Raw genomic sequence first — 144,179 nt, 5'->3', positions numbered from 1 at the left:
GATCGAGTATAGTATTCATAGCTAACAAAATCATAAAGGTAAGCGTTACAAATAATGATACCCATAAGATTAGAGAGAGTGAAAGCTATAAGCTTAGAACCCATAATGGAGGACATAATTACACCTTGCTTGAAACAATCTACAAGGCAAACATTACATAATGCACCTAAAGGGTGTTGTTGGATAATTTTCAAGCACAAAAAAGGATCTACGTATTAAGCTTACAATGGCTTAATAGATCTAACCAAACAATTTCATCTATTAATTTGGCTTGAATTTTCTTCCTACCCCTTACTTCTTTCACATGTGGGAATCAATGTCTTAAATTCGTACTACTACAGTACTACTACATGCATGAGATTCATTCCTAGGCGATATTACGTACGGATCGGAGTAGATCATGTGTAATTCTAATGATCAAAATATATGATAAAGTATGCAACATATTCGTAGGCCTCAATCATCAGCTTAACCTTTTGGTTGAGATGATCTTTTAGCATGTTCCATACTAAGCTTGACCTTATTGAAAATTTTAGATTAAGGCTCCGTTCACTTCACCTTATTTTTGTTGAACTGAAATTATTTTTACTGAAACAAAATTATATTTGCTGAACTTAAATTATTTTTACTGAACTTAAATTAATTTTACTGAACTACAATTATTTTTGCTGAACTGAAATTATTTTTACTGATTTTCTATTATAATTTTTCATTAGGATAACTGAATTTTACTGAACTGAACTTATTTTTACTGAACTGAAATTATTTTTGCTGAACTGAACTTAATTTTACTGAACTAAAATTATTTTTACTTAATATTATTTTTTAAGGTGAAGTGAACAGAGCCTAAGTTCAGTTTAGTTCAATTCAGTCAATCAGAACAGGGTCTAAGGTGAAGTGAACGGGGCCTAAATGATAAAATAGTATATAATAATATCGCAATATATATACTTTCATTTTTTTTAAGGAACGTCGCAACATACTTTAAAGATAATAAATCTAATTTTTTTAGAATAATTTTAGATTAACTATAATTAAATCTAAGGCATAATATGTTGATACAAAATTTAAAATTTATACTATGATATATTGAAAAAATAATGGTCAAAATTATATAATTTGATCACAAAACTCAAATATGACTTACTTTTTAAGAAAGAATAGTATCAGTGACAACAATTGAATGTTCATGAAGGAATCTTTAATTTTTACTAGTAATAGTATAATACTAATCTCTTTGACTCTTAGTTGGCACGAATTGAAACTTGATCACGTAAAAACATTTAAAAAGTGTTAAAGGATATTAATACAGTACAGAAAAGTGTAAGTACGTTCAATTTTTTCTTAGCATATGATGTAGAATAATGAAAATTCCATTGTACAATTTGTAGAGAATATCATATATATATATATATATATAGCAGTAGCATTACCCTTAAAAAGTAAGGCACAAATATGTAATGATGAAATTGATAAGATTCCAGAAAAAAATTTGTCCTTTTGATTGGTTGGAGAGTCTCTTTTATAATCTTCAAAACACGAACTAATGGGTTGTCTTTGGAATTTTATTTTATGATATGATCAAGTGTGAGGTGCTTACTTATTTGGATTTCAGATTACTACATTTATCTCCACTCTAGCTTAACTTGTGGACTCAAATAATGTAAGCAATTTTATAATAAAGCCTAAAATAGAAACAAATTAAATCCTTGTTGACCCTTGTGTCAATTATTGTGAGTGAATGACTTAATACGGCTTAAAACTATGTATTATAATGGAAAGTAATTGTCATATCAATTAAAGGATGGATCGATACGAATTATTATAATTATAAATTCCCTTGTCAATTGTTATAAGTGAATGACTCAATACAACTTAAAACTACGTATTATATCAAGATGTAATTTAATAGTCATATTTATTAAAGGATCGATATGACAAATTATAATTAATTTTTTACAATTTTTGTGTTGTTTGGTCATGCTCATACTTACATTTTTACCACGCAACCCTAATGGAAGTATTTTAGGAAAGTCAATCACAATTATTTTGATAGGAAAAGTGAAAGTTTTTCTAGGGCATTCTAAAATAATGTAATCCATAATACAAGTATTTAGGATTATAAAATCTTAATGGAGGGAGTATAATTTATTTATTTTAAAAAATATTTTTAAAACAATATTTAGCACTTTTTTCACTTTTAGTTTGACACCTATCCAAATCTTATAATTAACAACCTTTATATTGTGTTCATGTTGCACAAAAAGTGAGCTATATATATTACACCATTAGTTGGAGATTTGGAATGACATTTTATCATTGGGACACCTAACTTAGCTTGCTTTACTAGTTGGAAGATCTTTATAATGGAAAAATCTAACACACCTAAAATTTGTGTAATTTTCCGCATTTGATATTTTAAAAAATCTTTGTATATATGTATTAATTTTTTTTTTGGATATTTACACTATTTAATCAGTATTTTTAACAACCTTAATTTAGGGAAGATCATAATTTATAATGATGAATCATGAATTTATTTAACTTCCTACTCTAGCTAGTTGTCATGCTTTTTTAATCATTAGTTTCCGATAAATATGTTTCGTATTTTCTGTTAAATTAAGTTTCCAAAAATAGCATTTAATAAGAACATCATCATGAGAAATAAGGACAACTAACCCAATAGTTGGAAATTTAGACATTACTTTTGCTTCCTGTTTTTTGGGGACTTTAGACACTACTTTTTCTTAGGAACACAAGTATATAACAATGGGAATTCATCTGATATTTACCTTTCCTAAATTCTTTGTGATTCCATGCTAACCTTTGTCTACTAACAAAGTAACAAGTCAATTGTAGATGCAAGCAAGTATGATTGCTTGCAATTTTAGCTAGTATCAAAAATTGAGATCGGATCTCATTAACAATCACATAAGTTCATGTAATTGATCTCCATGAATAAAATTTTGTATTAGCCAAATAAATTTTTTGTTCACTTCCGTGTAATTAAAACAATCAATTCAAATGAAAAAATCATAATGAATAGCTACTAATATATTTCAACAAGAAAAAAAAAAATTAAAGGTACCACACAAATTAAGATCCTTATATTGTAAGCGAGATATCCAATCAAACAACCCATATGTGAAATTGTAGACATGTTTTTGTAAAGATGAAGGGTTCATTTTCATATTGAGAGCAACACATTAATAACATGTATGTATGGTGTTTATTAGGTTAGCATGTAGTAAAAAATGGGTGACAAAACCATAATTGTGGAATAGAAAGTGGTCTCTATCGTACACAAATTGCACATGCAAGTAATTTGATAAGGATACAAAAATGTGGTCCATCCTTTGTATCCTAAAAATGGTACCTTACAATTTGACAAGACTTACCCGGCCCGACCCTAAAAACCATCTTATTCATTTGGATCATTCACCCTCTTTCTTTACACTCAACTCAACAAACTAGGTCGGCATCCCCATTTTGGCAAATTTTGGATGTTGTAAAGTTTATTCTCATGAGATTTTAGATGCTAATTTAAGGTTTGTACAATTATTCTTTAATCCTTCTATTAATTCTTTGATTTATTTCATTGGACCTAGCCTATTGAATTATGAATATACTGGATGGCTAGGCATCTAGGTGTGAAGCAGGTATATATGGCTAGAAGGTGATTTTTCTTCGATGTATGGTGCAATCGACAACGGTCCTAGAGGTCGCTCGCCAATTTGGTTAACTTGATGATATTAACATGTTATCTAAGTTTTTTAATACTTCATTTATTCTCATGTTCGAAGGATAGGTAACATGGTAGCCCATCTTATGACAAGATGGAATACTAGTAGTTACTCATCAAAATTTATCTGTATGGTTTCGTTCCCACATAGTCTTGTACTTATTTAGCGAAAATTTGATTTATAAAATGTCTACCTAACATTTTTCTTAAAAAAGAATTAATTTCATAATACATGCTTTTCATGCTAGGTTTATAATAGATATCTAAAACACAAATTAAGTTAAAATTAAAGGTTATTGTTTTCCAATTTGGTGGAGAGTTATTGACCAAGGGGGTAAAATTATATTAAACAAAAACATAATTAATTTGGTTAATTTATTAATTGAATTGGCCGTGATAAGTCTAAGTTAACTTCCTTTTGACTCATTTTAGTTGCAACTTTGCAACCTATCGCAGTGACACAATTTAATAAGTTTTAAGAGAAACGAGTGATTGAAGAAGGGTTTTAGCACTAAAATTTCCAAATTTGAAATGGTTGTATCTTACACAAGTATAATATACTACCTATTGTCTAACTATGAGAATGAAGTGATGCAACTAAAATGAAATTAATAGAGGTTGTGATGTCAAAAAACTTTTTATAAGGATTTGGGGTTTGGGTATGTGATAGAAAAGTTGCATAATACGAGTATATTGTAAACTTTAATGTTCAAAATTGTTTTGTGGTGAAATACTATTAATCTATTATCATGACATATTGACATGTACGGTGGACTCCACCAATAATATACGCAGTACGTACAAGTGTACAACAAGCATTAATCTATTTAATCACCATGTAGAAAAATGTCGTATAGTATGAATTATCATTTGGTGATGTTCGTTGTGGTAAGCAGACCAATTGACCAAATTGGTAAATAAAATAGACCCTTAATGACGATAATTTGGTAAAAAAAAAATGACCTCAGGCGACAATTAACCCAGAATACACATAAATTTCCGACAACCTACTCGTGAATGCTTAATTTAGTTTGTTTTCCATGGTTTTTTCTTCAATAAAATAATTTTCTCTCCTAATTTTCCAACAATTTTAATGGAAATTACAATTTGAAGAAAAAAAATGTTTAAAATATTATTTTTCACTTAATTTTCCTACCCCTTATTAATATTTTTTTTTTTTTGAAAAACAAGTGTTGAAAATAAATTTTGTATCGAAATTTAGCAAAAATTTATGGGAAAAATTAATTTAAAAAACACAAAAACAAAATAAAATAGGGGTTTAAAAGTATTTTTCGGGAAAAAAATAGAAATTTTTGTCTAAATGTCGCCTGAGTTTATTGTTTTTACCAAACTGTCGCATATGGTTAGTTTTTTATACCAAATTGTCGTCGGAGTAAGATTTTTTTACCAAATTGTCACTAAAGGTCTTTTTTATTTACAATATGGTCAATTGGCTTATTTGTTGAGTGGAGCTAGTCTAATTATGCAAGACAGCCCTTAGCTTATTTGGTGAGATATATATAGCTAGTCCCTCCATGTTGTTACACAAATTTTACACTATTAGCTAGTCTAAAGATTATCTTTTGACACAAATAAGAATCTTGGTTTAATATTCCTCTGTCTCTACTATCGTTGTAATTTAGGCTTAACTTCCTCTAAGTGTCTAGCTAGGGTTTGTGCGATTGCAAAGGAAATCATAGTCGATCTATATATGGATGCATGCATGATCACTGATGTGTGTAATTACTTTGCTTTTACAACTTAATGTATAATCAACATTTAGAAGCTAAGGTGTTTAGTTTTACTGCGATATTCTTTATATCATAATTTTAAAAGGATACATCACGCATACATTATTATAATAGTAAAATAACAGTTTATAGTATATTATAAAGTATCATTGTTTGATAGTTAAAACGTTGCAAATAAAATAATAAGAACCCGAAATACATATCCAAAGACATAAAGCATCTTCCAACATACACAAGTAACACAAGAATCAGATCTATCATGGATTCATGGAGTAGCAGTATAGCACTAACTAAACAAATTGGATAATTGGACCCACTTAAGCTGACGTTCTTTGTTGACCCAATTATGGAGGTCAGTCAGTTTACACTGTACATACACTTAATTGTTGAATTAAGATGTTATGTTAATTAGTGTTTAATCAACTTTAATTTAATTTGTCCAAACTTTTGAGAACCTTTTTATTAGGATTTGAGCGTGGATTAATATTTAATTTAATAAAATCACAACATAAGTACTACAGCTAATTGTGTTTAAGTGGGACTTTGTTTTTGCTACTCAAATCATTGCTTGTTCACGTCCACATTTGGCTGATTAGTTTTTGGGAAAAAAAGACATTTTTGTTGATTCTGAAGATGTTATTATAACATACAAATTTGTACGTCTTAATTAATTAATAGTGATTAATCATTGACCCACCCTTAGATTATTCCTTGATTTGTTGGTTATCGTTAATCACTACGCAAATTGTCGTGTGTTATATAATTGGTTTTATGCAAATTGTTGTTGTTGGTTGTTAATTGGACATAGCGTAATCATTATTGGCTTTATTTTTGTTAATTATATTTAGCACTTAAATTTCTCAATTTTTTATTTAGAAATTGGTAGATTTTTTTTTTTTTACAAAAAAAATTGGTAGTTAAATTGGCATAGAAAATAGAAATTTTTTTAAATTACCACCCAAAAATGTAATCATTTTCGAACTAACCATCCGTTTAATTTTTTATTTTAAATTACCACCCCTTAAATTAAATAAATGCTCAGATTACCACCCATTTTAAAAATTATTCAGTGGATTTTCCGTCTGTAGGCCCCACCTAACGCTTATTTGACCCTTTTTGACTATTTTTTCCCGATTTTTCTCTTTAAAAACGCTCTCCTAACTTCAATTCACATTTCGTTCACCAAATTATACCAAATTTCACTATAATTGTGGTAAATAGGTAGATTTGGGAATTAGGGTTCGTGGAATCAAATCGAATTGGGGTTAAAATTGAAAGTTGCGGTGACTACGATTCATTCTTGCCTGCACTTAGCTACTGCAATTAGCTCCTTTTTGTGGGCTGCTGTTACGGTTGGAGAGGGGGATGCAAGTTGTTGCGCGGCTGTTTGCGACTGCAGATGAAGTGTGGTCGGAGGTGGGTATTAGCTGGGTTAAGAGGTTCGGTGCTGCAGAGTTGTTGGTGTGTTGAGTTGTTGTTGTAATGGATTAAATCAATGAAGGAAGCAGCACTAAGATGAAATTGGAAGCGAATGAAGTGAGCGTTGGATCTCATCAACAACACGAAGGTAACGGTCAACTTCATGGCAGTCGCCGGAGAAAATCATCTTATCACGAGCTTCCTCGGAACAGGGGAATCCCATCGGAGAATGATCTTCTCCGCCGTCTCAACCACCTTCTCTTCGCCAGAGCCGCCATCTTCAGCTTTTAGTAGTGAGGAGAGGAGAGAGAAAATGAATGAGAAGGGTGATAGTGTAATGGTGGTGATATGTTGGTTTTTTGTTTGAAGTTGTAAAATTTGGGGGTTTAGAAATGAAATTAAATTGGTGTGTTGAATTCAATGAAGGAAATGATGATAGGTTGAGTGAAATATATCAGTGAGATGATTAAATCGAGAGAAAAAAAGAAAAATAATAGGAGGTAGGTGGGGCCCACATACGGAAATCCACCGGATTTTTAAAATGGGTGGTACTCTAGACGTTTATATAATTTAAGGGGTGATAATTTAAAATAAAAAATTAAACAGGTTGTTAGTTCGTAAATAGTTATATTTTTGAGTGGTAATTTAAAATTTTTCCGAGTAAAACAACATTTTTTATGAGGTGAAAATCTATAAACTCAATTTAATTTTAATCGATATTGGGAGTAAAGACCTTATTATTCATACAATAAAATGCAAGTAGGTAAAAAAAACATTTGGTTTAGACAAAAATAAGTTACGAATAGCAATGGCGTATCTAGAAACTTTGTATGAGAGGGGCCAAGATCGATTGGGTTTATTTCTTTTATCTTGAATTCTTGATAGTAATTTAAATTTCCATTAGGCAATAAGCTAAGACTAATTTTTTTTTTTTTTTTTCATGTAACATATAGTAATATATTAATATGTAAGCGCTATTATGTCACGCTAAATACATAGGAGTTATATGGCTTAAGAATAAAGTATCTGAATAATATGTAACCTTAATATAATTTGGGACTACTTAATAACAAAAAATACTAAAATAGAAAACAAAGAAAGCATGAATTAAAATAATAATTAAGAGTGTAGCTTGCAAGATTTGAACTTACAACCACACACTAGGAATTTATTTTAAAATGAAATCAAAGGGGGTGGTCGTGGCCTACCCTAGCCCCCTCTTGATTCTGCTCTTGATGATTAGAGTTATTAGCTAAGACTACTTTTCTAAAAGACGACTTTTCTATAAACAAAAGGATAAATAATGAATTAGTAAGAATAATTTAGATGAAATTGTCATATGGTTTTAGCATATATACAAAGTATCAATGTATCATATAAGATCGAAAATATTGATATTCTTGTAAATTTTTGATAAATAATCACTCTTCTCAAATTTTAATCCTTAACTAGGTTAGCCCCGTGCGATGCACGGTTTTAAAATAAAAAATAAATTATAGACTTTTTAGCACACGTTGAGAGAAAACAACTATTTTATCTGTCTTTTTAATTATTTTCTAATTAAATATGAAAATACAATTTCCAAAAATCCATTATTTTCATATTTAATTAGAAAGAATCAATTAAACTATATTATTAACTATTTTTAACAACTACTTCTAAAAAATAAAATAGCGTAATATGCGTAGAAAACCTAAAATTTAAAATTAAATTTGAATTTAATTTTCAAAACAATGTTAAATAGGGTAGCTCAAAAAGGAAAAAGAAAAAAAAAATGACATCATCCTTGCATTCTGGTGGAAAAAAATTAAATAAAAGAGTGACACGTAAACAGTAATAACGTCAGCGGTTGTTACTTTAATTATATTTATTATAGATTAAATAAATTTTATTCTCTCATACCAAACGCGTTGTTAAAATTATTTAATTTTCCCCCTCCTCCCTAGACAGGTAGAAGGGTAGTTCACTTTCAAAAGTACATGTAGAATAGTCTTAACATAAAAACAATGATAGGTGTGAGTATTGTAGTCTATGGACCTAAAATAGTTGCAACGCAGAAAGTGGGCCTATGGTCCAACTAAGTCGTCGGCAAGTGAAGATTCAATTTTCGGACCAATTCTAAATTTGGACCCAGTTCAGCGTCTATGTCTTTGTACGACACTCTAGCCTCTGACGTTGTACACTTGTACTACTATTACTAATTAGTATGCCCTCTTTTAGGCGCTTAGCCTTTTACTTTTTTTGATTGACACGTTTTAAATTTAAGATTATTCATACACTTTTTCTTTGATCGTATTTTGTGTTTATTACATATTGAAAATATAGTTGTTTCGAGTGTACTTGGGTGGAAATATTCGAATCATTGATTCAACCGTTGAGGTCTCGGGCTGCACAATTGGAGTCATCGGCAGCGTCATTGGAGGACCTGTAAGAGAGCGAACGTAAATTGCCCTCGGGGTAGTTTCGAGGGGCCCCTCTCCGATGGCTAACTAAGTATAAAATTTTGTTAGATTCGTCACAAAATATTTTCAAATATCATAATTTTGCTTATCAATAATTAAAGATACATTACTACAAAAAAAACCCCTAATAAGTTGGAGTTTTAGAGTCACCTGTACATAAGGTGCGACTTATAAACCTATCGAGTCGCCTCATACTTATTAGGCGACTTGTTAAGTTGGGGTTAAAATCAATAAAGCACCTAACGAGTCGCCTAATATATATGAGGCGACTTGATAGGTTAACAAGTCGCCCCATATATGCATACGACTCAATAACCTGACTTATTTGGTGGTTTATATTAGATTTTCAAAGTCACTTTGTACATAAGGTGCGATTCAAAAACCTATCGAGTCACCTTATACACATTAGGAGACTCAATAGGTGAGTTTTGTTAGGTATGACTCTCACCTAATGAGTTGCCTAATATATATAAGGCGACTCGATAGGTTAATGAGTCGCACCCTATATACAGGTAACATTGAAAATCTAATTTAAGCCACCGAATAAGTCGGGTTATATAGTCACATGCATATAAGGTGTGACTTGTAAACCTATCAGTCACCTCATGTATATTAGGTGACTCGTTGGTGCTTTGTTGATTTTTTTCCCAACTTAACAAGTCGCCTAATAAGAATGAGGCGACCCAAAATGTTTACAAGTCGCACCTTATATACTGGCGAGTCTAAAAGTCCGACTCGTTAGGTGCTTTATTATATAATAACTACCTAATAAGTCACCTAATACGTAAGACGTGACTCGATAAAGTTATTCTTACAATATGTTTAAAATAGTTACAATATCATATATAAATATAAAGAAACTTAGGCATAATGGCAAGAAGTTCAACCTTCCAAGCAAAGAACCAGAGATCAATCATGCTAAGTAGCATAAACATTGACATTATAGGAGGTAATAAAAATAGTTGGAAAAATATATTGATTTTTTACATGTCGCCTCTTGCAACTCAAGCGACACAATAGATTAACTTATGGAGTCGCCTCTTTCAATACAAGCGACACAATAGCTTAACATATAGAGTTGCCTAATAACTAATAGGCAACTCCTGAAGTTGGAAGCTATCGTGGCTGTGGAATCGCCTTTAAGACGATTCGTTAGGTCATTTACAGGCGACTCGATAGGGGTTTTTTGTAGTAATGATATAATGGTTGAAATTGTACATTCGCAAACGTGACTAAAGATTGAAATGTCTCAACTAAAAAAAATGGAGGAATTAGTAAAATGTGAGTACTCCCTTTGTTTTTTTTAAATAAGAGCTTCATTTTAACTAATACATATGTCAACGTGTTAATATGACTAATAATAGTATCTTTAACTAACAATAAGTATATATTGGAGTATAAAAATTTGATATTTGGAATATATACATTAAAACGAATCTAATAGTACGTTACAAACCTGACTATATTCAATCTTATCTATAAAACATAAACATTGGTCAAAGTAGTATACATAAATAGTGCAAAAGTTAGAATGAATTACTTATCAAAAAACGGAGGGAATATCAAACTAGTGAAATATGCCTAATAAAAATTATGAAACACTAAATTTGTCCCAAATTCTTGGCTACATTCTAATGCAGCCAAGATAGCTACATCAAGTTAAAACGCAGCCTCTACTGAATGAAACACAAGCTCCATCTTCTTCTTCAAATTTCCTTTTTTTATTATTCTCTTTCTTCACTTTCATAGTAATCATTTTGAGCTCAATTTTCTCTCTCCTCTCTCTCATCCTCCATTCGAAATTTTCTCTCTCCTCTTTCTTCTCTTTCATTTGACATTTTCTCTCTTCTCTGTTATTTGCATCACTATGGATTTGGTTGTTAAACCTAATAAGATTATTAATGAAGGTTAGTTTTTGTGTTTTTTATATATTGGTTTTAATTAAGTTAGACTTTGGATGAGTTTATAATTGTTTTTGAATCTATAATTTGATGAATTTCATTTGTCTCTTCTTAAATTGGTTTTCGATTTTATAATGTTAATTCATAGGTATGATTTTGATGTGGGTAGTAATTGAATTGCTTAATTTGTACTCATTTTCTTTCTCCTTTCTCTCTCTCTCTCTCTCTCTCTCTCTTATTTTATTTGTTGGTAGTCTTTAGATTTCCAATCATGTTACAAATCAATAATTATTTTCTCTTTGATGAATCAAGATTAATTTGACTATATTTATCGTAGTAATTTAAAAATGAACATCTAGTACAAACTGAACAATTAGTACACTGAAAATGAACATTTAGTACATAAAAAATGAACATATATTTCAACAATTTATTATATCTTTATTTTTCGTTAATAATTATATACAACGAATTTGAACCTATATGAAAATCATGTTCATTTTTAATATCCTAAAATTGTGCATAACTTTTTGTTACATGTTCATTTTTTAATACTAAATGTTCATTTATTTTAAATTGTTCATATATTTTTATGAAATGTTCATTTTTATTAGGTTGAAAGTGAAAAATAATATGTTGAAAGTTAAATTATCTGAAAATTTAGTGTTGAAAATCTGAACCATTTATTGTGAATATATATGTTTCGTTATTTATTACGAACATATCTGTTATTGATTATGAACACATATGACATCTAGAGTGATAATTATTTATATTTTTAGCTACTGTATTGATGATTATATATTATGAACACTCTTAATAATTATCATGAACATATGTTGTGATTATTATGAACATATGTTGTGATGATTATGATAATTCTGATTATTTGTTATTATTTGTTATATTTTAGTGAGTACAGATTAATTGTATTTGTGGAAGACAAAGACTCTGAATTAGTGAAGAAACAAGTAAGAAGTGATGAACTAGTATATGATATGTACAATGAATTTGCTTTTAAGTTGGAGAATTTCCGAAGTATATGATCCCAATTTTATGGTTGTATGATAAAGGTTCATTTCTAATATACTAAATGTTCATTCAAAATGTTCATATTTTTACATGTTCATTTTTTATTACTGAATATTCTTTTTTTTTATTTTTTTTTTATGTGTTCATTTTTCTAACTAAATGTTCATTTTTAAGGTCGTGGTCTAGCAAATTTTGATTATATGATATGATGTTCATTTTCTTATAAAATGATCACTTTTTAGTATTAAATGTTCATTTTTTTACGTGTTCATTTTTTGTTATTAAATGTTCATTTTTTTCATGTTCATAATTTTTAACTAAATATTCATTTTATAGAGCGTGGTTTAGGCCGCGCGTTTTGGGCCTCCCCTTGTTGTAGCTATCTTAGCTGAGTGCAACTAAGACCTATTGCTAAATTTGTTAACAATAATTGATTATTAGTTGATATCTTTGGTGGATCTCAAGCCCAATAAGTAACAAAAATCTAACTACCAACCCTCCTTGTGTCCTGTTGGCATCAATTATATGCTTGGTTGCACGAGGACAAGGGTTGGTAAGCAAGGGAAGGGATGTGAACAAAGTAACAAAAATTTAACTATACTCTGTATCTACTAATTCAAATGAATTTGGCCAGGTAGGTTTTCTTTTTATATGAATAGATTTGGCGAGGTAATTGTCCCTAATTGATGGTAACCTTTAATGGGATGTCATTATTCACTCACTTATTTAGATATTATCTTTATCTATCTAAATTTTCTGACCAACTTTTATGAGAATACAAAATCTTTAATATTGAAACTCATAGTGAAATCTTTTTATGAATAGTAAATTCTCTCTCAATTTTTTATTTTATTTTATTTTATTTTTCTTGATAAAATAGAATTCAGTCTTAAAAAAAGACTCCCTTAACCTTAGTTGAAACCCACATTTCTTTGTTTTATTGTTGCACCTATTTATATGGTTCCAATTGTGAATTGTCCAACGTAAATGGTTGCAATGTGTGGATGAGACAAGAAAACTATATCCATATTACTTTAGTCACCCATTGATCGCCAATGGTAAATACGATTCTAATTCCAAATCCTATTACTAATGAGTTACTTTAGTACCATAGCGCCGAACACTCGAACCTAGACTAATACAATAATACTTAAACCTGTTCCAATTGGGAAGTATCGTATACTTTGCATTACAAAATATCTCTCCTTATCCACTTATTATTATCAACATCATCATAATAGATGTCATGCCTAAAATTGTGTTCTTTGTATTAATAATACTCCCTCCGTTTCATAATGTTAGTCCCATATACTATTTTAGGCGTTTCAAAATGATCTACCTATATTAAATCTATTCCTTTTCTTATTTTATTTTATTTTCCTAATTTGGTCTTATAATTTCTAATCTCATTAGTGGATTGATGACATGGCAGTAATTAAATATTCTGATTGGTCATCAATCCCATTAGTGGATTGCTGACATGGCATTTGATTGATATCCCTCACGTTAAACAAGCATTGTAATTGATGCTTTCTAAAGAAAAAAATCAGAACATTTAATAAGATAGAACTAATTAAGCAATTTTTATACTAAAATGTATGATTCCAAATATTATTCATTCTCTTATTTTTTGTGATTGATTTTATATGGGACCAATAAAGTGAAACGGAGGGAGTATGTTTTTTCTATCAATGAAGTTAAATACTGATTTTTTTTTTATTTTTTTTTTTTGACGGGAAATACTGATCTTAAATATTGCGCTAATCAACTAAATTATCGAACATATGGACATACCACATACACGAATTTGAACCCAAAATTACCCGACGGGCACGTCACGAATAGATTATGGACCAAACAAAGAAAAACTTGAACGTCTTGAAAGTTGAATGTTAAAAGTCGAAACAAACATTCTCACAACTTGAGCAATTGAGTGAGAAACCCACTGTAGGAAGACTAAGAACAGAATAGCTAAATAACCCAACTTCAATGATCTTGGCTAGCGCCTATATTGTGTAATGGCAAGGTCTAGTAATTGTTACATGCTCCCAAAACGCGTCATTTTGATCTGGGTTCTCTGTATTTTCCTCTTCTTTTGTGCATTCAAGATGATCCTCAAGAATCCCTCACTTCATACTTCTACATCATCATTATCTTCTTCTTCTTCAGGTATAATGTTTATAATTATTTTCATTTTTATGTATAAAATAGGATTATATCTCATAGTTTTTGATCTGGGGTAGTTTGATTTTGTGATCATCGGCGTTATATATGGAATTGGGAAGATGGGTGTGAATTTATGGTGATTTTGATTTCTGGGTTTTGCATTTCTTTTGGCGGTATGCAATTGATGATGGTGAGTGGTTATGTTTTGGAAATTTGTGAGATTGTTATGTGAAATTCGATTCATAGGTGATGCTATTATGAACTGGGTTTCCGTAATTATGGTGCTAAGGTTGCATTTAACTCAAACTTTTGCCGAGATGGTGAGCAGGGGCGGAGCTAGTCGGTGAGGCGTGGATGTAACCTTGTTGAATTGCAAGAGTACAATGAACTAGGAAAAAGATTGTTAGTTATAACTTTGGTGCTAAGGTTGCATTTAACTCAAACTTTTCTTTAATGAGTTGTACTACCTCCGATTTTTATTAGTTGCAACTTTGGGGTATTATTTGTGAGATATAAAATATTTCCAAAGTTGCAACTAAAAAAAATCGGAGGTAGTAATTGTAATTAGGAAAAAGATTGTTACTATATTAGTTAGGAAAGAAATCCAGGTGGACTACCTAGAAATGATGATTTTGAGACAATTATAATGAGATCAAAGAGTACAATGAAACTACACTCATGGAAATAAGTTAGGTAGTTGGATTTTCGTGTTTTCATGAACCTTGCAGGACTAAGAAAATGGGCAGCCTATAAAGGCTGATGAATTGGTATGTGGTGGTGTTCCTATTTGAACTAACAACCATGTGTAGAGTTTCGGGAACTTGGGGGAGACTCAAGAATTAGCAATTATGTTGCACAATCACAAGGTTTTATAATTTTTGAGATTCACAATGTAATGTATCAGTTATATTTGGTATGCTTAATAGAAGAGAAAGTATATTGGTGAACCTTTTTATTTAACACTTCTTTTAAATTAATTCCAAAATTTGTACGGTTTTATATTGCATTTGAGGTGGAAGATTTGGATCCGAAAATGAATGTCATGCCGGTGTCTTTTGAAGCCACGAGCCTAAGGGATTGACTCAATATACTTAATTTGCCACTTCTAACTTTGAAATCTGCTGAGATGGCTTTGTTCTCTTCTCCTTTGTTGCAATAAGGTTTTAGTCAAAAAGTTTTAAAAATATGGTCTAGTTTTGTCCGGTCTGAAATTTTGTCTAATCTAAATTTTTTTGTCTGATTTGAATCTTGGGTGATTAGTTTAAGGTAAAGCGTCTGGCCTGGTCTGTTTTTATCTTCCACATAAGTTCCTGAAATAAGGTGAAGGGAAGTATGCCGTGTGTTACGGCCATCTTTTAGTATACTAGAGCAATCTCATCATCTTAGCTCCACTACGTAAATTTCCGCTTTGCCCAAAGTTTCCTTCATCTTATACTTTGTGATGGTGTTCATGCCCCAATTGCCCATCTATTCACAGTGTCACCGTGCTTCTTTAAGGATGCATGTTTGGTACTTGATTAATTCTAGGAATATAATGTTGACTGACTAGATATCATGCGTGGAAGTGTTTACAGTTGTAGTGTTTATGATTTGGAGCTTAAGCTAAACATAAGAACCTAATTACCATAAACTAGATATAAATTAGGTAGTAGAATTATGATAAGGAATCAAACACATACTTTCTAGATACACCCCAAAACTACCAATATTTTATCCACAATAGTTGTCCTTTGAATTCTTAGAGTAAGGAGCGTTTCTCCTTTGTCGTCCTTCTTAGTTCCAATTGTACTCGAAGGATTGATAAGTACTCGGTTGGAACTGTGATGAGACTAGGAGTGGACTAATTTGAATAAGGAGTTAAAGTGGAGCATCAATGCTGTCCTACTAGCATAAATTAGCTGAAGCTGTCCATAGGGACGACATTGATCTAGCTTGTCTCTCCAATTTCCCAACTTTTCTTCACTTGGTAATTGCCTAATTGGTATAGCTTTGGGGGTTGGTTGAACTGCTTTAGTCACCTTATTGTGTGAGTTCCAATCCCGATTTTATTACGTTAGTCATGTTACAAGGTTGTAAGATGTGCCCATATCCACAATGGCACAGGCCATACCGCCATAAGTAGACAAACATAAATTTTGAGTGCTCATCATTATCTTCACCAGGTCAACTTCTGATTCTAATTTTCAAATTTTGTGTACACAACTAATCCTCTCTTAGACAAACATTATGACCATAAGAGCATGCCAATGGAATTTTGTTTACACTTTTAAGGACTATAGAGCTGTTTTAATTACTTTTTCATTCATCAATACATACAACTTTGTAGCTTTTTGCACTATTTATCTATCTACTAACCTTGACCACATTTTATTATGGATATGTAAAAATAAGTGTCAATATTTTGATTATTGGTTTAAACTTAATGTATATTTTCAAAATAACACCTTATTCTAAAAAATTTCTTAATACTCCCTAGGTGTGTGTATGTGTGTGTGTGTGTGTTTTTTTTTTTTATAAAAAAAATAAATAAATAAAATGACACACTTTTCTAAAGCAACCGTTTTTTGTAAGTGACACTATCAAAAATTGGAAATTTTCTACTTATATTTTTAATCATATCTTTCTCCTCTTTGGTCTCTACATGTTTAATTTTTTTTTTCTCTCCTCCTGATCCCTACTACGTTCTTTATCATTGTTTCCCCTAATATCTTTTAGTTTTGAATAAACTTTTTATCCACTATCATTTTCTCACAATATCTAACTCTCCAACAATACTCATATACATAATATTATAACCAACCTACATAAAGCTCCTATACATATGTTTAGGGATCAGGGATGAAAATCCATTGTCCAAAGTCAACAGATATTTCTAGATGTGATGCTTTTATAGGGTCATAGGGATTTTGGGAATGAAGGAGTCTAATCATGGATGGGACATTTGCTATTTATGCTTATTCTGAGAGTGGTACTAACACTGGTTCTTGTTTATAGGTATTCCAATTTCAAACATGGAGAAGAGAGCGAGATTATATGAGAAAATGGCAAGGAATTTGGATGAAAATGGGCCAGCTTTCCTTAAAAATGGAGAAACTTCCCAGTCATTGTCAATTTCTGATTTGTTTAGTGTAAAAGATGGTGCTGTAATACCTAATCCCAAGGTGAAATATTTAGGATGTTGTGCCGTTCTTATTAATAGGAAAGGATCTTTGAGCTCTTCCTTTCTTGGCATGCATACCATTGACTTAATGCTGTTTGCAGGCAGCTAATCCCCCTGTACGAGCAAACGTTTTATATTTGAGTACTGAATATTCAATTCCCATATCGTAAGTTAATTTCACTGTGCAGTGTTTTCTTTCTCTTTTCAAACTGTGATGTCCATATTAGTTATTCCGGCTTTACCTTTTGCAGAGATGCTGTAAAACTGGTGTTTTCACCTTACTTTGACAAAGGTAACAATTCTGTCTTTTGCTGTATTTGACATCTGTTTATTTGAAACTTGAAGTTATCAAAAATGCAGTTTGAACAAATCATATCTACTGTAATTGAGTAGTTCAATTATTGAGTAGAACTTAGGCAGCTTTTATTCTGTAAACATTAATTGCCCTTTTCTGATGTACTTCTTAATGTGCATATTGTTTGGTAACTTTGGTTCATACAGGCTTGAACATTCAACCTTTTGCTTTTTTGTCTTACGATGTATACATTATTAGAGTACACCTGACAGTCCGACTCTTTCTTGTTTGTTTCTATATATTGTTCCGTGTTCCTCATTTATTCTTTGAATAGCAATCTGGTTTCAGAATTCAAGCTTGTACCACTTTAGCATGTTCCACGCGTCGCATCATATTCAACCTGTTCCTGCTACTCATGATGAAGTAAGGCTTTATTAATCATTTTTTAAATTCTGTTTATTCTCTGCAGTTACTTGTAACTTGTAGCTTTTCTCGGCAAGTAACACTGTATCTATACATTAGGTTGAAGCCGAAGCAAATGCAGTTAAAAATGTTGCTGAATCGCTTTGCCCATTGAAAATCGTTCTAGATCGGGTGGTTTTGACTTCAAATGGTGTTCTTCTCGGGTGCTGGCAGGTGCCGTTAATAACTCTTCCGACTTTCTGGAAATACATGGATAATATATGAAATTTGTGCTTCCCTTTATGGTGCTTGTTTCATGAAGTTTTTGTTGAACCACCTTTTTTCTCAATTTATGGAACTTTAATGCGGAACTAGAAGAAGTTTCTAAATCTTGAAGGGTTGGAAGTGTTTCATTTTAGTTTCAACCGCACACGTTGTAGACCACAAAGCTTGCTAAGAACTTGAGAAACTTTTTGTCCATGAATGGGAAACAATGTCATGAAATTGACTTTTGTGATGAGTAGTGGTTGTTTTTGCTTGAGTAAATGCTTTCATAGTTCTTTTGTAATGAACTGTCTTAAGGGAAGGGTATTATGGGTTGTTTAGTTTGTTAATAATGATCAAATGTAGTACATGAGAAGGGTAAATAGGCAATGCAGTAAGAGATGCCACCTGTGCACATGAGACAAAAGAACTCAATCTAGAATCATCCTATGGAGAGGGGGAATGTAAGTATAAAAAGGGAAGAGGGATAATGAAAAGGTTGGCAGAAATTTGTATTGAGGGAAACCTTAGAGAATCATCGCCTAAAGCCATTGTTGGAGAGTTGTGAGCTAAACTCACTATTGGAGATTAATAGCCTTAAGCTATTAACCTATCTTTTGTAATCCTTCCATCATTATCGATCAATCTTAAAGCTTTCATCTTTATTTTTGCATTATTAAATCAGAATATTAAGCCAGAAAATTAGTTCATTACATCTTTTACCATCCAACAGCAATTGTCTGCTGGCCATAGAAATTCAGTACCATGATATTAAACCTAGAATAAGTGTCATGCGATTAGTGCTTCTCTTAATGTTTTGTAATCCAAAATCTGTTATTGCTGTTATGTTCTGTTATTCAGCTGACTTCTGTGCATGGGCTGCAATTTCCGAGATTGTTGCTGAAATTAAATATTTAAGAGTTTTTTGGGAAATGACTAGTAAGCCACTTGACAGTTCAGATGATGTTGGAATTGCTTAATTGTCTTAGAACACTCTGATTATAATTGTGGCCATATACACAATTTAAGACCTTGAATCCCTTTGCGCTTTGCCTGTTTCTAGTTCTAGTCTTACTAGTTACTAGTTACTACTAATAAGCTTAGTGATTCTAGCAAACTAAAAACAATTTTAAGAGAAAAGATGATAGATCCCTGGCATTGTGGATACCAGCCTCCGATGTATGTTGTCTGTATGAGGATTTTGATAAATCTTATTCTTAACATCAATAACTCCTTTTTGTATAGGTAACTTCTGGTACTGATCCCACTACTGTACGCGCTAAGCTGAGGACAGCCCTTCCACATGCACCGGAAAAGCAGCTTGTAAGAGAATTCCAAAACATTACATATTTACATATACAGGCAATACAACTATGATAATATTTTCAAATTTTATGTGTTATTTTTGGCCTTGGATATATGAAGATGTTTCTAAGCGCCCCACAGATTGGCTTTTGGTTCATGCAGTTTTTCATTTAATGATGAAAATCCACACAGGCCAATATTTTGCAAGTTTAAAGTACATTTTATGGTGTCCATCAGTTCATGGTATGGTAACTGAGAAAAAAAAATGATAGTGAGGAATAATAGCATCATGTATTCATGTGGTCGTCTCCTGTGAATGCCACACAGATGCATGATAATATGAATATGCAATCAACTCTATGGCTCTACCAATAATTCTACCTCTCTTATATGGTTACCTTCAATAGTTATCCAATTATGGCTTGATGTTGTTATTCGGGTCATTTTCCATCTTCTTGTTCAATTTTGTCACTTACATGATGGAAGTCCAAGTGCTTGCTTCACAATTCACAATTCATCAACTAAGCATGCATCTTGTCTAACTTGCTGCAGTATGATGATGCTATACTTCATACTTCATTTGCAAGGCTATTGGGTCCTCCAAGAATTCTAGACAAGGTTAGTAACTTAGTATCAAGTGTTGCATGCTCACTCTCTTATTTTGGCGATTTTTTATTTTTTTTTTCCAATTTAATTTGCTTTACTTTCTGCGAGAATATGCTTCTTCCATCCTGTTTAGCCTGAGTTTGGGGTTTGTTGCTGAAGCTGGTACTTTTCAAGGTTGAGGTGAAAGGAATGAAGGGGTGGGTAGGATGGAAATGTGAGTCTCTTGAACTGTTGCGTTTAATGTGTGTGCATGATGAGATCACCCCTTCTTTCCTTTAATACTTTCCACCAATTTCAGAAATTCAGATCCTTATTCGGTCTCTGCTGTGTACCCACCCACAAGCTAAGGAGAGTAACCGTTGTATTCCAAGTTACTTGGGTCAACTTTTTGAACTGGGTTTATCAGTGGGTAGCCAATAAAGGGAAAATCTGTGTATTCTGCTTCTAGCCTTCTAGTAAATTAGTAGCCTGTAGTTTTGAGTTCCAATTGCTTCTAAAATGTAAAAGCAAAATGTGGGTTACAGTGGTCCTCTAGGTTTCCAACATAGCATGCAGGCACTTTTTTGAATGAGTGACTGCTGCGGAAAATGCTGAAGGAAAATTACTTAACTATTTATTTTTCTTTTTGTTTTTGGTGGTGGGATTAGATTGATTAAACTAGATCTAAATGCACATGAAGCTTACTTCACATTTCGAAAAAATACTCAAGAACTCCTATTATATTAGCATTGAATATATTGAAGAGTACATATGTATAAATGTTATATTAGGTGGACACCAAACACCTCAAGAGTTGGCCTATATAATAGAGATATTATTCCACGTGATAAGTGATACTCCGTATCTTCTAACTTGCTAAGGAAGATTTATGAGCAAATATTAAAGTATCTCCACCTGTAAAAGGGTGTTTTTAATTCTGTATTTCTAATCTAGATCATTTTGTAACAATTGTCACTTTCTAAAATAGCGAGGAGGCCGATGACATGGGTTAGGAATCCTTTTTAAGCTTAATCAACCTTCTCCATTTGCAGAACCTATATGTATTTCTTTACACTTAACCCAAATTTTGATGTGACTTTTATAGTGGCCAGATTACAATACTACAATGTGGTCCCTGATTCTTTAAAATTGAGCTCCATGCGATTCTGTGAAAATCTTCGTATTTTGAGCTTACTAGTGGTGTTAGTTATCTGAGTTTGACATACAAGAGGGATGCCTATACTGTCTAACTAACTTACTTCTAGAGTTACATAATTTGTTTTTTCCTTCATAGTTTTCTTGTGATAAAGTTAAAGGTTCAAGCTCTTAAATCTAAGAAGCACTCCTATCATAGATCCAAGAAAAAAAATACCCAAGCGCAGAATCAGTTCTTATAAATGCAGGCCTTAGTTTCCTGAGAAAAGCGAGTCATGATATGAATTCAGTCCTGTGGTGAGGAGTTCATCCTTATTAAAAATTATTTGGTTAGCCAAGCTTGCATAGGATGCAAACAGGGGAAACAGCCACCCTTTAATAGTTTAATGCATCAGGTATAGGGGACAGGGACGTTAGTAGTTGTCATTATACTGCAGTTATGCTTTGTTTGGATATAGTAAAGAAGGAAAGTCAGGATAGGGAAAGAAGGGGGAAGGAGAGGGAAGGGAAAGGTGGGTGCAATTTTCCTTCCAAATCTCTCCAATTTTGGAGGGATACTGCTTATTAAAGAGTAAGGGAAAATGGATCCCTCCCTTTCCTTCTCCCTATCCTTTACCTAAATAAGAGAAATTGCGCACCTCCCTTTCTCTTCCCTTCTTTTCTTTCTATCCAAACAAAGTGTTAGAGCTAGTTTGAGCAAAGAAATTGGAAACCAGCTAGAGGAGGGAATCAGTTAGTGGAAAATTGCTGAGTTTTCCTTACTTCCGTTTAGTTTCAGTTTGTATTTGGGAGAGAATCAAGATTCTCCAAACCTTGAATATTCTCTTAATATGTATTTTCTGTAATTTTCAGCCTTAATTGCACATGTTCATCTTCCTCTTCAATTTTTCTGCTCAAATTGCAGTTCATAAACACCCATATATGTTTATGGCACAATGTACTGATAGATTCTCATGATTTTACATATTCATATTGGTCTTTCTGTGCATTTATTCCTTCATTTAATATTCCTTTTCTTGCCTTTTCTGAGTATTGTTTAAATGTCATGTGCAGGAGGCAGGTAAAACTTCAGAGAACATTCAATTGCTTCATAAGCTGGTGGCTCACCTCAACAATCAAATTAGTGGGTTTCAGGTGAAGTGATCGTACTTCTTATTGTTAGGAATTTCTACGCATCTCTGTAGATCTGTAGCTAGTCTGTTAAAGTTCAAAGCCGAAGGCAAAATTCACTAGAGCTCACTTCAATCCAAAATGATATTGACCAATAAAATAAGCGAGGGTAATAATCTTCTACGACTGAAAGTTGACATGGTCAGCCAGAGATCTGAATTTTGTTTAGTGCCACAGGATTGTCTTTGTAAGGTGCTTCCCACAAAAAATGATATTCTGTATCTAGGTATTAATCTGCAAATGTCCCTTATGAAAAACCTTTCGAAACCTATCAGGTGGGACATTTGATTTTTCAATGAGATCGGTTTTAAAAGTTCTAAGAATCAGATTTGTTGTTTAAGCAATTTGAACTCAGTTTACCTGAAGTTACAAGGCCTTCGTATAAATTTCAAAATTTATCAAATTGACCTAGCATCACATAATACTTTTGTGCTTGATTGTTCATGCTTTGTACGCTTCAATTGTGAAATTCAATTTAAGCATTTTATTTTGTCGAAAAATGGGGCTTGGTCAAATTTTTTGATAGAAATATATTATATTAGACTAAAAAATGTATCCAAATTATTTCAAATTAGTTATGGAACAGGAAAGTCCTAACCCCCTGTGTACTATCGTTCTTTTCTAGGTTTGAAGTATGAATATTTGTAGATAAACTAACTCTTATTAGCTTCGTGAAGGAACTTGTGTGGTGTCAAAAGACAAATTATTAATCCCGTTATTTTCATCTGACATACATCAAATTTCGACCTGCTTATATCTATTTTCTTTTACTTGTGAATCATTGTAGGCTGTCGTTTCTGAACTATGGTATGTAGAGGAACTCGATGTGCTTGCTCTTGGATTGGATGGAAGAATGAAGGTTCGACGATTTCATCTCGGCTGCTCTAGCACCTGAGAGTATCGAATCTAAACACTGCCATATGACTAGTGATTACCAATTTTATCTTGGGCAATATCTGGGAAGCCCTCTTCAGAAGATACTGCAGGTTGTTAATAGATACTATGGGACATACATAGCATATTGAGTGGCATTTGGAATTGATCAGATCCTACTGTATATTTGTAAAACCCCTGAAGTCCCTGATTGAAACAGAGCTATTCTGTGAGTTCGACTTTCTATCCCATAAATCCTCTAATAGTAGTAGTACACTTGTACTGTATAGGTCTAAGTCATTTTGTCATACTGATGCTCGAGAACAGAAATGAGCGTTCTTTCCTGCTATTTTATGAGCGTAATTTTGTTGCTAGTGAACACGAATGTACAGAAGGACACGAGTTTAGAAATGAATGCTGATTTGAACATTCGAAACACATCAATATTGTATTAGCTTTATAATATAATTCTCAGCATTTTATGGTGTATTTGGTACGTCAAAATCACAGTGCCCATCTCATGGCATGCTAAGAAGTAGATGGACTATACATTCTTTTGTGGATCTCATTATGTTTTTGGTTTCTGCAAATGCAAGCCTTATATCCAATTGTATCATTAGCTTTAGAAGGCCTGAATCCAATAATTGCTGGCTTGTGAATTTGGAAATGTGAGTCTAACTTTTAACCTTGGCGTAGGATGTATACCCTGAATTCCTCGATCTCAAATTTACTAATTGTTCCTTGGTTTTATGATTTTATCTCCAATTTCAGTAATGTTCGAGTTCAAACTCTCTTTATTTAATCTAATTTCACGTTTGTCAATCAATTATTGATATTGTATATCTAATCATCAATCGTAGCAACTATATAAATTTTTGATGTTATAAAAATACAAATTGAAAGCAATCTAACTGGGGTTCATATAACTATTTTTCTTCGAGTATTAGAAGAAGTCAGAGTACCACCCTTTTTTTTTTTTTTTTTTTTTTTTTTTTTTAATGTAGCAATTTCCACCTAAGTTTGATGGAACAAAAAAGAAAGTTGAAGAAATCACAATGGATGATCTCATCTCTTAATCAACCCTCCACCTGCTAAACTAAACTACTACTACTCCGTACCTGTCACATAATTCTAGTATATGCTACTCTATCACAAACTCATCCCATGTCATCAGAAGTTGATGTTGCCACGTATATAAACCTATGTAAGTACTCCATATGATTTACACCTTGTCTTAGAGAAGATTTGGATTGAAAAGAAAGATCATGACTTTCTCATCCTTAGTATTTGGTCTAAAATAAAACAATTGCATAACTTTCCTAAAACAAAAATATCATAATAATTGCATTATTAAAGAAATTCTTACATGTATCATAGTGCATATAAAGATAGATGCATTCAAGAATATATTACGCTCATTTGTTGATTACAAAATAAAGTACAATAAAAACAATATTAAATTAGCTGAAAAATTCAATTAAAGTGTATATAACTCTAAATGCAACTAGATGCAATATTGCAATTTTCATGTACAATTTCTTACAACCAAGCAAAGCTTGGTCGAGTTGGTGGAGAACTCATCTTATGACTTTGAGATCACAAGTTTGAGTCACACTAAGGGCTGTTCACATTTACTGAACCTTGAACAGAACTGAGCTGAAATAAATGGAGCTGAATTGAACTGAACTGATTGGAGCTGAATTGAAATGAACTGAACTGAAATTAAGTTGAAGTGAACAGAACTCTCAAGCGTTAATTAGCGAAACTAAACCTAAAAGAGATGTTGATTCACTAATCAATGAAACTAAAGAAAATAGGACAACATACTAATTCCATTTGACCTCTCACACTCTTCCTTCTCTCTTTTCTGTGTTTATTAGCCTATTTCCTAAAAAATAATTTGAATACCAAACAAGCTTATGCCACACAATCAATCACCTACTTATTATTTTGTTTTCCTTTTTTATAGTACTTCTAGAAAAATAATGTCATTTTCACCTTTCATTTAGTTTTCTTTCTTTTTCTTCCCTCAAAATCTGTGCTTTTCTCTGTCAACTGAAGCCCCCTATCAAGAAATCCTTTACTCTAATCCCAAATTTGCTAGATTTGTAATTTTCTCCGAATAAATTTTTAGCCAAGAAAAATGGGAGGAAGTGGGGGTGTTGCTTTTCTCAAAGTTGTGCTTCAGAACTTCGATATTCTTGCTGGGTTTGTCCCTCTTTTTCTTTCCTCCTTTTTTTTTTCTGTAAAAATTACCATCAAATGCTTGGAATTTGCTTTTTTCTGCACTAATTTTTACAATTTACGGCAATTTGATTACTCATTGATTGTAAGATTTAAATTCTAGACTATGATTATTGCTTAATTTCATGTAATTTTGTTCACTTGTGTGAATTTTGAGTGAAGAGCATATAGTTGATTTAAATTGTATAAATTTTTAGCAGCATAATTGTTGATATTGTTGAAAGATTCCACCTTTACCTCAATATTTTGCTCAGATCATGGGTTTTCTGATTATCTGTTGTAATTTTTATGGATTTTGATATTTTTGTGTGATTTGGGAGTGTCAAGCTTATAATTGATCTTAATTTAATAAAATTTTGGCAACCCAATTGCGCCTTTTTTTGATTAAAAAAATTACATATTTTCCTCAATTTCTTGCTCAGATTTTTGGATTTCTGTTTCATTGTTAATCAACTCCACAAGTTCACACTCGATTATGTCACGCATTCCAAAAATGATACATTGTATAATTTTAGTAAATTTTAATGCTTATATGTATAGCAAAACCCTTTTTGATATGATTGTTAATTTTTTTTTAATTATTTTTTTTTTGGATGTGATTGTATTTGTATCTAAAATAAGGTTTGTTTGTGTTGTTGCAGGCCTGTGGTTAGTCTTGTTTATCCCTTGTAAGTATTTTTGCTTTACTCTTCATTAAGTTGTGCTGATTTTGACTTGGGCGATAGATTTTGAATGTTTATTTTGATTGTGAATTCTAATAAAATGATGGAAATGAGATTCTTTTCATATAAAGGTTTCTGATCTTTTAGTCTATCCTGAGGGTTAGGCATACTGATGGGAAAGATTGTTAGCAATGCAACAATAATTCTGATAATGGATTTTGACTATTCATTTTGCCTGTAAAAAAATTATCGGTGTGTGGTACTCCATAGTCCGTACTCAGATATGAGAACTACAATATGACAATTTAATTCAGACCTAGAATTGCTGATGATTTGAGGCTGATTTGCCATATATGTGTTGAGATGGGTTCCTAAGTCCTTGTAATTTTAGTGCAAGTCAAAATAGTAGTAGGTTAGTTTAACTAATTTCTATTCCGTGTGTTTTGTTTGTCTATCTACAAAGTAGGAGTCCAAAGTTCTGGTCTGTTATTAACTACTTTAGTTGGTTTACATGGATTTAAGATATAAATTATGATTCTGTTAGGTATGCATCAATCAAAGCTATTGAAACCAAGTCTCCTATTGATGATCAGCAATGGCTCACTTATTGGATTCTGTATTCCATGATCACTCTTTTTGAGCTCACCTTTGCAAAGGTTATTGAATGGTAAGTTTCCTTAGCTTTGATCTCTTTGTTTTCAGCTGATATTTTTTGGTTTATTTCGATGCCATACTACGATAAATATCATCTGTAGTGGATTAAAGCAAGCGGTCTTGGTAATCAACTAACTCTTTGCTCTTTGGTGCTATGTTATCTGGATGTCAGTATCCTGCCCATGGAATGTCAGTTACTGCTGATAGGAGCATGTCTTCTCATATTCACTATAATTCTAGCATACCCTGAACTAATCTCACTCTTCTCAAGTCAAGACTTTTTATGTTCCGTGAAAAGTATGGTCGAAAACATCATTACACTACCTCTATGCTTCTAACTAAGCACAACTATTATTAGAGGTAGGGATTCAGATGTACATTGTCTTTCAACTACAATAATATAGAGGCTATTTTCGGTTGACCATTAGTTTGATAGATGGCAGCTGTTTGCAACTTCTCAGAGGATAAGAAGTGCTGACCATTTATTTCTTCCTTACCCTGCCTTGTGTTGGAGTATCAGTTGAGAGGCATTAGGGTAATCTTGATGTTGATGAGGAACTTTATTAGTATTTTAAAATTCAGAGGAGTATTATTTGCTGCTGACTTGAGTCTTGAGTTTAATATGACTAGGTCAAACTTTGGCAGGATTTGCTTTTTCGAATTATGTGTATGTGGATTTGGGAATAGGATTTTTGTTTTCTGAGTTATCTGTAGCATATTTTGGACTGTCAGGTAGCCCGTCCACAATCTAAAGATTGTTTGGGATTGAGTGGACTGAAAAAAGGTTGGCAAAGGAAATGGTAAATCTTGGAGGCATATTGAGAATCATACAAGTCTTGGAATATCAACCAATGCATGGTCTGGTTGTCTAAATCTCCACGTTGCTCCTGTAGATACCCAGCTTGCCTCATTTTGTGAAAGCTCAAATTCTTATTTTGCCATTATCTTGCTCTCTTTGGACTACTCTTTTTACTCTCTATCTCTTTAGTCTTATATTTCTGAAGACATTCGGAACTTCAGTAGGTGCAGCTGCTTTAACTGCCCATCTAACCCCCATCTCCCCTACTGATGCTCTATATTTTTTCAACGAATAACATAGTAAAATATGTTTTGTCAAAACTACCTACTCAGAAATTTATCTTAATTAGATACCATGTAGATTTTTATTTTGGTTGAAAAACATTCCTGTACCCTAGCAGCTTATTAGCTTATGACATTGGATTACCTAAATAGCTTATGAGAGTCTTGCTACTCTTAATCTACCTGATCAAATTGCTTATATTTAGGACTAAATTCAATGAGAATCAGACAATGGCCAGACGCCCAGACCACACACCTTATCATGTCTCTTTGAGCAATCAGAAACTCACAGGATTCACGAGATGAGTGGATTATATCATGATATCCTGATAATATTTCTTGATTGGGAGTTCTTGATGAAAATATTGCATTCGTATCTACAGGATCCCTATTTGGTCATATGCCAAGTTGATTATGACTTGCTGGCTGGTCATACCTTACTTTAATGGAGCTGCATATGTTTATGAGCATTTTGTGAGACCAACATTTGTCAATGCCCAGAATCGTACTGTCAACATCTGGTATGTCCCAAGGAAGAAGGATGTTTTTAATAAGAAGGATGATATTATAACAGCAGCAGAAAAGTACATACAGGAGAATGGAACGGATGCTTTTCGAGACCTAATTGACAAGGTAAATTCACCATGAAAGAAGTCTAATCATCTACTTTTAGACGTTTTACTATCTGCATACAATTTTATTATTAGTTGGATAGATTGCTTATTACAGCGCTACTGGTGAAATCTAGCACAAAATAGTATCAAAGTATCAATTAACTTGTCTTGAGAAGCTTGGTTTCCATTAAGTTACATGGCTTGAGGAATTGAATCGACCTACTGTGACTGACTTATATATGTTCTGTTTATTGTTTTTGGTAGGCTGATCACAGAAGTACGAAACCAAACACTGATTATGGCATTTTTGAGAATGAACACTACTACTGAGTGCTGCATTCTGCTGATTTTCCAATAATGTAAACTTTTTTCGACCACATTTTAGTTTGTGCCATGTGTTACCTTTTTAAGCCGTTTGCCACCTCTGTAATTAGCTTGGTGTCTTTTATTGTGTAATTATGATGGCATTTCATCCTTTTTAGTGATTTACGGTAGTTAATTACTGTACAATACATCCTTGTGTGTCTTAATTTGTCTGGAAATAGTCGAGCAGCCTAACAGAGAAAAGAAGAGGGAAAGGGGTGCCTTTCTTCTATTTTGTACCTTGTTGCTTATGCTTTCTAACACTTTTGCAGCTAAGATGATCTGAGGCAACATTAACCTTGATTATCTCCTAGGACTGGTATTGTCCATTCTTTCCAAAAATTCGTCGTCATTGTGACCTTTCACTCTCATTTCTGTCTATACTTTCTTGTGGTACTCCGTAATGCGGATTCAAAGTAGTTGCTAAGGTTATGGCCTAATGTTATTTTGGACACGAAGTGTCAATTAAATTGAGTTTTCGGTTCTCGACTTCTCATAAAATCTCTTGTGAACTTGTCAATTCACGGGAATATGAGAGATTGTTGCTCATAATGTAAGCAGTTTATCAATTTTTTTCTAAAGCACACTTTAATTGATTATATTCGAGGTACTATCTTATTTAAAATATACAAAATTTCCTACAAAATAAATTTTGATTCCACAAGCTATAAGTTTATTGCAAACAATTTCATACAAATGAAGTTAATATCAGACTTTCATCAAAGGAAAAAAAAAAAAAAGGTTAATATCAGACAACTTCAGATTATTTCAGAGAATTTCAGACAAACAAGTTTAAAAAATTCAGATAAGTTCAAACTAAGTAAGGCAAGTTTTTTTAAAAAACAATAAAAACAACTTTAGATATCCCTCAAAAAAAGAAAAAAAGAAAAACAAAAAAAAAAAAGATTGGATAAATTTAGATAAGAAAATTCCAGACAAAATTGAGTAAAAATTGAGTAATTCATTGTCTATTTTCATGATATCAAATTTTTATACGGAGTACGAAGTAAGTTTTACTAATAGACAATTAAAAATAATTTTGGTCAAAGTTAAACTAGTACAAGAGCTTTTTGACGAGAAACTAAAGTTCCATTGATGATAAGTTTCCCTGATAAATTACATAGTTATAATAAAGGATAGATATATCTGGGCATGTCTTTAGAACTCTTGTGCCATTTGAAAATCCGAGTGATCTTTGTTAATGTTCCACCACCTACAGCACATCAGTCTGCACTCTAATTGTCATCCTTGAAATCAGTTACACTAGAATCATGGGATGCTGACAGAAGTTGCTGAGCTTCAGAAAGCGCAGATTCGTTCTCATCGGCAGAGTATAGTATTTTCTTAATCGCAACAGCCAACTGCAACAGGTGACAACCACAGGAGACATGTTACAGTTAGCCAATCCAAAAGCAATCTAAAGCATAGATAATTTACATAGAGTTCATCAATTTTTAAGGGTGGACAAATTGATAATTTACAGTTCATAATTTACATAGAGTTCATCTAAAGCATTCCCAAGAGTCCCAACACTTTAAACACCCCTAATAAATAAGCTAGAAATCACTTTAAGAGTTGTCAACAAATCACATTTAAAGATCATTTGGAGTGCATATAGGCGCATAGCTCCTATATATTTACAAAACATATAGGAGGGTAAAAATGTAAATTTGGCAAGCTTTTGGAAAAAACTTACTCTACAATGGTACATTAAATGTACCATTATGCACTATTATGCAGGTATAATGTACTATTAAAGTATAAGTTGTCTGAATAACACTTTTTGTGTACTATTATGCATGTAGTGGTACTTTTTACCATCCTATAGGTTGAATATTTTTCCCCAAAATACTTACCACCTGTCACCTATTATACATGTAATGCTACATTTTTCATCTTATATGTTTGCTAAACCAATAGGAGCTATGCGCTAAGGGTTAACCATTTATCACTACCTTTTAATATAACACACCCAATCTTTTTGGACCTAAATTATACGAGTATATGGCTCAAGAATCTCGATTTCAGACATCTTTTAGTAAAGTTTTAACCATATTAGTCAGATTTTGATATGGTTCTAGGAATATATTCCAGGAACATTGATCGACAAGAGACTTAAGAAGGAAAAAAAAAAATGAAAGCTGGTCGCGCTGTAATGTTGGAGAATAACAAGGCTCAACAGCTTCATTAATCACTCAACTAAGTCCTAAAACTCACAATGAATCAAGCAAATTGCTTCATCCCAGATCAGTTAACAAAGAAATTCCGTGCTAGCCATCACTATCTTATTCCATATAAAAGGTCTGAGCCAATAAAATCCTGGGATTTCATCATGAGATAGTTGAGACTAGGACGATCCAAGGGGAAGGGGAAAATCTCATAGCTACTAAGTGGAGTAGAAGTTCTTCAAATCCTCATTAATTGTGACAGAAACACTATGCAAAGCCTGATACAAGTACTACATCTGCACCCTACTTAGCCCCTTCCTTAAAACTGGCTTAAACTTTTGGTCACTGTGTTGAAATTGGAACTTGTAAGCACATACCATTTAACAATATATAAATAATAAACAATCAGTCAGAATGACCATGAGAAAAGTTAGTATTTTTAGCAGATTCTCACCGGTAGAGTATCCACTTCAGAAGCCTGACAAAGCATTTCAATATCCCTCAATTTTCCGAAGTAGAAGTCTCGTTCTTTTTCCAACAGGTCTGCTGAAAGCTTTAAATCAGTAACCTGTGTAAAGAAGTTGATTTTAGCAAAGAAGCCGGAATGTGGCTATATTTAAAGATAGTGACCATTTTTATTCAAATTACAACTACATTGAATACAACTACATCGAAAGGAGAAATCAAAAGCATAAAATGGTCTTCAAGCAATGACTTATATAATTACAGGAGCCAAACATGCAAACACAGAAGAGCACCACACTATTACTTTAGTGGCTTTCTCATTAGTATGTTAACCAGGGTATACATGTGACACTGAACCAATAGTTTTAAATCATCTAAATCGCACAATTAACAAGCAGCTAAATAGAACTATCATACAATACACCAGAATCAGCATTATTACAACAGAAAAAGAACTTCCAATTCTAAAGAAAGCATTAAAATAAGGAACCTACAGAAGAAGGGCAAATAAAATGAAAGAAGCAAAAGGCTGCAGCAGTTGAAGATAACACTTTTACCTCCTGAGTCAAATTCTGAACTTCTTCTGAATAGTCAACCTCACCAGGAGGGGAAGGAGACTTCCCTTGTTTGAGGCCTATAAGAAAGGACATTGGTAAAACATGCAAGGGATTCAACATGCTGAGTACTCGTAACTATAAGAACAAGAAGAAAAATTTGGTGGTACAAAAAAAGAGCAAGGTATAGGCTGACCAGCAGTTTTTCTAGGACCAACTCTATCACCAGATCCAGAATTAGGCAAGTTGTTTCCCTGCAGAGACTTTGAATTCTTCAGCGTGGTCCTCAAAGGTCGGTTACCACCCTTACATCTTCGCTCTACTGGGTCATAGTTCCTGCATAAAGAATGAATTTTAAAAAATAGGGAATATAAATTCATCAGTAAATAAATACAATTGTAGATACTAGATATTTAAAAGCACAACTCATGCGATAAAAAACAGAATAAGATTGCATACTCATTCATCATTCCACCATTGATAGAATCACAATAGCGCTTCAACCACTGCAGAAACTCCAGATTGTCCAAAGTTCGAGCTTTTACAAGCTTATTAACGTCAATATGCTGGTATCAAGCAGCAGAAAGTATTAATAAACAAAAGTCATATTAACTACTTGAAAAAATGCTTTTCCATTTATAATGAAAACTAATTTCAAATTTGGTTACAGCTTATGGCTGTACAATGTAGCAACTGGGAACAGGAAGTAACATACCTATATGAAACCAACTACTTGGAAAATCTAATGGATACTGACATATGAGACTATTAAGAGTATGAAAATATCCAACAAAACATGTAATCCATTATTCATTTCCATTTCACTAAGAGGGGCCATAAACTCCTAAGAAGCCTTTAATAGAATTCCTCATGCCCTTGTATGAAACCCACAATTTGCAGAAAAAAACATCAAATTATCATGATAACTCATTACAAATGCAAATGAGTTATAACATGTCTCTTAATCACCAGAACAATATAACCATGCATTACTGCGTTCTTCTATTTTCATGGCAATTATTTCCAATGAGTTCTGCAGCTTCATGCAACTGAATCATGGTAACTGACTAATTGTGGTGTCACAACACTTTGAGTGACAATTCATATGTTTCTTGTGCATAGTAATTCAAGGCAACCACAGTGCAATGTAGGTACATATATCGATCTCATTGCTCCAATCAGATTACATTGCATTGTACAAGTTGGGAAAGAGAAATCAAGAACAAGGAAGCATATTGATGAGAAGATAATCATGAGACATCTATAATTACCTTATCAATTTTTAACTTGCTGAAAACATCTTGCAAAATCTTATAGTTCTGGATATAATCATATTCTGTCTTGCCATCAAAGTTTACCTACAAACAAAACCAACTCCATCAACTCCATTGAAGGTATGCCAAATGAATTTACAAGCTTTGTAATAAAATCAGACAGAGAAAAAACTTCATACCTTGTGCATGGGAACAACTCCTGGATATATCATGTCCATCATTTGACATTGCACTGCGCCAGATGCAGCCTATTCACCGCATCATAAATACATAATGTAAAACAAATTATATTGATGGAGAGAACAAGAAAAAAAATGCGAACACATTCACCATATACTATTATACTCAAAAGAATGAGGTAACAACCGGATATTGAAACCTTATATGGCTATGGGAGGAAAAAGACTATGCCAGCAGACAGTATAGCTAGTACTCACATTGTATTCAAATTAACAGAAACATAAATTTCCATAAACAATACTCAGGTAATGTATTCAGCTTTAGTGCTTTTATTTAAACCAGCAATACTGATGGAATAAAGCAGAGAATCTGATGATCTAAGCACGTTAATGTTCTGTCATTCAACAGTCATGGTCCTAGTTACTAAAAGGAACGAAATAGATCTTACTATCCACCATTCCAATTCACACAGATCTCCACTTCTGCCAACTGAAGGATTCAAACCCATCATTCCACGAAATATCCATCACAAAGAATATGTCTTCAGCAAGTCTAAAGCATACCATTTGCCCATTTGGGCGGATTTGATGGTTGGCTTTACTATGAGTAAAAAATATTACCAGTTATAGCCTCTAACACACTATTAAATGACAATTACAGCCTCATTTTCCTTTGTTGCTACATCTTAAACTTAAATTTCATCTAACAGTAAAGCACTTTCTAATAAGACTTTTTCTCTTACCAAAAACCATTGCATAACGTCAATAGGGTCATAAACTCTTAACGTGCATGCCAACAGGCTTAGTTGGTTAAAGGTTAAAGGGTCATAAACTCTTAACGTGCATTACCCAATACAAATCGAAACATGCTGACATCACTACCTTTAATACAAAAAAACACACCAAACAAAACATAAACAAAAGGGTCATAATTATGGGAAGTGGCACTAAACTAGGCACTCCTTAACAAAATATGCAATTTTTTTTTTTAGTGTTTTGAAGGTGGAACTAAAGTCCGGAGATCGAATCCCGTTTACATAATTGCTGGCTTTCTTTACTCCAAAGAAACAATATAAAAAAGCATTTCTTTACATAAACTAACAATGTACATCCAAAATCTGAAACCACCCAACAGAAATTCCAACACCACATTCCTACATTTACAAAATTCCAGAAGAAAGAACAATTAATAAAAACTTGAATCATATCAAAATTCCAAAATTCTTATAAAATTCAAATTTCAAAACAAAAAAAAATTGAAAGGAAGTATAAATGTATATACCTCTTCAATTCTAGAGAGATTAAGTTGAAGGCTGTTATTAATCCATTGCAAAATCTCATTCCTCCCCACAAAATATGCACTGTCCATCATTCCTATGTTCGACGCCATACTTTCTCTCTCTTCTTCTCAATTCTTACTAAAATGTGCAACTTTCTGAAAAAACCCAATTGAAATCTGGGTCTTTTAATACAAATTCTAAAATTTCCAACCCAAATTCTGAAAAAAAAAAAAAAGGGTTTTTAATTGTTGGGTTTATTTAAATCAAAAGAGGAAATTTGAGGAATGGGAATTGAATAGAGGAGACCCCACGCCTTTATTGAAAAGAACGTTAAAGAATTATGGGTAAGCGTTATTAATTCAATTAATTTAGGGTTCCGCCATTATTAATTACATTCGAGAAATGATGTGACAATTCACAATTGGGTTTGTATGTGAAGAGAATGCAAAGAGGGACAAAGGCTGGCAAACACCCGGTAAAGAATGAGGGGTGTTTACAACCCACCCATGAGAGGTTCAACTTTTAAATTTTTATTTTTATTTTTATTTTTATTTAGTACGGAGAAACCGCTAACAGTCCGTTTAATAGTCCGTTTGGTAAGTAATTATATCATTATACTAGGATAGCATCCGTGCGATGCACGGATTTCACGGTAATTTATCTTTGGATTTTTGTAAATTTTGTTTTCATATTTTTTTTGAACTCAAAATGTTCATAAGTTCAGTTTATTTGACCTCAACTATGTTAACAACTCCTATAAAGACTCCAACAACCTAATATCGGCATAAATTACCAATATAATATGTATTGTATCTATTTTAAATTCATTACCTAAATAGCTATTACCTATTTAAAATTAATTAACATTTTAATTAAAAAAAAAAGAATAGCATTTGAGCGGGAAATCTTTACCTGAGAAAGCGCCACATGTACAACTTTGAAAAAAAGATGACATCAGCGGTTGTTATTTTAGTATTAGTTATAGATTAGATGTTGTAACAAATGACAATAATAAATAAAAATTAGCAAAAATAAATCATTATATTTGTGATAAATTGACAATACAAATGTGTCCTCTATATATTACGAGTATTTTTCTATGATTTCATAACATATTAGCATTACCTTACTGGTATGATGTTTGTACGATTTTTTTTTTCATGGGAAAATCCTTTCTGTAATGAGTTTGGTGAGATTCGACCTCTAAAACTCGGAGAACTAGCCAACTACTTTAGCCTCCTATTTCAATGATATTTATATATTAAATTATACCCATGTCGTAATATAAATCTAATTTGAACTTTATCAACTAAAATAATTGGTATTCCGAATATCCTTTATATTCAAACTCTTATAAGTTACAAGTACTGTAATCTAAATACAGAGTACAATACAAACATGTTGGTGGAATCTATACCTTAATATAGTTACATGCTTGGATCCCAAGATAGGAATTCTTTAGTGAGTTGCTTGTTAAGTGCATCATTACTAGTCATGTGATATTGTGAGAAGCAACACAAGCTTCAGCCTAGCTAAAGTATATAGACATCACAAGAGCAAAGCAAAAAAATGTTGAGGCTTTAATCTGACACATACAGCGAGCCTTTGACAGTTATAAAAATATCATTTATTAACTTAACAATCATTCATTGTATAAAGTATTAAAGTATAATTATCACTTTATCAGCAATGAATAAGAAATATATAGAAAATGAGAATGTTGCTCCAGATCCGGCACTATGAGATTGTGGAAACTTCCCTTTTAGGTAATTAATAATCATTTAGACAATTAGACAGGTAGGTCAACCACCCCCTTCTTTAATTTTTACAAAACTTTGACCTCATAATTATGCGTAATAATGATACTTGTATTAATAAGAAATGTACTAACGTATGTTGATCTTATCTCATGATCCCCGCTTCCAGAGAGAAATGCTTAGCAATTGTAACATTAACCATCTTGAAGGATTAGTTCATCTCCTTTCATCAAGGGGCTAATTTGAAGGATTAGTTGTAGAGTTGTAGTTGTAGTTGTACTTGTAATGTAAGTTGTAATCTTGAAAGGAAAGTTGTAGGATTTGTGTGATGGTAGTAATGAAAGGTGTGCTACTTGAGCATGAGTCTAGATTTTCATGAGTAAGCACAATTAAGGGTTCGTAGTGTTCGCTTTCTAAAGCAAGTTTTTATGACTAAATTAGGTGCAATTAGGGTTGATCAGGTTCAATCAGGTGTAAACACAAGGTGAAATTTGAGATTAATTGGCTCTAGTTAATTTATGTTTAGATAATCTTAGGTGAAGAAAATACACCTTAAGTTCAACTTAAACTCGTTAATAAATTCAAGAATGTTTTAAGCCATGGTATATTAGTCTATTAGACGGAATTCAATTCATACTTAATTCTTGTTAAACTATTCAATGGTATATAATTGCTCTATACTAATGATGACGTAAAATTAAATTTTTAGGAAACTAGGGTGAGTACGAAAATATTTGTTTACAAATTGTTCGAAATATATTCGGTCATAATTTGCTTACTCATGTAGTCATTTGTAAGGTTATATTACTTATATACTCGTATATTGAATATTAAAAATTAAACAAGTCAAACTTAGGACCTGTTCTGTTCGGTTTGATTTCAGTTCAGTTCAGTTTCTAATTTCTTTTTCTCATAAACAATTCAGTTCAGCTCATTTCAATTCAGTTCAGTTTCAGTTTAGTTCAGCTCAATTCAGTAAATCAGAACAAGCCCCTTAATTATACAAATTATTATCTGAATTTTAAGTATAATTTTTTTAATAAAATGATGGCTCTTAAGTTTTCTTGTCCCAAATTAACTTCTTAATAGATTGAATATCCAAATACTCTGTACAATTTTTATTTTTTATTTTTTATTTTTTTTTTGAAAAACAAATACTCTGTACTATTATAGAGTGAAGATGCATATTGAATTGTGCTCGATTTTTTTTAATGTTAATAGCAAGCTAATTTAGCTAACCTCAAATATGTTTTGCAAGCCGGATTTCGAACATATAGTACATTATAAATTTTAAAATTTTTAGCAAAAGTATTTCAAATGATTCAATTTATGGCTTGACAATTTTTCTCGTTTAATATGTGCTCGATACATCAAAAAATCAGCATGTTTGAGAGGAAATTAGACCTTCATATAAAATTTGACTTGATCAATTGAGATAGGTTAAATAAGTTTCATTTATTTATGCCATTTTTAGCAAAATCGTTGGTCGTTTTAGTTTTTGTTGCTAAAAAACCAAACCTCTCTTTCCATTGAGGGAGCCCTTGTGTTATCTCCATGATAAGCAAAGAGGCAAAATCGGCGAACTCTCTACTTTTTACTTAAAGCAATGGTTTCACCTCGAACCATTATCTTAAATAATGGATTTACTTATAGACATTGCAAAATCATGCGTTTATTTAAGCCCTGTTTACTTCACCTTAAATTATATATTCAAAAAAATAATTTCATCCAGTGAAAATAATTTAAGTAAAAAAAGTAAGTAAAAATAATATAAGCTCAATAAAAATCATTAATTTTAAAGAATAAGACACTGTTCACTTCACTTTATTTTAGCTGAATTGAAATTATTTTTACATAAATCATTTTTTGTCGAACTTAAATTATTTTACTGAACTAAAATTATTTTTACTGATAATCTATTATATTTCTTTTTTAATATTACTGATGTTTACTGAATTGAACTCATTTTACTGAACAGGCCTAAATACTATAAAGAACATCAAGTTTCTGGTGCGGCTGGCCGCACGATGCCACATTAGTAACCCCTCCAGTAACCCGTCAAGTAACCCCTCAAGTAACCGCTCGTCAAGTAACCCCTCAAGTAACTCCACTTAAGTAACCCGTCAAGTAACCCCACTTAAATAACCCCTAGTAATCCCCTTAGTAACCACTAACCAAGTAAGTAACCCCCCTAGTAACCCCTAACCAAGTAAGTAACTCCTAATCCTACACCACCTCAAAGCCTTAAACTCCACCACACCACCACGTGCTGCACCTCACTCATCACACAAACCACTGCCCCACACCACCACCCTACTCCACCAACCCCAAACACCACACCACCTACCCCTAACTCATGCCACCGGCCCCTAACCCAGATCCACCCACCTAAAACCATCACCCAAACCCACCGTAACCCTAACCGAACCCGAACTCACGCCACCAGCCCCAGCCTCGATACACCACGCCACCACTATTTACCTAACCCACAAACAAACTCAGATCCCAACCAAACTGGGAAAAAAAAACGAACAAGTACCTTAAAAAGTTAACAATGGTTTTGAATTTCACTTCAAATATGGCTAAAAAGGCTAAATTCGACCATGAAAACTCTAGATCTAGCTGAATTTGGCTTAAAAACCTTGAACTTGTTTTCCGGCGACGGAGTACGAGGAGCTCCCTTACCCGCTACCACCGTTGCTCTAGTTAGATTGTTTGTGTGGGCTAACTGAATGAGAGAGAAAGAGGAGATAGAGAAGAGAGCTCGGTGAAGGGGGTGATATGGGTGGGCTAACTGGAGAAGAAGAAAAGAGGAGAGAGATAGAGGAGATAAAGAAGAAAGAGAGGAAGAATTAAAAAAAAAAAAAAAAATAATTATATTTGGGCTGGTCGTATGGTGCGGCCAGCCGCATATGAAACTTAGTTTTTAAGAATTAGTCAAAATAATTTCAATTTAGTAAAAATTGATTTTAATTTAGTAAGATTAATTTGAATTTAGGGCTTGTTTGGTTGACAAAGGAATTAATTTCCTATGGGCATTTGTATTCATGGGAATTAGAATCCCACATCAAATTTCCTAGGAATTTATTAAACTTGTTTGGTTGTTATATGGGTATTTACAAATCATGGAAATTTTGAATTACCAAGATGGGTGTGGGAATTGGAAATTTCCATGATTTTACACTTCCAACATTCTCACTTTTTATTGTCTACCAAATAAGCCTTTTATTTCAAAATTCATGGGAATTTTCAATTCCTCCATTTTTTGTCTGCAATCAAACAACCCTTTAATATAAGTATTTTAAATTTAGCCAAAAAAATAAAATAAAATTAGTTGGTAAAAATAATTTAAATTCATCATATAACTAATCTATAAAGCTAAACTTTTAGCCATGTCACGAGGCAGCGACACTTGGCAAAGCGAAGCAATTTTTTGCCAAGTGTCGTGCCACGTTGAATCGATTTAAATAGAGTTCATAAGATAAAAAAGTTAGTTTAGAATTATATTTGGATAGAAATTTAGGATAAAATTGTTAGTTTTGAGTTTTATTTACGATAAAATACCAATATTTCAGATGTACAGTACAAATTGAATTATAATTTTATTCAAAAAAAATATTAGATTAAATTCTCAAAACTTATCATATAAATTTATTTTTTATATCATAATATTTTTTAGAGCGAATGAATAGTACAAAGCGTAAAACATCCATTTATAATATATATTAATCGGTTAAAATAATATACTTCACAATTTAATAGAATTTTATTACTACTAGTTTGTGTCGATCCCCCGCGATGCCCAGGTTGTTTATTAAATTTTAAGATAAATTTTTTATCTATATGTCAAATTTTAAAATATATAATTGATACAAATTTACTTAGGAATTGATGTGCTTTTGTGACGATTTACTATCTAGTAGGCATGTAATGACTAATATAATGTTGGTGGAAATATTCAATTTAATACATTAAAAAAAATTTAGCAAAAAATAAATTAAATAAAATAAATGTTCAAAGCCCGTTGGGTTGACCGAACCCATAACTTTGGGCAAGGGTTGAACATTTCTTGACTCATAACCTGAAGTGACCTAATTCGAGATGACTCATAATCCGATCCTAATTGACAGGTCTACGTAGTAATAAAATTCTATTAATTGTGAAGTATATTATTTTAAACCGATTAGTATATATTATAAATGGATGTTTTACGCTTTGAACTAAATCCTTCGCTCTAAAAAATATTATGATATAAAAAATAGATTTATAGGATAATTTTTGAGAATTATAATCTAATATTTTTTTTGAATAAAATTATAAATCAATTTATACATCTGAAATATTGGTATTTTATCGAAAATAAAATTCTAAACTAACAATTTTATCCTAAAATTCTATCCAAATAGAATTCTAAAAGAACTTTTTTATCTTATGAAGTCTATTTAAATCTATCCAACGTGACACGACACTTAGCGAAAAAAGTTGGAACGCCAAGTGTCGCTGTCTCGTTACCTGACTAAAAGTTTAGCTTTATATATTAGTTATTAGATAGGTCTCTTTGATTTTTTTTTTTCCTTTTAATTTGTATAAAATTCTAAACCAAAAGCTTTATTAAAAATAAAACTGTAAAATAACTTTATTATCCTATTAAATCTATCCAAATTTTATTGAAAATAAAACTTTACAATAACTTTTTTATCCTAATAAATCTATCCAACTTTTTTATCTTATTAAAAATAATTCAAATAAATCATACGTGCCATACTTTTAATTAATTGCTGCCTACATGGCGCAACACTTGGCAAAAGTTTTAATGCCAAATGTCGTTGTCTCGTGACTTGGCTAAAAGTTTTGTTTTATATATTAGTTATATGATGTAGACCTGTTAATTAGGGTTAGGTCATGAGTCATCTCGGATGGGGTCACTTTAGGTTACGAGTCCAGAAATATTCAATCTTGTCCAAAGTTTTGGGTTCGGGTCTACCCAACAGGTTTTGAACATTTATTTTATTTAATTTATTTTTGCTAATATTTTTGTTTTTTTAATGTATTAATTCGAACATTTCCACCAAACTTTTTATTAGTCATTAGATGCCTACTAGATAGGGGTGAACATGGTTTAGTTTGGTGCGGTTTGAGTCCAAACCAAACCAAACCGCAAAATACGGTTTGGTAAATTTTTCAAACCAAACCAAACCATATTAGTATTGAAACCAAACCCAACCAAACCAAACCGTAATAATACGGTTTGGTGCGGTTTGGTTTGCGGTTTATGATGAGATGTATTTTTTTCCAAAAATTGTCAAATAATACTTCATTAATTTATAATAAAGCTTAAATAAGTAGCCCAAATGGATTAAATTGTACTACAAAGTTACAATAAAAAATAACAATCAACTAATCAAGTGCTAACACATAATAAAAATAATACATAACAATAAAATATTCATATGGAGGACTACATTATAGTCATTAATTATAGAGTATTAACCTTATAGTTTTTATCTATTTTTCATGGGTTTTTTTTATTTATTCTTTATTATTTTTTTAATAGATAATAAAAAAAAAATTTATTTAAAAAATATATAAATATTAAAATACGGTTTGGTCTGGTTTATAATATTTGCAAAACCAAACCAAACCATAAACCATATTTACAAAAAAATCGAGACCAAACCGCAATTTTATAAACCGTAAACCAGACCAAACCGCATAATGCGGTTTGGTCTGGTTTGGTTACGGTCCAGACCAAACTGTGTACAGCCCTACTATTAGATAGCAAATCATCACAAAATCACATTAATTCCTAACTAATTTTGTATCAATAATATATTTTAAAATTTAACATATAGATTAAAAATTAATCTTAAAATACAATTAACAACCCGGAACATCGATAGGACACAAAACTAGTCAATAATAATAAATTTAAGTAAACAAAGGGTTAAAATTTTGCCATTTACGAGTTACTCGTACAACTTTACACAAACCAGTCCCACTTTCGCACCAAACCAAAACCACACTCGCAACTCTCTCCTCCTCCGCCGCCGCAAATGGCGTTCCTCCGAGCACGCACCACCCTCCTAACCACCCTCCGCCGCACCTTCTCTTCCTCCCACTCAACCCCCATCAACGAAACCAAACCCCCAAAAATGGCCGACTATCTCCTAACCAACGATCTCGCCTCCCAAATCGGCACTTCAATGCCCATCTCAATGATGCGAATCGGAACCCTAATCCACAACATCGAGCTCCGACCCAGTGAAGGGGGCAAGCTCGTCCGCTCTGCCGGCACCGTTGCTAAAATCCTCAAGGAACCCTCGTCCACCCGCCGCGTCCTGGTTCGCCTCCCTTCTGGGGTTAGCAAGCTTATTGATACCCGATGTCGCGCTACAATTGGGTCTGTTTCGAACCCGTCTCATGGGGCGAAGAAGCTCAAGAAAGCTGGGAATAGTCGGTGGCTTGGAAGAAGACCGGTGGTTCGTGGTGTTGCTATGAACCCTATTGATCATCCTCACGGTGGTGGTGAAGGGAAGAGTAAAGGGCATTTGTCTGTTTCTCCTTGGGGTAAGCCTACTAAAGGTGGGTATAAGACTGCTTGTCCTAAGAAGAAGAATCGCCTTATTTAGGATCCATTGATTTTGGGTAAGTTTTATTTTTGTTTTTTGTTGGATAATTTGGTAAATTTTTTGTTTTTGGTGAATTTGATTTGATATGGATTTTGCTGCTCTTGTGAGGATGTGATTATACGAAGAAAGTTTTAATTTTGAGGTTTTTTTTTTTTATTTTTTATGTTGAAGTTATAATTATTATTTGGTTCTGTAGTTATTTTTATTTAAGCTGGTGGACTTTGGTTGTTTAGTTCAGTTCAGTGATAAGTGGGGTTCTTTGTTTGTGATTGAGAATGTTTAAATTATTCTTATTTATGGGATTAAGGCTTTGATTGATGGATTTGTTTGTGATTGAGAATATTTTACTTTTTCCTATATTTGGTGTTTGGTATCATGAAAAATGATTTGAATGCACTGAATTCAATTCGAGCCCGTCGAATATCTGAACTTGATCTTAATTTCATTGTGGAGGGAGGAAGTTTATTTTGGTGATTGGAGAATAAGGGGTGAATTAGAAGAAGATGGCGTGGAGATTAGTTGAGGAGGGATTTGAAATGACATTGGCTGCTGATCTAGCTGAAATGTCATGGATCATTCACATTCCGGATTTACAAAGAAAGGTTGATTATATGCATGGAGATTAGTTTTGGTTTTACATTGCCCCGTTTTTGTAAAGTTCTTAGCTTGATCATCGGGTTTTTGTTCCTATCTTAATTGAGAATGCCTTGTATGAGTATGATGATCAATTGGGAGCTTATTGTATGAAGGCAATCATGCTTAATTTTGTTAGGATCTGACAGCTTGACAGTGAGTTATGCCAGCCTGCCAGGAGATAGACTGCTAGAGGCTGAGCTATAATTAAGCTATAATTATCGTTTCGTTTCTCTAGTGAATTTTGGTTGTTCAATTCAGTTTAGTGATTGGTGGAGTTCTTTGTGACTGGCATTGCTTAAAATTTTCCTAATTTGGTGTTTGATATGAAGGAAGTGATTTGAAAGTGTTGAGTTTGATTCAAGGCGGTCGAATTTAGGAAGCTTTGGATGTTTTATTTTGAAAAAAAGGGGTGAAAATTAGGAGAATAATGTAGGGTGATTAATGGAGGAGGGGTCTGAAATCCAAATAACATAGGCTGCTTAATCCAACTGAAATGTCATGAATCATTTACATTTTGGTTTTACAAAAAAAGGTTGGTCTAGTACTCTAGTTTTACATGCCTAATTATTAGTTTTGGTTATATTTCACCCTTTTGTTTTCTGTTTTTCACTGTAAGGATGGAGATGGAAAATTTTTCAAAATTGTAAGATTCCCACTGTAACTTACTCTGTACCTTCTTTTGGTTCCTATGGCACCCTGTTTTCTGGTCTCTCAACTGATTGATTTCTGTTGGGGTCTTTTGGTTCCTATGGCACCCTTTTTTTCTGGTCCTCTTATATAAATGCTTTAACATCACTAGTTCCTTGTTTCTTTCAGCTGCTAATAAGTATTAAATACATTGGATTTGATGATTTTAGATAATGATTCTTTTGACTTCCTTCACGGCAATAGGGAATTAGGGATAGAGTTGGGTTGGTTAGTTGCAATGCACACAGACATTTATGTGCTGTAAGATGTGGTGATTCTAGTTTCAATACTTGTGGGAGTTGCCTACTTGGGGTTCCTTTAGATTATGGTTCTTGACCTTTTTTTTACTTACTAGCTGTGGGAGCAGTCCCCCCAATTTTGCGAAAGTAAACTTTGGGAAATGCTAATCGCGGTTGGTGAAGGTTGATTAAAATGCATGGTGGTTAGAGCATAATTCACCTAATCGATATCAGTGAGGATGTTTTTATGATCAACATTAGTGAATGATCATGTTTATTGGATATGGACTCAAGGTATTCTATGAAAAGCATTATTGGATAGTTGACAGTATGACCCTCTAGTCAAACAAAAGAATTCACGAATGAAATAATCAGTGATTATTATATCTGAAACAGATGAAACATTATAAGAAATCTAATTGTAGGAATTAAATAATCGATCTTGTCCTGGGAGATGTTTTAATTGATTTAACTTGTTTGATTTCCCTCTCCTTGTCTTGCGATATTGCCACAATTCCTGTAGATTAGAAGGAGGAGCAAAGATTAATAAGCTCACATTGGCTGGTAAATTCTTGAGGACGATTATGCAAAATGGTTTACAACAAACATTCATGTTCTCTCTCCTAGCTTCTTTCTCCTCATTTAAGTTCCAAAAGAGAAGTAAGCCAGGTTGTTTTTATTCATTTTCAGGGATCTTTCTACAAAGATTTCATATGGAGCGACTTCGAGATTTCACCGTCTAATATGAGATTTAATTGGATCACGCTACAAGAAACTCGTAGTTGATGTTATATTTCCTCTATTGAAGTGAGTAGATTAAGATATCATTCTTCCCTTTGCCATGCTTAATTCCTGCAGAATGGGCTGTTAAATAATTATTACGGAAGTATTATTTAAGCTATCGGGTTAGTATTAGTGGGGTTTTTTGTTTGTGATTGGGAGTGTTTTTTTTTTTTTTGTCTAATTTGGTGTTTGACATGATAGAAATTTGAAATTTGATCTCAAATTCATTGTAGAGGGAGCTTTGGGAGTTTTATATTGGTTTTTGGATGCCAAGGGGTGAACATTAGGAGAAAAAGGTGTGGAGATTAGTGGAGGGGTTTTTAATCAAAATGACATGGGCTACTAATCTAACTGAAATATCATGGATCATTCACATTTCGATTTACAAAGGGAGTTTGGTTTGGTGTAACATGCATTATTTTATTGAGCCTTGTTAGGCAAACTGTTACTTTTGGTTTAGTATTTGTGAAGTTCTTTGCTTGATCATTGAGTTTCTAATCATATCGTAATTGGGAGTGATTTGTATGAGTATGATGATCAAATATTTGCTCGTTATCTAGCAGCTTATAGTGAAGATAGTTGTGTTTAGTTCTGGTAGGAGCTGGTCGTGAGTTATGCAAGGAGCTAGAGGCTGAGATGTAAGTGGTGCCCCCTAAGGCCTTTTTGAAAAAAGGTTGCAACGATTGATGCTTCAAATTCAGGTCTTTAAGTAACATTTATGTTATATGGAAAGCAGATTGGGGGTATCTGTATTATTTTATAGAAAGATCAATTGATGGTGAAAATTCCATAGTGTAACTGAAAGTCATAGGTGATGTCTTTGGGCATGCATTAGCTGAGGATCAAGATAGTGTGCTGAGTTTTTAATGATTTTGTGACTAGCGCATTTAGCCCAAATGTTTTCTGTTGCTTCTTTTTTGTTTATCATTATAAGGTTGGAGAATTGTTCCCAATTTTAAAGATTCCCCTTGTCACGGATTCCTCCTGAGTGATTTTGTAGGGGCCTATTGGTTTCTATGGTGCCCTTTTCCTGACCCTCATCTCTGGGTTCTTTTGGTACATAGGAAATATTATGCTTTGGATGAACTTTGATTATATTACTCTTTTGACTTCCTTTGCGGAAATAGGGAATCAGGGATAGGGTTGGGTTGTTTGTTTTAATGCACACAGTCAATTGTTTGTTATAAGATGTGATTATAGCTTGATAACTTGTGACTTTGTGAGAGTTGCCTACGTGGGGATCTTCTCTATTATGATTCTTTTGACCTTTTTACTTATCTATGGGAATCTAGGATAGGGGTATTGTTACTTTGACACACACTCATACGATGGTTTATAATAAGATGTCAAGTGATTACTCTTAACAAGAAATATGAGTTGCCTAGAATAGATTTCTTTGGTCACCATTGACTTCAACGATGGTAATTTATAGAAGTAATAGAGGCTTCAAAAGGTTGCAAAAATGGACCTAATAGAAACATTTGAGTGTGGTGGAAAAGCCTTAAAAGAGAACACACAATCATTACGCGGGAGGTATTTTTGTGGGTGGGATATTAAATATTTGTATTAAAGATCTATTGATGGCCAGTGTTTCTTATTGAGGATTTTGATTTTTTGTGATCAGGCATGCGCTAGTAGATTATCAAGATATTGTAGTAAACATTCTATGTTTCCTAGTTTATTGGATGCCATTTACGCTAATGGTTTCTTTGTGTAAATAGAATGTAGTGCTGAGATGTGTGGAGGTGATTTTTGTTCCTTTTGTGAGGGATCTTGTGACTTCATGATTTCACTTTCTAATATGGGATACTTTTGGATCACGCAACAGAGATGGCTTGTATTTCACTTCATGAGTTTACCAATGTTTCAGATTATGCTTCTTTTGGGGAGTTGAGTATAGGAATAGGATTGGCTTGTATTCACTTATACACATCTTTTAACAAATTATGTGTTAAGATGGCTGACTTTAGTTGCCTTTGTAATAATATAATCCATGAGAAGTTACTCGGTAAAGGCTTGGAATTCTCGCATCTTATGTACCTCAAACTGTTTTAATTTCCTGAAAGCGTTGTTTGTATTTAATATTCTGCAATGCATCTCGATCCCTCAAAAAGACAACACCCTTTTTTCTTGAGAACTGCTTCATGCCTTTACTGCATATGAGTTCACTATCAGTAATTCCCATAATTAATGAAGCTTTCCACAATTATTACTACACTCTGATCTGCAGTTAGGTCATTCCAGCAGCTGCCATGTAAGTCTATTGGAACATCTTCAACTTCTGGTAATTTTGGAAGCTTTGGAATTTCTATAGAAGGCCTGATAGACATCCGTTGTGGCTTGCTCTGGAGTTGTGAAATATAACCAGTGTTAAAGTGAGCTTTTCTGATCAACTTACGTGACAGATCTAACGAGAAGATACTTTTACATGTTCTTGGTTCTATTTTGTTGAAGATAGCTGTGGTAACTAGTAAATTTGGCTATACTTCTTTGATGGTATAGTTTCTATTCTGTGGCCGGTCCTTTTAAGGTTTCCTTGCCATATTGCTTCTTTCACGGTCCTGTTATCTGTTAACCCCTTTCCTGTTTGGGATTTTGCTTTAGGAGAATATTCTTAGGATTAGTGAATAATTTGATCATGAAGAAGTCCATTTTTTGTAGGTATTTCTTCGACCATATTTTGGAAAGATCAATTTGGTATTACATTCTATTTCATTAATTGCTTACTCTTCTAGCCACTGAACGGGCCACAAGATTCCTGCAGTCTTTCCTTGTTGCTCAACCATTACCCCTCTGTTCATCTTGATTCTCTATGTCGTCTTATAGTCTGATTACCCTCTTCAGTCAGCTTGTCCTTGGGAGTATTGTAGAATTTGCTGAAAATAGATTTTTTACTCCCTCTCACATAAATGTCTTTGTTGTACGGATTTTTAGATGTATTTTTTTAATCACCAATATCTTTAATTACATTTTAACAAAAACTATAAAAAGTTGATATTATAAAGTTTACATTGAGATGAATCTAATAATTTGTCGCATGACTATGATTTTTGTTTATATTAATGAGAAATTTTGCTCAAAAGTTTATAAATATGATCATGGAGATAGAAATAGACACTATATTATTGGTCGGAGGGATTCCTAATTTTACATCGATAAAGGATCTGTCCGATTTGGATGGCATGCTCAAAGTGTTTAATGATGTTTAGAAGATATTTGAAGGAATGCAAGTGCTTTAATTCTGGGCGTCATGCTTTTAAATTCTTGTATTGTTCATATGTCTACTGTCTAGTACTGTGACCTCTGCCCTAAGGTGAAGGTTTAGAAACTTGGACGTTAACCTACGATGACTTGTGAGTTGTGATGAAATTGGGGGAAATAATGAAAGTCTTGGCAATGTCAGTGTACAATTTTATAATTTAAACTAATGTTATATTTTTATATAATGTAATATGTATAAAGAAACTATAAAATTAACTTGAAACTATAAAATTAACTTGAAGAAAAATGAAAATTTTTACCGAATTGAAAATGATTAGACTTATACATAATTCAATAATTTGCCACTTATCACTTTGTACTACCATGTATTTTGCAATATTTCAATAATCTTCTGCCTTAGGTTTAAAGGTAGCTTTTTTTTTACTAAAGTTCTAATGTTTTTATTTTTTATTTTTTTTTATTTTTTTTATTGGAGAATTCTTACCGATTTTTAAATTGATACCTAAAACTGATTGATAATCAGGATTATTATTATAATTATTTGGTGGTTTTTAGATAATCAACTCAACATTCCCTTTATAGACTATTCTTAAAACCGAAAGTCCAGACCTATATTTTAAGCATGAAGTACTGTCATGTTTACTGAGAACAAGACAAATGTACAAAAGTCCAGTTTTCTTTCGTTTTAATATAGTTATGTACTTCCATTAAGGTTACATAGAGGTATAACATTGTCTTTAATTACACCAACAATATATAAAATATAAATTGCACCAACAAAGAGGGAGGAGGGACTATTGCCGCAAGAGGGATCTAAGAACATCTGCATCAAGGTCTGTAGAAGCCAGCAACTGAGAAATTCTTTCACTCGTGTCGTCTACTTGTTTGTGAAGTTTCCTGATGTAGCTGCATACTTCTTCCAGAACTTCATCTCTTGAAACCTTTACATACAGATAATCAAAATGTTATCATTAATCAGCACAAGAAATCAAGAATGAACTATATACACATCTGCAATATTATTATTAAATCCTATGACCAAAGTCAACGATAAACATATACTTCGGGCCTGTTCTCATTGACTGAAATGAGCTGGACTGAATTGAACTGAACTTATTAGAGCTGAACTGAACTGAACTTATTAATTAGTAATTTTTAACTACGGATTAATGATCTTTGATTATTTATTTTTATATATATGTGTATATACAAATATACATATTAAAATATTTTAAAAAAATATACTATATAATTAAAATATTTATGACCCCTCTTTTAATATTAATCCCAACTATAATTTATTCAAGTATAATCCAAATTTTAGCAAGCATCTTCTCAAAATGATCTGATTACCCGTTGAAACTTCTTGAGCAGGTTATGATGCTATGTGGCAGGTCATGATTAGTGCTATTTTTTTTTTAATTCATTGCTTCTCTTTCTTCTTCACCTGCCAGCAACCATGCGACCTCTTACTCTTGCCATCAATATTCTCAAACCATTACAGCACCACCATGGTTAATTCCCACCATCACCTCCCTTATCCCTTTCCAACTCTGGCCAATCTTAGCATGCTTTTCATCAAAACATCAAGACATTCCCAATAATTTTCAAGTTTTCTTTTGAGTACTTTTCAAATATTTTTGCGATTTCGCTTTTTTTTCGCATAAGGGATTAAGGGGTCCTTTTAATTGATTTACCCATTTAATTTCACTATTATTCTATTTAATTAATTTATCCATTTAATTCTTTATTTAGTTTTGAATCAAATAAATTATATATAAGCCATACTTTCTCAAAAAAACAAAAATATAAGCCATATAGTATCAGACTATCAGTGACAATGTGACTGTTGTAAAATAGTCCATTTAGTCGGGAATGAGGTGGGAATTTTGCAGATGCCGGTGGTCAACGTTCGTTGCTTCGGTATTTTTGATGACTTGCGCTATGTTTGGATAGAGAGAAATGGAGAGAAAGGAAGAGAAGAGAAATGGAGGAAAACATCCTCCCTTGTTTGAATATCTAATGTAAGGAGGGAAGGGGAGGGAATTGGAGGGATTCATTTTCCTTTCACTTTTGATAAGTCAAATCTCTCAATTAGTGGAGAGATTTGGAAGAAAAATGGAAGGTCTCCTTCTCCCTCCCCCCACCTTCCTTTCCCTTCCCTCTTTTTCCTTTTCCTCCCTTTCCCTTCACTATTGTTATGCAAACATAGTGTTGGATGTTGGCATGCTGCTAGTGAAATGGTTGGTTGCCTCTCAATGTTGATGCTCTTGATGTTGTTTGGTTGAGTAAGGCTGTTTTAGAGGGGTGATGGTGGGGATCTAAAGGTTGTTAAGTTATTGGTGGCTAGTAGGACTTTTTTTTTTTGAAAGAGGTGGCTAGTAGGACTTTTTTTTTTGAAAGAGGTGGCAGAGAGTGAGATCGAAAGAGAAAAAATTAAAATAGAAATGTAATTGGTTTAACAAGTTGCAGATCACCTAGATCAATTTGAAGATAAATCATATAATTTGTATTATACTATAATAACACATAGTTGGGATTAATTTGGAAAGAGTGGCCATAGTTGGGATTATTGTTGTGAATTTTTCCAAAAATATATTAAAAACATGGAACCCTTAAACATTTTTAAAACATATACTATATAATTAAAAAAATAAAATATTAAAATGATAAAAGAACCCAAAACACTTTTTAAAAAATTATCAAAATGAAAAAAATAAAACAATAAAAAAAAAACACAAAGAGTTGGGCCGGTCTTATTTAAAAACTAACTTGATCCTATTTTTACTCCTACCTCGTCAAATAATGAAATATGGTATAATAGTCATTAAGTGAAATATGGTATAACCGTATAATAGTCATTATTATTATTAATTATTATTATTCTTATTATTATTATTATTATTGTTGTTGTTGTCGTTGTAATATAAGCTTAAAAGTATGAAATTTGACTTTATATCATTAGCAATATCATTAGACATGAACTGAACTGAGCTTATTAGAGCTGAGCTGAGATGAAGTGAACTTTGCTAAACTGAAATTAATCTAATGAGAACAAGTCATTCTTCTGTTTTTTTTATACTTGCAACACACCTTTTATCACGCTTTTCGAGGAGGTGATTAAACTAAGCAAACGAATGAATTAAGCTATGAAATTTAAATCGTAGTAACTTATCCTTTTTTTTTATAGGTGGTAAAATTTTGTAATTGAATTTATCCGTTTACCTAGTCTAATATCTTCTTTAAAATGCATGCCGAATGGGTGTGTTGCAACTAAATAAAATCGGAGAAAGTATAGTTTGGCTAAAGGTTAAATGTAGTACGTTGTTGCTAACACAAGGCATAAAGCCATTTGTTATTGTTGTTGCTAAAGGTTAAATGTACATTCTTAAGGCCATTTGTTATTGTTATTGTTATTATTGTTATTGTTATTGTGGTTTATGGTTGCATGAAGAGGAAGAAGAATGGACTGTTATTTTTCGTCGCAGCTAGAATGCGAAAACGATTCGAAAGTCCTACAAAATTCTTTTTGAGTTAGTGAAAACAATAGGTTTCATGCATGTTTAGAGACAATAAGCTTAGAAACGAAATTTGGGTAGATTTTCTTTTTTACATACCCTCCTTAAATGCCTACGCCTTCTCTCTGGTAGCAATGCTTGTAGTTTGAAGATTAGTTCACTAATCTCATCTTCACTGGGACATCGCGATGCTAACGAATTTCGACTCGATGACATTGTTATCCACGAAGCGATTGTGCTATATTCTTCTTGCTTATGCTAGGGCATGCACTTGTAGTTCTCTTTGCTGAAGGGAGGAAAGATTTTTTTATGACTAATATGATGCAAAAGTGTTGTTTATATAGGAAGAGGATGATAATGGCATAATTAACACAACTTTGTCCAATAGGAACAAGGTTTTGGGACTTGGGCCCATGTGTTTAGTTACTGTATAATCTAAGGGCCCACAACAAACGTGGGCCATATCTTATTAAAGAAATGAAGACTTTTTTGTCAAAGCCCACAATTTCACTAATTATTCTAATTTAGGGGAATCAAATTAGCAAATCTAGTGTATATGCAATGTACAAGAGAAGCTATATGAATAACATATGATTTGTTAATTTGTGCTTACATAATATGATCAATTCAGTTATTAATAACTATGATAATTTTATAATTTAGCTTGCCAAACCACATTGTCCATTGGTGTGTGTGTTTTGAGCATTTATATCTTGGATGGCTACTAGCTACCAGAAAGATACCATATTGTTCATTTTAATGTTTTGGTTGAAATTTTGTCTGCCTAAAACTTCTTACCCTTTCTTTTGTGACTTCTTGATATCTATTGAAATTCAGTAAAATGTATATATGTGGATTCTATTAGATTCGTCTGAAGATGTATTTTTGAAGTATTAACTTTTTATAGTTTTAACAAATAAAATTATATTGTCAAAGTTTTATACATACAAGCATTAAAAAATGGTGTTGAGAAGTCTAAAAAAATACAGAAGCAATCTTCATTATTGTTTCTATTGTGGAGCAGCTCTATTAGATTTTATCAATCGTAAGATGGGTCTAGGTCACACTTGCTGGTTTATGAGAAGGAGAGTATGGTAATAGTTATGAGTTTAACTTTTATAGAGAATTTATATTGCAAAGGAATCATTGATGTTACCGGTCCTAACTTAAAGTCCCAACACTTAATTAAGTCATGTCGGTCTCAATTTTTGGGTTCTTTTTTTAAAACAGTCCCTAACTGATTATGATTGGGTAAACTAGTTAAATTGCCATGTGTTGAATATTTTGGTCTGTTTTACTGAATTACTACCTTCGTTATATATTAGTTGCGATTTTAGAATATTTTATGTCTTACAAATAATATCTCAAAGTTGCAACTAATATATAATTGAGGTAGTATGTTTAATGGTGAACAAAACAAGTCTTAAGGGAGGAGTTGGGTGTTTGTTCGAAGATGATTTTTATTTTGAACTACAATTAACGAGAATTATTAACCTATCAAACCGGTCAAAGCATGTTGGGGACTATTTTGAGGACTCCCCTAAAGTTAAGAACTTCCTAAGTTAATTGATACTCGAGAGTCTTGAAACCTATTTTACCACTATTAATGCAAAAAGATAAAAAAATAAAAAAATAAAAAAATAAAAATTAGTATGAGTGTTATTATTACTTCGATATTTCCCGTCAAAAAAAAAAAAAAAAAAATACTTCGATATATACTCCCAATCAATCCTCATCACCAACCAAACAAACAACGATCAATATTTTATTAAATTTTCAATCCATTTCCCACTCTCGAATCTCTGAACTCCTACTCTCGTGTAACAAGCGTCCCGTGAATGTTGTGCTCATGTCAATATATATTTCTTTGTTATTTTGGTGTGGACAAAGCAATTTTAAAAGATAAACGAGGTATAAAACTAGAACTATTGTGTGTTTGTTGGCTCATGGATTTGGCAACTCGCACCAAATGTATTGTCGGAACTTGTATACAAGTACTAAGGCAACAATGACTAATGTATTTGCAAATCTTTATGTACTCGTATGATTTAAATAACTAATCCTACTATGGTTTCCGTATGATCGATAATGCTTGTTATATGCAGCGATGTCAATTGATTGGTGTTTGTATTGGCTTTAATCGAGCCTTTGTCACCACAGTTTATCCCTTTATCATTCGTAGATAGATTGACTGAATGGTCGGGTATAAAATATAAGCTACAAGCTTATAACAAGACCACAAAAGTAGAACTATTACGAATTCATAGAAGGTTTAATGAATTAATTCCAAAAATCAATATGTGATAGGAATACTAACTCCGTATCATAGCGTGGAGATATAGAATTAGTAAGTTACTAAAAAATTAACTTCGTATACTAAGTACATACTCCATGTTTCGTATAATGATAGAGATAAAACCGTCGATAATTCATAGTTGACCCATGGATGGGTTGTGGGCACCATTACTCATGTTGTGAAACGAGCCCTTGTTAGACCACTCTCACTCATTGCAAAAAATAAAAATGTCATTCTCCCTCTACTCACTTTCTCACTCTTCTTTTTCATTTTTTTCTTGTGGGCATGGGCCATGCCGGCACACGGGGGGCACGGGCCCAACATGAGATTGGCCCGGCACGGTACGAGCCTACCAGCGGCACGACATGGTGACCGAGGAGTGGACCGTTGGTCGTGTCGTGAACGCGATTTTAAGAATCCGGCACGAGCATGGCACGAACCCGCAGACGGTGGTTTGGCACGCCAGGCACGACCGTAAAATAACATAAATAATAATAAATAATTATAATAATAAAAGAATAATAATAATATAATAATAAATAATATAAATATAAATATAAATTAATAAAATTATTTTAAAAGTTGTTAAAAAAAATTAAAAATATTATGGGCGGCCCGGTGCCCCACACGGCACGTGTGCTAAATGGCGTCATGTCGTGGGCTGGGGTGTGCTAAATGGTGGCCCGACCTGGCACGGCACGCCAAGATGCAGGCATGGCACTACACGAGCCACCATTGAGCATGGCTCGCGGCGGCTCAGCACGACACGTTGCCCACTTCTACTATGGGCTAAAAAAAAAACACCCACACCATCTCTCTTATATTTTCTCTCAAACACTATAAATTTTTGATATAGAGGTAAGGCCCATAGGTACTGTAACAATTTTTTTTTTGCCATTCCTATGGGCATATTTGATAATCTCCTCATGGGCATTTCTTTTTTTGCACATGAGTGGGATAAAAATTTTAGCATTTTTACCATTAAATTCTCCTCATGGGCATTTTTTTTCCCATGAGTGAGAGTGCTCTTAGCATTAGGACTTGTTCTCTTCATTTGAAATAAGTAGATCTGGTCTGATTTGTAAGGTCTGATCTGAATTTTTATTATCTGATCTGGTATGATCTAATTTAATAATTTGACTAAAATTTGACCGCATTTTAATACTAATCTATAAAGTAAAACAACATTAAAATGGATCTTGTTAGATTTATCTCATTATGAACTTTTTAAATATGTAATTTTCATATTTTTTTTTGTAATACGCAATTAACGATATTTAGCAATAAGTAAATGATAATTTAAAGTTCTGATCTGATCTGATCTGATGTGAATGTTTCTAAACTAATCTAATTTAATCTGAATTTATTAAGAAATCTGTAATAAGTATATGAAATGAAATGATTGAAGAGATGTCCTTAGGCTGTAGATTCAACCCTTGAGTGCAGTGACAAATTTGGTTGGCTTGTTGTTCACTTGTTAGTACTTAGTACGAATTATATCCAAGTCTAAGCAATTAGAGTATATAGTAGGGTTTTCAGTTTTCACATGGATGTGCTTTGCTATATTTAGCAAGTCTTTGTCACAATGCAATTTGTTGATAGGTACATGGACTTTTAGATGTTTTGAGTTTTTGACCCCTACCTCTTTTATTTTGTCAATTGAAAGTTAAACTGCCAATAGAAATTTCGAAATACTTCATCTGTTTAGTAATACATACGTAATAATTCACTCTATCTATCCTATAATTCTCCTAAGACTTTGTACATAGCTAATTATTATGGTTATTACAAAACAGAGGAGTAGAAAGTATGTTTAAAATATGGTAAATGGATGCTATAATATATTAGCATAATAAAATGAAACGAAGGTAGTAATCCGATAGAGTTTATTGTGACTTTACTCTTAGTAACCATGTAGGGTAGAAAGAGCTTGAAATTAAAAGTGTTAACTGTTATAAAGTACAAGCTGCAGCTTCCAAAGTGAAAAAAAAAAAATCGTGCTACTTGCTATGATTTAAAGTAGAAGTAGTAGTACTTGAGGAAATCGACAAAGCTTATAACTTTTCAAGTGACAACAAACATCACATGAGACTAAACAACTATGAGACGTGATTTTTGTTTTTAACTTTTTCAATCATACGACCTAAATTATTGGCTTAAACTTCGTTCTCCATGAGTTTTTGTATTTTAAGAGCCACAAAGGTGGGGGTGAGAATCGATCCCAGGATCTCTTAGAATCGAGAGGGAAGCTCTAACCACTTAATCTATCCCTTACTCTCTTCGTTCTCCGTATGTGAAGGTGTAGAATAAGAATAGTTGGAAATTACCATGATTTCTTGAATGAATAGAAAATGATGTATCACTACAAAACGGAATTATCACGTGTCAAAGATCACTACAAACAAACCAAGAAAATAAAAATAAAATTATCAACGTGTCGATCGATATTTGATAGTATGGATAACTTAGATAAGTTTATCCCTAGTATACATTAAGGCTCAATATGTTTATATTAGTTAACTTTGGTGTCAATAATCAAATTTAATTCACAATTACAACAAGTTCACATTTAAAAGCTATAAGTATTACATAGATGCAGGATGAGAAGCTATTATTGATCACTAATAGCTTTAAAATTAAAACATTATAATGATTTTGCTTCTAAGTTTAAACTTGAATTTTTATTTATTTATTTTAATACTTGGATTGCAAAGCTCAACACAAACTAAATCAAGATTAAATCCAATCATAATTCCTATACTTTGGATCTAAAATTCTAAATGGAACCAATAAGGATAGCATTTATTTGTTAACATTAGTCTTAATTCACTTAATTTCTTTTTATTTATTCAAAACATATACAAAGTACAACAATAATTAAGAGAAAACATGCTAGATCTAACCTTTTATAAGTTTTCGCATTATTTGGACCTATTTATTTTTGTCCATCCTAGATCTAACCTTTTAAAAATAATTTCTTTTATATCTTACGCATTGTTTAGTCTAAGTTATGGGGTATAACCACACATCTCTTTTCTCTTCTTTTCCTTTTTTCAAATAATCTATCAAGATCCAAATTAGATGAATAATCCATTCCAAATTGCTTTTTACACTTTTACATAAATGTAATTCAAAATTGTTAATTTTTCTTTAGTCATGATCTCGTGGATTTAATCTTTGAATATAGGGAGAACGTAGAAGAAATCGAGAGAATGTAAAGAGACCCATGAAGAGCCTTCCTCCACCATTATATGTCCTCTCAAACAATTCAAATTGTTGAAAGTGGAGCACTAGAAAATAAAATAAAATAAAGAAGATGCTAAAGAAAGAAGAAAGAAAGGGAGAAAAACAAACACTTTAAGAATGATTGTATGTAACAAGAATCAAGTTACTAGGTAGTGTCCCCGTCAAAAAAAAAAAAAAAAAAAGTTACTAGGTAGTGATAATGGGATGTCACCTTTACAATTATGGGGTTTTTAGTTGGTGCTCAATGCAGTTACAAGGAATAAAGGGGCACAAAGCACTAACATTTAACTATACTATATAGTCTTATATTAACATAAATTCGTACATTTATGTCACGACAAATTGAAATACTACGTATGAGCCCTAAAAATTACAACTATATGATTTGTGACATACAAGAATCTCATGAACACAAAACATAGTACGTTAACACAAAGTATAAGTACGATTGTACATTGTTTCTTCCACCACATTTGGCTGGACTTTCAATAAAAACAACAAATCTCAGTGGCATTCAACAGTTTCTTGCTTTTTTCTTTCCCTATTTCGGAGCAAGAAGAGTACTTCAATAACATATACTTCAATAATATATTTATGTTATGCTTCATTTATCCTATTAAAAAAAACTTATTAGATGTTTAGTAATTTGAGATTTGGATGATTTGGTGTCGATAAAAACTTGCACTCCGTATACAACAGGAGTTATTTATTATAAAAAAACGCATCCACGCTTACCCTGTTTTTAATAATTTAGGGCGGTAATGTTTGTTATATAGTACAAGGTACAGTGTACACCATTTATAAACACAAGTTGGGTTGGAGATTAGTGTAGTATGGAGTACAACATAACAAAGACAAAAATTAGGAGAAAGAGTCTAACAGACAAGAATGCTACTGTACTAGTGTAACTGTGTAAGAGTACATATGGGGCGCAAGAAAGTGAAAACTCTGTGAAAAGATTAGTTGCGGAACTGAAAGGGAAGAAGCTTGGATTAAGACAATCTTCTTGTTTATAACAATGGTACATAAGTAATTCGTGCATTTTCGATGAAATCTAAGGATCTATAGAAAAGAGTAAAGAGGACGACAGCACGTATATATCCCACAGTTTTTGAGAAGAAGAGGGTTGAGCTTAAGGAAGCAAGGAAGCACTTACGCCAGCATGTAAAGTCGGAAATCAGTACCAAATCTACCAGTTACTCAGCATATCAGGGTATAGATCAGCTATACATGTAGGAAATCTGCAAGCTCAGGACACTCGTATGATTCTAATTTTAGCGAAGCTTTCTGAATGATCATTTCTGTTTGATAACCCTGCCTTGACAATTACAGCCACACAATTTGCGAATATGGAAACTAGACTGAAGTTTCTAACATGCAACAGCTCAGTCGTGGGTGGGGTAATATATGATAATGATGCAGAACTTTTGACAACTACCAAAAAGACAACATCGCAACTGCTTAATTCATGTAGCAATCTAAAAATCCAAAGTGACCTACACGAAAACGACGATGTAAGCAACAAAGAACTCTCTTATGGCTCACGAAGAGCGTCCAACTGATTTCATCACAATTGATAGCAGCACAGGCAGGATAGCCAACACATGATGCAATGTCAATCAAAAGACAGCAGATCACAGTACAGGATCATGGTACATAATGATTAGACAGGTTTAACAAAGAAAATGAAAATAAAGGTCACTAAAAGATATTACCTAAGTTGTCAAGGGGAGAATAACATAGGGTTTATTGATGGAATTCAAAATATTCAAACTATCAACATAAAAGTTATCTTGGTTGAGTTAGAAAGCTAACAGCAGGCTGCTCAAATGGATTCTGAGACTAGTTTGATTTCTATCACAGTCCATTCCAGCAAAAGTCTTGGCGAAAGACATCTAAACAATGATGTGCAGTTTACAGAGTTCTCTAACAAGTAATTACAAATTCAAACACATACACACAAAGTGATGATTAAAAGCAACAAAAAATGCAATCACATTCTCAATACATGATAAGATCATACCAGATCTACTCACAAGTTCTCCTTTCCACCACAAATACTGATCCAATGAATAAACTTTGTCGAAGATGCTTTTTCAGCCATTGCTAGATCATTCATTAAGAAGAAACTGAAACACAGAACAATCATAAAGATCGAGGACACCTAACTTCATGGCTAGGTGATCAATGTATTATCAACAATTAATGAGCAGAGAAAACACAGTCAAACTATAGCTTCAAGAGACCAATGAATAAGCAAAACATAGTCAAGCTAAACTGAAGTTTTATAAAATAGTAAACAGTCAGATGCTGACGAAGAGAAGGAAAGTGAAAGGAACCCTCAATTCACAAACAATAACTTTCTACACTAAATTGACGCCTCACTGCTTCAAGTTATTGATCCATATCTGTTCAGCACGAGACTAATGCTCAACATACCCTCCGGTGATGCTGAAAGATGAATATGCAATTGGTTCAAATTGAAACTCAATGCAGAATGGCAAGAACCTTTATAGCAAAAGAAAACTTTCAAGGTGTTCAGCATTTGGCAATCTTAATTATAGAGCACCAATGTGGTGCATCCTATAATCTTATTAGCATCCCATTATGGCACAGTTGTACACGAACCCCCCAGGCTTTCTACCGAGCACAGTCCACTGTTGTGGGCTTTCAGACGGAGCCCAAGAATTCACCTCGATGTAGCCTCCTTCCAAACCCCTAGGCCCACCTACAACAATTAGCTTATCACCAGAACCTCGAAATGCTAGACCCCATCCATGCATCGAGACTACCCTTTCAGGCAAACTTCCAACAGTAGCCCACGAGTTCGAGCTTTTAATGTATTTTCTAATTTCTTTTCTAGCATAATCAGCTGCATAAAGCTCGTTATTCACAACTGCAATAAGAGGGGGTGCCTCTGACATAGCAGATGCCTCAGGGGCACCTGGCTCAACATCCCTCAAAGGAAACATATCTGGTATCAAGGTCCAAGTCCGTCTCTCCAGATCATAAACCTCACCACAAGTCAAAGGATTTGAATTTCCGGCCCCAATTCCCCCAATAACATAAAATTTCCCATCCATAAACACAGCAGAGCATTTTTTTCTAGCTTTATTCATGCTTGGGAGAGTTACCCACATTCCAGTATCAGAGTTGTATAGTTCGGCCGAGGAAAATACATTCCTTGAAAAGTCACAACCACCAGCTACAATGGCAATATCACCCAGTGAACCAGAACCAAATAAACACCTAGGTGTGTTCATCTCCATGCCTATAGACCATGAATTCGTCAAAAGGCTATACTTGTATATGAGATGAGATGTTATACCCTTTCCAAAGACCAAAAGCTCAGTACCAACGGCCAATGACTCCTTGTCAGAATGCATGAAGCAGTCATTGGAAGGCATAATTGGCAAGTGCTTCCATCTAAGCCGAATGGGATCAAATACCTCCCACTCAAGCAGGCTGCAAGAGAAGTAAATCCAATGTTCTTCAATCCCCATTTTCTGCCTTAACTTGTACAGTTCTTTACCCTCAATCAAAGAACGAAAGCTACGATTCACCAAAGCAATAGACCCATAGTCGGACCTAGAGCAGCGAGCTATACTATCAACTGAGTTGTCCCTTCCAATTTGGTGAATGAGGGAACTAGTATCAGACATATCCCCACCATTGTCAATGCTATCAGACGGACTTACAACTAGAGAAAGGGTAAGGTTTAAAAAATCGACTTCCATTTCCCCCGTCTTACTGATTTTCAACAGCTTAATTGAGTTCCCAAGTTTACAATCATCCCCATCTTCCGATTTTCGCTTATAATTTGATTTTTCCATTAAACTAAATCCATCAAACATCCAGTCATACTCTTGCTCTAAAGCAATAGGCAAGTCTCTTGAGAAAGGAATTGAAATACCTTCCAACATTATAACAGACTTAAAACTCTAACAAACCACCACTAAAACCAGTCCCTCTGCAAAACAAATTAAAATCCAGAACCCCAATTACTTATAAATCCATCCAAACCAAAACAAACCCTATAAATGAATAATCAATTCAATTAAACCCAGAAATCATACCATTTACCATACAAACCAATCAATCTAAAACACGAAAAATCCTAACTTTAAGCATGAAAAAACAGAACCCAAATGTTCAAACTAATAACATAATCAAGCTGAATGAATAAGAATAGCAAACAAAAAAAAGAGGGGCAAAGAAACCCAGAAAACTAATATAAAATTCAACAAAATCCCTAATTCAGAGAAATACCCAGTAAAAACTACGAAAATCCCAATAAATCAAAAACACCCAATTGGTCAAAATAATCAACCAATTAAGATCGAACAAAAAACAGGAAATTAGTGGGGACCCATTTCATAAAACAGACAAATGATGATCATGACATAAACATAACTATGGTTGAAAATCAAAAGAGTGGATATTACCGATTGGATCGAAGATTGCGAGGAAAGAGAGGATAGCTGAATTAAATTCTTCAAAGAATCATAAATAAGATTTGTGGGTAATTTTATTCTGGAGTTGAGTATGCTAAAAAGTGCGAATCACACAGCATAAACTACAGAGTGTGCTGTAATCTGTGTCATTTTTTGTTTATGAGGGTGTTGTTGGGAAGGTGGGGCCAGAAACGGCTGTACAAATGAGATTCATGAAGAAGAGAGGATGAGAGAGAAAGAAGAGAGAGAAAGAAGAGAGAATGGAGGAAGAAGGTGGGCGGAGGTGGAAGAGAGAGAGAGAGAGAATGGAGGAGGCGGCGGCTTTGACAGAGATAAACAATTTGACGGCCGATTTGCCCCTTTTTACACGTGGTCTTTCTTCCTACACAATTACACATTTTGCTTTAAATTTACGATATTTTTAAAAATAACACCACAAATTTCGAAAATTTTGATTATAACACTACATTTTCTAAAACTTTAATTATAACATCACAAAAAAAATCAAAAAAATTTGATTTCACCACCATCTAACGGTTTTTTGGATAAAATCCGTTAGGGGGAACCACAATAGACATGTGTCAATACGACACTGGTTTAAAAAAAATAAAATAAAAATTAAAAAAAAACAAATTTTTTTTTTTAAAAAAGAAAACTTCCTAAAACCAAATCCAGCCACCAGCCCTACCACCGGCGGCCGTGACTCCACCGCCGGAGACCCCTGCTGCCGCCGGAAACCTTTCCTTCACCGGCCATCACCCCCACCGATGTTAGCCCTCCTGCAAATCCCCTTCTTCCTTCCCTATCCCCAAAAAATACCCCCAACCACCGTATCCTCCTCGTGAAAACCACCTAGCTCCTTCGCCCCTCCCCGAAAACAGCCCATGGACTTACCCCTCACCTTCAAACCAACCAAAATCAACCTTTGTTGCCCCACATCTATCGATTTCACAGCAAAGACGAATGAAAGTGGTTGTTTTCGACAGGTTATGGTGGTTGTTTCCACTAATTGGTGGGTTTTCCGGTGGCTGGGGGTGCCGATGGTGGGGTTGGGTTAGGGTTTTGGGGCTGCCGGCGGCAGTTCATGGTTGCCGGCGGTGGGGCCGGTGGCTCGGTTAGGGTTTAGGAGTTTTTTTTTTTATTTTTCTTTTTTTTTAAACCAATGTCGTATTGACACGTGTTCATTGTGGGTCCCTTTAACGGATTCCATCCAAAAAATCGTTATATGGTGGTGGAATCAATTTTTTTGATTTTTTTTGTGGTGTTGTAATTAAAGTTTTAGAAAATGTGGTGTTACAATCAAAATTTTCTAAAATATGTGGTGTTATTTACAAAAAAAAAAATCCTTAAATTTAAATAATTCCAACCTTTTTTTTTTTTTTAAATAAAAGCATTTTTTTTAAGGTAAGAAAAAAGAAAACATTAGGGTATGTTGAGGATTCTATTTATTTTGTTTTTTATAGGTAAGAAAAAAGAAAACTTTTAGTTCATTTAATTTTTTTAAAGGGAATTTTTTTTTGTTTATTTTACTATATTTTTTTTAAAGGTAAGGAAAAAAAAAATATTTGTTTTAATGTGCTATACACGAGCATCATACAGATTGGGATATGTTGGTCATTTACAATGAAATGTATATTTTTTACACCATTAGAAACATTGTATACTACGTATATTATAAGAGTCTTAATGATACCATTAAATGCTACATTATTTTCATTGAAATTTACCTTGGGATTAAATTAAGACAAATTATCTCTGTGTTTAATTACTTGCTTCGTTTGTTCTCGCCAGAGTTTTAGGAGAATTGAAGAAGTAATAAAATATGGAGGTAGTGGGGTTGGTGGAAGAAATAATAAATTGTAAAGTACAACAATAGTTGAGAAAATTGGAGAGATAAATTAAAATTAATAAAATATTATTTTTGTTAGATTCACATTAATGAATTAAATGTTGTAAATATTTTCCAAATAAGGAAATGGAGCAAGTAATTAAAAACGATCAGAAATGAAAAGTAAAGCAAGTAATCAAAAACAGAGTGAGTAAAATTGAGGGCTTGTGTACTTCTGTACGATAGGTCACATGTTCAAATCCTTCGTCCCATTCATATATAAAATCATTAAATTAATACCCCTCCAATCTACATGATATTTGTACTTTTTTTCGAGCGTTTTATAAGTTATTCCTACTTTGATTCATTTCTTTTGTAGTAGATAGTTTCCCATATTTACCGTTATTATTAATTGAAAAATCAAACAAATCCTGCTTTATTTTGGGGTTGTTATGACTCATTAATGAGAGTATCAATGTACTTTCTTGCCTTTTGGAGTCATTTCACTTTTTTCTTTCTTCATCTTGTTATTTTGTAAGAACCCTAATTTTCTCTCTCTTAACATTTACGGCATGGCTTGGGGTTTCAAGCTTTTTTTTTTTTTTTTTTTTTTATATATATATATAAATTTTCACAATAGCAACACCTTTTTTGTCCTAACTAAAATTTGAATGATTCATACTTTCTGTCTCCTAAGATTCAAGGTACATTTTGATCTTTGTGGTTGTTTCTAGGTTTTGTTGATGTTTTTCATTACTCTTTTCAAAAGCCTTAACTCAATTTGTTGATAATATAAATTACCCTTCTTCATTTATTTTATCCATCTTCCAGAATTGTAGATCTACGTTATTTGAAATCCACAATCACTTGATTGTCTTAGATTTGACTTTCGATGGTAAATCGATTAAATTTTTTAATTTTCTCAGTTCTCTTTCTTCTCGTCATTCAGTTTCCTCATTACCTAGATTGTTCTTTCTATTATACCATATGAATTTTTGGACTTTTTAGATGTGATTGCCATTTACTCATACACCATTGTGTGCTCAGATCCAAATTATGACAAACGTTATTAATATGACAGTAACAGTATGAAGGTTACAGAGGGAATGGATCGGAGAACCTATTATAGTTTCGTTATAGGGATTTAGGTACTATATTGCCGAATTTCACGAATCATATACATTTGCACCTAAACAGGCCAAATCTACAAGGATAACAGATAAAGAAACACATAATTATACCTTTGAAACGTGATTTAAACGTGCGATCGACCACGAACTCTAGGAGAATATAACCTCAAGCGCAATTCCTCTACTTGGTCCACGGGTTAGGATTGAACCTCCACTAATGCTAGTTGATTGGGCACGAACACCTTCAAATCACCTTCTTTAGAGAGGGGAGGAGAATAACAGCCACGAAACCAACACGATCCACCACTGTGCACCACTCACACACCAATGTGTGTACGTACGCTAGGAGGGGAGAAGGGAGTGAGAGTGAGGCTAGGGTTTGGTTGCTTACTTGCTTGTCAATTTACAATTGACTGCTAATTATGTTGTATGTCAAATCCTAGGAAAGACCTCTATTTATACATCATATGTATAATTAGAGTCCAAACCAAGCCCTATTTACTCCCCTTTTAATCCTATATGGCTTGCCACATACTATGAGGCCCAATGATGGGCCTCTTTCATTGTGTGACTTCATAGAAACCATTCTATTGGGCTTTAGACTATTTGATTATTAGACCAAAGATCATTTATCACGTCTAGCAATAGACAATGCGACCCCAAAAGAATAAACTTATTATTTCCATAATATTGATCCATAATATATCTAGTAATTACACTTGACGAAGACAAAAATCCTTCATTCGTATCCACTGATCCAACTATTAGAGGTGTTCAAAGTTCTGAAACTACCCTAATTATTGGTTTTCTTATGGAAATGAAACGGTTTTCCCTTTGGTTAATAACCAACTCATGCGTCCAAGTAGCACATATTACTTTTTTAGTAACCTAAACAATAAAAGGGACAAAAAATAAACGGACCACCTAAACATAATCAATTTCCCTAATAAATGCTTCTAAGTTGAATCTAGAGGTGATCGAAGGGCGAGCTGGGCCAAAGGTAAAAAAAATTCAGCCCACTTGGTGGAGTCGGGGTAAGAATAGGGTGAAAATGCTTGCCTAAAACCCGCAAAATAAAATCGAGCCTAGATGGCTTTTTGATTTTTTTCGTGTCAAACCTAAAAAATAACTAAAAAGCTTAGAAATGCATGTGAAAGGATTGAAGGAAATATAGGAAAGGAAAGGAAGGGAAATGGAGGGATTGAATTTCTTTTACTTGGATAACGAATGAGAAATGAAGGGAATAGAGGAGAGGAAAATGGAGGGAAAAAATTGTAAGAAATTGATCTCTCTAACAATAAAGAGATTCAGAAGGAAAACTCATTATTCTTCTATTCTCTTCCCCTCCCTCCTTTTTTTTTCCTTCCCTTTTCTTTATTCAAACAAACAATGAAAACATTATGGTCAAAATTTTTTGCCCAAAGCCCACATAATTTGGGCCGGGTCAAGCCGATCTAGCGGGCAAGGCATGACATGATGAACTCTAAATGAACCATCTTTTTCTTAGTTTACGCAAATGATTCCAAATAGGAAGATCATTGAGGAAGAGGGGTATATTTCATTTTAGATATTCCAAATATACCAAACGGACGAATAGAGTAAAACTAATAACAATGTGATTCTTGCTCGAAGATGTAAACAATATAGCTTAGAGTTAGGAAAAATTGACAGGAATATTATGACCTTTGCGCGGTCCGCCACAAATAAAACCACATTTTGATAATCTCCAATAAAACGACCTTTGCATATCATCTTCCATAAATGGGGCGAAACTGAATGGTAACCTGTTTAATGGGTTAGTATGACACGTGTCTCTTTGTAATTGGAGAGTTGCTTATATATAATAATAATAATAATAATAATAATAATAATAATAATAATAATAATAATAATAATAATAATAATAATAATAAAATTTTCTTATTTTTAAAAAAATGATTTTAATTTTTTTTTTTAAAAAGAAAACAAAATCCCCCACAGCCCCCTATCTCGTAAACCCCCCACCCATCACCATGAATCACTGACTCCAACCACCGTGGCACCGCCAATGGGAAATCACAGACGAAAGCCTCCATTGTCGTCAACCACCATCGCTACCACATTCTTTCTCCTCCCCCTGCTGCACTCCCCACTCCTCCCCCACCACCTTCTGCCGCAAAACTCCACCACTTCCACCCAAACTCTTACCTCACTTTCTCTCTCCTCACCACAACCACCTTCAGCTTCACCATCTCTCACAAATCCACCCGTCGGATTTGGGAAGGGAAGGGGTAGGGTGGTCGAAATTTAAGAGGGAAAAGGGGTGTGGTGGTCGGATTTTGGAGGGGAATTGAAGGAGATGCGATGGTTGCCGTATTTGGGAGGGCAAGGCAGTGCGGTGATCGGAATTTGAAGGGGAAGGGGGTGAGCTGTCGGAACTAGGTGTGGGAGGGAAAGAGGTGGCTTGAAAGGAGGGAGACGGTGGTGGTAGGCTGTAGAAGGAGGTGGTTGGAGGGGAAGGGATTTTTTCTTAATTAATTTATTATAAATTAATTATTTTTTTAAAAAAAGAAATATGTTAAAACTCAAATTAACCTATTAAACAGGTTACCGGTTTTTTTATAATATAACTTGTGTCCTTCTTTAACCTATTAAACAGGTTACCGATTTTTTAATCCTATTTTTAGAAGATTATGTGCAAAGGTCGTTTTATTGGGGGATTATCAAAAGGTGGTTTAATTATGGCAAACCGAGCAAAGGTCATAATAATTCTGTCAATTTTTCCTTAAAGTTATTTGGCTCATAAAATTCTAGCATCATACTCTAAAAAGAAAAGGTGTACATGTTGGTTGACTAAGGTCAAGTGTACATAATTGAAAGTGTCCATTTTGCCTCTTAATTGTTAATTGTTAATTTACCTTAGGCTATACAAGTTTAGTCTATCAATCTATTATTGGCTCAAAGACCATCATGGACTCTAATACAATTAACAATTGAGGCACATGACTCTAAACGACATTGTATGACCTTGGGATACATCCCTACCATTACTTGACCTCTTAAGTCTCAACACCGTGCCCCGAAATCTTCGAAAAGTGCCCAATTTTGTGTAATACGGAGTAATTAATTATGTCTTTAATTTTGGAGAGATTTCAACCACCTAAGCACCTCAATAGAGTCAACACCATCACTTGATTTTCACACCGAATCCTAAAATCTCTAAAAATAGCAAGGTGATTTCCATAGACTCTAATTCACTCTATGAGACCACGAGATTGTATGAGCCATAGTTATATAGTATAATACTTTGCCTTTTTTTAGCAGCTAACACTTTGCCTTTTTAACAGCTAACACTTTGCCTTTTTAAAACAAGCTGTTAAAAGAGGCAAAGTGTTACTTGGCTCATACAATCTAGCATACTCAAAAAGGCACGATACAAGTGAATGAAAAAGTGAGAAAGGTCACAAACAAAAATAGTACGAAGCGTATCATAATTGTTAGAAGGGATTTTAATTGCTTCATTGCCTCATCTACGACTTCAAGTACAACAAATGAAACAATAAGGTGCACACCAGAAACAAATTAACAGTGACTGAAGTCGTAGGGAAAAAATCGTTATATGCTGAAAGTTGAACCACAATGAAATCAAAGAAATACATCACTGTTTACTACTGAAACACAACTGCATAACGCACACTACTACTTACCAATGAGCCCATTGGTATTCCTGAATATTAATCACCCTAGTAAATTAGTAATACTCAATCCTATCGTTCATTATTTTTAACAACAAACTCTCAGTACTCGTCATCACCATCATCCTCCTCGTCATCAACACCTTCAGCCCCAACTTCTTCATAATCCTTCTCCAACGCTGCCAAATCTTCTCTTGCCTCTGAAAACTCTCCTTCCTCCATTCCCTCACCAACATACCAATGAACAAAAGCTCGCTTGGCATACATAAGGTCAAACTTGTGGTCGATTCTCGAGAACACTTCAGCAACACTGGTTGAGTTAGAAATCATACTCACAGCCCTCTGAACCTTGGCCAAGTCTCCTCCTGGCACCACAGTTGGAGGCTGGTAGTTAATACCACACTTGAATCCGGTAGGACACCAGTCCACAAACTGAATGGTTCTCTTTGTTTTGATTGTGGAAACAGCGGCATTCACATCCTTGGGGACCACATCTCCTCGGTACATCAAACAGCAAGCCATGTACTTTCCGTGGCGAGGATCACATTTTGCCATCATAGCACTGGGCTCAAATGCACTGTTAGTGATCTCTGCAACTGACAGTTGCTCATGGAAGGCTTTTTCAGCAGATATAACAGGAGCATAAGAAGAAAGCATGAAATGAATACGAGGGTAAGGGACCAAGTTTGTCTGAAACTCAGTGACATCCACATTCAATGCACCATCAAACCGAAGTGAAGTTGTCAAGGAAGAGATAACCTACACAGAACACCATCATTTCAGCCAAAAATATCTCACAATTATAAGTATCTTTAATGTTCAAATGTAAGTAATTATATACCTGAGAAACAAGTCTGTTGAGATTGGTATAACTAGGCCTCTCAATATCAAGTGACTTGCGGCAGATATCATATATAGCCTCGTTATCAAGGAGAATGGAGACATCAGTGTGCTCCAGAAGGGAGTGAGTGGACAAGACACTGTTGTACGGTTCAACAACAGAGGTTGAAACTTGAGGAGATGGATAAATTGTGAAACCTAATTTTGATTTTTTCCCATAGTCAACTGATAACCTCTCCAAGAGTAGAGAACCAAGACCAGAACCAGTCCCACCACCAACAGCATGGAAAACAAGAAAGCCTTGAAGACCAGTACAGTTGTCAGCTAACTTCCTGATGCGATCCAAGCACAAGTCGACAATCTCTTTCCCAACTGCATTCAAACATAGAAATTTCCATTCAATATAAGATAATTGAAAAAAATGGAAACGCACGGTACTTGGATATGGGAAAATCCTCCACAAAGTCAAACTCCAAGGATTGACAAAGGGTTTGCTATATTAAAAAAATCCATGCTTCAAAGGTGTCATGAATGTATGATGTTCAGGTGAAAAAAATATTTATAGCAATCATGGTAAAGAATTGTGTCAAACCATTAAAGTTAATGGCCAAAACTACAGACTTGTAAGAGAAATGCCGAGAGAATGCAAAGAAAAAAGAACTTGCATGATACAACTCCAATAGGGTATATAATGTTTTTACCCCCGATATTTTATCTAAAAATGGCACTAAAGTATTAAAGAAGAGAGTTTATATCAAAAGACAGCTCATATTTCAACATTCTCATAATCATAGATCATAGATAACATTTGAAATATGACATTGACAAAGTGAAGTTGTGCATAACACAATGTGGTGAAAAGTGAAGAATATCTAAATTGATAACAGGAAATTCATGACCTGCTAGACAACACACAAACCAATAATTTCCTAGAGAGCACCATCAAACAATAAGTAGAAAACCAAACCGAAACATTATTACACAGTATACAAAACTGATAGAACTCAGGACTTAAATTCTCAACATAGGCCTCCAAAAACCAACCATAGCTAACAAAAATGATCCAATTTCAGATCAAAACACATAACAGAAGAGAATTCCAGCATAAAAACATAATTGAAAACCAATGCCAATTTCGCCAAAAGAAAATCAAAGTCAAGTATGAACATGGAAACAGAAAAGAGAAAACAAACACAACGCTCACGATAGTCAACAAATCCCTCAACCCAAGCCCTCACGACAAAGCAAAACAAGTAACCCGAACCTGATCAAACCAACAACAAAACTAATATAGAACTAAAGCAGAAGACAAATGCACACAAACTGTTCGACAAAATGCCTCAATAAATCCTTAATACACAGAACCTTAATTAGCATACCAATCATTCCATAACCAACAACAAAGTGCAATCAATAATCATACCAATCATTCCATAACCAAGAACATTAAAATAGCAAAAATGCAATACCAGTATAATGTCCACGAGCAAAGTTATTAGCAGCATCTTCTTTGCCACTAATAAGCTGCTGTGGGTGGAAAAGTTGTCGATATGCCCCGGTTCGAATCTCATCGATAACAGTTGGTTCAAGATCAACAAATATCGCTCGAGGAACATACTTTCCAGCCCCAGTATCACTGAAGAAAGTATTGAAGGCATCATCTCCTCCTGCTCCTGTATTCTCGGCTGGCATTTGCCCATCCGGCTGTTACATCATATAACCAAAATTAGGGTTTATTTCAGATATCATAAACAAAATTTGGGTTCAAATCTCAGAAATTCTTACAACAAACAAAACTAGGGTTCATTTTTCAGATTTCCTTGCAACATATAAGCCAAATTCAGGTTCAAATCCAAGAAATTCTTACTACATTCAAACAAAATTTCAAATCTCATAAAATCATACTACATTAAAACAAAATTTCAAATCTCAGAAATTCATACTACATTCAAACAAAATTTCAAATCTCAGAAATTCTTACAACATATAAACAAAATTAGGGTTCATTTCTCAAATTACTCACTTCAAATAAACAAACTAAAGTGCATTTCTCAGAAAATCTGACAGCATATAAACAAAATTAGGGCTCATTTCTCCAATAAACAAGAAATTTAGGGTTTATATCTTAGTTCATGAAAAAAATTAGGGATAAATTAAAAATTAAAAAAAAAATAGGGTTAACCTGAATGCCATGTTCAAGACAGTAGAGTTCCCAGCAATTGTTACCAACTTGAATTCCAGCTTGACCAATGTGGATCGAAATACACTCTCTCATTTTCGATTTTCCGGAGATTCAAATTTAGGAGAGAGAAAAATATCAGAGAAAAAGGAGGAGAGAGAAAATGAGGTAGGATTTTTTTATTTTTTTAATTTTGGGGAGTGAAAATTGAGAGTTTTATACTTTTATGGTAAAGATTTGTAGCCGTTGGCGTTACAAAAAAAAAAAAAAAAAAAAAAAAAAAGTCGAAAAAATGGGGATTTGGCAATTTTGGGGCGGTGGAAATTATGTTTTTTGAATTTTAAAAATTTGAATGGGGACCGTTATGTTTTTGTTGTTATTGGGTTGTGTGTTTACGAGTTGTGTTTTATGGTAGTGGCCCAATTTGGAAAAGAGTGTTGTGTTTTATGGGCTTAAAAAGGTGAACTTTTAAGGTCTATTTAGCCATTTAAGAAAAAAAAGTGGTGCATTTTTGTACGGAGCCCAAGATAATATTGGGTGAATGGGTGGTGTATTTAGGAGTGTACCCGAGTGTATTAATAGGAAGTAGATTCTATATATAGTAGTATAATTGAGTGTATAGTATAGATAATAGATTCTTTTTTTTTTTTTTTTTTTTTTGACAAAACAAGTACTACGTATAATAGATTCTAAATACGAGGTATCTTTTTGTTTTATATATATATATATATATATATATTTTTACCATAACAAAAAAATTTCATTAATAAAAGATAGTTAAACGGCACTTACAAACAATTCCTAGAAAATCTAAAATTCCAACACAACTACAAATCACCTTAAAACTAGTTAAATTGCAGATTCGATCAACGATTGCATTAATAAAAAAAAACTTCATCCGAAGCAATACAATATGTGACTTAGCACTAATTCGACTTGAGATCTACGGATGAGTACTTGTTTGGATGAAAAAACTCATATGGCCTTCTAGATATTTTCGGATATGATAAAACCCTAAATCTTCAATCTTTAGCACACGAACAAACAAAAAAAAAAAGCCTAATTGAATAAACACCATCATAAAGATGGGATCCATTTATTGAAAGCAATTAAAATGTTTTTTGGGGCTTACTACCGGTGGAAGCCCTTATAAAAATTTACAATTGATATCAGAAGAAAAGAGATGGAAGAGAGAGAAAAAAGGAGAAGAGTGAAGGAAAACCTTCAAAAAAGCAAAAAAAAAAAAAAATCTAGTCATGGAGGCTAGAAAAACCCTCCTAGGAAAACCCTAGGGGGAACCAAAAAACCCTCCCAAGGAGAAAACATAGAGGTAACCAAAAACTTCTTTTATATTGTATATTTTTTATATTAGTACTGTAAAATGAGAGAAATGAAAATGTATAAGATTCTAATTAGTGGGAAAAAAAAACACACAAAATTATCATGTGATTATAAGCATTAACTAAAATAATACGGAGTAAATATCAACACGACAACACGTATATATTGGGCATTTGTAGTGAGAAATGAGATACTACCTCTGATTTTTATTAGTTGCAACTTTGGGGTATTATTTGTGAGATATAAAATGTTCCAAAGTTGTAACTAAAAAAATCGGAGGTAGTATTTATTTTCATAACTAGGTACTTTGTATGTTGCAATATTCATTATGAGTAATTTTTTAAATTTGTAATATTAAAGTAAGAAATGGAGTATATCCTTTGTTTAAAAAATATTTTTAGATTTGTCTATGAAGAAGTTTTACAAACATTTCAACAAGGAAATCTAATATTCCAATTTCCATTTTGTAAATACAAAAATCATCTATTTTCCTTTCTCACTTTTATTTTTTTATTTCATATAGATTTTGTGATGCTCTCTCACCTTCTATCCACTTCTTAGTCATGTGTATTTTCCCATATATGTTGAGATATTTTTGAAACGCAGCACGTACAAAAACAAAATGGAAATAATTTTCTCTCCATTGGCTTCTCATTCTTTCCGTAAATGCGAAATAATTAATTAAGGAGACATATATACATATCTATTAACCTATACTAAAAGCGAATCTAAAATGACACTTGTCACAATGTCATTAACAATTTTCCCGCCCATTTCACTTTCCGTTTTTACGAAGATTCTTTAAGGAAAACATTATAATAATGAAAAATATCTTTCTTCCACTTAAAATTCTTAACAATAATAACTCTTCATATACCCAACTAATATATTTTTATATTTACTTTTAAATTATTATCATGAGTATAATTTTTTTTTATAAAATTCAATGCAATAATAACTCTTTAAAAATTTAATAACAACCGTGCATTGCACGGGATTTAAACTAGTTTTTACAATATAGTTGAGCAAATAGAATTAATTAACATAAGAGGTTAACAGAATGAAATAAAGAAAAATAATACCAATTGTTCTTGTATAGATTGATTGAATATATTCCTATTGAATATTGATGCTTAAGATTATCATTTTCTATAGTTAATTATTTTTAGATGTCATATAAATATTTCCATTGATCGCGTAAATTCTGCTAGCTTAGTCAAGGATGAGTTACAATGGTGAACAATAGTAGATTAACAGCCAAGAAGAAGTGGGCGAATGAGGCAGAGCTCGAATGTTATTCATAGTTTGTTTGTATTACAATTGTATTTAGGCAAAAGCCCAATCTAAGTGTCAAGGATTCAAGGTCCATTATCAAAACTGTACACATCGCTAGAGGCTTTAATTAAAAGCCCCATTTGATATTTGAATCTCACACCTTCATATTTTACTTTGAGGCTAGACGGAACTTCACCAATTGAGTTAATTAAGTCTTAGGCCTGTTCTTTTGAGCCCATGTAGTCTACTCTGCCCTGCTCTATTGAAATCTGTTCTGCTATGTTAAAATCTACTGTACTCAGAAGTTCAAAGAACAGGACCTTACTTGGTGATGATCTGACATTGTAGTTAAAAGGTTTGGAACGCATGCAGCCATGCATGATGCATCCAATCAGTATTATAACATATTTTTTTTAAGACAATAAGTATTATAACAAAATGCTTCTTTGAAATGTCAATAATTCTCACATTGTCTTACAAAAATATACATGATTGTTGTTATTAGAACTTGAATTTTTTAGATCTTATTAAAACTTAATTTAATTTGAATTTAAATTTAAATAACCCTTACGGCCTTACCAGAACTTATCTTAACTTATAAGACTTAAAATATGTGAAAATAAGGTGAATAAAATAAAGTCGGGCTTTTTTTTTTTTTTTTTTTTAATTTTTATTGAAGGAAAAGGTCCAGCCTAATAAAAAGATTTTTATATCATATAAAATTATAATTAAGTTTATTTTTTATTTTTTGTGAAATCGTCTGATAATAACTCGGTGAGTATGAGCATAAACACGGGCCATTAATCTAGTCTTTATTCCGTATATATACAGTATACTATAATTAGATGTAGTAGCTAAATTAAATAAGTACGCAATATCAAACAAAGTAGTTTAGCCAACAGCAAATGGCGTATCAACATCACTGGCATTTAGCTCGTGGATGAAGATCAGATTCATATACCTTGGATTTTACTTGTTAGATGAATACACCTTATTCTTCTTAGTTGATGATCTGTCTTATTGAACAAATTAATAGAATCATCTGTTAATAATCGGACCAAATATAACATGCATGCATGTTTGAATCATATTTACGTACTTAATTGTCAAACTTTTCTGGCTAAACTTGAATAATTATTTCTTGCTTTTACAGCTTTACTTGCTATAATCTTCTTGTTTTTACGTGTTTTTTTAAATAGAATTCAACAAGTTAAGCACTAATTGTTCGGAACCTACAATTTCTTTTAGCTATTTGACATTATGATAATGAATTTAACTAGCTTGATTAGCTCTTACGTATGTTCATTATTAATTATTACAATATAGTTACACGTTTAATGTTTTTTCTTACAATAATAATGTACACTTAAACTTATTAAGTCAACTAGAAAAGAAGCAAAAAAAGCATCATTTTATGAGATAAGATTATTCATATCGTTAGGCCTTGAATTTAGGTGGATGATGACTTGCAAAAGCTAATTGTCTCAATAATATACTTGTTCTTCGTACATATGTTACACTTACACATGATTGTTATAGAGCATAGTCACTGGTTGCCTAAAGATCTATGTTTAATAATCAATATATTAATAATGTTAATGTCATCTAGCTCTTTACTCTCTACCTCAAATTCATGCCAAACAAGGCAACTATGATTAACACATCTCAATAACTGCTTCAAATCATTTTGGTCATTTTTTCAAAAATATAAATCACAAAGCCATATTATAAATTCAAATGTTATAGTTAGGTTGGTAATCACAAAGCTCTTATATATAAAGAGCTAAAAAATACAAATGAATTGAAATAAAATATTAATTACATACATCTATATATTGACATGTAATTTTGTCTTCCTTTCTTAATTAATACTCTAAACTCTAACGATAGGAGTTCAAACTATATATACTCCGTATAATATATCATTACCCTTTTATGAAGAAAGAGCCCAAAAGTAAAACTACATAAAAAGTAATTACACCTATAAAACATATGTACAACCAATACATGTATCAACAAAATACAAAAGTTACATTACGTACTGATCTCACTCTCATAATTCATGTTTTTGTCAAAAAAGTTTACAGGTTTTGGACTTACATCATATATTAATCCTAGTTGATTTAATAAAACAAAGATAGATGCCTAAAAAGGATAGTAAATGGTGGAGAATTAGTATATTCTCTATGAATTTCGTTGCATGCGTTTTTGCAAATTGCTCCATTAAACTGAAACTAAGGGTGTCGTGTTGCAAACATCGGAGGCCATGAATGTTTCCACGTCTGAGTTATTTGCATAATTATACATTATAATACAGTATATACTATGCGATTATATTATACTATATGATTGATTGCTTATTTAATTTTGTGGCTCTTAATTTTTAAACTTGGATATCCGAGAACCAATTAATGAATATAATTACTTATATTAGGCATCAAAACTCTTACAACTTGCTAAATTTTGCAACTTGTATTATGATGCTATATTGCCATTTGCCGAAGGATGAAAGTACGTAGTATATGCTTAATTAAGGAAATGAATAATGGCCTTTGAGCGTATTGTTTAATTAATGGAGGACTAATTAAGTGCATACACTCAATTATTCTCTGTTAATTATACATTTATCATCAGAAAAATTAAACTAGTGATTTTTTTAGGTTATTAGCTTATGATCCATAGCAAGAGGTAGACCGTAGCTGCTCGAGCTAATTCTTACTCTTTTTTTTTTTTTTTTTTTTTTTTTTTTTTTCTTTTTTAATGATCTAACCATAATTAAAAAAAAAAAAAAAAAAAAAAGAATTATGTAGCATTAAACTACGAGTATAAGATCAAAATTAATTAGAAACTCGAAATAAGGTAAGAGATTCCTCACCTCCATAAGTGCCCCTAGGCTCTATCGGTGATTGATCCGACCAGACCAAATACTACAACAGTACTTGATTAATATGATTATTGTACACTTAATATATACTTTTCCCGTTCTTTTTTACTTGGCTTGTTTCATTTATCACGCTTCCAATGCAAAACTTTAACCACCAATAACTTTAATTCTTTATAAATAAAAATTATAAAAGTTAAATATTATGATAGTAGTTATTGAGACAATTCTAACAAAATTTCACATGAGTATATTTTTTCTTAATTCATGAAAGACAGTCAAAAGAAGGCATGTGAATAGTATAAAAGTCAAAGTGGGTCAAATAAAAAAAAAACAGAAAAAATATATAACATATTGCGATGTTTTTATGTACACTAATCAAGTTTAACTAATACAGGTAGATTGTATTCACTATCTATACGACTATACCCATAAATATTAATTAAACAGGCATTTGACGAAACTATTTTATACTCGTCTTATCATCGTATGGTTCAATTCTCATGACATGATAAGCACTTCAATTTCTCCGTTCCTTTTTAGTTGCCACGTTTTTTTAGTTACGTTTGGCAATGCATAAATTCAACCATTAATATCTTTAATTACGATAAGCAAAAATTATAAAAATCTGTATTTTAAAATATATATCGTAACGAATCAAATACTCCATAAAATTCTACATTATGATCATATTTTTATTACGTATAAAGCACAAAACCTGATAAAAAAAAAGTGTGTGAATAGTACTAAATTCAAAACCTCTAAAAAATGGAGGGTCTGAATAAGCGTTTACTAATTACTATGCAAGTCAACCGCACTTCATCAGCTGACATGTAGCATAAAGTAGCAGTAGATGATCAGATGAAGCTATACACGTGCAATAATGCTCTAGCTTCTTTCTAACTCATACGGAGTAGATTATTTACAACCCTATTACATACATACGCTTCTTAATTAACCTAGCTACTTACCTACGTACTAATTAATTACTGGCTACATACTTATTCATTAATATGATTATATTTCCCATATCTTCATTATAGTATATTTATGTAGTACTAGTAACCTAGCCACCTAGGTTAGTCATTGTGCAATGCACGATTGTAAGAGCCTATGAGTAGATTGATTTTTTTTACGTGATAATGTGGTATTATACTTACAAGATTTTAAAAGCCCTTTAAGTAAAATGATTTTATATGAGTAGGATATTATTCCTATAAGAGTTTTGGGTGTGTTTAAATATTCCGTATCATCCTAGGTTAGACTTTTTGATCCTCCTATGATAATCTCGAGATGTAACGAAGTACTTAATTAGTTTTATAAAATCTTCCCTTTACTATTTGTAATGTCTTTGTGATTCATTTAGATAAAAGAAAAAACAGATAACTCTTGATTAAGGAAATAAATCACCGGTTCACCGACATAATAATCAAGCAAAAACAAAGTTGTAATATTGATTAAGTCCTTGTAAATTATAAACAAGTGAGCAATGTACTTTTTTTTTAAGGGTAGTGAGCAATGTACTTATAAAATCATTAAGTAAACTCCACTTGCTTGATTAATTGTCCTAATAATATAATTAGAAGCTAGCGTAATCATATCAGAAACCTTGTTTTAATTTCCTAAGAAGACCAACATTTAGTATATTCATAAGAATTTCTTGGGCTATTCGTTAATTTCAGAAGTAAAATTTTATTAAAATGTAATGATTCTCGTGATGTCGAGCACAATATTCGCTGTCTACTAGATCAAGATCATGTGCTCCGCGATGCACGCTGCATTAAACCCAGTCTCTGATCCCTAATTAATCAATTAATTAATTAAACTCTTTAATCAAAATACAGTACTAGTAAATTGATGAGCACCATACTATATTCATTTACGCTTATCATATATAGGATAGCAAAATTGGTCTAACATATATACACGATGTATATATGGACAATATGGTTGTAATATTGTATATAAAGCTGTCAATTACTATCAATAAAGCTGTCAATTACTATCATTATATGATAACATGACTTGTTAATTAAGCAAAGCTATTATGTGTAATTACCCAAAGATTTGATTATGAAGATACATAGCAGTAAATTATAAAGGTATTAGGTTTTGAACACGAAATTTGAAACTGAAATTCAAAATGAGTGGAAATAAGTAGGTTATAGTGACCCGATTGAGAATCTGAGATATTCAAATTTATAGAAAAAATGAACATTATAATTTTGCTATAAATTCATATACTGAAGGGTTGGGGTCATTGACCTGGCCAATCGCTTCATAACTTAATTCATAACTTAACATAATAAAATCGAATTTGACCAAAACTCAAAACCTACCATTTTGTCAGGCGTAATTAAATAACTCCTATAATTTCATGTACTAATTGCTAATTGCTAATTGCTTTTGATTTTAAATCAATTAAAAGGAAACTATACACTTCCATAGATTCTTCCAGATATTCAAACTATAAATGTGGTCCAAAACTATGTAAATCATCTTATGATGAGATCTATTTTTTCTATTATTATTTCAATATAAAGCTTTCTCTCAACCCATGAATCTCCCCAAACCACACTATGACACCAATGTATAAGACTAATATTAGTATAACAAATTTATTACTCCGTATCACTTTACCTTTTTATGTAGTTTAATGGATGTAAACTAATTTATCACGAAGTAGTTGATTAAATTTTGAAAAGATAGTATTTAAAACTTGAAATCAAATATTATTTGCATTATTTGTCTTTAGTGGTAACACAACTTATATATATCTGTATTTTGAAGCAATTCCGGTTATAGATCAACTACGTGGACCGAACCTTACGTGTAATGATAGGGTTATGACCTAAGCTGATCGTTCCATGATAGAAACACGATAATACAAGATTTAGTGAGGTAGTATGATGAGAAAATGATTAAAAATCTATAGAAGTAGTACAAATGCAATCTTTTCTTCTAAATGACCAAATCTTAAATGTCTGATCAGCTATTGGACGGTGAATAAGCACGTGTTCAGCCAGTATTCTGCGTGTGATCTGCATGCAACAAGAACAATCTTCTACTTTAACAAATTACATCCCACCGACTTATGTTTTTTCGAGATATATTTATTTAATCCTTATATTATCAAAATTTCATATTCTTGTCTAATAATATATTTGATCCATAAGTTAAATGGATGTAAACTCACATGTAATGAGGGTCAGAGATAAGATTAAAAATGTTTAATAATGATCTTCTAGCAACACAAAATACTAACCTAGAAAATGGGAATTTTGATACTTACCTAAATAATCGATCAATCTATTACTTAATTTTTAAGACTTATATTCTTCTTTCTTACATATTTTGAATTAATTGGCTAGCTAGCTAGGTGTATCAATAAGCTATATATAATATTATATATAAAAATAAGTATATATATTTTGCTATACTAATAATATAGCACACATAGGAAATTAAATTAAATTTAAGAAAAATGACATATATAACAAAGCACACGAACATTTATTCGGGCCAATTTAAATCTATTATTTTCAATAATTCAATTATTAGTATGGAGTACCGTAGTGATAAAAACATGCATTTTTAGGCTAGTAATAATATAAAGGCATTTTAACAATTCTAAAATGAAACGAGAGATGCAAGTTTCATCTTTATCCTACATTGTAGTGCAAATTAGATAGTGCAAACAAGTACACATACGTTGCTCTTGTGCACACAGTCCATAACAACTCCAACAAAGAATAAGCTTATGTCTCTTCAATTCTCAATGCACGAAAGGAAGTATGCGTTCTTTAATTTAGAAATTGTTCTTTTATGAATAGAGATAAGACATAGTTTCATATTTGGTTACACCCCAAGTAGAGGTCAGGAACTAATTAAGCATGTTGAATTCTGTCAAATTAATTGATTTGTTGCTATATGTATGACAAGCCTTCTGGATTCCCTTCATAATAGCTAGATTGTAGTTCTCATTGCTCATCAACATGTGATGATGAACAATCCCGAAAATAGCAATTATCTAATCTTAGTCAACTTTCTGTATATGTAGCTCACACATGACTTCATTATTATTATTCCAATAATAGAAATTTTGAGATAATGAGATGCGTGGCACACATTCGATCAATAAATAGAAATTAAAATAATATTTGGCAAATTAATTCTCAATCTAACACCAAATGAAACAACATGATGAGATGGGAGGTTCAATCCGCAAAAGGTATTTTGAGGGCTGAAAGGGGAAATCCTTACCTATTCCCTACTCTCTGAAGTTGTCTAGCCCGATAACCCTGGACGAATGAACCCTTACCTACTAATTTTACTTAATCAGTATATTAATTGGGAAATTGAGTTCTCGGTGGCATGTAGTAAGTAAATAGTCCACTTTTTTTCCTTTTTTTTTTGAACGGGAAGAATAATAATATCATATGCATTAATGAATAGTCATACGACATCTTCAATCATAATAAAGTTTTGTAAACCACAAATTTAGATAAAGTAATTTAACATCACTTTTACAATTAAAATCATAATTATTTTGCAAATTTGGCATACCTCACATTCCACCGCTTCAAACTTGACACAAGCAGTAATTTTCGATGTTGTCGCATCTTTTCAAATAGAGACCTTCACAATCTGCGCTAATGCTTTGATCGTAGAGTTTATAACAAACCCTAAACCCATATGAATCCAAATCACCTTCCCAACTATTATTAAAGTCCTAAAAATAAAATTCCCATCCGTAGATGAGAATCAAAACCCCAGAAAATAAAATGAAGAGAACAAAGCAAAGTAAAGCAAAACAATACAATAAGCAAATAAATCAAAAAACCGAATTATATTAAAGAAAAAGGGTTGAAAATAGTCTAATTTTCGAAGAAATTAGACTATTTCTTGCATAAACGGCCAAAAAAACTTAAACCGTATCCTAACTAAATAGTCCACTTTGTAATCTTTAAGAGTGATTAAAAATTAAATGTAACTCTCTATTATAGTCCACTTAATAGAAATTATCTTAACTTGATAATTTAATAAAATATATAGTGAGTTAAACATGACCGAATGTTACAAACTATCACTTTTAACTTTTACGTTGTTTGTTCCTAAATATTCTCCCTTGCTTTCACCGTATCTAGAAGCAACCTAAAAACGTACGTACGATACAACCTTTCCCAATCCGATAAGTATTAGCGTGTTTATCATAAAATCCATACAACATCACAAACATGACCTTAACGTTTTTGGATCACATTATATTCCAAAATACATGAAACATGCATTGAGATGAGCATTACCTAACTACTACGTACGAGTAATTAATAGTATCTATCGCAAAATTTAGTGCCATAATTTGGAAATTTACGGCCACGTAACTTGAGAGAAGCGGTTGATCAATGACATAGTAGTTGAAAGAGGATTTTGGAGCCAAGCATATAATTAACAATCACAATTTCTTACAACTGTTTTTTTAAACTATACTTTTTATACACTTATATTTCCAATAATATGAGCGCAAAGTTTAATATTTACCGCGGAAAGAGGTCGGTGTAATGCTTATACAGTTACACATAATATTTTAATTTTCATACTAATACGAAGTATTTTATCTGTTTCGTTTTAAATGTATCATTTTTAAAAACATGAATTTTTAAACAGTTTAAAAAAAAATGAGAGTGATATAAAATATGAGAGAAAAATCCAGAAGAAAAATCTTCTTCTTCTACTTGAACGCCATAATCCCATAAGGAGAGTCGGCTACATATATAAGGTTTTCTCAGGAGGTCACTCATCCCAATACTACTCTCAATTATTGTGGCTCATGTCAAATGATGTGACAAAATTTTATAGTGGATGTCACTAATATACCTTAACTATTTTCCTTTATCCAGGCTTGAATTGGGATTGGAGACGAAAAATCCACTTTGCAAAGTTAATTATCTAAAAGAAAAATGATGCATTTAATTTAAAACTTTCTTAATTAGAAAGTAATGTATCTAAAATGAAATTGAGGAAGTATTAAGATTGTATCTAAAATATGGATGCACCACGTTTCATGTTGTAGCTCTCGACAACCACCCAACCACAAAAAATGGTGTTTACAGTTTTCCACCGTTTTTATTTTGACCGGTCAATCCTTGTTGTCCATTTACATCTCTCAACCGCCTTCATACTTCTTGTCCAATAAAAATAAAAATACATTATAATATATAGCTTTTGATGTACTATATCTATACTACACTACTATATACTAAAGTTTTGATTTATACTCAGAAGTCACTTGGACTCATTTTGAAAGGTTGATCTTGATCATATGCATGTCAATAATAGGGAAATTAAATGATTAAGCACTTCATTATTAGTTGATAAGCATATTGTGTAAGCTATAGTTTGGTTTAATTATGTTGTCCATAACCCCATTTGTATCATTACCCTACTTTCCTAAAATGAATTGATTTTAGTTCTAGTACTTCATAATTGAGCTAACACAACTTGTTTGATTAAATAGGCTGGTTTATGATTGAATCTTCTTAATCGAAATATTTAGATGATATATGACAGAAAACATCATTAAGTAACATTGTTAAATTTGTCTCAATGTATAATATTTAAAGTGTTTATTTTAATTTCATAATGATAGAGCATATAAATCGATCTTGGGTTTCAAGTTTTCAACCATTAGCTTAAGGTTGAGGCCCAGGTTTTATGTTTTATGCTCACATAGTGCATCACTTTACGCATAACTAACATTATTTAGTGTTGTTGTCCAAAAAAAAAAAAAGCAATATTTAGTAATAAGTAAACAAAAATAAGTTTAATTTCCATTTAATTTGATATATGCGAATTATTATTGTATTACTTGATTCTAACAAGAACAAATATTAAATTTATGAAACAAGGTCATTAGAAGAGAACAATAAAAATTCTTAGTCTTATTGACTAAATAACTTACATGCGTATTAGTTTTGATCCATTTATTATTTATGTGTTTAGGTTATAAATTGATTTGAAATTCTATTATTTAATTTGATAGACTTTTCCCTAGTCAAAGATTTCATCAACTTGTTTATTAATTGAGTTATGTTAGTGTATTATCAACCTTCTTAACCTTCTTATTATTATATAAATAGTCGGCTTTAATCGATTTCGATTAGATCTAATATGTTTTCCACATATATAATTTATGATATAATTAAAAAAATATCAAGGACAAACTAGAATATTCAATAACTGTACAAATCTCTTGAAACTACATATATGAACCATACAAAGAATAATAGTATATGATTGTAGAATATCAATAATGAAATTGAGCTAAGATCAATCATATATATGTGATAGTACCAAGTTAAGCTATACTTTAGTAGTAAAAGTTGTCACTTGATCATTTAATTTTGAGGTTTCAAGTTCAACTTCTCACTAATACATCATGTGAGGGATGACCCCTTTCCCTTTACCCTTTCCTTCTCCTCACATGCTATTGAACCCAAACAAAGCCATTTGGCATATTCATAGGCTAATAAGATGGAGGGGACCCACCAAATAATTACCTCTTTTAATAAAATTATTGTACTATTAGGTTTCTTTCAAAGACAAAAACTAGAATAAGATATAGTCTTCATGCATGTAATAATCTTTTGGATCATCAATTGAAACATGTGGTGGGTTAGTTGAGGTCCTTGAGGAGTTAAAGTTGATGTTCTTTTTACCAAACAATCATAGAATAATGGGTCTAAAAGTACATAAATTTATTAGATCCTACTTGTATATAAATTTATCAAAACATAACAATTCCTAACTAGTTGATATTTTTTTTTCATCTTGGGATGATTGGTGTTCGATTTTGAATCAAAATAAACTCATAACTTCTTTACTTTTTAGGGTATGTAAGACAAAATCTTTGATTCTTCGTTCTCAATAAATCCCCACATATAAAATTATATATACTATTTATTGATGCTAATTAACCTGTAGTAGTAACCTTAATTTTACCATTATGAATTTAATTATGTACAACACCTACTTAAATTATATAATTATAAAAAATCTTGATTTGAAATTGATTGAAAAACTATAGGCTATTCCCTAAACAAAGTAGTAGTACTCCATATTATCTTATCATGGAATATTATATTGTTAACCTAACTGGTTCCATTTAAAAACGGATCCTTTTGAAGTAACAAATGAGTCAAATCAAAGGATCCAATCTCACAAATATGAATTATGATGCACATAGTTCATTAAACTACCAATGATATTTTTTCTATTTGAAGTGTACTACAGTCTACAAATTGCACTTAAAAATTAGGTTAATATAAGTTTCGGACTAGGAAGTGAATCATATATGGTTGTCTAACAGACAAGCTAAGCTTACTATAAATGGTTTAGTTATAATTAAGTTCCATCTATAGGTAACAAAAATGTAACACAATTTGCGACGTAACGTGTGAAGGGAATCTCAAGTACTTTTCACAGATACTAATCTTAATTATTGAAGTAAAACAAATTATATAATTCGTACCAACTATAGTAGCTGCTAGTGTGTACTGTGCCATAGTAATTTTTCATTTTGAAACGAAGATGATTATTATAAATTAAGAAAGATGCATGATTTTTAATCAATAGTTATGCTATTAATTGGAGAACCATAATATCATGTACGTGAACAACCCATCCCTATAGAAGTATAGAGAGAACGTTGAGTATTCGTTTTTTAACTTACATCTATGATCTATCAAGTGGAGTACTCAATAAGTTGATTTACGCTTTGTTTGGATAGGAAACATGGAAGGAAAGGAAGGGGAGGGATAAAAGAGGAAGGGAAGAGAGAAGATAGGGAGGGGGAGGTGAGCTCCATTTTCCCTCCAAATCTCTCAAATTTTGGAGGGATTATGCCTATTAAAGAGAGAGGGAAAATGGATCCCTCTCTCTCTTTTCCCTTCCTTCCCTCAATCCTTTACCCAAACAAGAGATTTTGTCCCCTTCCCTTTCTCTTCCTTCCATTTCCTTCTATCCAAACAAAGTGTTAGTGATTAGTGTTAGACGATCAATATACATTTGACCAAAATAAATTCAACTAAAAGTTTAAGTTGGTGGTTGACTTTTCTATAGCTTTATTTACTTTTTTCATGCCTCTTAGGTTATATATGTAGATGCAGCTTAGTCCTTCCTATACATAGTGCGAAATAAATTCTACTTGGAAGAATGGTGGAAGAGATTTAAATATGTGATCTTTTGTTACACTAACTCTAGATACCATGTTACAGAATAAATTCAACCAAAAGTTTAAGTACAAACATTTTAAAAAAATCGGATGTACAGTAAAATATTGTACATTCGCTTCAAAGTTACCTTAAAATGAACAAAAGTTACCCTATAATGAATGAAAGTTACCTAGTATATACAAGTTATCCTAATCTAAATAAAAGTTATTTAAGCTTTATGGATAAGAGTTACTCTGAATTCAATAAAAGTTACCCTAAATTCAACAAAAGTTACCTCAATATACAATAATATTATTTACATCGATCGGGTGTATATAAAAGTTTTTGAAATTTAAGCTATTGATTGAAGCCCACAATTTAATTTATATACACTATTAATAGGAGTTGTATCATATTCAACTTGAGGGTGAAGATCTCCTTATTTTTCTTCCCACTCACAAGGAGCCTTGCTCTCGCTTATCACTAAGCTGACTTGTAAGAAGTTTCGGGTTTGATAAGATGTCTTTTTCTTACCTACCCCAAAAAAACTTGTACTTTAAATGTGTGTAAAAAATTTTAGTAACATTGTAGTGGAATTTATACATTAATAATAGAATTAATAAGTCTATCCGAAATTTTGATTGCCATATAAAAAAGAATAGATAAAATAGATATCAATTCAAATAAAGAAACTTGTAACTTATTGTTTCGTTGTCTTTTTTCGTTTGTAAATGCAATCCTCGTTCCATTTCAATATAATTGTTTTCAAAAGGGATATTATACTGTCACAATCATTATGTGATATTCAGTTTGAGACATATCAGAAGTTTATATGCAATTGCTTTACAAATGCAAATTTCGTTCCATTTTTATTAAATTTATACTGTTTGTAGATAAAAGCTAAGAACAATAATTAACACATTAATGCATTATGCGACATGAATAATATCAACAATACCTTTAGTAGTTGGTAATGAATGTCGATTGTGGTGCAAACCTGCCATGAAAGTAGTATATATATTTTTTTCATAAACTATTGTTACCATGCAAAACCTCCCCTCAAGGGGAAAGAGTATGTCCACACCATTAGAAAAACTATATTTTTATTAATTGAAAGCTAGATGGCAAACAACTAGATCACTAATTGCCAAAAATAAAATAAAATTGAGACTTATTAACCATGTATTATTTGTTAAAAAACAGTTACACCCTTTAATTTAAACCAAACAATTTAAATATAATACCATCTAATTTAATTGAGAAGAGAACTACAAAGAACAATGACTTAAAAAAAAAAAAGATTGAACAAACACTATTACTTGGGGATGGTAAAGAAGGAAAGTTTATTATTTGCATATACTTCGTGTACATATTTATGTAAAAAGATGACAAAAAACAATGACATTAAAGTGTTTCAGTTTCAATTCAAAGATAATGCCATCTAAGACTTGACTAATTTTAATCTAGCTAGTATACTCGCTCTAACAGCCTAGCATGGTATTGAGTGAGAAGTAGGGACTAACAAACACACTTAAGATAATGAAGATTTGTCTCCCCCCCACCCACAAAAAAAAAAAAATCAACTTTTTTATTAGACGATTTCCTATATCATACGGTTATACCACTTGACTATACAACTAACCCTCTCACAGCCTCGACAAAAGTAAATCCATAAAAATAAAAAGTAATTTTATATCTTATTGACTGGTCAATGAATAATAATACGTCGGTTATACCATATACATACTACAAACTATATATGATATACAACAGTTGCATTGGATATTTTAGTGTAAAATGCGTAATATAATAAATCTAAATCTCTCCTCTCCATAGAAGAAAGCAAGCCCCCAAGTTTGGGAATTGGGAACACAGCAAGAAGGGTTGCCATGCCAGTTTGGCGTATCTTTGAAATTCTCTCTCCTCGATCAGTCTAACCCTAATAACCCTATTTAAATACCCCCAAACTCCCACCCACTTATTTCTCCCATGCAATTGTCTTCTTCACACTACTCCCCACTACTTAGTTTTTTTCTTTTTTCCCCTACTTAATTATAATACTTCACTATATATAATCTTCTTCAAACTCTTCTCTTCATCTTCATCTCCATCTCCTTATTATTTTTCCTCCACCACCTCTTATCTCTTCTTCCCTCCCATACCTTGTCTCCTAGGCATTGTCCCTCCAAACTTTATTTTCGACTCGTGTTTATTTAATTTCATCGACTTATATAATAGAGATATATATATACACACTTTGTATTCAGTATTCCCCTCGCTCTCTAAAGTAACACACCACATTATATTTCTGACATTTCAGTATAGTTCAAGCTTAGTGAATATATTCTATAAATAGAAATTTATATTTTTATTTATAACATTATGTCTAGCAGAAGGTCACGGTCTAGGCAAACTGGAGGTTCCAGAATAACAGATGATCAAATTCAAGATCTTGTCTCTAAGTTGCAGCAACTTCTCCCTGAGCTTCATAACACTCGACGCCCCGATAAGGTAAATCCGATACTGCATGTATCATTACATTACATTATATTTTTCCGGGTCATCTTCTTTAATTATGTCAACTAATTTAGTTGATTAAATTATGTAAGCCTTGTGAGAACAGCGGCATCGAATCCTGTTTACATTATTTGTCATTCGGTTCTTTCTCTCTAGGCCTCACAAATAAAATATAACAAAAAAAATGTTTTCATCTTCATTGTAGATCTACCCTTGAGGCTTTGAGAAATTATTGATGTAATATTATTTTTTTAATATATATTTTGTGATCACTTATATATTTAATTAGTGGATTTACCCCCATAATAAATAAATAATATTGATACAATATTACTCCGTACTTGTTACTAAAATTACGACCACCATTTTATATTTGGACTTAATTATTCCCTCTATACCTTTATTTTAAATTAAAGTCTTGATTATGAGAAATTCCAAAATTTTAAAATTCACAAAGCATCTAGTGAATTGACTTTTTGACTTTTTTTTTTCCTACTAGTCCGGGATAATTCATGTACAAAAAAAAATGACTTGATACCTTGAGTTGATAGTTGGTGTCGGCATTATCAACGATTTACACTAGAATGTGAACAATTTCAATTTTAGCTTAGTCATCATGACAAATTCTAAAAAGGTAAAGTCATATTTGTTATCCCGTCTGCATGTATTCGCAAAAGCAAAATAAAAGTTTTTCCGCTAATATATATAGAGAGTCACAAATGGTAGTAATTGAAAAATACAGTATTTGATTTTAAGTCTCAGGGTTTAATTTCCAAGATTGAATTTTCAATTAAGGTAACTGACATCCATCAAAACGATATTCTGAGTAACAATAATTAATTTGTTGGTTAATAATTTTGCAGGTATCAGCATCAAGAGTATTGCAAGAGACTTGCAATTACATCAAAACATTGCATAGAGAAGTAGATGGATTGAGTGAGAGATTGTCTCAGCTGTTAGAAACAACAGATACTACTCAAGCAGCACTAATTAGAAGTTTATTAATGCAATAGTTAATTAAGTTTGTTACTACTTAGTGATTTGTGTGTATTTCTCTCTACTTTTTTTGTTTAATTTTGGGGTAGTCATGCACTTTAATTTAATTTTAAATAATTATAATAATAATAGTAATAAATTTTGTTTTTATTGAGTTTAATTTTTGCCCCCCTAGGGTTGTGTCACTAGCTAGATGCTAATGGATTAAGCTGTAGTAGGGCAGTTGATTAGATTTTTCTTTTCTTTTCTGAAGCATACTAAGCTACAATAAAACGGAGCTTCATTGTGTGTAATACGAAATATATTGTTGTTTTCGATCGTTCGCATTATCTTATTGTACTCAATGAATAGTTGCTAATTTTAGTCTAACAAAATTTAATTTATTTGGTTACAAAAGTTAATAATTAAGGACCTGTTCACATTTACTGAACTAATTGGAGCTGAGCTGAAATGAATATTTTATGAGAGAAGGAAATTAAGAGTTGAACTGAACAGAACAGAACTGATTAGAGCTGAACTGAACTGAACTGAACTGAAATTAAGCTAAAGTGAATAGTCCATAACTATACATGCAAGTGATCAGTTTTGGGAGGTTGTAGTAAGCTATGAATCTTGTTTGAAATTCATCAACATGCATGTCTCTTTGTCGCTGAGCAAAACTAGGTTTATTGATTAAAACTAATTTTCGTGATTATACGTATATTTATTCTTGAAACTTGTATATGTTGATGAAAAATGATTTTTACTACTCCCTCCGTCCCCAAAACTTTGACCCTTTTGGCCTAATTTTAGTCCCAAAATGATCGACCCATTTGCATTAAAATACCCACCAATTTACAACAATATTTGTGCAAAGCTTTCCCATATAAAATTTTGTTTTTTCATGTATTTTTAATACTTTATCTCTCTACTTTTTTTACAAACCTATGTAAATTTATCTTTCTAATATGTTTTTATTTCTTTTTATTTAAGTTTCTTAATAACGCAAAATCAACCCAAAAGGATCGAAGTTTTGGGGATGGAGGGAGTACAGTATATTACAAATAAAATGGTCTTTAAGATCAAAATGAAATTCTACCTTTTTATCAAATATTTTTAATTTTTTATTAGGTCGATTCACCTTGAATTATTCGTCATTAATTTATAATTACCAACTTTGAAATTCAAAACATTAATAATGATGAAACCTGACTTTGCTAATCATAATTGATTTTTAAGTTACAGAAAACAAGGTTGTCTCAATTTCACAACTCTTATGAATCATTTTTTTTTTTGAAGAAACTAATAAATCATTTTTAAATTAACATGCATGGTAAGACTTAGATTGATTAGCTAATTATTTATATGGAGTATAATTTATAATTATTATATACTTGGTACAAAAGTACATGCTAGCTAGATCAAGTTAAGAACTCACAAGTCAGACGTACCACGATTTTGTGCACTTTGGAATACAATTAGCTTATTGTCCCAACAATCATAGGGGTGCGGTTCTCTCCATAAACTGTTCCTTGGTACGTATAGTACATCTAAATATCTAATAAGAGCTAAGAACAAGCCATATGCACATACTTCCTCCAGAGCCTGTTCTGTACACCCAGGTGTACTGTATATTCGGGATATTTGCTCATCAAAAAAATGAATTTAGATATTTAATTTTTTAACGAGAAGCATTATAACTACTCATCGAATGATGATTTGAAGTTTAAAAGTCGCTATAGGGAGGACATGCAACACAGAAGACCCATTCAAATCACAAGGAAACACCGAACTTTAGAAGGCAATATTAGTCTTTTAAGGGTGGTCCATGAGCATTCTCCACTACAGATAAGAGACGGTCTTATATATATATATATATTGCAGTTATATAAGCCAGACTCATTACAATAACATTTTACATGACTCACTTAATCATGATCGCCTTTAATTTTCAAGGTTATTAGTCAATTAAATTTAAAGGTAGCATACAGCAATGTATGTATTATGTTTTATATATCACAATAAATTAGTGTAAGACCGTTTAATTCATGTACGTAAGATGGCTTCCTACTCCGAATAGGAAAAAAAAAAAAGAGAGAAAAACTCACAATCTTCTAAGACGAGACCTATACCATTGTGGGAGCATAGTCTTATGGGCGGTTGTAATGCACTAAAAAAAAAATGTAGGAAAGCTGCAAGAGATAGCCAACATTGACTTATATGCCTCCACTTCTTTCTTTATAATGCATCAATCATATGAGAACTATTATGCAGAAATTTTGTTGTGTGTATAAAGCAACTTTAATCACTTTCTGAAATTTTGATGAAATTTGACTAGCTCAATATAAAGTTTTTAATATATTTGGCCACCAAATTGTTGGCCCTTATGAAGCATGTATCCCTATCTATACAATTGCATCATTCACTAACTGTTTTACTATACGCACACAATAAAGCTGCATGAAATAAAGGCTGTCTTGAGGTCATCTCTTTACTATTGAACACGAATATTTTGTCCCAATTTGAAAAAAATATATAGTTTTTTGTGATTTACATGTTTGATAAATAGCGTGTCGTTTTCTTTATTGCGTAAATGTGTAACGTAACATCATGTTCTATAAGAGGCTAGTATATAATGTTAGATATATGTGTGTCAGTGTGTGAGTACTTTCAAAAGAGTCTCTTTCGAGATATTCAATTTAGGTTTTGATAAAATAATGTTTCTTATATAATGATTATGCTGATTGAGTCAACGGTGGTATGTAAACCCCTTTCATCACTAAATGTATTAATATTTTCTATAATTTGATGGAAAGGTAATTGGTCACGGCACGTAGAGTATGTAAAGAGTGGCATCAAGGGCATGCAGCTTGCAACTCATTCAAGTCTTTCGAGGGGCGGTATACTGAATAGTGGTAGCTTTAATGTTTGGGACAGGTACCAATTCAATTACCAACCAATTAGGCCTTACCCAATTGGTTATTATCTTACCCATGGGGCCATTTTAAACTACATGGCCCTAGCCATAGGAGGTGGTTAAGTCACGTATGGCCATGCCCCAACTCACCACCCCATAGATAATATTGAAAGATGCAACCCAAGTATTATAGGTAGAAAACGAATACATATAGAACCGACAAAACTAATTCAAATAATCCGATACATACTCAAATTGTATTTGTATTTGATCCACATGAAATTATATATGACATAAATTTATTGCACAATCTAATTTCCATAATGAGCTACGTAATTGACAATAGCCCTAAAATTTACTTGACTTAAACTAACTTGTATTTGAACTAGACCTGGTTTTGGGGGGGGGGGGGGGGGGAGTTGGGGGTCGTGTTAGAGTCGGTGCGAGCCGATTGCGAGTCGGGTCAAAGAGGGTCACATTTTATAGGGTCAATAGTGGGTCGGACTAATGTAGGTCGCGGGTTAATAGCTGGTCGATAATGGGCAGGCCAACAAAATATCAATTAAAATAAATATTGAACAAAGCCATTAATAAATATAAATAAATACAAATTTATCTATGTAATTACTTTAACATTATCTATTTTGTTTGTTTATTAAATTAGAAATATATTTTGACACTATATTGACCCTACCCAATAGGATTTCGTCCGTTAAAAGCCATGTTCATTAAAAGCCTTATAAGCTTGGCCCTGACTCTATTATCATTGGATTACCTTACCCACTAACCAGCTCTAATCCGAACCAATTAATAAATTTCTTCATATGAAAATCAAACATGAAATAAATGATCAAGTTGCCACCTTCACCTATATGGCCACATGTGAGTTGTGTCAAACATAGTAGTTGAGATTGAAGGGTTGGGTGACTTGGGTCAATGGACAATATTTGGACAATAATCTATAGTATGGACCAGAACTTCCAAATATAACAATGTGGTGCTTATAAGCATTGGTTAGGAAGGACAGGGCACGAATTGAGCTCGCTTGGCATGGGACGTATTGAGCCCACTGTTCATCCGATATGATACATCCATCGGTGGGTTGTGTATTGATATCATTTCAAAAATTGGCAAGAGCATGAGAGATTGGTCCACTTAGAGGAAACTAACAAGCACAGCTTACATTAGCCATAAGAACATAAGCAGTGAGCCCAGCCGTAAATTGTACCCTAGGCTTGCTGAGAGCCTGAGATGCGCGAGGCCTAGCCCAAACTCATCTTTATTAGCAGGCATCACTTTGTTGCATCAAGTGTTTTGCAGTGTAGCATAGTAGCTTGTGCAGTTTTTGCTCACTATTCTACAAGTACAAATGAATAGTACACAAATAAATCTAGTTAGCCAACTTTCAAGTAGAAGAAGTGAACCAATTAATTAGATTAGTTTACACTCTACCTTTTAGATTGGTCGATTGGTTAAACTATAAACATATTTCCCAATATTTTAGTTAGGAAGATTTGAATTAAGTACATCTCCCCTAAATAGTACTTTTACATTTTATGATTTGGATGTTGACACCGCTCCACTAAGTAAATCTTATGCTAATTGGCAAATCCTTGATCCAAACTCCAACAAAATTTTCATCCAAAGTTAAATAAATTACCAAGCTTAAGCAGCCCTAGCAACCTTGATGAAGACATCTTCCAAGGTGGTGTCTGCCAAGCCCCACGCATGAATTGGGAACCTACCCTTCGCAATCTCCACAGCCTGAAATATATCAGCAATCCTGACCTCATTTTTTGGGAGCTCAAACTTTTGGGTTCCTGCCAGATGGTATATCTTGTGGGCATTAGAGCAGATCAACTTCACCATATTTTCCACCTCTGCGTGGTAGTCTACTGTGGTCGTCATGGTGAACACCAACAATCCCCCATATCGAGCCTTCAACTGTCAATAGAAAGGGTTAAGAACAGGGATAATTGAGAGTTCATGAAGAAGAGTCAATAAAATAACATGAAACATGGCATAACCTTAAGCTCATCTACTTGATTGATCATATAATCTTTATATATAAAACTACCTAAGATATTTTATGCATGACTTCAGACAATAACCCGATCTTAGGAGGTGAGTGTGGAAAAAGAGAGTTTTGAAGAGATTAACCTCTTTTGCATCCGCTATGCACTGCATGTCACCATTGACAAAAATACCTAACCGGTCACAAAGAGCTTCAGCTTCTTCCATAGAGTGTGCTGTGAAATGGTTTGAGCCATAAATTGTCAGTAGCAATGCAAGAGACTAAGGCCCTGTTCTCTTCACCTTAAAAATATAATATAAAGTAAAAATAATTTCATTTCAGTAAAATTAAGTTCAGTTCAGTAAAAATAAGTTCAGTTCAGTAAAATTCAGTTTTCTTAAAGAAGAATTATAATAGAAAATCAGTAAAAATAATTTCAGTTCAGCAAAAATAATTTCAGTTCAGTAAAATTAATTTAAGTTCAGTAAAAATAATTTAAGTTCAGCAAATATAATTTTGTTTCAGTAAAAATAATTTCAGTTCAGCAAAAATAAGGTGAAGAGAACGGGGCCTAAGAGCTATGTGCCTATGCATATGCATATGCATGTATAGAAAAAGGCAGGTAAGAAAAGATTACTAGTAAGAACAATGGCTCGATCTTGCTTTGCACGCTTTACAACATTCCACAGATTGTTTCTGGAAGCCGGATCTAGTCCAGTGCTAGGTTCGTCCATGAATACAACCTTTGAAAAAAGAATCTTATATATCATTGATCATACTTACACGACTACATTAAAAAGAATCAGCCTTCTGCTTGAATGATTAGAAAAATATACATCGCGCTAAAGAAAAGAACGTAATCAAGAAATACTTTAATGGACAAAAGGGTTATATGATGCTAAGAACAAACCTTGGGATCTCCAATCAGGGATATAGCAACACTTAGTCTCCTCTGCATACCGCCGCTGTACTTCCCAGTTTGTTTGTCAGCAAAACCGCCGTAATATAAATTGACATTTTTAAGAGATTCCTCCACTGCCTAATTCATGTAAGAAGTGAATACTAAAATTAGGAATTAAACTATCTGCCTGTTTCTGCCAAAATTTATTGATTCAAACCCACCGATATACATCCTTAAAAACTTCAATAACTATGAAAAATCTTGCATGGTACAAAGCCATGTTGACATGAAGAGATTATTCAACATATCCATCAAGCAATAATGTTGATATGAAGAGATTATTCAACACACGATTCGTTAAGAGAGATATGCAAGCACCTCTTTTAAGGCAGCATCTCTAAGGCCCTTTAGTCTACCATAAAACATTAGATGCTCCCGTCCTGTTAGAGTTTCCCAGAGAAGACTGCAGTTATCAAGAGAAAAAGAAATTGTAAACTATGGCTTCAAAAGATCCTCAAGTAGGGGACGTAGGACAGAGAAAGTGAATAAAAACTTACTTGTCCTGAGGACAAACACCGATCATAGAGTATATCTCATCCATGTTTGTTCTTATGTCAAAACCATTTATGAATGCTGTGCCAGAGGTTGGCTTTGTAAGACCAATCATCTGTGTGAACAAAAGGAGGAAAAAGCTATGCTTAGTAATAAGGTTTATGATTCATTGTATATCTACTTCCGCACCCTTGTTACCAGGATGATAAAGTGATGAATGAAGCTTGTATACAATGACCAGTGAAGATTCTAGTATATATAGCCATGTAGAGATCTATAAACTTCTCAGATGATAAGTGAAGAACTTTGGACTAACCATGCTAATAAATGAGGTTTTTCCTGCACCATTCGGGCCAAGCATCCCAAAGCAACCTGACTGAGGCAAAGCAAGATACATTCCTTTGACAGCAATTTTGGGAGGGTTTCCATCTCTTGCTGGATACACATTCCTGATGTTGTCACAGAGAATGGGATGACTTTCAGCTGACTCGAGTATCGATTGCTTCACTGTTTCCCTCTATTAAAGCGGAAGGGGGTAAATGGGGAGTAAGTAATTTGCAAGAAATTTTTTACATATAATTGAGCCAAGAACAATGAAGTTGATTGACTTTGACCATCTATTTGTACTTCAGTTATAGGCAACAAGAGAAGGAACAGATTAAGTTTAATTCTTTTAGGGATGGTAATGACTACTGCATGCATACACACGGAACAAAAGTCTCACCTCTTGGACTACATCAATTTTCTCTGCATCTAAAGAATCTGGAGATTCATTACTCCGGAAATTAGGTTGCCTTGCAGGTGATGAAAGCTTCTTCCACCAATTTCCAGACGATGAAAATTGGTCGAAAAAATATGCTAAGATTACAGTTACCACCCACTCCACTAACATGATGATGATGGCCTCTCTCATTCCATTATCAGGGTTATTCAAGTCTTGCCACTCCATGCCACTATCACCCACCATACTTCCATCAAAAGCATATTGTTGTAGCTCATATAACCCGCGAAATAATGAAAATCCAGGATACAACTCAAGAATAATCACCCAGATTCCTGAAATATTAAAATATATATATATATATATATATATATATATATATATATATATATATATATATATTCAAAATAAGACATACACAAAGATCTTTTAATCTACTCAGTTGCATATTTCATATTGATAAAACGCATTAGACATTAAATCTGACAAATTTCTATCAACAGCATCCTTTGATAATGAAACTTACTTGGAACCGATTTTACAAGCAAGCTCTTGAATAGGAAGTTCCCCAGCAGGCCAGTCAAAAACACAAGTAAATACCCCACAACTACATGAAATAGTCTTAATGAGTATCATGAACAAGAAAGTTATAGTTTACTGCAGAAATCTAATACTATGGGGTGATACAATGTATATTAAATATAACATTCACACCTGAAGCCGTCTTGACATTGGAGATTAACCCTGTGGCTAGGAAGGCCACAGAAACTTGCAAGTTTATATAAACAAAATAGAACACAAATTGGATGCTATAGTCATTCAGTCTAAAGAAACTTAGTCCTGCAACCAAAAAAATGAAGTGTGAATAAACTTGAAGTATATGAGTAAAGAAGGTGATGCATATGCATTATTACCAAAAAGCGAACCAACAGCTACAAAACATAGCATGTAGATTAAAGAGACAATGACAAAATATCCATATGAAATAGTCCAATATGCTCTATCACCGAGCCCATTCATTTTCATCATCATTCGGAGTTTATGTTGCTTTTCATAAACCAGAGCTTGCAAAATCACCTGAAAAGCATAAAATAATCTTCATGTGAATTAGGAACTTGAAATTTTCCTTAGTTAGCAGCATTAATTATTTATAAGATAAAGTCACTCTTGCTCTGTGTTCGGTTACATCAAGTAAACCATCTAACAACTAACAAATACTTAGTATTATTTAATTCAAGCTGTTTTCGTTATACTTGGTATTAGTATTATTTACTTTAAGTTGTTTTCGTTAGACTTTTTGATCACTTACTTGCCTTGTTAGGATTGGAAAAATGTTCTACAGCGATTCAAGATAAAAGTTACTTCGTATAATAAGAAGAAACAATACGAACTTAGTGGCCAATACCTTGAATGCATAACTAGAGCATTGCATACTTTGCAAAATAAAGAATGAGTTCCTGAAAATAACAAGGGACTTACAGGAAATAACCAGACAACAATCCATATGAACAATAGTGTACTCAAGAGTGTCACAAATTTTGGCGAGTTCTCATAGTTATGCGTGGGCATATCTTTCATAAACTCTATTGGTATTCCTGCACTTTTCCCTCGTAAAAATTGAAGATATGCATTGGATACCTACAGATTGCAAATCTTCATCAAGCTCATTGTTATAATGCTAGAGACAATATTAGTGCCTGACATTGAATACAAACAACTCTACAGAATCTCGAAAATGAGGGTCAAAAACTCAAAATGCTTACAACAATAGGCCTAGGACAAATAGTTTTAGTTTATATATTAAGTTTTTAACAATTTCAAACCAAGATTAACAGGAGCTATTAACTTATTACCATATTCAGCATTCGCACAACCTCCTCAGGGGTTTTGTACCATACTACAACATTGAATTGGCTGGCTTCGGAGTTCTGGAGATCAAAAGCTGTCAAGTGAGAAGGAAAAAGAAATTACTCCTATCCGAGCATGTAAAGATAGTAAATGAGTAGATATAACTATGTCAACTAGGGTAACTATAAATAGATAGCTTATTAAAAAAAATATATCAACTATCACATAGATTTATCATATGATCTTAAATCAACCGACCTCCAGCGAATTCCTCCTCCTCCTTGGTATTGACACGAAAATCACCCTTATATATCACATCATTGATGTCAGAGTAGCTATTCCTCCACAATGTGACCCCTTCCATGCATTCCAACTCTGAATAAAGGATTATTCATTGTAAAACAGAAATTCAAGTACAAAAACTAACAGTGAAATCAAGGATGCACGAGCCTCATTCTGAACATGGTTTAATCAATGAGACTAGTACTTGAAACATGCTTTGCTAGAGGAGTAAGGAAACAAAATGTTTTCATATGCAGCAAAATCATACCAATGTTTTTTTCTTTCAAGGGCAAAGAAATCGATGAACTCTTATTGCATTTGTGTTGTATGTAATAGAGTTTTGAGTACTCATAAGAAAGATCATCCTCATCAGAAAAGGTGTCGGTTCCCTGTACCAATTCAATCAAACAACGATTGCAGCATTAAAAATAAAAATAAAAATAAACGACCTTGCCAATAACTCGAAAATATGTTTTCAGTTAAGATAGGCTCACCAAGACTAGGGGCTCGAGGAAGTCAGATGAACTCATAGAGGTGGCAGTTGGAAACATGTCGCCAATCACACCTAACAAGCATAATACAAGATATCACAATGAACACAACATCATTTTAACATAGACATTTTTAAGCATAACATCATTTGAATATCCTGCTTAATCAATTGTTGTCATAAATCAAACCAGACGTGATACCCGGCCTGTACATTAAACATTGAACATACAATTCGACGAAAAAATAGCCCCCACATTTTTAGCTTACCCTTTGCATAATTTAAAAGTTAGTAGTTGAATGTGAACAATAGTACATGCATTTTGCCTATGAGCACGAGTATAAGTGAATAACGCGATATTTCCCTTTAAAGAAAGAATAAGTTATTTAACTCGGGATGTAGTACCCTTGGCAAAAGACTGATTGGAAGCAGTGTAAAGAAAAGTAGCAGGACAGGAAGAGTCATTCTTGCAGGAAGGGTCCGGTAAGTCTTGGAACGGAAGCAATTTGGACCTCACGGCCATAGAATACTGCGACGGAATTTGTAACATCGGTAACCTCTCCGGTGGATTAGGAACCGGTGGATTCGGTTTTTCCGTTAGTGATTCTTTCTCTATTTGGTATTGTACCACCACTAGTAATACTAATATCAGCACTGGGAAAACAAACAGACAGCAATTCTGACATTTGTTCCTTTTCTGCAATCACATTATCATTCAAAAACTTAGAATTGTATTCTACTGTAATTCTACAATGTAATCCAATTAAATTAATCACCATATACATTAAACAAATAAAGATTTTTATTCAATAATTCCCATATAATACAAAATCATTCATGGCCCAAGGCCAACCTGCTATATCTATACAATTACAGGATATTTTTATACACCAAGTGAAAACCCAATTGCCAATTTTATGCAATGTTGTCATATTCTGCTCATTAACCCAAGTTCCTATTTTAATCAAGAATTCATTTTTACAATGGAAAAAAAAAACATGGGAATTGAATTGCAAAATTCAAAATTTCCTTTTCACTTAATCATATATATATATCAATCACATAATTCATACACTTATAATCAAATTGCTTAAAATCAATCAAATTAAAAAAAAAATAAAAAAATCAGAACACTATTTTGTAATGGAGAAGAAGGGTGGACCTGATAAGTCAAGTTCTTCCTTAGCAGGGCATTAGACTGAGCCCAATAACTCGGTTTTGAAGGGGATGCATTTGCCATTTTTATCTTCAAATAAAAATTCCAAAGTAGAAAAATGACAGAAAGAAGGAGAATTTCTGCAGAAAGAAGCAGGAGAATTTCAGGGGTTTGATTAAGTTTTTCAGTAGTCGCTTTCTAGTGATAAAAATCTCAACACTGTCTTACGTACGATTTTGTAGTCCCTTGTAACGCATGCCCTTTTCTACTACTTGATCACTTTCTCACTTCTCTTTCAAGTCTCTTTTAGTCGCTAGTTTAAACAACTTCGCGTAATACATGCATCTACCATTGTTAAATAATTATGACTGTTCGAATAGCTCATGTTATTTCGGTGAAAAATTATTTATTTTTTCAAAATATTAATGGTAATTAATACTTCCTCCGTTTTTATTTAGTTGCAACACACCCCTTTGAGGCTTTGATACGCATATTAAGAAGATATTAGACTAGGCAAACGGATATATTAAATTACAAAATTTTAACACCTATAAGAAGAAAGGGATAAGTTGCTACGCTTTAAATTTCATAGCTTAATTTATTCGTTTATCTAGTTTAATCACCTTATCGATAAACGTGATAAAATGTGTGTTGTAAGTATAAAAAAATAGAGGAAGTAGTAATTAATATGTGACTAGCATGACTCCAATATTTCCTTTTACATTGCATGAAGAAAAATCATCACTATTTCCTAATTTAAAAGTTATTGAATTAATATAGGATGAATGTAGTATGCATAATTCCTACTTCCTTTAAAATCTAAGCAATTTCTCAAATATTTGTGACATGCAAAAAGAAAATCTTTGTGCAATTTTGAGTATCAATTTATATAATTTTTAAAAGAATTTTTTACGGTGCTTAAATTGTCACAAAATGTTTAAACTTTGAGACATGACTAGAGTTGTTAATTCAGGTATTCAAGTCGGGTTCGGGTCGGGTCAAATCAGGTCTCAAGTCAAACCAGGATCAGGTTATGTCGAGTCAATCTAGCCTCAGATCAGGTTCAAGTTCGGGTTGGATCAATTTCGGTTCAAGTTATTTCGGGTCGTTCACCCTTTCGAGTGTAGGTCGGGTCTAATTCGAGTCACATTCAGAACGGGTTCAATTTCACGTTCGGGTTGTATTGAGTCGGGTTTGGTCGGGTTAATAGATAGTACATTCGGGTTCGGTTAAGGTTGGGTCAGATAATAATTTGGTCGGATAATCTTAAAGTTGGATCATTCTTGGTTTTGGTTCAAGTTCAATTCGAATAAATTCGATATGGTCAATTTGAATTTATATAATTACGCCCTGCATAATTTATTCAAGCATCAACAAGATTTTATTAAACCTATAACGAAGTAATAGAGAACAAAATGTATATAAGCTGAACAAATTGTACCAATATGTTGTTAAGGATTGAGGTTTTAGAATTGTACCAATATATAAGTTGAACAAAAGATATATAAAATTTTATTAAACCGTCCATGACTCGCGTCAATAACAGGTTGTGTTGGGTTATAAATGTTTTCAGGTTCTAATAGGGTCGGGGTATTAGTTCGGGTTCGGATTGTCGTCGGGTTGGGTTAAATCGGTTGACCGTTACTAGCGTGTCGGGTGCCGGTTCAGTTTCAGGTTCAGGTCATAAAATATTGGATCAAATCGGTTGTCGGTTAACATCAGGTTGGGTTCAGGTCGGTTACGGGTCACTAGTTTCACCCCATTGTTCGGATACAGGTCAGGTTCAGATCATTACTGGTTCAGATCGAGTTCTCGGATCAGGTCAATTTTTGACAGCTCTAGACATAATAGTGATGACACATGACATACATGCAATGTTTGATATGTACCTCAATACGTTAATAGAACCAAACATGTTTGTTACATACTTACATGCAAGTCACATTGAATCTATTGTAACATAAAAACAAAGCTAGTACACAGACTACGCACATTTCATGTGCATGCGGCCATGACAATTGTCAATTGACATGTACCATTTCCAAGCCCAAATTTGATACTTATTGACCATTCACATGTAAAGTACTTGTAGCTCCAATCAGTTAGAATATACAAAGTACAACTGTACAAGTATATGCCCCCATATGAAAAATAAATAAAAATTCAAGTATCATAAGAGTTAAGATTATCAACAAAGATCTAATATCAATACTTTCTTAGTGTAATAGTTTTCCAAATTTTCCTTAAAAAGTGGCAAAATGATAAGTACCTTAAATTGTGGTAAATTTAACAGCAATTTGAGCTGTAAATTGGAGAAAAGTCCACTATTAGTAAATAGAAGTAACTCCTAGCAAATCGATAAAAATAAGTAAAGCTAAAATCAGTTATATGTAGCAATTGATTGCTGGCAATAGACTTAGTGACCAGTGAGTACTCTTAGAAATGAACAGGTTCAATTTTTAAAATTACCAAATCAGGAATGCTTTCCAAAATCACCTATATAAATTACAACCCTCACGCGTTTTGCTTGTGATTTTAGTTCATTGTATTAGTAACCCATCATTTACTCATATATTTCCTTATTTACGATGCACACATTAAATCACTAATTCTTCATCTTATCAAATACTGACTTTGACACGCTCAAATTTATAGTCAAAATTTTCAAACAAGAAGATTACATGTGGACAGAAGGAACAAGTACTCATAACTCTTTTTTTTTTTTTTTTTTTTTTGAAACAAGTACTCATAACTTATATTAGAGTATAATAAAAACTAATAAACTTACATCCCAACATAAACTCCCTTTTCACACACACACACACAAAAAAAAAAAAAAAAAAAAAATGGGGACACTAAAAAGAGGGTTCCCATTGATGATCCAACAAGTAAATGCACTTGTAAAGAAGAAGTTATGGTTAGCAATGAGGAGCAAGCGCTCCTCATTTTTACAAGTTATTGCACCATTCATCTTCCTTTTTTTCCTTTTCGCCGTCGACAAGGTTAGCCGTTATTCGCCTTCTGAGCCGGAGGTTAGGGACCCAAAGGCGGTTGTCTCGCCGTCTATTCCGCCGTGTGAAACCAAGTTCCACATTCGACGGCCGTGTTATGACTTCGTGTGGAGTGGCGATTCTAGTCGCAAGGCACAAGATATTGTGTCTCGTATCATGACTAATAATCCTGTACGTCCTATTCCCTCCCACAAGGTAGGTTTAATTATCATACACTTACTTTTTTACCGTCTCTTTCTTTTGTTTTTACCACTGTAATTTATAGATGAAGCACTTTGATTTTTTCACTATTTATATATTTTCATTTATGTATATGTGGAATCTTTTTCGATTTGTTTACATTTGTATTTTATAAATTTTAATTTTTTATGATGTTTTCTTTTTAACAATGAGATAGAATGGTTGAATTTATGTATTCACATCAAAGGCGTGAAATTGAACGGTTCCATTTGTAAAATAATAATAATAATAATAATAATAATAATTGAAATATAATATAGTTTGAAAGGGTGCTTTAATAATTTTTTGGGGAAGTTGAGTTGAAAATATTGTTTGGGTTTTTGTACCTTAATTCTTGAAATTTGGAGCTTGCTTTGATTTTAAAAGGATTATATAGGAAAAGAAAGGAATAGATTAATGGAATGAAAGGTAAAGAAAGGAGCTTGCTTTGATTAATTAATGTAATTTTTAATTTTTAACCCCCATGTAGTCAAATAGCTTATACAAGTAGTTCAGTACATTATGTTTGACACATGGTGCTCTTCTTTAAATCAGTAGAAATAATTTCAGTTCGGATGAAAATAGCAATGCATAAAATTGATATTACTTTCGTATCACAATAAAGATGATAAATTATAAAGGGAGGACTTATGTAACTAAATGTTGAAGGTGACTATGAAAATATGAAATTACATTAGATATTTTCTTAAAATGGTTCATTGTGTAAATGTATGAACATCTAGGTTATATCATTTAGAACACCAGCTGATGTCGATGCCTGGCTTTTTCGCGATCCCTCACGCTGTCCTGTAGCCCTGCATTTTGTTGAGAAAAGTGCTACTGTTATGGGCTATGGAATCCAAAATAACTATACAACTACAGAAAAAAGTGGCAAGATTGAAACTCCTATAATGAAGTTTCAAATACCACTTCAAATTGCTGTTGAACGTGAACTCGCTAGATCAGTTTTGGCAGGTGATCATTTGCAGTTCTGCATCATTGACAGTCTGACATTTTATGATATCTGAAATGTGTCTTACATTCTGAACATCTTTGCCTTAGATCAAAGTTTTAGCTGGAATGTCGGATTGAAGGAATTTCCACATCCTGCAGCAACTCTTGAAGATAGATCCTTTACTGCCTATGGACTTATTGCTCCGTTGTTCTTGTTCACGGTTTCCATGTTTCCTTTCGTGTTTCAAATCAGCTCTATTGTCCTGGAGAAGGAGCTGAAACTGCGCAGGTAACACTCTAAACTTGCCGAGGATGGAAATAACTCGATTGTAAAAGTCTGAAACTCGAGTTTTTTAGCTTCTGATAATCTGATTATGCATTGATTTTTCTCTTACTGATAATCTGGTTTCTCAGGCCATGAATATAATGGGACTCTACGATTCTGCTTATTGGCTCTCGTGGCTTGTTTGGGAGACCTTTGTCATACTAATTTCATCGTTCTGTATTATCCTCTCTGGAATGATATTACAGTTTCAATTCTTCTTGCATAACAGTTTTGCAGTACTGTTTTTTCTTTTCTTCCTTTTTCAGTTGAATATGGTACATTTCGTATCTCTTATACACCAAGTAACTTTCAATTCATCCTTTGTTGTTTCTTTCTCTGAATTTTCTCTCATTTGGTTCGGATATGTTTTTATACTAGACCGGTTTTGCCTTCCTGCCATCTGCTTTTCTTGGCAAGACTTCTTCTGCATATAGAGCCGGGTTCTGGATTTTTCTGATTGGAATCGTTTCACAGGTACTTCAGTGTTCTAAGCTATAGACCAGAAATTTGTACTACTTCTGATCACCCTATGTGTTTTGATGCACAAATTTGATGTTGCAGTTTGCAGCTCTTGCAGCTGAGCCCTCTAAGAAATCTCGCAAATTATATTTTCTCCCACCAGCTCTGCTATCCCATGCCCTCGAAATGCTCAACGATGCAGTTGAATCACATGATATTCCTGTGATTAACTGGAGTAAACGAGTCAAGTGCCCCACTGATCAATCTGATTGTTATTTTACAATGGTATGTTTTATTTGCTGGAAAGTATAGTTTCTAACTTTCAATATAATTATATGTTTTTACTACATGACTAGATTGGTGTCTTGGCTATACACCGATAAAGGAGTACATATTGATGCATAAGTATGTTAAAGGAAATATTGTTCCAAAGATTATAATGACATGTACTTTGTAAGAAATAGGCCGGATCTCTGTGCTTTTGTTCAGCTTTACGCAGGTATAGACTAAATGCTCTCTGAATCTTTTCCTTTTATCATTTGTATCCTTATGCAGAATGATATCTACATACGGCTCCTATATACTTTTGTGTTCTGGTTTCTATTGGCATTGTACTTTGATAATGTAATGCCTAGCCCCAATGGTACGAGGAAATCATTACTCTACTTTCTGAACCCGAGGTACTGGGTAGGGAAAGGGGAAAATAAGCCTCAAGGTACAAAAACTTGAGTTTCCTTTTGATATGTATATCTCATAGTACAGTTGGTAAAGAGAACTTCTGACCTTTTTCCCATGATTGTGTCTTTGATCAGGTGGTTTATGTGGCTGCTGCAATTCAGATTCTGCATATGTCGATATTACTCCAGATGACACGGATGTGCTCGAGGAGGAAATTGTTGTGAAGCAGCAAATGAAATCAAATGAAATTGATTCTAACATTGCTGTTCAGATTCGTGGTCTAGTGAAGATATATCCTGGAAAGTTTAGCTTTGGTTGCTGCTGTAAGTGTCAAAAGACTGATCCTTTCCATGCCATCAAGGTATCATATTCATCTCCTAGACATTCTACTCCAAGAAACTAGCCGATTTCTACCCTTAGTTATATGATGACAATTAAATGAACGAAATGTAATCCTTGAGTTTTGGCATACAGGAAGGGATTGAAGAGGAAAATTTAATTGCAAAATGTATTCTTCTATCACTTATATATTCTGACTACTTTCACCTTGTTTTTATCAGGGTTTATACGTAAATTTGCCTACAGATCAACTCTTTTGTCTCTTGGGACCAAATGGAGCTGGAAAGACGACTACAATCAATTGTTTGACTGGCATAACCTCATTGACAGCAGGAGATTGTATTATATGCTGTCTGATTATTTGTTACTTGTTTAGACTTTCTCGTTGAAGAAGGATTATTGATCGACTATCTCTACTGTAACTGATTGAATTCACAGCTTTAATATATGGAAATTCCATCAGAAACTCATCTGGAATGTCAAATATTCGAAAAATTATAGGTCTCTGTCCTCAGGTAAAACTTTTATGGCCCTATCACAATGCTGTAAAGTATAAAAATTGATTAGACTCTCATGCGTTTTCTGCTATTTCTGTTAGTTTGACGTTCTTTGGAATGAACTGACTGGTGAAGAGCATCTGCAGCTGTTTGCTAGAATAAAAGGCCTACTGCCTGCATCAACTAAAGAGGTTTTTCGTTGACTTTAATGCAGAACTTTCCTATATGCCTGATTTGTTACATTGTGTGAAGAGCTTATATATTTTTGTATGTTAAATAAGGCTGTAAAGAAATCTCTGGAGGAAGTGAGACTAACAAATTCAGCCAAAGTGAGAGCTGGTAGTTACAGTGGAGGAATGAGGCGCTGCCTTAGTGTTGCATCTGCTCTCCTTGGCGACCCAAAATTAGTGATTTTGGATGAACCGGTAAAATATAGTAGTAATGTTAGTCAGATAATTTCATTATTAGACTTCCAAGAAAGTTTTGAAGCATTTACAACTGATATTTTGTTCGAATTGCAGACTACAGGTATGGATCCAATAAGCAGGAGGCATGTATGGGACATAATAGAAAATGCAAAGAGGGGAAGGGTTGTCATTCTAACAACACATTCAATGGAAGAAGCTGATATATTAGGGGATCGCATAGGTATCATGGCCAAGGGGAGGCTCCGTTGTATTGGAACTTCAATTAGATTAAAGTCTCGATTTGGCACTGGTTTTGTTGCTAACTTGAGCTTGGTAAATGGAAACTCAGCAACAAATTCAGCTCACAAGGAGACGGTGAAGTGATTCTTTAGACATGTAAGTTACAGTACTACGTATTATTTTTTAAAGGGCTTGTTTTTCTCTCTTTGCAGAAGTAACTTGTTTCATGCATGGTTTTACAGCATTTGGGAGTCATCCCGAAGGAGGAGAGCAATGCATTTCTTACATTTGTAATCCCCCGTGAGAAAGAGCCCCTTTTGGTGGTAAGCATACTTGATTCAATGAGTTAAGATACATCGTTACAAGGAGACCTTATAACATATGCTTTCAAGTGATATGACAACAATTTTAAAAAGGAAAGATGTCGGTCCTAAATTTGATCCCTAGAAGGTTGCCACAACACATGATGTCATGAAGCATTTATGATGTACACATGTACTACATAACTAAATAATACAGTACTCCATAACTTGCCCTCGAATAGCAAAGCAATTTTCAAGGGCTTTTTTTTTTTTTTTTTTTTTTTTAGGGAACTCTTGGAGAGCTCCAAGATAGACAGCAAGAATTTGGTGTAGCAGACATTCAACTTGGTTTGACAACTTTGGAAGAAGTTTTTCTGAATATTGCAAGGCAGGCAGAGTTGGAAACTGCTGCGGCTGAGGGACGAATGGAGACTCTTACTCTATCATCTGGGGCACTTGTTCAGGCAAGTACAATTACAATCAAGACAATTCTTCCAAATCTGAAAACTTTTATCAATGATCCAATTGAAGATTATTATTCATTTTAGAAATTATACTTTTAGGCACTATAAAATTTCCTCGAAATGCAGATACCTGTGGGAGCTAAGTATGTGGCGGTTCCAGGATCAGAGACTGCAGACAATTCTCGAGGCATTATGGTCGAAGTACATTGGGAACAGAATGATTCAGGCACACTCTGCATTTCAGGACATTCAGCTGAGAGGCCAGTTCCTTCAAATGTACAGCCGACCCTCCCTGTGGTTCATCAAAGGTCCTTGGGCCAGCCAAAGGGAGTTGTGGGAAGGGTGATTGATCCTAGTCAACTGTCAGAAAATTGCTTTGATTCATAGGCAAACTATGATCCTTAGTAAACGTGTAAATTGGCAGATTTTCTGTAAGACTATAGTCAATTAATCATCACAAGGACCTGTCATTCTTAGAGCAAATTATTGTCATTGATTGACGGCTGCTATTTTGCACCAAAACTGGTACGAAAGTAAAAATGAAAACATTTTGTCCCGGACTAGTCAATAACGCCTACACTGTCATTCACTGTTGGTTAAAATCGCTTCATTAGATCAATACATAAAAACCTTGGTTTTATGTTACTATAAATGTGGAGCAGCTCAAAACTGTCATCACATCCAATGAACTGTTTTTACTACAACTTACCATTACAAAAAATAATAAACCTAACAGGGAAAATTTGCTGAGCATGTTACACTACCAGCTGGTAACATTGATATCTAATACTTCTTTATTTGGAGATGTAAAGAAAGAAGTCAAATTAGAGCTTAAACATGTAGATGGTAAGAAGAATTACTCATCAGACGAAACAGCTTGAGCCTGACGAGTGACCTTGATGAAGACATCCTCAAGGGTGGTGTCAGCCAGAGCCCAAGCCTGAACAGAAAACCTACTTTTGGCATCCTCAACAAGCTGGAAAATATCAGCTAGGCGGACTTCATGCTTGGGCAGCTCAAATTTTTGAGTACCGCCCAAATGGTAGGTTTTATTAGCATTGTTGCAAAGTTTTAGTACCATGTCCTCCACCTCTGTATCATTCCCTTGCACTGTAGTCATTGTAAAGATGAAGTAACCTCCATATCTAGCCTTCAGCTGTCATACACCATCAATGCAACCAAAGAAACCAACGATTTTATAATTTTGTAATGACAGGATTAGAACAGAAATAGCTAGGGAAAAAAAAAGAAAAAAGAAAAAAATATTGAACTAAATTCAACTTGCAAAACTTAAGAAAATTGAACTGTACTGAAATGAAATCCAACTCAAACTAAAACATATTGAAATAATAAAATTAAGTTGCAATGAAACACTCTATAATACTATGAAACTTGCCTCTTTTGGATTTCCTACACAGCGCAGAGCACCATCAACAAAGACTCCTAGTCTATCACAAAGAGCCTCAGCCTCTTCCATTGAATGAGCTGACAAATATTACAAAAACTGTCAGAATTAGCCACATCCTAAGTTGACTAGTTTACTTTGAGATATCCCTTTCCAAGAAGAAAGGGCAGCATTGATTTATTTTTTTGATTCTTCATTCATTAAATTAACGGTCGAGTCAAAAAGAAATTGATCGCTTTTGTTATCATATCACATACTAATTACAGTGGCCTTAAGAGAGTTCAACAGATGCAGCCAATGAAAAAAATTGCATAATGTCAGCAATGTGACGTACATAGCTTCTATTATCACTTTCCATTTCCTAATAGTTTTGAGTAACTCAATACAAAGATGATGTGCCCTGGTCTACTATTATGTCAAGATTATTATCATATTCCACAATGTAGAGAAACTAGTAGCTATAGTATTTCTTGAAGCTTCTAATTTCTTAACAGACTTAAGTACTGTCCTAAGAAATCAGTGGTTCTAACTGCTTCTGAGACTAGTGATTATCTTTAGAGTAGATAGATAATTTTTTTTATGTATATGTATAATACTAATAAGACTAAGTCCTAAGAAATTAATGGCTGTAAAGTAGAACTAGATTACTCACTTGTGAGAAGAATTGTTCGATTTTTCTTTGCATGCTTCACCACATTCCATAGACTATTTCTGGAAGCTGGGTCTAATCCAGTACTTGGTTCATCCAGGTAAACAATCTTCCAAAGATCCAAAATAGTGGTATTAGGATAAAACCTTTGGACCAATACACAAGCATATTACAGTGGATAGGATCGGTGACATATAAAAAATTGTACGGACAGAAATCCATTATTGGGAGGAAAATTTATCTTAGACGAGGTAAATCATGATAAAATTGAACAATCGGCGATATAAACAAAAGAGGCCAGGAATGCAAAATTCTTATAGGAAACCTTAGGATCGCCGATTAGTGAAATCGCAACACTGAGCCTTCTCTTCATGCCTCCACTATATTTGCCAGAACGTTTGTCAGCAATACCACCATGGAATAAGTTAACATCTTTGAGAGCCTCTTCAACTGCCTAAACAATAGAATGGAGTGGGAAAGTGTTATTTGCTGTGAAGAAGGAAACATGAAACATTATTAACTACTTACGGTATGCATTCAATGACATGCCATATTTTGTTTTTTTCCAAGATTACAAGCGAAGTACCTGTGTCAATACAGAACCTTTAAGATTCTTAAGTCTACCGTAAAAGTATAGATGCTCCCTTCCAGTAAGTGTCTCCCACAGTAGGCTGCAGGTGCAAAATATATTAAAATTTCAAGACTTTAACTACAGAACGTGAGAAACAAAAGGTAGTGAAATGCCATTATCAAAGAAAATTGAGCAACTGATCAAACTTTTAAAGCAAAAGGGCAATATTCACACTTACTCAAACTGTGGGCAAACTCCCATGCAAGTGTATACATCATCCATGGAAGTTGTTATGTCTAAACCTTCAATGTATGCAGTGCCTGAAGTTGGATCTGTTAGACCAATCATCTGTTCAGATGTATTATAAGTTAAACCCCATAAAAAATTCATGGCTCGAGAATATTATCTGACACACATTATCCTATAATTACATCCATTTGAAAGGATAATACTACACACAACATAGATAAACAGTATTACAGTAGATTTGTACTGACCATACTGATGAATGAAGTTTTTCCTGCACCATTAGGACCAAGCATGCCAAAGCACTCTGACTTTGCTAAAGCAAGAGACAACCCTCTAACTGCAGCCTTTGCTGGATTTCCATCTCTTCCTGGGTAAATCTTCTTGATATTGTCACAGATAGCCGTGTGGCTTGTGCTTCCTTCTTGCATCAATTGTTCTACCTTTCGTCTCTGCCAGAAGACAGAAATGCAATTGTTAAACAAGGCAATTTTTCGTTTAAAAACAAAGGCGCAATAATCCGGATCATTGACAGCTGATGGCATCGATAAAGAAGCTTATCAATATGAATTAAAATTAATACCTCTTGGGCCACATCATTATGATCGTTTGAAGAGGATAGTTGAGAAGTATATCTCTTCATATTTTGCTGCGGGAATTTAGGTTTCCTTCTCAAGCAGTGTAAGAAGAATAATGGACTTTTAGTCCTGCCACTCCCAGTGGATACAACATGGTCAAGATAATAAGCTAACAAAAGCATAACCTTCCACTCAACCATCATGATGGCCATAGCTGTTTTCAACCCATTTCCTGGGTCATTTAAGTTCTTCCACTGCATTCCAACACCAGCACCACTCCTAGCAAATGAAGCATATTTTTGAAATTCATACACTCCTCGGTACAGTGCAAACCCAGGAAACATCTCAACTAAGACTATGGCTTTGCCTGGACAATCAGAATTATACAAAAACTTAGTACAACATCAAAATGCTTCAAAATTGAGTTTTATATTAGCAGCTGCAACTAACATGGTAGAGTAAAAGGCACAGTTTGAGTAAACAAATTCGAAACCAATACAGATCATCACTGAGACAACTATTTCTAGGCATATTATTTGAAACACTTAAATAAATGACAAAAGTAAGGAAATTTCATTCTTAGCTGATTTTTAGGAATTTCGTTTCACTCCTAGAGGCAGGAACGGGATGAACATGTATTATACTTGTACTAACATAAAAAAGGAGCACATATATACCCGAGAGAAATGGAGGTCCAGTAGAGTTTACTTACTTGAAAAATCAGAAGATTCAAAAAATTTTGTGATAACATAAAATGCAATGATACAACATAGCATCATGAATGTCGAGCAAACCACTGAAAAGGGACAACACAAGCATGATCATAAATAACTTATAGAGTAGAAGAAATTAATAATTCAAACAAATTAGTACATGGAATTGTGATAATCAAACCTTGAGCAGTCTTCACTGTAGGCACAAGAGCAGCAATCACAAATGCAAATGAAATCTGCCAGTTTACATGGACGAAATAGAACATAGATTGTACAATGTAGTCATTCTTGGTGAAGAAATATAAACCTGTAAAATTTTAAGCGCATTTACGACTGTAACTAATAAGACATAGAATGGGGTGAGATGTTGAAACGAAAAGTGATGATATGCTTACCTGATAACTTGCCAGCAATGAGAAAGAATTGTACGAAAAGAAGAGAAACAAAAAGGCAGTATATATAAGTAATCGCCCAATATGCTGTGTTACAAAGTCCGTGCATTTTCATCATGATTCGCAAATTTTTTTCCTTTTCATACACAATCAAGCTTACTAAGACCTGATTACAAAGACATGCTTTGAGTTAGCATGTAGAAATCTGATAAAGCAGTATAGTCAGTTTGTTTAGACCACATACACAAAATACAGTATTTCAGGAGGGCTGATGCACCTGCAACGAAGTAAATGTTGATGATATAATTGTACTTGATCACATCTTTAAACTGTAATACAGTGTAATTACTGAAATCATGCAAATTTTCTTTCTACTGTTTGTGTGTGGTGTACCAGCCCTCTTTTCTCATAAAAATATACTACTTCCGGAAACAACTCTTCATAGTAGCATTGTCTACAAAATATATATGGAGCATTCAAGCATAACCACTTGGTAATTCTTTAAAACACCAGCATACTTACAGTAACTGGAAATAGAAGTAGTCCAAAAGTTGTCATACGCAAAAATAAATCCACAACTGCTGCTAACGAAGCACTTATTCTAAGTGTGGTTGGTACTTCTTTCATGAACTCAAACAGTATCTGGGTACCAGATCCTTGCAAAGCCTGCAGATACACATTGGATGCCTGCACATGCATATTATCTTACCAATTAGATTTAGCGTTTGAGAAGAAATTAGGGATGTTCAGAGTATTCAGACTGCACCAAACCACAAACCAAACCCTTTTTTTTTTGGGCGGTTTGTACTTTAGGTGCAATTTCCATAATTTATGAAACCAAACCACAGCTCAATAATATGGTTTGTAGTTCAAACTTCAAACCATAAATTGCTGTTATAACTTTTTGGTTATTATCAAATATCATAACCCTATGCTAGTGATGATTTATATAGTCCTAATAGCGCCAATAAATCAAAATTCTTAGATCTTTTATGGTTTGCTAGCATGAAAAGCCTGATAACCCAATCAATCTTGATGTTAAACACAAAGGGTAAAATTTTTGGAAACAGAATGTGTGGAACCTTACCATATTCACTAACCTTGGCAAACGAGAAAAATTAAAAGAAGACGCGGATTCAGCTCTACTTGGTTCGCTCCAAAGAGTCACATTGAAGTTGGCTTTGTTGGTATCTGAGAAATCAAGTGCTGCCACAAAGTAAACCAACAAAAATAGATTCTTAATTTCTTATCACTACTTAGACTTTTCATCTAAAAAAAAAAAGAATACTCTTAGGTATAGTTGTTTGCTTGTTATATCTTATATGACTTCTATCCTCATACAAGAATTGATGATCTTACTTTTTCTTTATGTAAGTATACATTTTATGAACAAAATTAAACTGATTCATAATTTTTAAAATCTAAGGAGTCTTAACTTTTTATAAAAAAATATTGAGTTAAGAGTAATTTAGGTCTATTATAGCAGCAAAATGTGTTAAATCAATATATCATACTACCTGCACCGAAATTGTTATCAATCTTGTTTTGTTTGTTCCCTCCGTTGCCTTTGTATACTTCCTTGTTTATTTCGGATGAGCTGTTCCGCCACAATTTTAATCCTTCCATGCATTTTACTTCTGAAAACATAACAAATTGAAATATAAGCAATAAGGAGTATACAAGATCTACACACACTAATACTAGGAGAAATTGAAGGGTCAGAAGAAAAAAAGTTTGTGATACCTTTCCCAGTCGGATAAGGGAATGAAGAATTGGGCTTGCACTTGGTTTGCAGATAATAGAGGGGTGAAGGCGAATCAGGTTGGAAGACAGCATCAACCAGATAGTTTGATTGAAATAAGGGAGCTGGAGTTGCCTGGTACATGTTTATCAAAACTATTTGAAATGCTCTTTGTATGAATTGTATCCAACTTAATTAACACAAAATCAAGTATGCATATTTACCAAGACTAAACGATCCATGTCAGAAGGGTTTTCAATAGACACTGGTGGAAACATTTTTTCAGCCATACCTGTCATTAACATTTTTTTAAGCTATTGTCATGCATGATATAGTATTTAATGAGAAAATACACGTTCATTTCTGAGATACACAACTACTGTATTGTTTTATCACATGACATTCACATAAATAAATCAATAACTTTTTCTTAAAAGTGGGCCTCATAGTGATGATGAACAGATAAAATTGTTGATTTATTTAATCCAACAATATAGTATGATATCCTCTCTATGTCCATAAATAAGTTTTTTTGTATATACTCCCTACCAAATTAGATAGAGAAAGAGAGGGAGAGAGTGTACTCATGACAAAGGATTGATTGGTGCCGGTGAGAAGAAAAGTGACAGGGCAATTGCCGGAGACTCGACACGAAGGAGGCGGCAAGTCAGGAAAAGGCATATATTTGGATCGGACAGCCTGTTTGTCTTCGGGTGGAATTTTCAGTGCTGGTGGCCAAGGGACAGGGTTCCTTACCTCCATCTCCCTTAGAATCTCGCTAGACTCAGTCAATGTCCTCATATAATGCTCCACAGTTGCAAAGAATACTACTATTACCAGCGGAGTCATTAAAAGGCAGAGGTTTTGTGTCCTATTTCGTTTCTGCATTACAAAATCACATGCTCAAAACCAAAAATACATCAATACAGAGGGATAAAAAAATTTGCTTTCAACCTTCATCATTGATATGATTAGTTGTGTATTCAAAACCTTAATTAACTTATTATTATCTCTGCCTTATCTTTACATCTGAGATATGGAAGATATTTGATTATCCTGATATAACATTTTTCTCCCATTTGAATTCATGAGATGTAACTTTTATACTCTTCCTAATAAGCGTTCCAAAAATGAAAAATGTACACTAAAATGTTATTTTTATATATAAAATAAAAAAAGGCACGCTTAGGCCATATTCATTTCACCTTAAAAAAAATAATATTAATTAAAAATAACACGAGAATAATTAATAAATAATAAACAAAAATGGCGCGCATATTATCTTAAAACTAGTCACATGCATCCATTATCAATTTATCATGGAAGTTCTAATGATGTTGCTGGTAATGCAGACGCTCCTGTGGATAAAATAAGGGAGAGCACATACCTGATAAGTAAGACTCTTTCTAAACAAAGCATTAGCCTGTGTAGCAAAGCCGGCACGTCCGTGCGTTGAAATCTCCATGAACTCTAGATCTTAAACCAGCCCAGCAAATCTCTGATTGTTTAAATTGTGTTGTCTCTATATTTCCTCCTCTCTTAGATACGATCAACTTCCTAAAATTAAAAAACTTAAAAGATCAACAGTTTATATATGATTAACAAATTGCTTGTTTATGATTCGTTGTACTTTTTTACGGACAAGAAATTATTCAATATAAAAATTAAAAAAAATAGAAAATCAGAGGCCAAGGAAATAGCTTTAATTTTAACCATTTAGATAGACTATAATGTAGCTAGTCCTCTGCGCACAAGTATATATATTTCATATGTTTGATTAACAAGCTTTTTTAATCTCTTCTTTTCTTTCTTTTTTTCAGATTATAGTTTCTAATTGAAAAATGAAGTTACAAAGCGGGATCCCTCTGCTACTGCAGCAAATCAAGGCCCTATTAAAGAAAAATATGTGGTTGGCAAGGAGGAAAAATAACACCTTGTTCCAACTATTCTTCATGACTTTCTTCTATATCTTCCTAATGGGTCTCATAAACACGATGAATCACGCCATAAGCAGGGCAAACCCAGATAATCGTGACATGCCTGACCCAGCGTACCACAACCTCATGCAGCCAATTCCACCTTGTGAGGAGTTTAGTGTAAGGAAGCCCTGCTATGACTTTGTTTGGAGTGGTGAGTCATCGGACTCCAAACGTAGGATTCAACGCATTATTGACGCTATCATGGCTAATAATCCAGGTCGACCCATTCCACCCTCCAAGGTATGTTTCATGCATGACTGCGTGAGGAAGCCCGTGATTTTATCTGTATCATACACCCACATGTGAATGTCTATTGTGCTTGAAATGTGGATTATGAGCAAAACCAAGCTTTTGAAGCAAATGGAACCCAGGTTTACCCAAGTTACCTATACATGTACACCCCATATACATGAGTCCCAAATTCGAATAGAGTTACCATTGAAGAATGATTGCATTTATTGTAATATAATTTTGGGATAGTTTTGCACTTCACCCTATAAATTTCGTAATCTCCTCCCAATGAACTTGACACATGCCCATTTACAAACTTATTACAAAATGCTCAATCCTCCCTTTATATTTTCTTGAATTTGATTATACTTTAATTATGAGCTAATGAGAAAGACTTCACACATAAATATTCAGAAAGACAAGGAAAAAATGAGGCGATAACAGAAGTATGATAATAAAGATGGATTACGCAAGAGGGAATAGGGCATGTACTTCAAATGATATCAGCATTTAGAACAATTAATCCAAGTAACTTTGATACTGATCCATAAATGCTCAAACAATCATGTATAGATACTGCGACAAAAAAAAAAAAAAAAAAAAAAAAAAAGAAGAAGAAAAGAAAAGTATAGATACACCTCTTGCAAGCCTTGCAGCGAGTTTTAAAAGGGACTACCTAACTATAACCTACACAAACAATTGATTCATTTATCTATAGTAGTATCACACTATCACTGTGGGTTTGAGATTTAGTGCTCTGAAAAACATATTTTCTAGGAGTTTCAGTTGATGCAAGAATTCAGGTGTAGCAGAACTAAAGCATGTGTGGGTTTTGATTATTGATCTGTTGATATCTCTGATTGATGATGATCACGAATATTGGGAATGCAGGTTATATCGTTCAAAAATCGAAATGAAACAGATGCATGGTTCCTTGATAACCCTGCAGTTAGCCCAGGAGCTCTGCATCTGGTCGACAGAAACACTACAGTCATCAGCTATGGAATTCAGCCCAACTCCTCAGTGGTATATATAATTCCATCTCAAGAAACCTTTCTTAAATTCCAAATTCCCCTACAGATTGCAGCAGAACGAGAAATCGCTCGAACTCTTGTTGGAGGTATATCAATTCCACACTTTTCTTTCCTCAGCCTCATGATTTTACTTCTGTTAAAATTATACATTTCCTTTCACACACCAGATATGCATATCAATGCCCTAACTAGTTTTTCTTTTCTATCTTATCCCCTCTTTCTTATCCCCTCTTTGTGCCTTTGGAAATAATAATCTGGTTTAGATCAGAATTTCAACTGGACTGTTGGCATGAAGCCATTTGCTCACCCTGCTGCCAAGAATTCGCAGAGTGAGATATTTTTGTATCTTGGAAAATTATGTTTGCTGCTGATCAGCATGCAGGTTTTCCAAAATCAATTGAGCAACTTGATCATAGAGAAAGAGCAGAAACTACGTCAAGTAAGTTTTCAAACTACTCCCTTAGTTACTAAATAGTTTTCGAAAAAGAAATGTCACCTATCCTGAAATGATAGACAAAAAAAAAAAAAATTACAAGAGTTGCCCTATGACCGTAGTTTAAGACTGAGGCAAAAATACATTTTCAACATAATAACACTGTTTTTATTTGACAGGCAATGAATATCATGGGGCTTTATGATACTGCCTACTGGCTTTCCTGGCTCGCATGGGAGATTATAATGACGTTCCTTGTTTCATTATTCACAATGATCATAGGGTTGCGTTTTCGATTTAGATTCTTCATGCGGAATGACTTTCTAGTTCTCTTTCTTGCAATGTACCTTAACCTACTTAGTATGGTAAGTTCATTTATTCTAGGAATCATATATTCATATTTATTTTTCAAAAAACACTATGAATGGGAATTTACAAATATTATTTGGGAAAAAAAAATAAGAGAGAGATAGTTCAGTCAGTATAATACTCCGTAGGAAAAGCCTAAAGAAAGGATGAATGTTCATTATAAATAGGATAACGATCATAATTTGACCTTACACTCTTTTTCTTGCCAAATTTAATCACTAGGACAGGTGCACATAGCTATTTTCTTCTTGTATAGGATAACTTAACAAATTTTCTTGTGGGATAACCCCTCTGCATAATAGGACAACTTAACAAATTTAGGTGATTAGCTGTAGCATAACTATTCTAATAAAAAGTGCGGAAGGAGAGACGAAATTATAATTGAAAGAGAGGTTGTAACACCCTAACTTTTAGTCGTGGAAGGAGAGTGGTAATACAATAGTGGATCAATGTCTTTTATAGAAAGGAGCAAACTAATTTCAGATCAACTAAACAGGAAAGTGAGCACATTATTATAGGACGAAGGTAGTGATTTGTTGTGAATTGACATTTTAGGAACGATTTAACTATTTAAGTGAAATGTGAAAATTAAAGGAAGAAGATGAACCTTGACTGATATAACCTAGAAACAGTAATAACACTGGATAGGTATTACAATATTATTTTATACTATGTATATAGCAATAACAATAATAATAATAATAATAATAATGAAAGTCATCACTATTTGTCCAAATACCATAGCTATTAAGCCAAAAGCATAATTAATACTACATCTACATATTCAAAACTCTAACTATAACTATTAACTCGAAAATCTTAACTAATGACTTGAAAGCTATAATTAATAACCACACTTTACCCAATTACTATAAATAATAAGCATAGAACTCCATAATAATAAACCTAATAAGTAAACATCATATATATCCTTAAATTATGTGATTAATTATTCTACGGATTTCCGTATGTATATACTTACCTCATAATTCCACATTACTTTGGCTGCCAAACACACATTAGTAGTATGCTTCCATTGCATTTTAAGTCCATTTTTACTTATCTGTTTGTCTCTTTGGCTTTTAGGGGGTTTTTCATTAGTTCTTTCCATATCCGCTGCTAACCTCACCCCTTGTTATACACCTATACTAGACGAGCATTGCCTTTTTGGTGTCTACTACTATCAGCCAGTCACGCTCAGCAAACCAGGCAACAGTGTTTATCTTTTTTGGTGGTTTCACCTTACAGGCAAGTCACTTCCCATTTATGTTTTTGTTGGCGACAACTAGGTATAAATCATTGTCATTACGTCAGTCAGTCAGTCACAAAATTTTGATAACTCACATATTTGCCAATATTCTTCCAGTTCTTGGCAAAATACATGCAAGATGAGAAGATATTCAAAATCATCAAGCATATATTGCCATTTATTCCCTTTGGCAGAGCAGTTGATATGCTTACGACAGCTTCAAGCAGTGACCCAGGGATGAGCTGGAAGGGACGGAATAATTGTCCTCAAGATCCAGATGAAGTACAGCAAGAATGTGACTTCACAATGGTACGTGTCCATATGCCAGAGTTAAATGAGTAATTTAGTAAGTCCGGAAAAATAAAATACCAAATAAGAGAGGAACTACAGGAAGGTTTTCAATTTCACTAACCTTAATGGTCCAAACAGGATGGCATATACATTAGGCTCATAGGAGCCTTCTTTTTGTGGCTTCTCGTGGCATTATATCTTGACAACATACTTCCAAGTGAGAACGGTATACCCAAGTCACCATTTTACTTTCTGAACCCAGGATATTGGACAGGAAGAGGAGGGTTTGAGGCACTTGGTATAATTTCCCTCCCATTCAAAAAAGTAAATAGCACCTATGTAGGAATTCTTAAGAGTAATTGCTACTTATAATACTTTATCCATCAACTTAATTTTTAATGTTTCAGAAAGTGGCTTTTTTGGCGGTACAAGTTGGCTTCCAAAACCTGAGATGATCACACCAGATGATGAAGATGTCCTTAAAGAAGAAAACAAGATAAAAAAATTTATGGATGATGGTAAGGTGGATCCAGATGTAGCAGTTCAGATACGCGGTCTTGTCAAGACTTACCCAGGAAAACTGGATAAGAAGTTAAAGATATCTCCTCCATTCCATTCTGTTAAGGTACTTTGGAAGTATACTGTTGTAAAGTTTTGAGTGAAGTCTTGAGTCAAGACAGAGTTTTGAGGGAAGTTCTAGAGCTGCAAGCCTGCAACTATTAAAGGGAATAGTTGTTGGGAGCATGAATTTGTTGAGGAACTCATTAGAGGCTCAAGTTCCTTATAGGTTGTAACAAAGTAATTGGCCTAATTGACTGGGAAGTTTGAGTCTAAATTCCTTGGGGTCAAGGTTTTTCACATCCTGTTAGACCTAAGGGAAGTTTTTATCGTAAAATCTCTCTTGCATTGTTTCTTTGCTAGTGTTAAGTTCCTTAAAATTCTACAAAAAGTGACTAGCAAGTTTCATACTAAAATTCAACCCCCCCCCCCCCTCTCTTCTTGTAGCATTTCATCTATATAACACATATCATCAATCATGGATGATAAATTAAATGACAGAAAGAAAGAGGGGAGAGACGTGGGACTGCAATTTTCTTCCAATTACTCCTAACTAGAGAGATATGGTTCCTCCCAGTCTCTTCTTCCCTCCCTGTTTTCACATCTAAACATGAGAGATGGATCCTTCAGTTTCCCATCCAAAACAATTATGTTCCTTAGTCATACAGAAGCATGCACATTCTTATTGAGCTTCTATCTTTCATGTCTTTTGGGTGGTGGGGGTCTGCCTAATGACATTATGTTATTTTCCAAAAACAAAAAACTAAATCCTGTGGTGCTTCATGTCTCATATTTTGTAGGGCTTATGGATCAACTTCCCTAAAGATCAGCTCTTTTGCCTCCTGGGGCATAATGGGGCTGGAAAGACCACAACTATCAGCTGCTTGACTGGTATAACACCAGTGAGTGGAGGGGACGGTAATATAGCTTCTAGCTTTATTAATTTCATAACCTTGCTTCTTCCAATTCCTTATTTATATACACCTATAATCACTTGACTAACATCATTTGGCTGACAGCATTAATCTATGATCATTCCGTTCGAAGTTCTGTTGGAATGTCCAATATCCGAAAAATTATAGGAGTATGTCCTCAGGTATTTTTCTAAATCCTCTTCTCCTTTGTATTTTATGTTTATCAATTCAACAATCCTAGTAAATGTTTAAACTCTTTCACTTTCTAGTTTCTACTGCTACATTCTTGAGGATAAATAAACTGACTTTTTTACATCCAATAAAATCCTGCAGTTTGATATCCTCTGGAGTGTATTAAGTGGTGAAGAGCACCTTGAACTTTTTTGCAACATAAAAGGCCTAAATCCTGATTCCATCCCAACAGTAAGTACCCAATATAGCAGTATAGATCAAAGTTTTTGTGACATATCTCATCTTTGTGTACAAAAAAGATCATAAGCATTCATATGCAAACTGATATCAATTAGCCGAAGATTTAAAAGCTTTAAGTAAAAAGATTTTTTAACATCCACAGAAGTATCCAAGTTCATATAAATGCTTCAATAACTCAAGCCTAATGTGTAAAATCTCTCACAAATTTTCTTACTAAATGTTGACCATGTTGTATTAAATTATTAATCACATTATTGTTGCCACCATTTCTGTAATATTTCTTTTGTTTTTTGCTTAGTAATTTGTTATTATAAGCTATGTTTATACGTATCATGAAATTGATTGTACCTCCATGTACCCAACTCACCCCCCCCCCCCTCTCATTTTTTATTAAGAACCTATGTCTAAAGCTTTGATAACAACCAGATTGTTCACAAATTACTAGAAGATGTGCAGCTGGCTAAATCAGCTAAAGTCCGGTCTGGTAGTTATAGTGGAGGCATGAGAAGACGTCTCAGTGTTGCAGCAGCCCTTATCGGTGACCCAAAGTTGGTGATTCTTGATGAACCGGTACAGGAGTTTTTTTTTGTTTTTTTTTTAATTATTTCTGGCCTAGCATCTATTTCCTGCTTGTTCAAATTCCACAAGAACAGGTGACTACAGTCAGTATAGTGAGCTAATATTTGAGTTTTTAGACTACTGGTATGGATCCACTTACTAGAAGACATGTCTGGGACATCATAGAAAGTTCAAAAAGAGGGCGAGCCATTGTTCTAACAACTCACTCTATGGAAGAAGCAGATGTTCTAAGTGATCGTATAGGGATCATGGCAAAAGGAAGACTACGTTGTATAGGAACACCAATTCGATTAAAAATGCGATTTGGGACAGGCTTTGTTGCTAATATGAACTTCGACAAAAATGTAGGCGAAACAGGTGACAGAAGCCGAGAGGAGTTGAAGCAGTTGTTTAAAAGGGTAAGTCACTAAGTTGGACTAGAGTAGCTTTCCAGATCCAAAATGTTCTTCAACCCACCCATTGTTTTGCACTTTGCACTCTTAACATGTTATTTGATGCTACCATGGCAGCAATTGGATGTTGAGCCCATGGAGGAGACTAAGTTATACACTACCTACGTAATTCCCCATGAAAAAGAGCCACTATTAAAGGTAAACACTCAGCAAGCCCGACTAGTCAATCATAGAACATAGAATGCTGACATCTACCCTACATACATGTTTAGCAAGAAGAATTCTAAAGTACGGATAATGAATTCATATCCCTATTCTAATTCTTATACATGATTTTGATTAATTCAGAAAGCTTTTGGTGAGGTCCAAGATAGACAAAGTGAATTTGGTATAACAGATATCCAGCTTGGCCTTGCAACTCTAGAAGAAGTTTTTCTTAATATTGCTAAACAGGAAGAGATGGAAAGTGCTGCATCAGAGGAAAGATTCGTAACTCTGAGTCTGACATCTGGTGCCTTGATACAGGTAAGCACATTATGCTAACATAAACCTTTAGAATACTATACTTTCAAGGAGAAACACCAGGCAGGCTTTACTAGTGAATTGTTCCCTATTTCAACTGACAATGTACATGCAGATACCCATGGGAGCAAGGTTTGTTGGGATCCCAGGAACAGAGTCTGCTGAGAATCCGCAGGGAACTATGGTGGAAGTGTACTGGGGAGAAGATGATTCAGGTGCTCCTGAAATATTGGGCCACTCACCCGAGAAACCTATACCTACTGGCCTAAATTTAAATATCCCCAAGTCAACAGCTACAGAACTTCAAGGAATTGTCATTCATCCTAGCCAAGTTTCTGATGTATCTTTTACCTAGTAATTAAAGTCAGATTTTCCTATTTTAGCTTTGAAAATTAACTCAAATTTATCAAACAAGAACATTTGTATTCAATTTTGTTTCATATGTTTGAAAACAGAAAATAGATAAGAAGACTTTTTTTTTTTTTTTTTTCCCCTTGTAAATATTTGATTTATAATGGAAGGACTTTGATTTTCACCTTTATTCTGTAACACTTCCCAAACCCACCATATTCACATAAAAGATAAAACCCCAATCTTCAAAAAAGGAACTATAATAGGTGATTTGTTACAGGATGGTCTTCACATAATGGTACAACATTTAGTTGATTCCATGTTAAGAACCTTAGATCAGGAAATATATTTATATACCTATAGCCACCAATCTATGTCAAATTAAGGAATATTCATCGCCTTAGAATTATTAAATCATCCTCCCTAAAATTTTGAACTTCTAGATAAGAGATTGTTTATCACTTTTAATATGCAATGGGTAACTAAACCAACAACATATTATTCTACTTAAGTTGGGTGAAAACTTGAAGACTTGAAGTACAATAAAACAAATTCTCAAAACTTGTAAATTAACATGCAGCAGAAGAGCAAGTTATCAAGCTAAATGAAATTTACCTCATCAGAGTAAAGAGTAGACCATAATCTCTTATATCATCTCCAAAATTTTGCTTAGACAGCTTCCTTCAGGAACTAATTCAATATGTCAAAACCTGTAGCAAGGAAGTCACATAAAAATGCCACAATCAAGTTTAAAATGAATGAAAGCTGACAGAAAACCTCATCCTATATCCCCTGTCTAAACTCTAAATTGCTTGGTATCATCTCTTTCCAGAAATATGAATTCTACTTTTTCCTAACAAGAGACAGTTTGGATAAAAAAAATTGGATCTACTATATCTAACTTCAAAAGCAACCATATGTTTTTGTAAAGTAACTTGAAAAGCAACCTGGGTAGAAGGATATTAATAGAAAATAAATTTATGCAAAACATCTGATTGCTGATTCACTATCTGATATTTTACCGCTTCATAAGAAGAGACAAATGGAGAGAGAAAGAATTATGAATGCCATGATACATTACATAATAGAAACATAAAAAGCAAGTAAATTATCAAGGTATGTGTGCACAATATCTCATACATTACAAGTCCATACTTAACCGTTGTTCTCCTTAATTGACTATGTCAGAGTAAAAATCGTGCAAATTATGTGGAAAAAACAGACATCTTGAAGTCTATCGCTGATGCTTTGACCATCCTATTAAATTACTTGCAAATTGTACACAATTGCACTCATGCTTCTCGAAACCCAGAACTATTCCAGTAATAAAATGTTACAGCTACAAAACTTTATACGCATATTTGATTGGAGCAGTGGTAAATTGGTAATATACCAATGCCGTATAGGCAAACAAGTACTGTTTAACTTTAGAAAACTTAAGCCAAGGCTCCACCAACTAAACTAATTAATCAAAGTGGAGATACACCTAGAAGCCTACCATGTCCCACCCTCACCATCACGGCAAAAAATAAAAACCATAAGAAATAACAATGCTTCAGAAAATAAAAGGCTATAAGTACTTTATTTCATTATAAAGGCTGCTTAACAAAAGTGTAATCAAAACTTACAATATCAAAGCTGTACAATCTCCCATCAAGCTTTGCTGATGGGTGCTCCAATCTTCAAAATTGATATAAGCTAATATTCAAAATAATTCTCCGTCTCATCCGATGAAACCATAGCCAGGCCAACAGCCACATCATAGATCTCACTACATCTAGGGTGCAATGAGTCAGCAACTAGAAATCTATGCATCCCATCCTCTAGTTCGATCCAACTATATGCTGCAATTTTCTGTACTTTTTTCTCTCTCAGCAAGTTTCTTATTCTTAGATTGTCTTGCCATCTTCCTTTATAGGCATATATGTTTGAAAGAAGGATATAATTGCCTGAATTCTCAGGTTCCAACTCTACCAACTTTGTCAATGCTACCTCCGCAAGCTCAGTATAACAATGAATTCTGCAAGCACTAAGTAACGTGCCCCAAATTACAACATTTGGCTTCTTCATCTGACATATGAATTCATAAGCCTCATTAAGTCTTCCACATCTACAAAATAGGTCAACAATGCATGCATAATGCTCCACTTCAGGGACAATATCATACTCTGAATGCATGCTGTGGAAGAGTTTAAGACCCAGGTCAACTAGGCCAGCATGGGTGCATGCTGTTAGTAGTGAACCAAATGTAGCACCATCTGGCCTAACATTGGTTTTTATCATTCTTTCGAAAAGAATAATAGCATCCATAGCATAACCATTAAAAGCAAGCCCGGTAATCATAGAGTTCCAGGATACAACATCTTTCTCATACATCTGATTGAAGACTTGCCAAGCCTTATTTATACTTCCACACCTCGAATACATACACAACAATGACGAAGCAACATACATGTTCGAGTCCAACCCTTCAGTTTCTATGTACTTTTTAATCTGTTCACCTGTTTCTACAGAACCTAGCTGAGCACAAGCTGATAAGACACTTACCAGAGTTACATCATTTGGCTTAATTTTCTCATTTGTCATACATTTGAATAGTTCCAAAGCCTCAATAGCTCTCCCATTTTGAGCATAACCAGCAATCATAGAACCCCACGTAATAATATCCCTCTCATTCATGCGATCAAACACTTGCCGAGCTTCAGGAACAGCCCCACATTTTACAAACATCTCCATTAATGCAGTTGACACTATCATGTTAGAAAACATATTATTATCATCAACATATTTCTTGAGTCTCAAACCCAATTCTAAATCTCCCAGGCTACCACAGATAGAGAGCACAGTCGCCACAGTAAATTCATTGGCTTGAGAATTCTCCTCTTGCATCATTTCAAATATTCTCAAAGCTTCCTGATGATCACCACTATGAGCATAGCAGGAAATCATCGTATTCCACGAAACAATACTTTTCTCAGGCATTTCATCAAACAACCTACGAGCTGCTAAAACATCACCAGATTTGGAGTACCCAGACATCAAACAATTATAAGTAATAGGATCCCTATCTAAAATACCATCAAAAACCATTTTAGCAGATACCAAATCACCAGACCTTGCATACAAATCCATCAAAGCAGTTTGAACAAAACAATTCGACTCAAGCCCGAAACTAATAATCAAAGAATGAACTTGTTTCCCCAACCCCACCATCAAGAAAGCTGAACACGACTTCAAAACAGGTGGAACACTATAACTAGTGATATTATTATCATTACGACGCATCAAACAAAACATACCCACTGCTTCTTTGTAAGAACCAATCCTAGAATACGCGGAAATGAACATATTATACAAACGTTCATCTGGGTTAGGCATTTCATCAAACACCTTGCGGGCATACTTCAACTGGGTCAAATTAAGCAATTTATGAGCAAAATTAAGAGAGAGAAAAGGGTATCTGGTGATAATCAAAGCATGAATTTGCTTAAGCTGGTTTATATGATGAGAAGAGCGCAGAAAAGCCAAAAGACTGCGCTCCATTTTCAAGCTACTTTTGCTTATACAAGGTTGAAACTGGAAATGGAAGGTTTTTGAAATTTGGCAATGGCAGAATGTAGCCGTTAGAAGGATCTAGCATATGACGGCTGAACTTCGTCAGAATGTGGCGGTGATTATGCCGCGCCGCCGTCGCACGCCACCGTCATTTGTAGTTTTTACAGTGGACGGTTGCGCGCGTAAATGAGGAATATAAACATACTTTTTTTAAGGAAAATCTTCAAACCCTCGCGTGTTTTTTGGTCCAGTATACTCATGTACGCGAGTCGTGAGGAGCGATGATACTTAGAGCAAGATTAGCGCAGTCTTATCTTAAGACTTTAATCCATTGTCACATTAGCTTTTTAGATTAAGTTTAATTTTTTTTCTAATTTATAATTATGTTGAGACTCGATAAAATTTATCTCTTCAATCGCTTAGACTCATTTTTTTACATGTAAATTAAATTTTTAAAGTTTTTTTTTAAAAAAAATAAAATTAATTGAGTGTTAAATTGAGTCTGAAGTTGAGTCTTGAGTTTTCAAGACTCCACTTCAGATTTTGTTAAGACTTAGCTTCTTAAATGCATTAAAAATACAAAGTCTTGTCTTAAGATCACAAAATCAAAAAATGATGATGTCATCCTGAGTCTTAAGACTCATGGCTAATCTTGCTCTTAGGGCAAAAATGTAATTTCAAGCAAAAGCTTTGACAGATTACGCTATAAAAAAAAACCTTTCTTTTCAAAAAATAACATTTAAAAATTAACAATAACATTATATTAATAATAAATAACAGTATAGTAATTAGAAACTGAAAATAATTTTATTAAAACGATTAAGTTTAAAGCAAACCCACAAACATTCTTTAAAATCAAAAACATATAAACTCAAATCAGATAACCAAAAACTGTATACAAATCAATAATAAGTATACAAATAAATAATAACATAATAAAAATTAATAATTACAGTAATTAAATTAACAATAACTATCACTGACAATCAATTTGCGTTATCGTCTTCAACCCCCCAAATATCCAAATTCAGCTTATCTACAAAAACTTGCAAATTCAAGGGAGATGGATCTGAGCTCACTAGCTTAGTGTATTAATATTACTGGTTTTTCCGATCGATGGTCAGCTCAGATATACGGATTTCGTTGTTGAGTTGTCCATACTTTCGATGGTCGGCTCGAATATACATTCTTCAGTAATTGTTTCACCGTCTTATGGTTTTAACACCCCCCCCCCCCCCCACACACACACACACATACACATTCCCTTTTTTCTAGTTTATATTCCTTTCTCCTTTTTTAAATTATTCTTCTCATGTACGAGTAAAGTAATTAGGACTTGGGAGTAAGTGAATCCTTACCTCAAATAGACAAATACCATACAAATGAGTCAAGTCTTACTTGATCATTCTCGACCTTTAAAAGCTTGAATTTTGACTCCTTAATACGTACCAAAACACTTTTTCTAGTATTGATAAATGCGAATATATACTAGCTCACCCCCCATTGACCATTAGATATCTCTAGTTAGTGCTCGTGAAAAACAATATGGTATATATTAATGACAAGAATTAAAACATGATATCGTAGTTGATAGAGTTTTTTTTATTGGTAAGAAGCAAAAGGAGATTGCAAGAAACTTTTCCTGCAAAGGGAAATTCCTAAGATTCCAATAAATTGACTAGTTTAGCAATGCATACCCAATATATATTCGTAAAATATTGATGAAAAAAATAAATAAATAATGTGAAAAGTAGGGTGTATGAAAGAGAGAACTAATTCATCGAACAATGTTGTCAAACACGCTTTAGTGTTTTGTGTTTAGGAAAAATTGTCAAGAATAATACAACATTTCACCGGTTTCTAAAAATAAAACGACCTTTAGATTATTCCATAATAAAACAACCTTTGACATGCATCCGCCCAAAATAGAATGTAACCGGTTGGTAACCTGAGCAATAGGTTAAATTAGCCACGTGTCCTATTGTGATTGGTTGGGTTTTTAAAATTTTAATAATTGAATTTATTTATAAAAAAAAAAATTTGTAAATTCCCCCCTTCCCCCCACCGTTCCAGGCTTCCAGCCACCCTCCCCAGTAGCCCTCCACCCAGACTCCCTCCCCGGCCGAAGACCACCCCCCCCCCCGCTAGTCATACTAAAAACCTAGCCTCTTTCGTCCTTGTCGATCGTCTGAACTATACTATCACCGCCATACACTAACCCAACGCTGCAAGTCTGCAACGCACCCACTTATAAACCAATGCACGCACTCCCAGCGAACAAATCCCAAAACTTTGATCCACCTTAGGCTATCCATCCGGCGCACCCAAAACCCCACCTAAACCACCAAATCGACGCACTGATCCCAAAACTCCATCCCTGACCCTCTTCGCCACGACTCCACCGAACCCCGATCCCATATCTAAAAGAGTTAAGAATGGAGTCATGGAGAAGAAGGTCAGGGATGGAGTTTATACATATACTATAATACCTATATGTATAAATATTTTATACATATACTAATACCTATATGTATAAATATTTTTTTCAAAACTAATCTACAAGTACATATCTCATATTAAGCTCACTCAATTTATTTCTACATTTGAAAATGATATCATACTCAAAAATGGTTTTTTTTTGGAAATTTTGACTTTTACCACCTTCAAAAAAACCACTTAATTGAATTTACCACCTCCAAAAAAATAGTTTTACTCTTCCACCACATAAAAAAAAATAAAAAAAAAAACTTTCGTTTTACCACCTAATCCTAACTCCGGTGACGGAAACTGACTGTGGGATCCACAATCTGTCACTTCCCTCCAAATTTATTGTTTTAAAACCGATTTCCCTCTCTGTCCTCCTTTTCTCACCTTCCCTATTCAATTTCTCACCTTCCTCCTCTGAAATTTCTTCTCTCTCCTCTGAAATTTCATCTCTCTCTGTTAAAAGTAAAACCCTAAATCTACCGCATCCATTAATTTATCAAATTTGGTAGTTGAAGACGAGGTGGAACCACAAAATCGCAACAACTCAGCCTTCACTTGTCATCTTCAACAGGGGGAGGGGACCAAAAGCTTATGCATTTGCTGACAAAAATCGAGATTCCTGACAATGAAAGGTACTTTAAACCACTTTTATGTACATTCCATGGGATTTGGGGTTGTTTATTGGGGTAAATTATGCTTTTTTGGGGAATATGTGAATTAAATTATTATAAACCCTAATTATGCGAATCTTTGACTTAATTACAGTGTGTTATTGTTAAATAATTAGTTAATTAGAGTTAGCTTTACTTGATAATTGTTAATTTAGTGCACAGTCAATGTTAATTGCTTTTTGTTGATGTAATTGGTGAATAGATGTGATTTGGAGTATTTAACTGTGCAATTACTGAAATTGTTTATTGGTGTGTCTGCTTATGTTGGAATTGTTACAGAATGGACACGGTGAACCTTAAAATTACATTAGGGGGTGCCTTATACCTTCTTTAGCTGGTAAAAATAGGAGGGTGTTAACTTGGAATGGTGGGTGGGTTTATTGGATGAAAAAAGTGAAGTGTGTAAGATAGATGTACACTTTTTGAGGCAAGTAGCTATACATGGCTTTGTGTATGTTAATGTGAAGGTGCTTAGGGGGTTTAGTTGCTGGTATAAACAGAAGGGGAAGTCTAGGGTGAATGGTAAAAGGGAGCTGGTTGATGGTGAGGTGAATGGATTCCTTGATTCTGTGAGCAAAGAGGGGGCACTGGAGATGTATATCACTAGTCATGAACCAATTGAGGGGACTGAGAAAACACCCTTTAAATGTATAGATGGCAATGAGCTGACCCCAAAACAAAGGAAGAAACTGAAAAAGGAGTTGGGTGGGCCTAAACTAATTGACACCAGCCCATTAGTGAGTAAGCCCACTGGAGGAGAGTCAGTTAGGAGAAGCCCAAGGTTAAAGGGCATTGTTATCCATGACAGAGAGACAGAGGAGAGGACGGAGTCCTAGGGTTGAGAAAGTAAGTGCTATATAAAAAGGAAAGGGTAAGTTCACTGTTGCAGAAAAAGGGTAAGGCCAAGGTAGATGAGGAGGTTGGATTTGTTGCATCTGGAGCTATAGAAAGTAAGAAGAAACAAAGAGTGAGGAGCTTAAGGCTTGATACTGATGAGTTTGAGGATGAGGAGGGTGAAACACAATCCCCAGATTTTGAGTTGAGTGACTTTGAATTAGACTTGGATAAGGGAGAAGAGGACTTATACTCAGATGATGATGAGGAGTGGTTGAAGAAGAACTTGGAGCATCTCAACAGTGAAGTTACGGGCAGTTTGAGAGGAGTAGGTGAAGGAGGGGAGCAAAAGGATGATGAGGATCAGGATCCAAGGTTTGAAATAGATAAAAATTTGAGAGGGCTTGAAGTGAGGGTTGAAGAGGAGGCAGATTGTGATTCTGATGAGCTAAGGAGTTTGGAAGGTGACTCAGATGATGATCAGGGTAGTGTAACTTGGTTTAATGCTGAGACAGACTTTGATAGGGCTATAAAGTTTGCAGTGGGTCAAAGGTTCAATGACGTGCAAATACTGAGGAAAGCCTTGAGACAGCATGCAATTGAAAATAGGTTTGAGTATTATTTGCTTCACAATGACTCAAAGAGACTGACAACATATTGCAGAAGGAGATGCAAGTGTGTGTACAACAAGAAAAGCAGTAGGTTAGTGAAGTGTACATGTGTGAAAGGTGTTAGGTGTAGGTTCAAGTTTTATGCAACTAGGCTAGTGAAATCAGAGGCTTGGCAAATTAAGACATTAAGGTTGAAGCATATGTGTATTAGGACTAAAATGAACAACAAGGTGACTATAGAGTTTCTGGCAGACCCCAGATGGAAGATCAGACAGATTCAAGAAAGGGCTTTGAATGATTTGGGGATCAAAATAACCTATTCTAAGGGTTGGCTAGAAGCAAGGCAAAGCTAATAATCTATGGGTCTTCAGCAGAACAGTATTCAAGGGTATGGGACTATGGGAAAGCTATTCTAAAATGGAACCCTGGAAGTAGTTGTAATGTGGGGGTGGATGACATTGGTCAAACTGAGAGGCCAATTTTTATGAGGATGTTAATGTGTTTAGCTGCACTTAGAGATGGGTTCATATCTGGTTGCAGACCCATCATTGGGATGGATGGCTGCCATCTCAAAGGGGCTTATCCTGGGCAGATCCTAGCTGTAATTGAAAAAGATGGAAATGACAACATTTTCCCACTGGCTTGGGCTACTACAGAAATTGAAAACAAAGATAGTTGGTGTTGGTTTCTTGAGAGTTTGCTGAAAGCACTTTGTGTGTTTAAGCAAGGATTTGGGCTGACTTTCATGTCTGACAGACAGAAAGCAAGTACATTGTATCTCTTGTCATATCCTTGTTTATTCATTGTTTGAAATTTGAGGACACTAACTTGTATGTTTATGGCTTATGTGTAGGGTATGCTAGAAGCATTTGAAGTTATAGCCCCCAAAGCTGAGCTTAGGTTTTGTGTCAGACATATCTGGGCAAATTTCAAACTGAAATTCCATGGCGCAACTTTCAAAGAATTATTCTGGGCTGCTGCTAGGGCAAGCACTCTGGTGAGCAACTAAACTAGTTTTATTTTTGAATTGTTCTGAATTGTTTGTGCCCATTTTTGTCAACATGTTTATGGCTGAAATTGTTTATTTTTTGCTGAACTTGTGTGTGGTTGGATGAACTTGTGTGTTTTTTTGCTGAACTTGTGTGTTTTTGGCCATGTCTATCTGTTTTGAATTGAATGTTTGGGTTATCTACATATTCTATAGATTTTGAATTGAATGTTTGGGTTGTCAATATGTTCTATCAGTTTTGAATTGAATGTTTGGCATGTGTATGGCTTCTGTCAGTTTGAATTTGAGGTTGCTACGGATAACATCAACTTCCTAGATGAAGAAGCTTATCAGTGGCTGTCTAACATTCCCCCCCACCACTGATCAAGGAATGCATTCTCTACAAACTGCAAGTCTAACATGTTGTTAAACAACATATGTTAGACAATTAATGCAGTGATCAGAGATGCCAGAGACAAGCTTATTCTCACTCAAATGGAGTGGCTAAGAAGATACATGATGAAGAGGAGTAATGATAAGTGGGAAGCAGCTAGTGTGTGGTAAGGTTTACTGACCCCATTTGTGAACAAGATATTTGATGGGTTGGAGAAGTATGCCAGGACATGTGAGGTTTAAGCTTCAAGGGGTGAGACTTATGAAGTCAAGTACAAGGATAATCAGTGCATTGTGGATCTACAAGCCAGAACATGCACTTGTTTTAGGTGGGAGTTGACAGGGATACCCTATGTCCATGCATTTTGGACAAAAGAGATGATCCTGAGTTGTATGTTCACCCACATTACTAAAGGATAACATACTTAGCTGCATATGAAGAGCCCATCCAGCCAATGCCTGGGCCTAAACATTGAGAAAAGGTGGGGCTAAGACAGCCTTTGCCACCTGTGCTTAAAGTGCAACCTGGAAGACCAAAGTAAAAAAAGAGAAAGCTATAACCAGGGGAGGGGACTTCTGCAGCACCTAAGGGAAAGAAACCAAAGGTTAAGAAGCAGTGCAGGAACTGTGGTGGTTTTGGTCACTTTGCCAAAGCATGCAAGCATGAAGCTGCACCAGACCAGCCCAACCCACCTGCAACAAACCGAAAGGGTGGAAGGCCACAACTGCAGACTCCTTAGCTCAAGGAACAAAGGATGAAAAGTGAAGAAAGGGTTGCAAGACAGGTACATTTTATGAGACTTTGCTATTGACATGCACTTGTTTGTATTTAATGGCTCAGATTTTAATTCTATTCATATTGTAATTGCAGGTTGCATTGAAGTTGCCCCAATATCAGCCTGCAACAACAGCAGAAACTGGGAGTCAGCAAACAATAAAAGCTGGGGGGAGTCAGCATGCAACAACAACAGCTGGGTCAAGTCAGCCTGCAAGAACATGACCTATTCTAAGTCAACCTTGCACCAGAAGCAAGAAGAGCCTTAGTCAGCCTACACCAGTGCCAGCAGCTACCCCAGCCCCAATCAAAATTCAAACAAGGTCAAAGCTTCATGTAATAAGGATCAAGAAGGTCAAAGATGTCAATGCACTGTGATAGGATTTAGAGTAGTATTTTGTTGATGAACAGTCTATTTTTTTGTCTAATGCTGTGTATATTTGGTGGTATATTTGGTAGTTGAACAAAGTTGCTTATGCACTATGGTGCCATATCTTTTGTCAAAACAAACTCAAAACAACTAAGTGCCTGTTTTTGCAAGTAGTAATATGACAAGTTTCTAGCAAAAGTTCCATTTCATTGATTAATTTTCATTTCAAGTACAAGCAATGTCATCCCTATAAACACCCTTAACAGCTTAACAAAAGACAACATCAGTTGGGGATTTTATGTTTCTTAGCATTCCTAACTGAACCTAAGATATAAAATACTTAGCCAAAACCAAACCAAAACAACAAAACACAACAACAGCATGTAATGTCAGCATTTTCTTTGATGTTGCATTGCTTCCATGCACCTCCTTGCTCATCTTCTTCCTGTCTGAACTAAGAGCTTTGCATTTCATCTTCAAGCTGTCAATCTCATTGAGCAAGCACCTCCTCTGCCCACTAACATCATCAACTTCCCTCATCATGCCATTAATCTCACCCTTCATCAATTTCTTGTCCAACACCAAGTTGTTAATCACCTCTGTTTGCCAAGGTGTTCCATCTGGTTGATCCACCTACTCAAAAGTTTTACACCCCCTTGTCTCTGTCACAAGATCATAGAATTTGCAAGACCTAAACTTGCGTCCAAGATTCTCCCTAGTCCAAGCAGTAAGCCTTGCCATAGGAACTCCACATTGGCATCGTTTCTCCTTTGAAGGTGATATGCTAATAGAAGACATTCCCTTCTGAAATTCATTAACAAAAGCATTGAAATTAATTTTATTTGAACACAATTACCAGAACCTAACCCTAATTTTACTATCCAATTGAAATTTCAAAAACCCCCAAATTAATTTTGACTAACATGAACCCTAATTTTTTGCAGCGAAATTGGGGTTCAATTAATAACACGTATGTGCAATTTCAATTACACTTAACAATTGGAACATAATCATGAAACCAATTGCAAAAATTACAACACACATCATGAAAATTGCGTACCTTCTTCCTACTTGTTGTAGAACAGCTGACATGATTCAAGGACCACAAATCTGGAAGAATTTGATGTAAGATTGTTAAGGATCACCAAATTTAAGGATTTGGGAAGAAAATCGCAAAAAAACAACTTCAATCTGTAAGAATTTGATGTAGAAAAGGAAATCGAGAGAATTTGGGGAAAAGTTCAAAAAGTAGCCATTATTGTGGGCCCCACAGTCAGTTTCCATCACCGAAGTTAGGATTAGGTGGTAAAACGAAAGTTTTTTTTTTTCCTATATGTGGTGGTAAAGTAAATTTTTTTTTTCAGGTGGTAAATTCAATTAAGTAGTTTTTTGAAGGTGGTAAAAGTCAAAATTTCTTTTTTTTTTTTTTTTTAAAAAAAAAAGGTCCTTATACAAAAAATAATTTTCTTACAAATTTTTTTCCATAGAAAATCCGCTTGACAATTTTTCCTTGATTCAGGTGGTAGAAAGTTAATTATGCCAATCCTATCGATCAATTCAATGATTGTAAATGATAATTACATATAGAACATGTACATACGTGCAATAATTTTTTTTTTTTTTTTAAAAAAAAAAAACCAATTAATGGTTTCCTCGATTATTCTTACAAAACTTTTCCTATATACTTGGAAGCTCAAAATAAAAATGGAGAATCCTATAAATTGTTCATGTCCTCATGTTAGGTTAGAAAACTCTATTTATAGGCTTTAACTCAATACAAACCTCAAATCCACATAAATTTAAGGAACAATAATTCTCCTAAATTCTATTAAAATTATAATTATATATGACCTCTATATTAATTAATAATATAGTTAATCAAACTCAAAGTATTGTAGAAAAAATATACTCCTATTTTCATCAAAATGGGGGCTAGGAATGAAAATGGAGGCTCACCCTCTGGCTTGCTGTTTGTGCTTGTATGTATCGGCTCGCTTATTTCGATCATCTTAGCCATCATCTTTATCCTATTTTTGGTAGTGATTATCATGTTTAGAATGTCAGATAAGCCTCAAATACGCATTAAGGAGATCCAAGTCCCAAATTTTGAAATATTAGCAACTCAAAACCCTCCTAATTTAACAGCAAACATGGATGTTTTGCTCGAATCAGATAATGAAAACAAGTTCGTAGGCTTAGAGTTTTGGAACGTGGCTATGCAAACCGAGTGGTTTGAGGGAGGTGTCGATGTGAACGGAACTAATCAAATACAACATTACAAACAAGGAGGAAGAAGTGTACATCATTTGCCTAAGATGAATGTAGAATTTAAGGATGTACAAATAACTAGGTCTAACCTAAAAAAGGAGGATATCAAGCTTGATATTACCCTAAGAGGGAAGCTTAGTAATTATCTTAGCTTTATATGGTCCGTTAAACACCGTTTCAAGATTACGTGTGAAAAAGTTGGTATCGGTTCTCATTATGTTCCATGCAAGTTTCAATATGTTAATGTCGGGTTAGTTTAATTGTTTTCTATTCTCCATGGCATGCTTGATATTTTTTTTTCATTTTCATTATCTTTCTTCTTTTTGTTTTTTAAATTATGAGATTATTTATAACTATATTGCACGTTGCATGTAACATGCATAAGGTTTCGACTTTTTCAAGGTTTTTTTGGAATGACAATAACTTTTGCAATCTTAAAAATTCTTAATCTTACAATAATATATAGTTAAAATTATAAATATTAAGAATTAACTTAATATAAGTTGTTACCCAATAACATGGTATTTTATATAACTCCGATCCTTCTATTAGAAGTTGGTTATTTACAATTTTTTTCTTTAATCATTTATATTCGAGAGCGTACCTATAAAAGATGAGTAGCCTATTTCAATTGTAGAATTATCTATCTCTGAATATTCCAATTAATTGATTTTTTTTTATTTTAATTTTAATGGATGTACAGGAACTATCAATGGAAGCCAAGAAGAAGAATTGGTAAATACTCCCATTAATTGGTCATTTTTGAAGCACAACATTGTTGTAAATGGAATCCTCTACTAAGGCTAATTACATGTGCAAGAGGCTAATTAATTAATGTTTTTAATACAAATAAATGATAGATCGATTTCACTTTTAGAATGCTATTGAATGTTATCAAGAAAAAATAAACTTTAATTTGTAGCTTTTGGTGAGTAATCTTTTTTTTTTGGAAGATAAAAGCTTTTTTTTTTATTGAGGACAAGATAAAAGTTGTATTGTACTTCGCACTTATTATATTATGGATATATTAATTTCAGGATTTTATTACTTTGTAGATATTTTTTTGTAAATATTTTTTTTTTAATTTTAAATTAGTTTCTAGTGTCTTTTAATTCGCTACAAGCCTACAATTATTGCTTCTTAAAAAAAAAAAAAATCCTTGAACCACCACCAAGGCCATGTTCTATTCAAATTAATAAAATAATATTCAGTAAAATAATTCTAGTTTTGTAAAAATGAATTTAGTAAAACTAATTTCAGTTTAGTAAAGATATTTTAATCAGTAAAAATAAAGTCCTTTCTTTATGTGTGACTTTGTAGCTAGGATCATTTAATAGCGATTGCAACCATTTTATTTAGGAATCAAATTTTATAGTTATCGAATATTAATTAAATGAATGTCATACTTGTGACACTATGTTGGTATATTATAATCCCAATAATAAAGAACATTATATATAACAATACCGGGAGAGACAAAGAGAACGAGGAGAGGAGACAACTAAGTTTAAGGATACTTAAGTTTAAGGAGTAGTAATTAGTAAAATAATTCCAATTCAGTAAAAATAAGTTTTAACTAACAACATTAACAGCTTTATAGAACAAATATAAAAGAGAATTAGTAAAAACAATAATTTAAGTACAACAAAAAATAATGAATTTCAGTAAATATAATTTAAGTTTAGTAAAAATAAGGTGAAAAGAACAAGAACTTAACTTATTTTTGTTGAAACTTATGAGTTAGTACTTTAAAGGTTAAGCTATATGAAAAATAGATATTATCTTGTAGACATTCATTGCTAATAAGGGTATCATAAAAGGCAGCCTGAGGTCATTTTATCTGATCTTTTTCTTGAATAAACTAATGTTCACTAAAATTACTATTAGTCAAATACATAATTGGTTGCAATTATTATCAAAATTAATTTTTTTTTTTCCATGAATCAAAATAATTTTATTTTAATAATTGGTTATTATGAAGAAAAACATATGTAATAATTAAAATCAACTTTATTAATTAAGTACAGTAAAAAGTTTGTATCAATCAACTAAAGGTATCTTTATAAAATCAATTTAATCAATAAGAATAAATTGATTATATTACCTTGAGTATTGTTTGTTCTACTCAATTACTATTCATTTGGTCAAACTAAATAAACCTTAATCATCTATTGGTAAGTATATATAAATAAAAAAAATTAATTATGTGTGGTCTTGTACTCTTGTTGGAATTGTTTCAATGTGCATATATATATATATATATATATATATATATATATATATATATATATATATATATATATATATATATATATATATATATATATATATATATATATATATATATATAACCAAGTTATAATGAGAACCAAGGCTAAAATAAGAACTATGAACTAATCTAGGCCCTTAGATCATGTTACATGCTTCCTGTGTCATTAATGGCATTTTTGTAATATTTTAACTTTATAAAGTAGTTTCCAGTTTCATTTCTCAAAAGTAAATGAAAATTTAGTAAAAATAAATGAAATCGGTCTTAAAGTAAATGAAATTGCCTTAAAAGTTAAAAAAATTGGAAAAAAGTTTGAAAACAACGAAATTACGAGAATGCCATTAATAAGAGCAGGTGCAATGTGAGCCATTAGATGGAGTGCGATCAATGGCTGAGATTAGTTCCTAGTTCCTATTATTCACCTTGGTTCTCACATGATCTCAATTCTACACACACACACACACACACACACACAAATCTCGATCATAATTTATCTTAGAACGTAGTTAAAACCAGAGTATATAATTAATAAAATATGTACATTATTAGAGACTGCACATAATGCAAGTGAGTAGAATTAAAAAAAAATGGAGAAGTATTAAACAATGCGTTAATTAAGAGAATGGTCTACCGCATAGCAGGTTTTAATTTACTTTTTTATTTTGTGGTTAACAATTCCAATCTATAATGTAAGATCTTCTTTAATAACAGAATCTATATTTTAATTGCTGAAAATTATGATATAATATACTACATAAGTACATATATAACAAATAAAATAACTTATTTTAAGACATCATAAAATAGATGTGTGATGGAGCTAGAGGAAATTAATTAAAGATATGCATAAAAAAACATGTTTGCAACTAATAACCCTCCAATGACTTTATATTCCTAATTGAATTTGAAAAATTCAATGGAAGCTCAAAATACCAATCAAGATTCCAAATTCCTTAACTAAAATTTAATTACAATGGTGATATGTTTTGAGGCCAATTTTTTATTTTTATTTTTTAAACTAATTATAGGCAAAAAAAAAACCCTTTACTATTACTTTGAATGAGCTAAATTAGCATAATTCAAGGAAAAAGAATTATATCAAGAAAATAACACAAAGAAGGAAAAGCTAAGCCTTCCCACATCAATGGAGGCTGGGAATGTAGCACCCATGCCACAAGGTGCCTCGGCCTCAAAACGATGGATAGTTAGATATGCACAATTATTTTGTGTCATACTTATTGTTGTCCTCCTAACTGCCCTATTCATCGTAGCAATAGTAATATTAGTTGTGTTTAATAAATACGCTGAAACACCTCAAATTCATGTTAAGAACATCCATATTTCTGCATTTAGAGTCACAAATCTAAAACCACCACCCATTCTAAAAGCGAACATTGATGTTATGTCTAATAACCAAACACATTGGTTATTGGGTTAATTTTTGGAAAGTGGCATTTGTAACCTTTTGGTTTAAGGTAGGAGGAGGAATAACTGAAGAAAACAATGAAGTACAACATCTGACGCAAAAAGTCCAAAAGACCAAAAGTGTCAAAACAAATTAATGATGTATGCTAAAGGGAAAGTCCAAATATTATCAAAGAGTAGTTTTAAAAAGAGGATATGAAGTTAAAATTGATATTGAGAGGGGAGCTTAATTTTTATTTTGGTGTTCTGGGGTCTAATAAACATCGTTTATGGAGTCATGTAATGGTGTTCCATTGTTTCCTCTAATGTTACTTGCAACACAAATGTGTTTAGTGATGACAAGAATAGGTAAATTTTCTTCTTTATGCATGATTTTTCTTTGCAGGTTGTAACTTATTATCCTTATATATGTTAGTGGTAAAAAAGGTAGTGGGATCAATAATCATCCCTAGTCACTTTATGGTTGGAGTGAGGTTCTCTTACCCTTTTCCCCCTCCTCACTCCTTACGGTTTGTTTGGATAGCAAAGTAGAAGAGAAAGGGAAGGGAAGAGGAAGAAGGAAGGGGAGGGAGAAGGTAAAGTTACATAATTTTCCCTTCAAATCTTTTAACACTGGAAGGATTTGCATTGGTTTATTAAAGAGGGAGGGAAAATGGATCCTCCATATTCGACCCCTTCCTTTGTTGTCACCCTTATAGATCAAAAGGTATCCAAGGAAAGGGAGGATGAATCCCTTCTTTTATATTCTCTTCCTATCCCACCAATTCTTTCAATTCGAACAATGTATTATGGTCCTTGAATTATCGGCTAATTAATCCAAGTCGAGTTAACATGTGTGAGATAGATTTTTATTTGATAGGACTCTTTGTTCTTAGTAAAAAAAAAAAAAAAAAATTATGTTTGAAAAAATAGTAGTAAAAGTAATGTAATAAATTAATTATCATTAAAATTTAGTTTTTCTTCATATAACTAATCTATATTACTATTTCACCTAATTATCATTAAAATAGTAATTTTTTTTTGAAAGAAACGAACGGTAGCGGTGCTAGTTATTAAGTGATATCAATTTCCGCCAAAGTTGTTAGGCTTTGGGGAAACGAGCCCACACGAACAAGTTCAGAATTAGAGCCGGTATCCCACCTAGCTACAAGGTGAGCCACCATATTACAAGAGCGTCTAACATGTTTAAAATTACAAACATCAAACATCAAACATCATACTACCATTCCTAATATCATCAAAAATAAGATAAATTGGAGCCAAGCCTTGAGCCTTTGTTCTCACTGCATTGATCACATTCAAAGAGTCGCTTTCCACTTCAATCAGTTTATAGCCTAACCTTCCTGCCAATTGAATAGCAAATCTCACCGCCATAGCCTCGGCAAATTCAGGGGATGTAGGAGGAGTTGTGATAAGTGGTTTATTTGACCACTTATTGTGTTAATTTTAACCCGGTTTTGCATTCATTTCCCCTCTTTCTAACCCATTTTTTAATGAAAATGTTTTATCTCGGCCTTGCCCCCTCTTGGTTTGTGTTAGTCCATGTTTTGCAGGTTTATTGATTCAATTTGGCAAGCATTCGATGCATGGATTTTGTTTAAGGCAAGAAAATTAGAGAAAGGAGAGCCCGCTCCAGCTGGAGCGGGCGTGCACCTCTCAGGAGCGGGCGCTCCAAACTTCCTGTAAACTTTCTGCCAAGTGCACCCTGTGAGGAGCGGGCGCTCCTCCCCAACCTTTCAAAACTGCCTATATTATGAAGTCAGCTGGAGAGGGCGTGCAGTAAACTGGAGCGGGCGCTTCTTCGCTGGGAATCCGTTCTCTTTTGACGGATTTCCCTATGTGTTTCGGGGAGTATAAATAATTCCCCTTTAGTTCATTTGGAAGGCAGACATAAATAGCCTAGTTTTTAGAAACTCCTCTTAGTTTGAAACATTAATTTAACTTAGTTTTCATCAAATTAATCATTTGTAATAGTTGGTTTCAAGATTCATGCTCAAGATTTGGCACTTTGTATTCAACATTTTCAAGCTTTAATTAGTAACTTCCTTCTACTTTTCTCCATTCAATTTCTGATTTTATTTGTTCTTGCATGATATTTTAATCTTCTTAGTTCTTGATAATTTGTTATTGGATGATAGTTATTTCAATTGTTAATCACTTTTCCCCAATTATTGAAGAAGTTAGAACCCTAATACTTGTTTGCATGTTGATAAACATGAGTTGTGAGTAGTCTTCTTGCTAGGGGTTGGGTGAAGCTCAACCTTTTGGGTTAATTATGCAAATGTGGAGAAGCATTGATGTTTGTATTGCAATTAAATTGATTATATGAGATTGCTTGTTAGTTCTTCATGATAGGATTAGCTACCCTTGACTTAGGAGCTTGATAGCATGATATGCTTAGTTTGACATGGGAATGTAAATTGAGTATGTCATTACTTATTGCAATTTGATTATGTATCATCTATTGCTAGACTAATGAAGAATCTAAGTTTAGTAGTGTGAGTTGTTTTCTATTGCATGAGGTCGATTTTACATATTGTCCTTGTTATACCTTGTCTATTTTACTCCCCGTTTGCCTAATTGCCTTGGT

The 144,179-nt window shown here is 33.3% G+C and overlaps 8 protein-coding genes and 5 pseudogenes across 15 annotated transcripts; 6 read left to right on the top strand and 7 right to left on the bottom strand.

Moving 5' to 3' along the window:
• Window positions 1-14,209: 14,209 nt before the first annotated feature.
• Window positions 14,210-24,120, top strand: LOC145567295 (uncharacterized). The gene is made up of 10 exons (XM_081626555.1): window positions 14,210-14,476; window positions 17,468-17,634; window positions 17,735-17,799; window positions 17,885-17,925; window positions 18,263-18,351; window positions 18,451-18,564; window positions 19,840-19,917; window positions 20,452-20,517; window positions 22,693-22,773; window positions 23,597-24,120. Exons 1-10 carry the CDS (start codon window positions 14,326-14,328, stop codon window positions 23,702-23,704), a joined length of 960 nt encoding a protein of 319 aa, XP_081482681.1. The 5' UTR covers window positions 14,210-14,325; the 3' UTR covers window positions 23,705-24,120.
• A 1,553-nt stretch (window positions 24,121-25,673) lies between these two features.
• Window positions 25,674-29,446, top strand: LOC145567296 (HVA22-like protein a). The gene is made up of 5 exons (XM_081626557.1): window positions 25,674-25,890; window positions 26,568-26,594; window positions 27,133-27,255; window positions 28,706-28,955; window positions 29,201-29,446. The coding sequence occupies exons 1-5, from the start codon at window positions 25,826-25,828 to the stop codon at window positions 29,264-29,266; spliced, it is 531 nt and encodes a 176-aa protein (XP_081482683.1). The 5' UTR covers window positions 25,674-25,825; the 3' UTR covers window positions 29,267-29,446.
• Window positions 29,447-30,259: 813 nt separating this feature from the next.
• On the bottom strand, window positions 30,260-35,668 carry LOC145568437 (microtubule-associated protein RP/EB family member 1B-like). Its single transcript, XM_081627859.1, has 8 exons — window positions 35,222-35,668; window positions 33,940-34,008; window positions 33,758-33,844; window positions 32,946-33,052; window positions 32,683-32,822; window positions 32,490-32,566; window positions 31,922-32,035; window positions 30,260-30,660 (listed from the first exon to the last, which is right to left on the bottom strand). The coding sequence occupies exons 1-8, from the start codon at window positions 35,327-35,329 to the stop codon at window positions 30,535-30,537; spliced, it is 828 nt and encodes a 275-aa protein (XP_081483985.1). The 5' UTR covers window positions 35,330-35,668; the 3' UTR covers window positions 30,260-30,534.
• Window positions 35,669-42,921: 7,253 nt separating this feature from the next.
• Window positions 42,922-48,669, top strand: LOC145567293 (large ribosomal subunit protein uL2my, C-terminal part pseudogene; annotated as a pseudogene). Of its 5 annotated transcripts, none has more exons than XR_014095545.1 (2): window positions 42,922-43,621; window positions 47,821-48,094. The product of XR_014095545.1 is annotated as a large ribosomal subunit protein uL2my, C-terminal part pseudogene, transcript variant X5 (transcript). The 5 variants fall into 5 exon arrangements; XR_014095544.1 differs by lacking the exon at window positions 47,821-48,094 and adding an exon at window positions 47,672-47,808; XR_014095542.1 differs by lacking the exon at window positions 47,821-48,094 and adding an exon at window positions 47,575-47,714.
• A 1,297-nt stretch (window positions 48,670-49,966) lies between these two features.
• Window positions 49,967-52,906, bottom strand: LOC145566187 (transcription factor ILI4 pseudogene; annotated as a pseudogene).
• A 7,577-nt stretch (window positions 52,907-60,483) lies between these two features.
• On the bottom strand, window positions 60,484-63,050 carry LOC145567292 (F-box/kelch-repeat protein At1g74510 pseudogene; annotated as a pseudogene). Its single transcript, XR_014095540.1, has 2 exons — window positions 62,678-63,050; window positions 60,484-62,202 (listed from the first exon to the last, which is right to left on the bottom strand). The product of XR_014095540.1 is annotated as an F-box/kelch-repeat protein At1g74510 pseudogene (transcript).
• A 6,361-nt stretch (window positions 63,051-69,411) lies between these two features.
• On the bottom strand, window positions 69,412-72,541 carry LOC145567291 (tubulin alpha-2 chain-like). The gene is made up of 4 exons (XM_081626554.1): window positions 72,341-72,541; window positions 71,628-71,862; window positions 70,160-70,530; window positions 69,412-70,077 (listed from the first exon to the last, which is right to left on the bottom strand). The coding sequence occupies exons 1-4, from the start codon at window positions 72,431-72,433 to the stop codon at window positions 69,421-69,423; spliced, it is 1,356 nt and encodes a 451-aa protein (XP_081482680.1). The 5' UTR covers window positions 72,434-72,541; the 3' UTR covers window positions 69,412-69,420.
• A 16,819-nt stretch (window positions 72,542-89,360) lies between these two features.
• On the top strand, window positions 89,361-90,610 carry LOC145568436 (transcription factor PRE4-like). The gene is made up of 2 exons (XM_081627858.1): window positions 89,361-89,557; window positions 90,427-90,610. The coding sequence occupies exons 1-2, from the start codon at window positions 89,429-89,431 to the stop codon at window positions 90,574-90,576; spliced, it is 279 nt and encodes a 92-aa protein (XP_081483984.1). The 5' UTR covers window positions 89,361-89,428; the 3' UTR covers window positions 90,577-90,610.
• A 4,321-nt stretch (window positions 90,611-94,931) lies between these two features.
• Window positions 94,932-101,723, bottom strand: LOC145568435 (ABC transporter A family member 12-like). The gene is made up of 18 exons (XM_081627857.1): window positions 101,426-101,723; window positions 100,669-100,960; window positions 100,268-100,338; window positions 100,042-100,162; window positions 99,750-99,866; window positions 99,497-99,585; window positions 99,123-99,281; window positions 98,558-98,720; window positions 98,358-98,483; window positions 98,170-98,250; window positions 97,647-97,978; window positions 97,239-97,439; window positions 96,928-97,037; window positions 96,749-96,833; window positions 96,380-96,508; window positions 96,107-96,212; window positions 95,616-95,704; window positions 94,932-95,399 (listed from the first exon to the last, which is right to left on the bottom strand). Exons 1-18 carry the CDS (start codon window positions 101,501-101,503, stop codon window positions 95,121-95,123), a joined length of 2,628 nt encoding a protein of 875 aa, XP_081483983.1. The 5' UTR covers window positions 101,504-101,723; the 3' UTR covers window positions 94,932-95,120.
• Window positions 101,724-104,265: 2,542 nt separating this feature from the next.
• LOC145566186 (ABC transporter A family member 2-like) lies at window positions 104,266-109,701 on the top strand (annotated as a pseudogene).
• A 213-nt stretch (window positions 109,702-109,914) lies between these two features.
• On the bottom strand, window positions 109,915-117,158 carry LOC145568434 (ABC transporter A family member 10-like). The gene is made up of 18 exons (XM_081627856.1): window positions 116,997-117,158; window positions 116,194-116,491; window positions 115,834-115,901; window positions 115,612-115,744; window positions 115,386-115,505; window positions 114,956-115,074; window positions 114,391-114,555; window positions 113,872-114,034; window positions 113,658-113,783; window positions 113,476-113,559; window positions 112,769-113,130; window positions 112,437-112,637; window positions 112,178-112,287; window positions 111,955-112,039; window positions 111,694-111,822; window positions 111,372-111,477; window positions 110,711-110,799; window positions 109,915-110,470 (listed from the first exon to the last, which is right to left on the bottom strand). The coding sequence occupies exons 1-18, from the start codon at window positions 117,072-117,074 to the stop codon at window positions 110,171-110,173; spliced, it is 2,736 nt and encodes a 911-aa protein (XP_081483982.1). The 5' UTR covers window positions 117,075-117,158; the 3' UTR covers window positions 109,915-110,170.
• A 258-nt stretch (window positions 117,159-117,416) lies between these two features.
• On the top strand, window positions 117,417-124,947 carry LOC145566185 (ABC transporter A family member 2-like). The gene is made up of 15 exons (XM_081625692.1): window positions 117,417-117,828; window positions 118,711-118,939; window positions 119,117-119,292; window positions 119,466-119,651; window positions 121,022-121,213; window positions 121,334-121,493; window positions 121,603-121,820; window positions 122,554-122,671; window positions 122,773-122,849; window positions 123,001-123,090; window positions 123,526-123,669; window positions 123,795-124,076; window positions 124,188-124,268; window positions 124,419-124,595; window positions 124,708-124,947. Exons 1-15 carry the CDS (start codon window positions 117,451-117,453, stop codon window positions 124,945-124,947), a joined length of 2,748 nt encoding a protein of 915 aa, XP_081481818.1. The 5' UTR covers window positions 117,417-117,450.
• A 639-nt stretch (window positions 124,948-125,586) lies between these two features.
• Window positions 125,587-128,703, bottom strand: LOC145568433 (pentatricopeptide repeat-containing protein At1g08070, chloroplastic pseudogene; annotated as a pseudogene). Its single transcript, XR_014095832.1, has 2 exons — window positions 126,572-128,703; window positions 125,587-125,653 (listed from the first exon to the last, which is right to left on the bottom strand). The product of XR_014095832.1 is annotated as a pentatricopeptide repeat-containing protein At1g08070, chloroplastic pseudogene (transcript).
• Between the last annotated feature and the right edge of the window lie 15,476 nt (window positions 128,704-144,179).

Source organism: Chenopodium album, chromosome 11 (assembly GCF_948465745.1).
Source record: "Chenopodium album chromosome 11, dcCheAlbu1.1, whole genome shotgun sequence".
In the NCBI taxonomy this organism is placed as follows: Eukaryota; Viridiplantae; Streptophyta; class Magnoliopsida; order Caryophyllales; family Amaranthaceae; genus Chenopodium; species Chenopodium album.
The sequence above is the reverse complement of the archived record's forward strand: the minus strand, read 5'-3'. Positions and strand labels throughout refer to the sequence as shown.

Coding starts and splice junctions, on each gene's coding strand:
- LOC145566185 (XM_081625692.1), top strand. CDS start 117,451: ATGAAGTTACAAAGCGGGATCCCTCTGCTACTGCAGCAAATCAAGGCC. Junction 121,821..122,553: donor CTCCATTCCATTCTGTTAAG/GTACTTTGGAAG, acceptor CATATTTTGTAG/GGCTTATGGATCAACTTCCC. Junction 123,091..123,525: donor ATCCTGATTCCATCCCAACA/GTAAGTACCCAA, acceptor GATAACAACCAG/ATTGTTCACAAATTACTAGA.
- LOC145568437 (XM_081627859.1), bottom strand. CDS start 35,329: ATGGCGTCGAACATAGGAATGATGGACAGTGCATATTTTGTGGGGAGG. Junction 33,053..33,757: donor GCAAGTTAAAAATTGATAAG/GTAATTATAGAT, acceptor GCTTGATACCAG/CATATTGACGTTAATAAGCT. Junction 32,823..32,945: donor AATGGTGGAATGATGAATGA/GTATGCAATCTT, acceptor TTCTTTATGCAG/GAACTATGACCCAGTAGAGC.
- LOC145567291 (XM_081626554.1), bottom strand. CDS start 72,433: ATGAGAGAGTGTATTTCGATCCACATTGGTCAAGCTGGAATTCAAGTT. Junction 71,863..72,340: donor GTCTTGAACATGGCATTCAG/GTTAACCCTATT, acceptor ATGATGTAACAG/CCGGATGGGCAAATGCCAGC. Junction 70,078..70,159: donor TCAACAGACTTGTTTCTCAG/GTATATAATTAC, acceptor TGTTCTGTGTAG/GTTATCTCTTCCTTGACAAC.
- LOC145568435 (XM_081627857.1), bottom strand. CDS start 101,503: ATGGCAAATGCATCCCCTTCAAAACCGAGTTATTGGGCTCAGTCTAAT. Junction 97,979..98,169: donor GCTTGTAAAATCGGTTCCAA/GTAAGTTTCATT, acceptor TTAATATTTCAG/GAATCTGGGTGATTATTCTT. Junction 97,440..97,646: donor AAATTGATGTAGTCCAAGAG/GTGAGACTTTTG, acceptor CCGCTTTAATAG/AGGGAAACAGTGAAGCAATC.
- LOC145568436 (XM_081627858.1), top strand. CDS start 89,429: ATGTCTAGCAGAAGGTCACGGTCTAGGCAAACTGGAGGTTCCAGAATA. Junction 89,558..90,426: donor ACACTCGACGCCCCGATAAG/GTAAATCCGATA, acceptor ATAATTTTGCAG/GTATCAGCATCAAGAGTATT.
- LOC145568434 (XM_081627856.1), bottom strand. CDS start 117,074: ATGGAGATTTCAACGCACGGACGTGCCGGCTTTGCTACACAGGCTAAT. Junction 115,506..115,611: donor CCCTTATCCGACTGGGAAAG/GTATCACAAACT, acceptor TTATGTTTTCAG/AAGTAAAATGCATGGAAGGA. Junction 113,560..113,657: donor TACAGTGAAGACTGCTCAAG/GTTTGATTATCA, acceptor GTCCCTTTTCAG/TGGTTTGCTCGACATTCATG.
- LOC145567296 (XM_081626557.1), top strand. CDS start 25,826: ATGGGAGGAAGTGGGGGTGTTGCTTTTCTCAAAGTTGTGCTTCAGAAC. Junction 27,256..28,705: donor TTTGCAAAGGTTATTGAATG/GTAAGTTTCCTT, acceptor TCGTATCTACAG/GATCCCTATTTGGTCATATG. Junction 28,956..29,200: donor TTCGAGACCTAATTGACAAG/GTAAATTCACCA, acceptor TGTTTTTGGTAG/GCTGATCACAGAAGTACGAA.
- LOC145567295 (XM_081626555.1), top strand. CDS start 14,326: ATGGCAAGGTCTAGTAATTGTTACATGCTCCCAAAACGCGTCATTTTG. Junction 17,800..17,884: donor GAATATTCAATTCCCATATC/GTAAGTTAATTT, acceptor TACCTTTTGCAG/AGATGCTGTAAAACTGGTGT. Junction 19,918..20,451: donor ATGCACCGGAAAAGCAGCTT/GTAAGAGAATTC, acceptor AACTTGCTGCAG/TATGATGATGCTATACTTCA.